This window comes from Triturus cristatus, chromosome 7 (genome assembly GCF_964204655.1).
Source record: "Triturus cristatus chromosome 7, aTriCri1.1, whole genome shotgun sequence".
NCBI lineage: Eukaryota > Metazoa > Chordata > Amphibia > Caudata > Salamandridae > Triturus > Triturus cristatus.
In genome coordinates, this window is record NC_140590.1 from 1,032,761,456 (window position 1) to 1,032,905,634 (window position 144,179).

The following is a 144,179-nucleotide window of genomic DNA, read 5'->3' on the forward strand; positions in this document are numbered from 1 at the left end:
GAATGGAGAATGGAGTGTGGGGGAAGGGGGTGTGAAAATGCACGGACAACTGAGTGCGGGCGTGGGAGGGGGGGTGCGAAAATGCATGGACAATGGAATGCGAGCGGGGGGAGGGGTGTACGAAAATGCACGGACAATGGAGTGCGGGCGGGGGAGAAAAAAAATTAGAAACTGAGCGCGGTGTCCCTGAAGCGGGCGCCGCGCTCAGTAAAAATGTTTGAAATTAAAAAACAAAAACAGAAAGCAAAATGCAAATTATGTTAGGAAGCAGCCGCCATTACCTGTGCGTGCTGTGTACCTTAATGAAGTAAATAGTTCTCGGAGCTGGTAATGAAAGCTCCCAAGTTCGGACACAGTAAAAGATCCAGGACTGATGGGCGGTCCCAAAAGGAGACAGGGCGGTAACAAGGCAGGACTAAGAAGCCTCATTATCAATCGGAAGCCAGCATTTACCATGGACGATGATGCCAGCCAATGAAAAAGATGGGCGGGGCTTCCACTCCACTTCTAAAACATACCCTACCACAATATGCCTCGCAGAGCGAGCAACGCATACATGCTGCAACGCTAGGCGAGACCTAAAAAAAAAAAAGACAAAGTCATTTGAAAGGAGTATTTGTCGTGCCACTGTATGAATAAAGAGCAAATACAAGTGGTATTCTTGAAAGAACAGTGCAGCATGCTATCAAGATATTCGCATTGACATCAATTGTTTAAGTAATATTCATGACTATTGCCAATTCCCAGTATTTCTTGGTCTCCACAAAATATTGCTTGTGAGGTGAGCAACCGTTTTCAAAGATTCATATTTGATGATTGCAGCCATATATTTAATGGTGCATGTTGCAGTGCAATGACTGTGACATCAATAAAACAATTCAATTAATACTCCCTTTAACAGCAATAAGGGAGTATGTTTTAGAAATAACAGCGCTGTTGTGAGAGCCGAGAAATACAAAATGGCAGACGCGAGTCCCGACAAGAAAAAGCGCTGCACATTTAAATGAAAAAGGAGTCATAAGGCTGCTCACTGATCGACGAAATTCAGTCCATTGCATGCAGGCAAGATTCACAGACCGAAAGATGTCAAATTAGCGGCCAAACATGTAGATTACAGGAACGGAGGTCGAAAATCCTCCCGAATTGCCGCGGAGCATCAGCGGAGAGCAACCATCTTCTTCTGGCATCATGCCACGCCCTCAGATATACAAATTATAATTGTACTTATCTGGCAGAGTTTATTATTTACTCTATAAGCAGAGATGTATGGGGATGGTCTGTGTTATATGTAGTCCAGTTGGGGGAATTGGAGGGACTACACATACAGGCTAATAAAGAGTACTAACCTAGTCAAAGGGGTAGCTGAGTGCTGTTTTCTGCACACCGAAAAGAGGGTAATCACAGAAGGTCAATAATCCATGTAGGAAAGGCAGAGATGTGATGAAATGAGTAAAAGAATGCTAAATGGGCAAGAATGGAGGTTGGTGAGATAAGTAGTTGCCATGAAGCTTTTGAAGGCTGGGATACTTCCTGATGCAGTTCAAATACAGAAGAGCAATCAAGGTTGGAAACCTAAGCAGGAAGTACACAATCTTTAAAAGACCAGATTTCCTGCTGATGGAGCGAACAATTTACGAATCTAGAGGGTGTCCCAAAAAGTGGTCGCAGGTATGGGGAAAATGGAACGCTTACAGAGGCGGACTCTGCGAGCCCCCCAGGATGGATCATGACGAGGGCCTCACGCAGTGTGAATGAATATGGTTCAGTGGGTCTCCACATAAATATGTATGGCAGTGGTTTGCAGCCGAATGCACTGGCGCAGATATACTCCTTAATGATTATGATTGTGCAATAACTGTATGCGTAAATTTGTCATCAATAAAAATAATTTCTTTTTTTTTAAGACCATGGGACATATCAACAACAACCGGCGATAATTATCTCTAAGCGCACTTAGCGCTAGGATAATTATCGCCGGCTAGCGTGAATTTTCATCGCTGAGATAGCGTGCTATTAGCAACGCTTATCTCAATAGTGATAAAAATCCTCACGCTAACAGGCTAACGTGAGATTATCGCTGTAAACCCAGCGATAATCTCACGTTACCTTGTTGATAGGGACAGGCAAACTTAGCCATGATATCCTCCTTCCATAGGACATCATGGCTAAGTCAGAAAAATACCAGACGTAAAAAAGCAGCGTTAACCGCGGTTAGCGCTGCTTTTTTTGTCTCTAACAGGGTTAGCGACATTCTTGATAATAGGAGAAATGTCGCTTAGCGACATTTCTCCTATTATTTTACTCTGAAACGCCCCCTTTGCATCTCATTAGAGATGCAAGGGGAAGCGTAGAGTAAAAGGGTGCTAACATGCAAATTTGCATGTTAGCACCCTGTTGTTGATAGGGCGCTAGTTTTATCTCTCCTTTTTTGGCTTTTAAAGCCAAAAAAGCAGAGATAAAGCCCTTGTTGATATGCCCCCAGATTTCCACTTCTGCTACCATAAAGAGAGCAATATTTTGGGGCGGGGTTTGTGCTCCAAGCCCACTGAAGTTGTGGAATGTTCCCAAAGGCAGGGTAGCACCAGTCAGAGAAGCCTTAGTAGTGTCATCGCTCAAACCGTAGCCAGACTGGCACCATGCACATGCTAGGGTGTGAGGTGAGAAGCTTTGTAGTTAGGTGTCCTGACAAAACAAGAATAAATCAGAACATTACCTGTACGCCTTCTCATTTCTATGTGAGCCTAATGTTCTTGTTATATCCCAGAGACCCTTGTCCCTTCCAGTTTACATAAGGATATATGTTCCTGCATTTCCGAAATTCTTCCAATGCCATTTCCACTTTCATTATTAGTAGGGAATGACATTTCAGGACATTCAGCGACACTGTAGTAAAATCAGACTGTACCATATGTCTATTGTTTTGGCTACGATAGGAGCATGGCATAGATTTAGGAGGCCTCCTCTAGTTCACATTTAGTCCATCTCTACTGTGACTTGTGAGCCTTTTGAAAATAAAACTGTTCTGATCTGTCTACACAAGGTAACTACCGCCCGATCTCCTCTGATTTGTCCCTTCAAACTCTCCCTGCTCACCCTCCATTGACTCTGCTGTCCCCTCTCACAAGAGACCTTTGATCCAGTAGTAGCTGAACAAGGTGTCACTGTATTTCTAAACAACTCCCGATTCAGCCTCTCCCAGGGGCTGCCTCAGTCAGCAGTGTGGATTCCACGTTTGTCGCTTCAGACACTTCAATATTTTGGGTGTCTGTTGCTCGTCTACTGTTCTGCGAACTGTGATAAAACGTTGGTAGCCTGCACTGCATTGTTGCTTCCGTGCATGACTGCTGGGTGTGGCTGCCTGCTTTCTGCTTGATATGTAATCATTTGTTATGGTGGTGATGATGAAGAGTAGACAAGGGGATAGTGCCCAGATTACTTAATAATATTCATTACGATGAACCGCTTAATAAACAAACAAGAAACAAGAAACAAAAAAATTGTAATATTCTTTACACAGATTTAACTCTTTAAATTATACTATTCTTACTACTTTTTCTTGTGACAGACCTATACCACTCCCACCCTCCCAGGAGGGTTGAGTGCCCAGATTATATTTCTTCGGGCCGCTATGCTTCTGGAAGTGAGGATTTGAGAGGACCCTTCTCATTGGAGAGTTCCTCTGCAGGTGCAGTGGGCGTTTTTTTTAATTAACTTGGTTGACAAAGCGTCTGTGGTAGATGGGTTAAATCTCATTTGTTATGGCTGTGATGGGAAAGGTAGGACTACGTGTAATCTAAATTACTGGCAAGTAATATGGGATTATGTAGAGTAGAAGAGTTGGGCCACATGACAGATTTTTTAAAAAAAAAGAGAAAGCGGGAAAACGGAAAATAAACGGCCAACGATAAGATTCCAGTTATTGAAGCTGTTTACTCACTGTATGAAATTACATTTTTTATTTATTTTAATTGCTGGAATGTTGGGTTCTTTCTGCCACAGACTAATTCTTTCTGCGTAAGAAACCCCACTTCTCCCTGTTTTCCCCTGCCTCCCTCTACCGCTCTCTATCAAGCAGGCTCTTAAATATTAATTCTAAGCACCCGCTGCCCTGTTTTTACGCATCCCAATAGGGTCTTCACACAGGCGACAAGATGTTTTCAGAAGCCTTTCAACCCGTGGGCAAGTCAACAAGGAAAGTGAATGTGAAGAGGCTGCCCACATCTGGAGCGGATCAGCCCGCTTCCTGGTTAGCATTACAGAGAACAATTATCTGTAGATCAGGAGACAGCCGGGGACTTTCATGCCCAAATTACAGAGTGCAAGGGAGAGGGAAACAGAGCCCGGGAGATGAGGAAAGACCTTATCGGCCTAATGAAATCAACCTGACTATCAGGCACGACTCCTCCACTAACAGCACTGTCTGCCTGCTCAATGAGCGCTGGGGCGGGAGGCTCCCAGGCCAGGAAGCCGACATGTACATGGAGAGATGGGAAAAAGGCAAGGGGTCGCCAACGATGAGTTATGGGGCTCTGGGCTGCTGTCCAGGGTGAACAGAAGCAGCTGAGTCGCGGCGGCTAGCGAAATGTTAAACCACTTTGACGGATTTCACCGATGTTGTTAAAAGAGCACTGAATGAAGTAACCTGTGCAGAATGGCGAACACCAAAGAACTGGGGTCAGTGGGGACTAGTGTAGCTGTTTCTATCTTCTCTTCTTACCTTGTGTATTTTTTCTTATAAGGAGTAGGGTGGATTAAATTATGCGGATAGAAGGCAAATTCTGCGTTGTTTGGCGGCACATTTGTTGATAGTATTACTTAGTTATTTTGTCATGTTTACATGTTAACTGTCTGCACAAAGGTTTCACCCCATTAGTAACACCCAAATACAGCAATAATTAACAGATGGGTGACCTGTCAACATTTGCGAAGGGCCTTCCATGGCGCAGCAGCGCGTGTCGCTGCATTTTTAGTAACTTTTGATCCATTTGAGCTAAAAACTGAGGGCTGTATTTATCATACGTTCATGCAGTGCAGCACAGAAAGCTACCTTCCTGCGCCACGTGAACGGGCAGGGATGCACCGTATTTAACATCATATGGCAGATTCCTGTCCTTTTCTTGCGCTGGCGTATGTTTGCCTGCCTATCTTAAACCATGGTGCAAGAGTGCCGGCGTTGTCAGCAGGGTTGTTTTTGTACAGGAAGGGACACCTTCATGCACACATAGAAAGAGGAAGAAACAAGGAGAAATAAAGATATTTCTCCTTGTTACGCCTCCACTGGAGAGCCAAGGCATTTTGACTCATTCTCAGGTCTTTCACAAATTTTAAAACTGGGAAGGCAGCAAAATACATGGGTGGATGCATGGGACCATCCACACTCCACCCAGGGACGGACTGGGAACCGAAACTGGCCCTGGCAAACTGCTCGGCCTGGCCTCCTTGGGGTCAGGGGGGGTGCAGCCGAGCTGTTTGCTGGGGCTGCTTTCGGCCAATTTTGTTACAGGGGGGCAATATTGCCAACCCCGATAACAAAAACGGCCCCCAGGGGCCCAAAACCACCCCCAGCCCTGGTGGCCCACCGGGGAAATGCCCGGTGCCTTCTACGGCCAGTCCGGCCCTGACAGCAATTTGCGCTGCGTTGTGCTACACTAGATTTATTAACCCATGCAGGGCCACTCAAGGTGGTCTTACGTGGCTTGACAAATCTCACTTAAGTTTTGCATCGCCTTTGCACCCTCTTGCATGGCGCAAGAGCGACACAAAACCTTGATAAAAATAGGCCTAGGTGTGCACCTCACATTGAAAACTCTTACGAGATTCCAGCAGAACACCAGTTCACACAAAAACTGTCTTATCGCGAAGCATTTTCTGCTTGAACCAGTATCCGGCTGGTAACTTGCAAGAGTTGTATTTCCAGCAATGTGCATGCTTCTGTAACAAGAAGTGATGCAAGAGACAACCAAACAACATTTTGCCACAATAGTGTAACTTTGTGAAATTTAACTAGAATTGTTTTATTTCTTTCACATGCCTATGTCTTGGGGGAGAAGGGGTGATTGTTGTTGTTCATCCTAAAGTGAAACGGGTGGATTTCCATCATTTTTATTTGAGTTATTTATTTATGTATGTAGGTGTTTTGTAAAAACATGTTTGTCAACAACAGTGCACCGGTCTTTGTACAGAAGTCAAGTACTGCCAATAATATACAGGCAATAACTGTTCTATAATGTCCAGCATGACGAAATGTCAGCAGCGTGAAGAAACTGTCAACTTGTATTGCTGAAAGAAGTGGATTCAGGAAAATTAATTCTTGATGACTCTGGGGCATATCAACAAGGGCTTTATCTCTGCTTTGTTGGCTTTAAAAGCCAAAAAAGCAGAGATAAAACTAGCACCCTATCAACAACAGGGTGCTAACATGCAAATTTGCATGTTAGCACCCTTTTAGTCTATGCTTCCCCTTGCATCTCTAATGAGATGCAAAGGGGGCGTTCCAGAGTAAAATAATAGGAGAAATGTCACTAAGCGACATTTCTCCTATTATCAAGGGTATCGCTAACCCTGTTAGAAATAAAAAAAAGCAGCTCTAACCGCGGTTAACGCTGATTTTTTACGTCTGGTATTTTTCTGACTTAGCCATGATATCCTATGTAAGGTGGATATCATGGCTAAGTATGTCTATGCCTATCAGCAAGCTATTGCCAAACCTTGTGGGATTATCGCTGTATTTCCAGTGATAATCTCACAATTGGCAGCTTGCGCTCTGAATTTTATCGATTTGGAGATAAGCGTTGCTGATAGCACGCTATCTCCGCGATAAAATTCAGAGTTGGCGATAATTATCCTCACACTAAGAGCACTGAGCGATAATTATTGCCGGCCCTTGCTGATATGCCCCTCCGTTTTTAAAGACGTTTTCTGAGTAAGAAGTGTTTTGGTTCAGCAAGGACTTGGGAGCTCAGGCCATATTCACATATTTTGCTACACGATGAATGTGTTCTTGGCAATACTAAATCAATTTGTGACAAATGTTCTCAATTTGGGACACAGATGAATCAATCTGTGTCGAAAATGAACTCAATGACAAAAATTGATTTATAATGTAATCATATATGTTCATTGCAAAATTCGATTGGTAACAAATGCCCTTACATAAGCAATAAATCTTTTTGTCCAAAAATCAACAGCAAAAATGAGGTGATTTGTGACAAACAATATTGATTCTCAACAAAATGTTTTTTTTTGTAAAAACAAGAAATATGTATTCATTAAAAAGTATTGCTTAGTTGCAGGCCGCAACGCCCATTGGGCTAAAAGGGCTTCCACCCCTCCCCGTCGTGTGCTGCAGCCTGAGCTCAGCTCCGTGCTTTGGACAGGGCATTTTTTAAGCGAGACACTTTCAGCTACTCCTTCTGCTTGAAAGTGTTTTCAAAAGAAAGGTGGAGGTCACCTTTAATTCATAAAATGCTACTTCACAGATCCCATCATGGTGGGAGCTTTCACCGTGCACAGCCCTGTGCTTTAGCATTCCTCATTGTTTTAAAGTAGAGACAATGATTGCCCATTAACTCTGTGATGACAGAGGCAGCATTTACACTTGAAAGGCGATCTCTGTCCTGTTCCCATCTAACAAGCAAACAAGGTATACATGACAAACTATATTGTATGCAGGGCTACTGGAATTATGCTATTGTGCAGCAGCTTCGTTTTTGCATAACTACTGATTTACCGCATTTGCCACATAATCCATCTTCTGCTGCATAATCTGCAGATTTTAACAACAAAATGTTTCTAGCTCAAATGGTTCAACAGTTACGAAATACGTAGCAACACGTGTTACTGGGCAGTAGAAGGCCGTTTACAAAGCTTGATTGGTCACCTGCTTGTTACTTAGTCCTTTTTTGGGTGTTACACTCGTACTAATGAGGTGCAACTAATGGCCATTGTTAATAAGAGTAAGAATGACAAAATATTGAAGTAATGTGTCATAAAATGTGCCACATTACGCCACATAATTTGCCTTTTTTTGTCACATAATTTACTCAACCCTGTCGCATAATTTGGCCTTCCCCTATTGCATAAATCCAGTGGCCCTGTTTTACGTTATTGAATTTATATAGAACTTACTACCCTTGGCAAGGGGTAGCAAGCGCTATATAAATGCACAAAAAGGGCACAACATATTTTTTTCTTTTTTTGAATGGTATTGCAGTGATGAAGTGTCCATCAGGCAGTCTAGAATTGTTTACCAACAGTATCTTGGCTTCTGGGGCACTTGTGTTTTTGCTTCTAGAAATTCCAAGTACTGGCTAAAAAGTAAGACCAATGAAAGTAATATTGGAAAATAGGGGTCTGGGCAGCAGTTACATTGTCTTGGTGGTTGATGGTAGGTGGCACCTGAACTTATTAGTGGGGGCAGAAACTTTTAAAAGATGGTCCTGTGGGAAGTCTCTGAGTAAAATGTTCCTGGCTTTACTGTTCTATCCCATCCATGGCCCAAGCGTTGATGTTGCCTGTGAGTCCGTCAGGCAGTATTGGCGTCAGGGTGATAATTTGACAATAATGTCATGTCACACAGTTACTTGAACAGTCATGCAGTTCCTCTAACACTCCATACAAAGGCAGCAGAAGGGAGCAGACAGTCACTGTGCTCCTCTGCCTCAGGATTGCTATCTATCTCAGTTTGGGTAGGGTGGGACACATGCATCACAGTAGGCTCACACCTGGGTTTCAATATTCCATTGCAACGTATCAATGGCTGCTGTGTGCTGACCTCTCAAATTCCACCTCACAGTACTCTGTGTGTGCCTATTGCCCTGGGTATTTGTGTGCTGAACATGTAATAGACTGACAAGTGGATCTGCATGGCACTGTGTATGGACAGCACCTGGCACTGCACCCACCAAGGCTTTCTGTCTTAGCAGCCGGCGTCCACCCTGCCTTCTACTACCCTATTCCAGCTTCACTCTGGACACTGCAGTCCAGTGTGTTAATGCACCTTCTGCTGAGATACTGTCCAGATGCCTACCATCTTTTGAATGTCTGCCTGACGAGGGAATTTTAAAGCTCAAGCTTGGTTCTAGAGACAAGAGTTCACATTAACACAAGCGAAGGACTCTCCGAGGTTGAGTGGGAATAACATCTGGGTGAATACACTAAACCAGCCCCATTCCCCACCCCAGCATTACAATAATGAAGTAAACTGAGGGCACCAAACTTGGAATTAAACATTTTCTGGCCATATTTATTTTCCTACAGACACATGAATTACATTTCTTGATATTGACACATTTCAAAATAGTCATATCATGTATATTGAGCATCTATATCAATACAAGCCTAGATATAACATTTTGTGTCTGAAATTCTCAAAATCACGGATACCCACTGAGCTGGCCCTTCAAGCACTATACCCAAGAAAAGGTTGATTTGGTACCCCCAAAATCCACTATGACCCCTACTTAGTACTTGACAGGGTGATCTCAGAAACTCTCTCATACCATATCTTGGTCCCCTGTTGCTAGACCATCTCGTAAATCAACCTAGGCATTGTTAATGAAGCAGCCAAAATATAGTTACTGTAGCGCCTGAACTTCAGCCGCCTGCAGACCGCTGCTCCACTGCCCCTCCATGGGGTAATAATTAGAGGCAAATTCAGAACTCACCTGACCTTATAGGGGTCGCATTTTGACAAGCTTCAGTCTGCTCTTTGGCTCCTGTTGAAAGTTAGAATTTTCACACATGATGGCAAGGACTGCCTTTGTACATCACCTCCCTCTTCCCTCTGGCTTTGCCTAAATGCAGATGGCTCCCACATGGAGCCCCCTTTACTCACATTAGATATCTGTCTTTTGCTTTACTACCCGGGTACTTGTTTTCCTTACCATGTACTGCAGTGCATTTCGACTTCGACCACATCGTCCATAGACAGTCATCTGAGCTTCTGCACTGTTCATACTTTCATTCTACTCTCTATCTCTGTAGGCATGCTCTCAATAGACTGCTTCCTTTTGTCCTGCCCCCAGGAACCCAAAACTGAAATTAATTGCACTTCTAGAGATGCCCCTGAATACCTATCATTAGTTCCTGCACATGCAGAGACAGTAGGGATCTGCCATAAACAGACCTGTCCTCTTGAAGGGTGGAGCTCATTCACAGAAAGAGTTGACCTTTTTTCACAGTTTTATATAGCACAAACTCGACCTGAAGGTAATGGGGCACAGGGAGAAAAGAGATTTGCCCATAATCATGGAATGTTGAGCCGGCGCCAAGACTTGAACCTGGTTCCTCAGTTCTTAAGCCGTCAGCTCTTGCCATAACACTACAGCTGAGTCCCTGCATACATAGTGCTGAACCCCAGTACAGATACAGCAGAGTTTAATCAAAGATGGAGCTGAACTCCTATGGGTAAAATGCTGAGTTTCTCTGCAGACAGTTTATTTCTTGCACTGAACCAGAGCCGAGTCCCTGTATACATAGAGCTGAGCACATGCACAGCAAGAGTTGTGTTGATTCATAGATTGTGTTGAGACAGTTCACAGGTAGAGTTGAGCTCTTGCAGTATTAATTTCTACAATGAAATAGCTTAACGTCTGTGGGGACTGAGATACCAGTCACTAGCTCCTAATCTGTGGAAGTGAAAGTGTCTGACATAGCTTGTCTCAGGTAGTGTGTCAGGAGGAATAGGTAAGAGGGAGGATGAGTGCGAGAGGGAAGTGATTGAGGAAAGAAATTGTCAAAGAACAGAGACTTTGAGACAAAACAGAGAATAGTGACAGAGAAGAGAGAGAACATATAAGAGAATAAGGAGGGACACAAGAAAAGAAAAAGAAAAGAGAGGAGAATGTGACTAAAAAGGGAAAAAAGAGAGAAAACATGTGAAATGGGAGATGGCAGAGGGAGTGAATTGTAAACAAGCAGCAAGAAATTATGCTAAGGCAAACTTTACTAAACATTTCACCAATTACTTTTGCTCTCTTTTTCACCAGACGTCTGACTTTCAGCTTGTCAGTAGCCAATTGCATTGTTAGCTGTGAATGTTGCAGGTCCAATGAAACATTCTGAGTAACAGCACATATGTTTTTTATTTTTTATAAACTAAGCACTGTGCAGGTGGGTGACATTGTTACACATATAACAGTCGCTTGGCAGCCATTTTTTAGAATTGTACAAGGTGTTATAGTCATGTTTGGAACTGTGTTTCACGTGGGACATCAAGCTCTAACCTTTTGAATATTTAGGTGAGTTTGATATTTTGTTGAGATCACATATAAAAATAAGTATTGACAAGTAATTTCTTTGGCTTCTATAAAGTTAATTTTTATTAGAGGGTTCACTAAAACATGCCAGAGACACATCATGACATTGGCAGCTTCCCTACCACAAATAGGTACTGGGCACATGGCAGCATAAGTAGGACCAGCACAGATGTTGTCAAACAGATGAGGTACAAAAGGGGCTGATAATGTGAAAGCTTCCCTGCAGAACAGGTTAAAGATGAGCATCAGTAGAAACGTGTCTCTCCTTCACAGAGCAGGTACAGATGGGACTGCAGCAGTGAAAGCTTTGCTTCCTTATAGAGAAGGTGCAACTTAGGGGACAGCAGTGCAAACCTCCCTCTCTTACAGAACATGTATGTCCTGGACAGCAGCAATATAAGCTTCACTACATACAGACCCCTACAGTGCTAGTTTTCTTTCCTCATAGAAGAGGTACTCTTTGACAGCAACAAATATTTTGCTTGCAATATGTAGCCACAGTGCAAGTTCAACATCCATTTAGTGAAAAAGATTTTTCCCTTTGGACTACACAAATGAATAAAATATCACTCAACTACTCCCAACAATCAGTCACATTCAGACACACCCAACTAGTGTATGTAGCCACTCGCACCACATTAAAAAGTCTTATGTGTTAATAAACTTAATGTGAGAATTTTAAGAATTGTTAATATATTTTTTCAAGGTAGACTTTCCACATTCCATCTGGAGTGAGTGGCTACATACACTAGTTGGGTGTGTCTGAATGTGACTGATTGGTGGGAGTAGTTGAGTGATATTTTATTCATTTGTGTAGTCCAAAGGGAAAAATCTTTTTCACTATATAGTGTCTGGTGCTCTGTCTCTTTGGACGTTTATGAGCCCCTCTCCTTGTTTTTTCAAGCAACATCCATTTAGAACAGACACTACTAGGCAGCTATACTGTAAACATTTATCTCTCACAGAACATGTACAGCACAGGATGCAGGTTACCCACTGTCTTTGGAGTGTGTTCTAAATCCATTGAAATGCGTATATTAGTGAAAGAGTGAGTGCTGCTGCCACTCTCACTTCTGTAGCATTCTGATAGTGTGTGTGTGGTCACGCTTCTTTACTTAAGATGCTGTTAGAGATGCTTCTGACATATCCTGAAACGTCTGAAGCTGTCACATTGAGTTTTGTTGTTGCCACAACTCCTACATGTGCCTTGCTGCTGTTACTGAGTCTTGCCTCCAATGCCTACAGGTCTTAATGCTGCCATGCCCTGCAACTTGTGCCCTTGTCCCTGCAAGCGAGGTCTGCTGCTATTAAATACTGGCAGTTTCTGATGCTTTTATTGTGGTACTGCTGTCAATGGATATAACTTGTGCCAGTGCCCTGCTTCTTCAGGACATCATGCAAATGCTGTCATTCACTGGCGATCCAGCTGTCAGTGCTTCTCCATTCAGCTCTCGGGTTGATTGCAGCAGGCGATCCCAAATTGAATGGATGGATATGTGTAGCTGGAAGCCTGTGCGAGGAGATCAACGTCAAGGGGACAGGAGTAGGGATTTCCTTCAGCAGCCTCAGGATCCGATCCTGGTTTCCCCCAGCAGACAAAAGGTCTACGCACTCCCCTAGGCTGCTAGCTATTCCTTCCATCTTCCTGCAAGAGATCATCAGCATCTGTTCAGGTGGAGGAACATGAGCCCCTTACTGGCTGGCAGTGCAGGTGGTGACAACCAGCTGGAACTACAGCATCCCAGTTTGAGGGGCCGCAGGTCTACGGGTATGCATGCGCCTTTGTACATACATGACTTGTCCCCACGTCTCTGCCTGGTTATCCTCATATTTCTGATTCTAATCCTTCAGCAGTGTGACTTGTGCTATTGACGCTTACCATAACAAGTGTTCCTCTCATTTTTACACAGCTTTGGGTCCTTCATAAGCATGACTGACAGCATTATTTGCCATCAGGAATTTCTGGTGCAACATGAGCACATTTTAATTTTGACATCTTTAGCCAGCCCTCTTTCATTCGGAGAAAAATAATATGTGACTGTGCAAATTTGGCCTTAGCATATATCTGTATTTTTTTTAAAGATATTTAACCTCCAGCTCTCAAATAGAAACTGGCTTTATAGTTGTAATTTGCAATATTGGTGCTTGCCTTTCACAGACAGTTCAGAGCTATTTCAAGAAAGGATTGTAGTGCCAAAGACTGAAGGCGATTCATCATCCCTGTTATACTATTTTAAATAATAGGAAAAATCCAAGAAAAAAAGGTTCTCATCATCTGGACCATGGTTTCTGTTCCACCCTGCTGGGTTTAATGGAGATGCATCACTATTAATAAACCATTACATTGTTTAGATTCACATACATATTTATGTTATATATTGCATTATATTATGCACATAGACAAAACTGAACCTAAATGAGAAACAACATAATGAAGGTCTGACCCCTGTATAATAACTATAATCTACAATAATTTGTGTTCAGTCAACTCACTAAGCATCATGGGGAACACAGCATAATGCTTATGGGAAAATATCTAAATAATGTAAGTGTTTAGAAAGATTGGTGAAGGTGAACTTTGGTCGCATTGCCAACTGTTAACCCTTTTTTGAATGTTTTATTACATTAACTAATGAAGAAGATGTGGTTTAGTGACTAAGTCAACATTGAGACCTGCCCGGTTTGAATCTAGCTTGGCACTTGACGTAAAGTTGGGCAGTTCTGGGCAAATCACCTAGGGCCTGATTTAGATCTTGGCAGATGGGTTACTCCATTTATCTGCGAAATATAAATCCCATTATGTCCTACGGGATTTATATTTCGGCGGACGGGCTATGCGGTTGTGATGGAGTAACCCATCCGCCAAGATCTAGATCAGGCCCTTAATCTCTAATGATGCCTTAACTGTGAGTAAGTGTCTGTTCAAATATTTAAGCCCTCTCTATATCCATGCAATCTTCCTTCGGCTTCCATCACTCCCCATAATATACAACGCTCCGGTGCTCCCCAGCTAAATCTGTGCTATAACAATATAAACACGTCAGTTTTCACATTGTGCAGTTATCCCACTTACTCTGCTCTGTTAATGATCCTTCCTTTTAAGCTCTTTGTGTTGTGAACCCCCCTCATTGTGTGACATTCAAATAGAAGTCCTATATCATTTTTTTTATCCCAGTACAAGTGTAACTGTTTTATTAGGGTTCATGTAAGTCTACTTCTTGATGTCTGTGAGAGCACTTTTTTGTGTTTATTGGAAGAAGCCCCATGCTTATCTTCTTGTTCCGTGGAAGCATTTGTTTATTATGTGTCTTTAGTTTCTTTTGGTAATAGAAGACACTTTTCTAATAAGGCTTTAGTGCTTTCTTTTCTGTGTGGCAGACATGCGCACTTGCACAAAACTCGCTCGGTACCAACCATCTTGCACACATCTAAAGCTTGCAGGTGTGGTGAATGCTCTCAAAGCTCCAGCAGTGCTTAGTGTCTGAGTGGATATTAATGGCAAAGTCAATAGATCTGACTGTAATGTGGTGAAACATGAAAATACAGACATGCACAAATGCCATTTAAATGTGTTAGCACATTAAACCCAGACATATTGGCAATTTTTGTTCCCATACTGGCTATGAGGATTTTTCTACATCATATGGCAACCTCACCCCTGTGGCTTGAATTACTAGTCCCCCCAAAATGTGGGTCTAGTTGTGCCACTGAATAGTTGTAAAACTAGTTGTAAAAAACAATTGGTTCATGTCATAAAGAATTGCCTTTATAAGAACACTATAATCAAGTAAGTAAGCATGCTTTTTACCTACCATTCAGGGAATGCGCGGCACTTTTCACGTCAGTGCTGGCAACGTGTTTATAAATCTTCGATTTTATTCTAATGCCCCCTTTGTCCCCATCTAATGTGCAATGGATCCAATTGTTGGATCTGCAAAGATGCATACAGATTTGAACATTGCTTCAGGGAATGAAAATAAAAATCACAAAGGCTGCCCCTGCCATGATTGTCTGTGAGGGGGCCCATGCTCAGCTAGCGTGCCTTAGAAATCACAAATGAACAAATACATTTATCTGGCTTGATAGTTTTAGATGTTTGCATGCTAATTCAACTTATTCGATTTCCACTGATAACTGACCTGTGTTAGTTGATCTTCGGTCACAGGCCCCTGGATTTCGACACATTGCAACGAAACCAGAGTACCACACAGGCTCAAGGAAAGGAGCGACTGACTCTAGACAAGAACATGCAAGGTCGTAGCTTGGGGGGGGGGGGTTGACATCCACCCAAATAAATGCATTCTTGGCTTGTGAGTTGGGTTTGGGAACCCTAACTCAGGTCTCCTATTTCGTTGTTGGTTTTTATAGGTCGTCCTTGTTTGACTAAAAGGTTTTAACTTTTTTTCAGGAACCTAGACAGGTGTCCACCTGATGCGAATCAGTATTGAACCTGTTCTTCATGGGAACATTGTATCCCAGACCTTGGTCATCCCTCCATCCTTTGGCATTCTGTTTTATAGTCTGGCAATTTATGAATCCCTTCCTCCCCCCTCCCCCCCCCCCCGAATCTTACTGACCAAGCTATGCCCCTGAGAACATGACTCGTAGTGACAAAGCCATCAATAGCACTTTAGGTTGTAGAGGCACATTTATTTAAAAAATAAAAAAAAAACACAAACACATTTTGTAATGAAAGGGATTCTTTGAAGTTTGAAATAATAAGCAGTCAGCCAGTCAGTCAGTCAATAAGTCTTTATTCGATTAACATCATAAAAGACATACTACACATGTTAAAAAAGAAGTTCATATAAAAATACAATTCAAATTACAATACAAGATACAAAATACTAAAATCATGTAAAATATTTCATAGTGAAAAAATGATTAAGACATAATGACGAACCATAGTAAGATTTACTAAAACACACGCCAATCTACCCTAAAAGACCATAGTGATGGTGCTGGTTGAAAATCAGCTGAACCATGTGGGACACATATCAAGACTTGAGTTTCCGTACCCTAAGAATCCATGCCCAACTAATGAATTTGGCAACACCTATTACTACAGGTTTTGATGTGTCTGTTTTCAAAATTCTACTAGCAACCTGTGCAGAATGGGTGCTCATTAATCTGCAAACAGGACGAAGCCAAACACGTCGAGGAAGTAGGTATGTTGGACAACAGAAAAGAAAATGATCCATAGATTCGATCATATCTACACAAAAGGGGCACTTATCGCTACCAAGAGGACTCCAGCTTTTGGTGAGACCTCGCAGTGGTAAGGCGCCCACTCTAAACTGATGATACAGTTTACGGTCAAAGTGTTTCAAAATGGTGTCCCAGTAACCTTCATAAACAGACTCATCCTTAAAAGCAAAAAATGTAGCAGTCATAGAGGTGCCCATAAGGGAGGCAAATCTCCTGTTCTTAATCATACACCAATAGGCATCCCTTAAGACATTTTTCTGTGGGAAAACTACAGTGTCTGGGTTGGCCCAAAGGTCACCCATCCCGAGGTCAGTCAACAGGGTTTTAATACCAGACAACCATGATATCCTATGCCAACCCTCCAGCCCTTTGACCTCCATGAGGGCTTTAGCATAAATAGATAATTTGGGAGTAGTCCACAGGCGTCGCCAAAACGCCAGTGGTCTATACCCTGCCAAGTCCTCTAGAGGCTGGATTCCCAAGTCATATAATAATGGGATGCGCGGTGTAGATTGGGGAAGCCCTATTGCTGACCGAAGAAAGTTATTCTGGGCAGTCATCAATTTGGACAGGTTACTAAAGCCCCAAATTTCAGCGCCATATAAAATGGCAGGAAGAATCTTGGAGCCATAAATCTTCATTAGGGGAGCTATTGGTTTTGTCAGAGAAAGTTTATGCTCTTTCAACAAAGCTCCACCTAATTGGGCATGTTTAAGAGCGAGGAGATCCAGCTGGTTTGACCAGCTGCAAGTCTCGCTAAAGGTGACCCCTAGATAAGTAAACACAGCCGTTTGATCCAAGCTGACACCACCCAAACATACCCGCGCATTAATGCGCCTAGGGCCTCGAAAAACCATGAACTTGGTCTTCCCAACATTTATTTCCAACTCATGTTCGCGACAGAAAACCTCAAAGCGAGACAGGGCTAACTGCAAGCCCTGTCTCGTCTTCGAAATCAGAAGAGTATCATCTGCGAACATGAGTAGGGGAATCTTCATTCCAGCCAAGGAGGGTGCATCAGTTGGGTGGTTGGAAAAATAGTTTATAACCCTATTAATAAATAGTGAAAACAGAGTGGGAGCGAGCACACACCCTTGGCGAACTCCTTTGGACACTTTAAATCTCTCCGTCACCTCCCCTGGTTTGCCCCATCGAACACGGGCATACGTATTATCATGAATAGTAATCAGAAAGGATACCAATTCTTTGGGCATGCCCATCTCCAAAAGTGCTTCCCATAACTTGACCCTCGGGACAAGGTCAAACGCGGTCCGTAGGTCCACGAAGGCCGCGTAAAGCTTACCACCCCCCAAGAAAACCTCCTTCCAATAAAGGAGTACTACCCTAAATGCTTGGTCCAGGGTCCCAATGTGTGAACGAAACCCTGCCTGAAGAGGGGACAACACGTTAGAATCAGCCATCCAGGATTGTATACGAGCCAGTACAAGGCGGGCTATAATTTTTTGTACTGCGTCAATAAGACTAATTGGTCTATAATTGGCCGGGGCAGAGCAATCGCCTTTCTTATAGATCGGCAATATCTCTGCCCCGAGCCACGAGTCAGGGACAGCAGCACCACCCGCAAAAGACCATTTGCTAGCACAGTCAGGTACGGGATCCATACATCTTGCTCCTGGATGAATAGGTCAGCAGGGATACAATCGGAACCCGGGGCCTTACCACTCCTAATACATTTTAAAACAGACTTAACCTCACAGGGGGAGAATTCCAAGGGGTTTTCAACATCAAATGGACAAATATTATTAGCCACCCTATTGCTAACCTTAAACTGCTCCTCGAAATACGCGACCCACTGCTGTGGCTCAACGTAGTTGGTGGGCCGAATATCCGAGGAGCAGTTGCCCCATTTGAGAAGATGCCAGAATTGGACCATATTACGGTCAAGACAAGCATGATATAGATCCCTCCAGCGGTCCTCATCCCAGTTTTGCTTGGCCTTAAGTTGGGCAGATTTATATGCAATCCTACATTTTTGGATGGTGGTGGGAGAACTAGATTTAATGGCCTGTATCAGGGCACTTTGGGCCAGTCTACAGTCCTTGTTAAACCAAGTACAGGATCTCAACTCTTTGCCTTTACCGATAGAAGAATAAGTTCTAACAAAGAATGATTTAAGTTCGGTAAAAAGCATGTTGTGAATATCCCGTACGTTATCCTTAATCAGATCTTGGGACTTCAACTGATTGAGAGTTGCCATGGTATTGCTGACCAAATTCCTGATAGCCGCCCGAGAAGTCTCACAAGTGGCGATTTTCGGCCATCTCACCCTTCTTAGATCATTTGTGAGAATGACATCCGTAAATGTACGGGCATCAGGAGTAGTGGGAAGGTCAGTAAAGCTATTATCATTAATACAAAGGACAAGTGGGTTATGATCACTCGCAACTCTAATTACTACCACCATATCGTCAATAAGCGACCACAACTCCAAATTGACTAAAATATAGTCGATTCGACTCTCAGTTCTACCATTATCAAAAGTCATCCTCCCCAACCTATCCGATTTTGTTCGCCCATTAACTGCTCTCATACCCTGATTTAAACATAAACCTTTCATGAACAGGGCCGCTTGTGTCCATTTTCTTACAGGTTCCAGCTCCAACTGGGGAACACCCCAGAGAGAGTCTTCATCCTCTATGAAATCCCCGCTATCAACACCAAAGGGCTCAAAGCAGACATTAAAGTCTCCAGCCACAATCTTATTGATGGATTTTGTGTCGAACCCTAAATAGTTCTCCAAAAGGAGACAAGTGGGTGAACATTTACCTCCCAGGAGGCCCCTCACATAAATGTTTATTATAAGGAGATTAAGGCCGTTAAGAGATTGAACCCTGATGATCAAAATGTCTGGACTATCGATTGGGACCTCTGTCACAGTGACACCCTCACATTGACGGACCCAAGTGGTTAATCCACCCATCGGTCTACCCCTATGGCCCTTAACAGCCGGTTTAAAAAAAATCAGGAAACCTGTACGAAATTGGGGAACCATTGCCCAGGACTCTTGAAATGTTCATATCTCGAAATCATCAATAAAAGTGGCCCAATCAGGAATGTCTAGCCTGGATCACAACCCTGCAATGTTCCATGAACCCAATTTCAGTGGCGAATTAACAAGATCAGTTACCACCACCTGTCCTGGCACAGCCCGGAGGTCAGACATTTTAGCAGAAAAGGGCTGTATAGAAGCAGAGAGGTTAGACGTGCAAGGAGTAACACTAGGATATGGTAACATAATAATATTCCGGCTCTGATGACAAGAGAGACCCGAAGCCCCAGGATCTGTCAGTAGGGGATAAGCAGAGCTAGCCATACGTCAATCATTGTCCTCCAATGTTGAGAGGATATCAAAACGATCGGTGGTCACAATGGGCTGTTTAGGCCTTACTGGAAGACTCGAAAGGGCACGATTGTCCCCCATAGATTGAAAACATCCTGGCTTATAAAAAAAGCCTAGTGGGAGAATTTTAATCATGTTAAATGCTGGAGGTTGGTGGAGAGCGGCTTCCAATATGTATTCGACCAAAGCCGGGGACTTAAAACTCAACACCACACAATCCCCAGGAAGGGACTTGTAAGACTGGACAATCCAGTTAATACGCCTAACCATATTAAAATCATTGAACAAGGCCTTACTATTCCCTATTTTAGTACTCAAGTAGTGCAGGGATTTATTCTTAAGGTTTGACCAATGTTTGTAGGTTCCTTCTAAGAGAGGTGGGACATTAGCCAAGACTATGGAATAGGGGGTGGCTTGGGGAGGGAGATGTAAATTGGAAAGGGTTGTAGAAGCCCCTGCTCCCACCCCCTCATTACTAGCCCTATTACCCAGGGGAGGGCGACTTTGCTCATCGCAATAGTTGTTGTTACCCCTAGCGGTAACCACTTCCATACCTGGATCATAGCCCTTCTCTTCCCCTATAGGAGGAAAAGCTGGCAAGGCCCCCACAGACCTTGGTGGTCTAGCCTTACAGACCTCATTGGTCACACCAACAGACATCACCCCGTTTGACAATGGGGGAGGCCCTATTACAGAGATCTTATCACCAGCGAGTCTGGCTTCTAGTGTGTCCAACCTTCTGGCTACAAGATCCAATTTGTGAAGGACAGGTTCTAAAAGGCAGGCTAAATGGTCTTTAAGACTAACAAATAGGGAATTCAGAAGAGGCTGGATCGAAGCCTGAGTCAGGGAATTGGTCTTACAATCAGAACACTTCCCTTTTGCGGAAGTCCCACTAGGTTCGGGATGAAGTAACATAACAGAAGTCTTACTAGTCCCTTGGTCTCTCCTGTTTTTACTAGAAACCTCTTTTTTTTGCCTTTGTGATCCAACCTCCCTCTTGTTAAAACCCTAGGAGGACTCTGGATATTAACACAGGCCTGGGAGGTATCCAATGGCCCCGAATCTGGGGAAATAAGCTTTGGGGGGTAGTGGTGCCAACAACTGTACTGAGATTACCAGAAACGGGTGGGTCATTCTGTAACTGGGCACATGGAAGTGAGGAGGAAGCGGGATCCAAAGAGAGTCTGCGTTCCACTGCTAGAGCAGAGTTTTCTGTTGAAAATCTATTGGGTTTTTTAAGCTCTGGTTTGTCTATTGTCGAAAGAAATTAAAATTATTAATTTATAATTACTAATTATTTGTTTTGTGTAAATGTTCTAATTAACCAATAAGAAATAACAAGAGAAAACTACACGTGGGGAAGCATTTGTGTCGTTTACTAATAATGTGCATGTTTTATTAATAAATGTTGCTGAGTGCTGTTTATTTTAAAGCACAAAAACGCTTTTTAAATGTCATGTACTAATGCTTTTCTTGTGTTGCAAAGGCTAAATAATTACATACACATAAGGGTATTAGTGGGGTTAACACTGTTTAATCACTATGCTGTGGTAACGTTGTTTTTGTCTCTTTTAATTAAGATGATACGTTCTGGCCTAGTAAAAAATGGCTACCGTTTAAAGCCTGCGTTTGGGTAGTCGAACTCTGATGAGAAGGCCTTGCTGAACATGGTCGAGAGTCATCTGACCACAGTCTTCGCCTGGTTAAAAGTTTTCCGTGAGGACAGCAGCTCTGGGCGGACATCCAAATGTCCTTGGAAGACAAAGGAGCCTCAATGAACATTATGATCACCATGCTGGTTCCGAGGAAATATGAATATGAAAAAAAACATTTCAAGATTTAGTTCCGTCTTCCGTCTTTTTATTTTTGTGATTTTTCTGAGCGGAGATTTTCCAAATGTAGCGATGCTACATCCTTTCCTGCTCGCTTTGCTCAGCGGTTCAGCGGATATCGAAAACATTTTATGTTGCCTTCTATTGTTTAATTCATTATAAATATTGTTAGCTTAGAGAGGGTTCGTGCGTTGCATTTTGGATTCTGAGGCCACTTCTTTCCGAACTTGCGTTGGTGAGGATCGATGCTGTGAGGACGGTGACCTAAGAGACTTCTATTGAGAGACCTGTCCTGATGACCCATTTATGACATTTAGCTAGAATAGGTAACTATGAGAATAATGATTTTATTTTGATTGCCTTTCCATTTGAACTAATTTTAGATAAAGAATCATAATTTTAAATACAGTGTTGGTTATTATGTCTTGTCAATTATTGAGTACTCTATTTTGATTATTGTTGATTATTATTGGTTAAATCATGACTCGAGACAGTGTCAATTAGGTCTTATCGACCATAGTGTGGATAGAGGGTGTTTAGAAGGTTTTCTTCCCACAGGTTCAGTGCTAAAAGAGTATTCTGAGTGTATGTTAGTGAAATGGGCCCAAGCATATGATGAGTGTATGTGCGTGTATCTGTGAATTTACTCTATCCGTGGAAGTAGGGAGAATTTGTACACCCCAATCTGCACCAATTTCCTGGTAGCAGAATTTGATGGTTATTGATGATTGTCTTGATCTGATTAGATTGCTTGTACATTGGCTTTTGATTTATTGATTATTGATTGATGTTGGTATATGTACTAATACTAAAGGTTGAAGTCGTCATGTTGAGTTTTATGTAGTGCTTCTGGAATTTGGGAGCTGGTAGCAGTTCCGTAGTAGGGCAGAGGGAAGTATATGCTGCTCTCGGGAAAGACGGGATTGTTGGTCCTGTACGTATGCAGGAAAAAAAAAAACGTGTGACAATTGAAGTTGCGCGTCACATTGTCTGTGCTCGGAATTAGTGACATCGTTGTGTGTTACTATTAGAAATATTTCTGGTATAAAAGGAGTGTGTATGGTAGCGAAGGTTATCTGTGAAACTCTGGTCTCAAGTCCCAGGGATCCGTAACGTTCACCGTTAAAGCTTATCGCGGGAGGAGTAATAGGTATTCTCTGAGCTTGTCTGAAGGACTGGGCAGAAGAAAACACTGCTTGGTTAACGTATGTTATAATTCTGTAGTGAAGCAGATTGTTCACTGTTCTCAGGAAAAGCAGGATTCTGTGTGTATGTACTACATTTTCTTGTATGAATGTGCGTGAATGCTCATATATTTAGTTAATTGTAATACTCTTTGGAGCAGTCCTAGAGGAAACAGTTAATGAATGCAAGTTAGAAGGGCAGAGTAGAGGGATGTGCTACTGTGTCAACGGGATTCTTGTGAAATAGATTTTCTTTACTATTCTTTGGTTAGCGAAGCAGACAATGGAGATGTTTATATGTTGTAACTAATAGATTTTGTAGAATCTGACACGAAGTCTACTGAGAAGTTTTGTAAAGGAGGGGTAGACGACTGACAGGAGACAGGAGCAGGAGAGACTGCAGCGACTGCTGACGTCAAACAGACCGCGCTCTGATTGGATATTAGATGAGAATAGTGCTCGCGCTGAGATTGGTGTGTTGGTGTGAGCCGCGTAAGGATTGGAAAGAGTCACTTTGTATTCTTGTGACGTAGACGCTCCAGGATTGGTGCGTTAGTGTGAGTCGCGCTGTTATTGGATAAAACATCGTACTATTCAGTTGCATTACGGAAGGGATTAGAAAGTTTGGTAAAAGCTAAAATGTATTACCAAGAAGAGAAAAAGAAAAAATCTTTGTTCAGAAAGATTAAAAATTGGTTCGACAAGGATAAAGATGTTAAAACGAGAGAAGGTGAATTGTTACCTCCATCGAAAACGCCTGCATCCTTCATGGCTGCGAGATATGGGTATCATACCTGTATATGGTTGGAGAATTGGGTTAGGTATACTAAAGAAGATGGTGTTCTAGCATTTCCAGAACATGGATCATTTAATCTGGCCGTGTTGAAAAATTTGCGGGAAAAGATGTTACGTCTTGACCCAAGACCAAGGCCGACACAGTTTGAGGCTTTAGTGGAATGGGAAGAGGAAGTACACGAGCGAGAAAAACAGAGGTCTGGGGGAAATTACAGGTACATGTTTGGGAGGAGACATGATCGTGAAACTCATCATGATCGAATGAAGAGATGGCGAAATGCTAGTATGTCAGAGGGATTATACCCTATGAGAACAATTGAAGAGAAGGGTACAGAAAGGGTTCCTGAGGCAGAAGTGAGAAGATATGGAGTTAATGAGTATGAGGATGAAGTCTTGAATGACATGATTTACAAAAGACCACCTCCATATAGACCAGAACCAGAAGAGAGCACACCAGTTGTTTCTCCGATAAAAGATACATTGCGTATCATTGAGACAGAAAATGTGACACCTGAGTTAAGAAGTGGTAATCCTTTCAGGGAAAGAGAGAATAGAAGCGGTGGCGAAAATACGAGAGAATTAGCCAGAACTACATCGGAGTTGACTGAAAAGATTAGAGAGCTGACAAAGAATCTAGAAGCTGTTACGGTGCCTGTAACCATAGGTCCGGTTATGCCTGTTTTTGATAAGCAGAGGACGGGTGAAAATAATTTGATGATTCCATATGTTGGGAATAGATTGACAAGTTTGGCTGGTCCTTCGGGAGATTCAGGAAAAAGGACAGAAAATGATGATTTGAGACAATCCAGACATGAGACATGTAGTGAAGGATTAGAGATACAGTCTAATTCAAGATTGGATGCTGGTGAAGCTAGTTGTTCAGGGATGCCGATTTTAGAACCGCAGAAGAAAGTGGTTCCAGTGAGAAAATCTACTGAAATAACAGCTGAAGATTTGAATGAATGGATGAAAGTTCTTTAAAAGAGGGATAAAGATTCACAGGCAATTGATGTGGCTCGGTTACGTGTAGAATTAGAAGAGCTTGTTGCAGGGACAGTTCCTACAGAAATTCTAAAAAATCATCATGATGGTGAATTGTTATTTATGTGTAAAAATATCACCTGGAGAGCTAAAAATACACATGACAGATTAAGAGCAATAGCGAATGAGCACGGAGTTGACATTGATAAAGTGAAAGCTTTGCAGAAGTCTTACAGGATGGATTTCACAGACAAAGATATTGAGAATCTGAATGGTGCTGGTAGAACAGGACAGATTAAAGAGATGATCGCTTTATTGCGAAAATGGGGTGATGTTGAAAAGTGGAAGGATAGGTGGTACAAGAAAAGAGAAGAATCGGGAGATAGGACTTATTCAGCATTTCCTGTGAGAGAAAAAGAGAAAACAGTGGATGCTTATCCTATGAGAGAAATACCTGGAGGAGGATATGTACATGTTCCATGGACCAGACAGGATATTTTATCATTTACGAATGATTTCCCTCGACTGAGAGAGAAGCCCGTCGAGTGGTATAGGCAGGTAGACAGGTTTGTGAAATTGTCGAAAGTGCTGTGGATTGACCTGAATAGTCTGTTTGATATAATTGTTCCAGCAGACTTGTGGGCTGAGTGTAAAATAGTTGTAAGTTGGCCTACTGAGGAATATCCGAGAGATCAGAGAACAGGAGCACCAGATCCAGAGGTAATGAGAAAGTATGAGCAGGTGATCGTATACCTGAAAAATAAAGTACCTCCAAAAGAGACAGACTGGGTTAAAATAGATCGAACACACCAGGAAGCAAAAGAATCAGTTCATGCTTTTTATGAGAGGCTGATACTGGCTTTTAAACAATTCAGTGGGGATGAACACCTGGGTGACAAGGATTTGAGTCATTTTGTATACAGATTTGTATATGGCCTGAGACCTGAGATTAGTGAGAGAATTCGTGAGCATACAGTGGACTGGCAGAGTAAGAAAATAGATGAGATTTTGAGACATGCAAAATACCTCAGTGATGAAATTGAAGCAAAACAGAGAAAGCTGAAAGAGAAAGCAATGTGGGCACAAGTGAAAGTTGCGGAAAGACAGGAAGCACAGTTGGTGGAACAGGCGAATAATGCAGGAAATAATCCAGGGAATAGGCCTAGATATGCAGGGAAAGGAAAGGGGAATCTTGAGGAAGCCAAGAAAAAGTTCCCGTGTCACAACTGTGGCCAACTGGGACATTGGAGATCTGAATGTACCAATCCACCATTAGCGAATAATGAGAGTAAATCCTTAAATCAACAGGTGCAGAACGAAGGGAATAATCGACAGCAGCAACAACCTTCTGTTGTGAAACAGCAGAGTCAAGAGCCAAAACCGCCCTTGCCGCAGAATAGAGGATCACAAAAGTATAATAAGGATTCGGGATTCTACAATGATGAGCAGGTAAACAAACAAAGGCGTTCTAACCAGGTACAGCAGTACTTGTTAAAGAATGAAGGGAGTGAGTCTGAAGGTGATTATTGACGGTGCCGAAAAGAGGAGGAAGAGTGCATACTTGGTGCAACTCTAGAAATAGACCAGGCAGGACCATTTGTGGATGGGAAAATAAATGAAGAAGGTGTTACTTTTTTAGTAGACACAGGTGCGACAAGATCAACTGTCAGGTCAACAGATATTAGAAATCTTCCTCTCTCGGATGAAGCAATCCAAGTAGTTGGTGTAGCCAATACACAAATCAAGACACGTCTTACTGAACCAGTAAGAGTACAAATAGGGAAATTTTCAGACATGCACAGATTTATTGTCTGTGACACTAGTCCAGTGAACTTGTTAGGCAGGGATCTGCTTTGTAAGATGAATTGTACAATTTTTTGTACACCGGATGGAATAGCTTTTGAAACACCAGATGAGGATGTTTTGTACCGAATGACTCTAGAAAATAGAGAGAGTGAGTTAATTGGTGCATATGCTGTGTTTGATCCGGAGGATTTGCCTCAAGAGCTGAGAGACACAGTGAAAAGGACAGTTTGGGATTTTACTGGAGAGGATGTGGGATTGATGAATAATGTAGATCCTGTGAAAATTTCAGTGAAAGAGGGAATTACTTATCCTAACATTCCTCAGTACAAAATGACACCAGAAATAATTGAGGGAATAACTCCTATAATTGAGAAAATGATTCAGCAAGGAGTTTTGAGAGAACTACTGAGTAGTCCGTGTAACTCACCGATAATGGGGCTAAAGAAACCTAATGGGAAGTTCAGGATTGTACAGGATTTGAGAAAAGTTAATCAAATTGTGGTGGCATGTTGTCCTATTGTGCCAAATCCGTCAGTGATTTTGTATCAGATTCCACATGATGCTGAGTGGTACACAGTGATTGATTTGTGTCATGCTTTCTTTTCAATTCCATTGCATCATGACAGCCAGCCGATTTTTGCATTTAGGTTTGGCCAGCGTATTTTAGCATGGTGTCGTATCCCACAGGGGTATACGGAGAGTCCTTCGATATTCAATCAGTTATTGAAAAAGTCATTGGAGAGTTTGATCATGCCTGAAAACTCAGTACTAGTGCAATATATTGATGACCTACTTGTGGCATCAAAGACACGTGAAGCTTGTGAAGTGGATACCATAGCTTTACTGAATCATCTGGCAGATGGAGGGTTAAAGGTATCTCCAGCTAAATTGCAATTTTGCAAGAAAGAGGTGCATTATCTTGGACACAATATTGAAAAAGGTCTGAGAAAAGTGACTGATGACAGGATTAGAATTATCAGAGAAATGAAAGCCCCAAAGACCCAGAGGGAAGTGAGAATGTTCCTGGGAATGGTGGGTTATTGTCGTCAGTGGATAATTAATTTCTCGCTGATAGCAAAGCCACTGATTAAGCTGACAAAAAGTGAGATGACAGATCCATTGGAACTAGATGGAGAACAAATGGCAGCATTTGAGGAGCTGAAGAGCAGAATGTGTGAAGCCCCTGCTTTGGGTATGCCAGACTATGAGAAAGAGTTTGAATTGTACTGCAGTGAGAGAAATGGATGTGCACTTTCAGTGTTAATTCAGAAGCATGGATTACTGAGAAGACCTATTGCGTACTTCTCATCGACACTTGACCCTGTAGCTGTGGGTTTACCAGGTTGTCTGAAATCTGTGGCTGCAACATGCAGAAGTCTGGAACAGAGTGAGGGAATCATAATGGGATATCCTGTAAGGGTATTCGTACCTCATAATGTGGCAATTCTTTTGACAAGAAGCAGAACTCAGTACATGTCACATAGTCGCGGCAATTCTTTTGACAAGAAGCAGAACTCAGTACATGTCACATAGTCGGCTGACTAAATATGAGAAAGTCATTCTGGGAGCATCAAATGTGACTTTGGAGAGATGTGTGAATGTGAATCCAGCGACATTGTTGCCGGATATTGAAAATGTGGGTGTGAAGACAGAAGATGATCACAATTGTTTGGATGTGCTGGATTACTGTACAAAACCGAGACCAGACATAAGGGATCTTCCCTTGCTTGAGAGTGATCATGTGCTGTTTGTAGATGGATCATGCCTGAGGAATGATGAGGGTGTGCTGAGTGCAGCATATGCAGTGTGCAAGGTTTCAGAAGTGATGGAAGCATCATCATTGAAAGGAGTGAAATCTGCACAAGTTGCAGAATTGGTGGCATTGACGAAAGCTTGTGAAATTGGGAAAGATCTGAGAGTGACTGTGATGACTGATAGTCAGTATGGATTTGGAGTTGTGCATGATTTTGGCCAAATTTGGCTATAGAGAGGTTTCTTGACGTCGAGTGGGACTCCAATAAAGAATGCTGAAGTGATTGGGAAATTGCTTGAGGCGATACAGCTGCCTAAAGAATTAGCAGTTGTGAAATGTGCTGCTCATGGACAAGGAGATGATTTTGTGACTGTTGGCAACAGATTTGCTAACGACATTGCACAATATTGTGCTAAGAACAATCACTCGATTAATAGGGAACGAGAAGGAGAAATGTCTTTTTGTTCTGTGATGTTTACTAATGTCCTAGAAACGTGGGATGAAGTGAAACAGTTGCAGGATGAGGCAGGAAAGGAAGAAAAGAAAGACTGGATCAAGGCAGGTTGTGCCCCAAGAGAAACAGACCATGTTTGGGTCTATAGAGATGGCAGACCAGTCATGCCTAATTCCATGTTGTCGACAATGGCAAGGATGTATCATGGCCAGGGACATTTGGGAAGGGATGCGATGATCAGGTCTTTTAAACAGACTTGGTACAATGCAAAATTCAGGACAATTGCAGAGAGCATCTGTCAAAGATGTTTGACTTGCCAGCAATTTAACACTGGGAAAAAGACAGTGGTGAGTCTGGGAACGATAGGTAGAGAAGGTGGTCCTTTCACGAGAATGCAGGTAGATTTCATTGAAATGCCCCAAGTGAACAGACTGAGGTATGTTCTAGTAGTAGTCTGTTTGTTCTCAAGATGGGTGGAGGCCTATCCGACTAGGAGAAATGATGGAATAACAGTGGCAAAGTTACTGTTAAGAGAGTTGATTCCTTGGTACGGGTTTCCAGTAACGATTGAGTCTGATAGAGGTGGACACTTCTATAATGAGCTCATGAGTTTGATTTGTGAAGCATTGTGCATACAGCAAAAGCTACATTGTGCATACAGGCCAGAGGCTTCTGGTGTGGTTGAGCAGATAAATGGCACAATCAAGAACAGGATTGGTAAGATGTGTTTAGCCACTGGAATGAAATGGCCTGATGTCTTGCCTCTAGTGCTAATGACTATTAGATCTACTCCAGATAGAACTACTGGGTTGAGTCCGCACGAGATTTTGATGGGACGCGCAATGCGACATGCATATGTGCCTGTCAATAAGTTGATGACAATAACTGATGACATGATTTTGGATTACTGTAAAGGCCTGGCTGACGCAGTTCATTCTGTGTTTCACCAGGTTGTAGAAGAAGCTACCACACTTGAGAAGAAGCAAGCTCATGATCTGAGTCCAGGGGACTGGGTGAGGATTAAAGTACACAGAAGAAGAAATTTCTTGGTTCCAAGGTGGGAAAGGCCAAGACAAGTTATTTTGACTACGACAACTGCAGTGAAGTGTGCTGGTGTGAAAAACTGGGTACATGCGAGTCATACTCTGAGAGTTCCAAACCCAAAGGATGGGACTGGCAAGGAGTATTTTGAAGAATCAGATTCCAGTGATGATGAAGACCCAGAACCAGTGAGAAAAAATCAAAGTTCAGGAAAAGAAGCAGAAAAGACTTCAAGAGAACCATTGAGAGTCTCAGAAGGGAGATCAGATTCTGTAAGAGAGCCTGAAGTTCCAAAAAGCAGTGGAGGAAAAAGAAGAGAAAAGAGCAGTTCCACAGAAATTACTCCTGAATCAGAAGAGGAGGAGACTGAAGAACCACTTGAGATTATACCTGAAGAAATAGGGTCAGAAGAAGATAGAGAGGGACAGATTGCGGAAGACCCCCGAGGAGGTGTAGGGAACATTCCTGATAAGCTAGGTGAAGGGACAAGTAGACAGCAAGAAGATTGTGTGTCGGAGACTCGAGGAGGGAAAGAAGTAGGGAAGTCTCAAACAGTGGTGAAAAAGACTGTGGAGCGAAAGAAAACTGCTGAAGAACAAGAGGCATTTGAAACAGAATCGGATGAAAGTGAGAATGAAAAATCAGAAGGTCGAGTTCTGAGAAAGAGAACTTGGATAGGAGAAAGAAATAATACAGAAACAAGACCGAAAAAGGTTGTAAGAGGAGATTTTTGGCCTAACAACAGAGTAAAGAGGCTGAGATACAGACTGATAAGAGCAAATACATCGAAAGCTGAACAAGTGAATGAGGTGTCGAGTCAAAACGAAGTAAAAAGAAAGGAGCAAAAGGAGTCAAGAGAACACGAGGAGATAAAGAGAATTAGAAAACCCAACCAAAAGTACAGATCACTGGAATGGTCTTATGTGGCACTGTCTGAAGGAGGAGAAGAAGAAGAAACAGTGAATCGAGACAATCCGGAGGGGATCTTGAGACAAGTGGTTGAGGAAAAGGAAAAATCTGTTGGAATCTTAAAAGTTATCCTGACTGACATTGGAGAAGAGTCGGATGCACAGGATGTTGTTGATGATCTGATACAATTTGATGTTGCTGAAGAAGAAGGAGTGAAAAGTGATGAATATCCAAATTGAGTGAACTGAAGAAATCACTTGGAGAAAAAGTGAAAAAGAGAAAGTCTGAAATTCAGCTGTTTGAAGTAATCCAGAAATAAAGAATAATACAGTAGCGGAGTAGTAGAGGCTAAGTCAAAAGACACGGTCAAAGTAGTAAAATGGCTAACATAGAGAATAATCAAAGTAGATGTGCCTTCTTGAAAAGATGGTGTAAAATGTGCTGTTGCTGTACTGGATTATTGTTACTACTATGGGGTGTTTTAGCTTTATTAGTTACATTTAGAGTTACAATAGGTACATTTGAAATACATACTGAGAATGAGACTAATGTAGAGAAGAGTTCACAAAAAGTAGTTTCAACTAGAATTAGTAATACTTACATGCATAAAGATAGGTCAATTAATGATTTTTCTAGCAATGTTTTTTCGAAATTGTTGTATGAATATGTGAAGACAATGGAAGTGAGGGATTGCTATGTTTGTATGCAATTACCTGCATCCGTTTCAGAGGGTGTTACTTATCACCATTTACCAGCTACGCATGGAATTTCTTGTAGTGTGTTAAGTAGTGTTTTTTATTTGCTAGGGAAAATAGATTATAAGATGTCTAACAAAGATAGTATTTTTGGGCAATTGCCTATGAATGAAAAGCTGAATCCAGCTAAAGAAGCTAACATTTTTGGTGAGATTTTTATTGAAAAAGAAGAATTAACATTAGATTACATTTTTAAGAATAATTTAACTTGCAGTCTGAAAGAAGAGGAGAAAGCTTTCCTAAACATGGTGGAGGAAAGGAGATTGAGTATGCATGAAAAGGCAGGGAAATACAAAGTGAGTGAGACAATTTGGGACATTGAGATGGGAAAAGAATTGAGAAATGGAGATAGTCCAACTTTAGCTTTAGATGCACCACAGAAGGGTAAGCTGTGCATTACAAGAAGGAAATCCCAATATGATACATACTTTGTTGGGACTAGTGAGTGTCATGATACATACTTCATTGCGACAGGATGGGGTTTTAGAGGAGGAGAGGATCCAGTTTTCCCAGGAGTGTATTATGTTTGTGGGAACAAGGCTTATTACAAGTTGCCTGACCATTGGTATGGCACGTGTTATGTGGGCCTGGTCTTTCCGAAGATTTTTCATATAGATAGAATAGAAGATGTAGAACATATTAATTTACTAACACGTTTTAAGAGAGAAACTTGGTCACAAATAGTGGGTGACATTTTTGGAGCTTTAATTCCAGCAGTGGGAATTTCTTTGAATGCATATGGAATTCGGAAACTGTCAACAGTGGTGGATCGCTTATCGACAAATACCGCTGGAGGGTTTGTTTTGGTGAATACGGAATTGATTGCCGTACGTGCCATGTCTATGCAAAATCGACTTGCCCTTGATATTCTATTAGCCAAGGAGGGTGGGGTCTGTGGAATATTGAAAGTTCAACATTGTTGCACTTACATTCCAGACGAAAGCAAAGACCTGAAGGTCTATATCAAAAATATTACTGATTTGCATGAAGAATTAGTACCACTGGAAGGTGAAAGTATTTGGACTAAAATAGCTAATAAAATAGTTGCTGTTAAGAATTTTATTGCAAAAATAGGTAGTACTATTATAGGTAAGATATTGTTTCCTTTGACTTGTATAATTGTTGCTTTATTGATACTAAGATTGGTGTGTTTGTGTTGTAAAAACAGGGGAGGGAAAAAGAAATTAATTAAAAGAAATATTGAAAGGAGAAATAAAAGAAAAAGAGATCCACAAGAAATAGAATTAGAAGAATTGAGGGAGAGTGTTTATTTGGAGACAAAGAGGGATGATGAAAGGGAGTCTGGTGTCTAGTGTTGTCAAAAAGAAAAAGACATTTCCAGTTTCTCCTAAAAATTGGGACTAAAATTTTACTGATTTTTTTTTTGGGGTTGTTTATTTGGTGATAATATCACCAAAGGGGGGATTGCTGGAGCAGAGTTTTCTGTTGAAAATCTATTGGGTTTTTTAAGCTCTGGTTTGTCTATTGTCGAAAGAAATTAAAATTATTAATTTATAATTACTAATTATTTGTTTTGTGGAAATGTTCTAATTAACCAATAAGAAATAACAAGAGAAAACTACACGTGGGGAAGCATTTGTGTCGTTTACTAATAATGTGCATGTTTTATTAATAAATGTTGCTGAGTGCTGTTTATTTTAAAGCACAAAAACGCTTTTTAAATGTCATGTACTAATGCTTTTCTTGTGTTGCAAAGGCTAAATAATTACATACACATAAGGGTATTAGTGGGGTTAACACTGTTTAATCACTATGCTGTGGTAACGTTGTTTTTGTCTCTTTTAATTAAGATGATACGTTCTGGCCTAGTAAAAAATGGCTACCGTTTAAAGCCTGCGTTTGGGTAGTCGAACTCTGATGAGAAGGCCTTGCTGAACATGGTCGAGAGTCATCTGACCACAGTCTTCGCCTGGTTAAAAGTTTTCCGTGAGTACAGCAGCTCTGGGCGGACATCCAAATGTCCTTGGAAGACAAAGGAGCCTCAATGAACATTATGATCACCATGCTGGTTCCGAGGAAATATGAATATGAAAAAGAAACATTTCAAGATTTAGTTCCGTCTTCCGTCTTTTTATTTTTGTGATTTTTCTGAGCGGAGATTTTCCAAATGTAGCGATGCTACATCCTTTCCTGCTCGCTTTGCTCAGCGGTTCAGCGGATATCGAAAACATTTTATGTTGCCTTCTATTGTTTAATTCATTATAAATATTGTTAGCTTAGAGAGGGTTCGTGCGTTGCATTTTGGATTCTGAGGCCACTTCTTTCCGAACTTGCATTGGTGAGGATCGATGCTGTGAGGACGGTGACCTAAGAGACTTCTATTGAGAGACCTGTCCTGATGACCCATTTATGACATTTAGCTAGAATAGGTAACTATGAGAATAATAATTTTATTTTGATTGCCTTTCCATTTGAACTAATTTTAGATAAAGAATCATAATTTTATATACAGTGTTGGTTATTATTTCTTGTCAATTATTGAGTACTCTATTTTGATTATTGTTGATTATTATTGGTTAAATCATGACTCGAGACAGTGTCAATTAGGTCTTATCGACCATAGTGTGGATAGAGGGTGTTTAGAAGGTTTTCTTCCCACAGGTTCAGTGCTAAAAGAGTATTCTGAGTGTATGTTAGTGAAATGGGCCCAAGCGTATGGTGAGTGTATGTGCGTGTATCTGTGAATTTACTCTATCCGTGGAAGTAGGGAGAATTTGTACACCCCAATCTGCACCACCACAGCTAGGATCTCAAGGTTCAGTGCTGACTCAGCCATAATTAAATAATCGTCTAATGTCCCCCCCCACCTTATCAACTGCCCACCTTTTAGTCATGTTAAAACAAGTCAAAAATCCACCCTACGCAGAAAACAGCCCACCTTCCCCTGTGGCAACACAACAACCTAAGGCAATACTTAACAACAATTACAGCAACAAGATAAACAATAAGTTCATCAATGGGGCAATAGCAGCACCGCCCACCTTCTCTAAAGCGCAACGATCTGCCACAGGCAACAGCTTAGCGGACAGGCCGTGCCCTGCCTCCTCCTGGCTCTGACGGGCTAGGACGGGCCAGCCCTTCCGCGCGCGTCCCGCGCTGCGTTTGGTTAGCGGCCCTTATGTAGAGCCCGGGCGCTGCCTGATGACACTACGGCAGGAGCCCGGGTCAAGGTGTTCTGGGAAGTGGAGTCCGGATGCGGCCGTTCCCCTCACAGCAAGGATAAAATTTCAGGGCAAAAAGACACCAGTGCGCCGTTCCCCTCACCGCAGCGTCGTTAATCAAAGGTGGCACCAGGTTTGTAAAGTGCGTCCCGCGCTACGATTGGTTAGCGGCCCTTATGTAGAGCCCGGGCGCTGCCTGATGACACTACGGCAGGCGCCCGGGTCAAGGAGTTCTGGGAAGTGGAGTCCAGATGCGGCCGTTCCCCTCATGGCAAGGATAAAAGTTCAGGGCAAAAAGACACCAGTGCGCCGTTCCCCTCACGGCAGCGTCGTTAATCAAAGGTGGCACAAGGTTTGTAAAGCGCGTCAAATGTGGTGAAGCATGAAAATACAGACATGCACAAATGCCATTTCCATGTGTTAGCATTAAACCCAGACATATTGGCAATTTTTGTTCCCATACTGGCTATGAGGATTTTTCTACATCATATGGCAACCTCACCCCTGTGGCTTGAATTACTAGTCCCCCCAAAATGCGGGTCTAGTTGTGCCCCTGAATAAATGTAAAACTAGTTGTAAAAAACAATTGTTTCATGTCATAAAGAATTGCCTTTATAAGAACACTATAATCAAGTAAGTAAGCATGCTTTTTACCTGCCATTCAGGGAATGCGCGGCACTTTTCACGTCAGTGCTGGCAACGTGTTTATAAATCTTCAATTTCATTCTAATGCCCCCTTTGTGCCCATCTAATGTGCAATGGATCCAATTGTTGGATCTGCAAAGATGCATACAGATTTGAACATTGCTTCAGGGAATGAAAATAAAAATCACAAAGGCTGCCCCTGCCATGATTGTCTGTGAGGGGGCCCATGCTCAGCTAGCGTGCCTTAGAAATCACAATTGAACAAATACATTTATCTGGCTTGATAGTTTTAGATGTTTACATGCTAGTTCAACTTATTCGATTTCCACTGATAACTGACCTGTGTTAGTTGATCTTCGGTTACAGGCCCCTGGATTTCGACACATTGCAACGAAACCAGAGTACCACACAGGCTCAAGGAAAGGAGCGACTGACTCTAGACAAGAACATGCAAGGGCGTAGCTTGGGGGGGGAAGGGGGGGGGGGTTGACATCCACCCAAATAAATGCATTCTTGGCTTGTGAGTTGGGTTTGGGAACCCTAACTCAGGTCTCCTATTTCGTTGTTGGTTTTTATAGGTCGTCCTTGTTTGACTAAAAGGTTTTAACTCTTATTCAGGAACCTAGACAGGTGTCCACCTGATGCGAATCAGTGTTAAACCTGTTCTTCATGGGAGCATTGTATCCCAGACCTTGGTCATCCCTCCATCCTTTGGCATTCTGTTTTATAGTCTGGCAATTTATGAATCTCTTCCTTCCCCCCCTCCCCCCCTCCCCCCGAATCTTACTGACCAAGCTATGCCCCTGAGAACATGACTAGTAGTGACAAAGCCATCAATAGCACTTTAGGTTGTAGAGGCACATTTATTTAAAAAAAAAGAAAAAAACACAGACACATTTTGTAATGAAAGGGATTCTTTGAAGTTTGAAATAATAAGCAATATCAGTTTATCAAAGTAAGAAAATAAATAAACTGGCTATTCCCAGTAATCTTCAGTTATCAGAGTCCTGGCTTTCTTCTTCAGATTCCTGGAATTACCTTCCCTCACCTCCCTGTCAGTCAGTCACAGGGCCTTCAGAAATAATATGTTTGTAAGGAAACAGGAAGAGCCAGACAAGGTCTACCTTTTTATTCCTGTGTCTGATGAGAGTATTAGTACAGGAATCGAATGTGGTTTGCCTTTTCTCATAAAAGTTTTCCTTGGGTTGGCGAAGCTCTATGTCAAGGGGTTTGTCTCAATTTGTAAGGAGTGGAGCGAGGAAAACAGAGGAGGAAGCAATGTCAGTATCTTGGTTCTGTGAACACACTCTTAGTAATTTCGATTTAATTGTGAGCAATGTGTGAATTAATTCTCATTGTATATCGCACTCAACAAAATATTATCTTAATTAAAATTTGTAGAGCGCACATACACCAGAGGCTTCTGGGCGCTAAGGTAAAAAAACAGAAGTTCATGTTGTATAACAAAAGCAAGCATTAATACAGTGGATAGGATTGCCTGAAGAGCCAAGTCTTTAGATCTTTCTCAAAGATGGAAAATTCGATTTGGTAACGTAAGAAAAAAAAGGAAGGGAATTCCCTATTATTGGGGTTTAAACGGAAACGCTCCGCTCCCCCATGCATTTCTTGGTAAATTCTGGTCTTATCTAGCCATTTGTATGAATCATTTCATTGCGGTCCACTTCAATATGTCAAGATTCTCACAGAGCCTGCTGAGGAAGGGGAAAAGGTTGGTTGCACAGTATTGCCCATTCTACACTTGCCCTCTTTGCTTAACCAACCAACAAGGATGTCAGTGTGCTCTAGTGTCAGTAGTTTTCTGTGTGGTGGGCACCGTAATAAATGGGAACCGAAGTTAAGCCTGCCAATACCCATCTAAACGTTTGCTCAAAAGGTGCCAGGTTCATGAAAGATCTATATTGTATCATTGGTGTGGAAGAATATATAATTTTTTAATTTTTGGGAAACATTTTGCATAATTACTAATACTGCTAGTGTGTGCCAGTTGTGGCTGTCCTCTGGCTCTCAGTGAGGCTTGTAGTGCTGACAATGCAAACGCGAGTCTAGTCATCTTGAGTGGTTGCTGGACCCCTACATTTTCACAGCGAGACATAATACGGCACGCAGGACATTTGGTAATTCTGATCAAGTAATTCCGGGTATGGAGTAATGCAGATTTACAAGTAATCCCACACGCAGCCGCTATGAAATGGGGTGGAACATTAGAAATTAGCATTACTGCACTGATTTTTGCATGTCACTCCCATGCTCTTGGCCTTTATAGTTTAACAAATTCATCCAGTCTTTATCTGGAGAATTGTCCCTTGGAAACATATACATTAATTTTGTAGGTGGCGGTACCGTGTGTGCTATCACCACATGTCTCTAAGTGCCAATTTGGTGTGCCCAAATCAATAATATGATACCAATTCTACTGTGAATCATACATGAACGTTTTATCAGAACTGTTTTTTATGGGGAAGAGCATCCAGGCCTTTACACTTTTTGACCTGAGACTTTCTCATGAGCATCAAGGCTTCAGTTAAGCACCGCGCCATTACCATTGTCTGCTGACTCAAGCTGGACCTCACTGATGAGGACTAGGCAGCTCGAATTGGACTGAAGCTCAGGTGCGTAGCTTCAAGGGGGGTGTTTGGGATGTTACACCCTCCTAATGTATTTTCTGGTAAATAGTTGGGTACAGGTGCTTTCAGAAAGGTTTGATTAGGTGTCTGTTGGATTTCACCTGGACTTTTTACACACACACAGGCAAAAACGCACACACACACACACCCTCTCTGTCTCTCGGTTGTGAAAGTCTTCAAAAATGTTGGTTATTTTAAAAATATTCAGATTTCTCTCATTTAGTTCCCCTACAAATCCACATTTCTCTCCCCTTTCACTGTCTTTTAAGCCCCTCTCATGCACCCTGCTTGTACTATAATGTATTTTAATATTATACTGTTGGAAAACCTGAAGCTCACCCCCCAATCTTACTGACCAAGCTACTCCCCTGCCGAGGCTGCTTGTGTTCCTTCCGGAGGGGAACTGGGATGGCGGTGTGAGCTAAACGTCTCCTATTGGAGCAGAATCAAGTTTGGTTTGTATATAGATGGTCTCTGTCTAGTGTGGCACAGTGGGTGGGATGGGACGCAGCCGGAGTAGTTGTCAGTGGCTGAGATTCTGTCAAGTACTTCTATCACTTTATTTTTCTGTTGCAGCCACATCACTGTCTTGCTGTGGCAGTGTTTTCCCCTACAAATAATAGGTTTACAGCCACTGCATAAATTGGCATGTTCCATTGAAACCATGTTTTCATTACATTTCATTTGTTTCATTGTGCTAGAAGGTGAAATATGGGTGATTGCATGGTGTGACATTGTGCCAATTCATGCTGTGGTTACCAGGGTGAATACAATGTTATGGGAGTGGTCATGGAATGATGCAGGAGGGAATTCTGGGAGATTGTCAGCTGAGCCAGTTGCCGTGAATCGAACTGGAGCTCTTTGATGGTTGGTCTGTGATCATAGTTGAATAAAGTACTAGCTACTGAGACTTTCTTCCCTTGCTTCGCTGACTCAGTGAAATTTGCATAATTTTCTTTATGAAATTAGTTAAAATGCCTAGGAGGTTACACAAAATTAGGCATTATTATGCAAAATGCGAGTTTTGGCATATTGCACTAGTTTTTAGTGTGAAACGCATCCTTGTGTCTATTTAAGGTGCAAGGAACATTTTGGCGGTAAAGCAAAACCAGCAAAATTGCACAACATGAACACAAACCATTCACGTTCAGTTCGTTCAAATTCTTCCCATGCTCCCAAAATAGGACTTTTACCTGAACAAAGTCTCAATTAAGCGACATGGCGTCAAGACATAATAACAGAAGATTATGCCAGAGCAAATTAAAATATATCTGTGTCTACCTATTTCCCCGAACTTGCAAGTAAATGCTTGCGTTAGCCTTATTATTTCATTACAACCTGTGATTCTTGGAACACACCTATGTGTAGGTAACTAAGAAAAACTGCCAACTTTTGTTTTTATAAAACAGAAGCTATTTGTAGGGCCACATGAATTATGCAGCAATCGATGACCAATTTACTAGTAGAGATAGCTAAATTATACAGGGAGAGAATGTTGTGGCGCATAATGCAGCACATTCTATAGCACTGCTACTCTGCCACTTCGTCATTTTAACACACATTAATATTTTCTGGTCAAAAATGTCACCTCACTAGTACCAACGGAACACCTGAATACAGAAATCAATAATAATAGTAATAGTTTAGGCTGTCCTGGGAAGATCATTAGTACTAGTCGACAAAGAGGAGTAGTTCAGAGGGAGTAGCTCAGATGCCTGCAGAGAATTAAACAGGATTTACAAAATCTAAAAACTTTAACACTGAATATTGCAAGTTCTTGGAATAAGGGTATGGTTGAATGGGGAGGTGATCAGTAAATTGTTGGTGTGAGCGCGGGGTTAGCATTGAGCTTTTTAAGTGAACTATTATTTGCATTTGAACTCCCTGAAGAGAGGCGCGTGGTTAACCTTTCTAATCAGAGAGGAGTTATCCAGGCCTTCACTCTGCACTTGGCTTCACCCTACTCTCATAGCGATCATATCTGTCCCATCTTGTAGAGAGTGTATATTTCGTTTTTATTTTTTTGACTAGAATCAATGAGAGGTTACATATTAAAAAGATGAAGATTACCAGAAGCAGTGAAAAACTGGCGTTTGGGCAAACAGGGAGACATTCCGATCAACTGATGACAGACAATTTCATATGGCTACGTCACTGACAGTGAAAAATCTCAGGGGCACCAGAAGCCTTCTTAGTTTACAGGTGTGCGAAATATTGTCTTTTGTTTCAGAGACCCCATAATTTTAGAGGGATGCTCGTGGTCACAAAGTGATGCAGTCTTAGCCCATGTCAGCAGTTGAATCTAAGTGACAACAGTTGATGTTTCACACCGTCTGGGGACTTCAAACTTACTGGTTAAGGTCTACTTTTAACTTGGAAAACCTCTATAAAGATACATGGTGCTAGGGAAAGAACACAATAAGGACCAAGCCCTGAAGAGGTCTCTGGAAAGGTACGAAACGCGTTGGCTACATTTGCTGAACATTTTTTACAACATGAATAAAAAATTATGAAGAAATATCATGTCTACATGAATCTGAATGGAGTCTGTGCAACCCTTAATTTAAGCGTCTTGAATGAGTAATTTTTTTAGTTTTTACTCTAAACAAATGGTGCTGATCTTTTCACTAAACAAGTACTGACATTTAACCATGGTGTTTTCAGGTTCGAGATTCTCCTGCATGTTCACTGCATATTAGGAGCCTTTTTAAGCTTTGACTCTGAAGGGGTAGAGGAAGGTCTCAGCCAAGTCTTATTGCTAAAGGGTGACGTGTTAGAGAACCCAGAACGTTCAGTGGTGTGCAATAAATATATAGTCCGGCAGTGTTATGACAGAGTTATACAATGTATTCACAATTTAATGAACACTAGTTCAGTAGTAACGTTTCAGTTAGCCCCACGTTGATTAATGATCAAAACACTTAAAGGCAGGACATCCACCTCTCAGATTAGATTGGGTTTTCAACTAATTTCAACATTCTGCATATCTTAGGCAGGCGATTTAGCATGGGTGCACATGTGCTGTATCCAGTATGCAGGGGAAGAGTTCTGGAAGTTCTGTGCAGGCATTTTATAGCCTTACTGTTCCTTGCCTGTGTATCGGTGCTGATACTGCAGATAGCAACACAGACACACAAGGTCTGAGTAACTACATGCATGGGCCCTTGGAGCAGTGTGTGGGGGCTGATAAAAACAGTTTGCATGATTCTATAGGTGTATGTTTGATTTCAGGGGATGGTGAGAACGTTGCCTTCTCCCAGCTTAGCTTCTGGAAGATGTACAAATGGCACACCAAGGTGGATAAGGTTCTGAGCAGCCCACTGAGAAGAACACCACAGTCTTGGTGGAATAGCACCTCAGGCAAGCAGAATTACAAAATGGTTCACCCTGAAGGTGCATGGGTTCTTCCCACAAACTCCTGCTGCCAGTCATAATGAATCTCCTCATAAGTCTCCCTCAAAGGATGTTTGTTTTCCCTGCAGTCACATATGAGGTCTGGTGAAGTAGCAAAAGTAATTCTCCGCAGCACTCTGACTTCAAGGAAATTATCCTTATGGCAGCACTTGGACAGCTGTAAACAACCATTGTCTTCTGCCAGTTGAGTGATCAATGATCCTTTTTATATTGAAATATTTGCTCTGGGTTGTATGCTTGTAGGGACAACTTACATCTTCATACAGTTTCTTCTATGGTGATCTAACCAGCACTCAGTCCTGGGACAGTTCTTGAAATATTGGGTGAATCCAAAAGTGTTCATGTACATCTTGCTCAAAGTTAATTTTGATCTTATGATAATACACATCTCAATATGTTTTCAGACTTCTGGACCCATGTAGACCCAGGCGAAATTTAAATTGCGCCAACGTAATTTGTATACTTTCAGGAGTTTCATATTCTCTTGTTTCATGAAATTCCTAAAATTCACACCCTTCTGCAATGTTGCGTAATTACGCTACCATTCGCAGCAAAATTATAGAATGGATTACAGGCATAAAGAGCACAAGCAGAACACGAACCAATGTTGTTCGCGGCAATTGTGTTTTCACACCATTTTTTTCTAGAGAGAAATTAATCCTCACATCCAAAATTGACACGAGAAGATATTTCATGTTAGTATATAAATCAAAATGACTGATTTACATTTCAGATAATAATCATGCATAATTTTGGGTGAATTTTACAAAACTTTTGCACAATTATGCGTTGGAAAATGGCCCTCTCTGAAGGGTCACCCCAAACATCTTGCCTTCCTCCTCCCATTTTTCTGACCTTATTTTTGCTGCCCTGAGGACTCTGAGCACTTTGCCACTTCTGACCAGTGCTAAAGTGCTTCTCCCCTAAACATGGTTACATTTGGTATATCCACAATTGGGATATTAAATGTATCTATAAGTCACTAGTAGAGTGCACCACTTGAGCCCAGGGACTTTAAATTAAATGCTACTAGTGGGCCTGCAGCACTGATTGTGCTACCCACATAAGTAGCCTATTAAACATGTTTCAGGTATGCCACTGCTGAGCCTGTGTGTGCAGATTTACTGCCATTTCGACTTGGCATTTAAAACTCTTTGCCATGCCTAAACCTCCACTTTGTATTACAGATATGTCACCCCAAAGTCCTAGGTAGCCCATATGGCAGGGTACTGTGTCAGTAAAAGCTATGACATCTACTTTTAAAGTTTTGCATGTCTTGGTAGTGAAAAACACCAACATTTGTTTTTCACAACTGTGAGGCCTATTCCTCTCATAGGTTAACATTGGGAATTCCTTAATACACATTTATGGTGTAATTCCTGATTAGAAAGGAGAAGCTGTATCATGTTTTATATCTTTGAAATGGTAATGATAAATCTTCTTTACTGGCAATGTTGAATTTAACATTACTATTTTAGGAATGCCACTTTTAGGAAGTAGACATTTCTCTACTCTTACAGCTCTGTGTGCCTGCAGCCTGTCTCCAATACACGTCTGGGGTGGGTGACAGCTACACTTTGTGCATCCCCTCTAGACGTCCACAAACACAGGAAGGTTAGGTGTGTCTGAGTGCCTATCTGCATTCTGATGGCTTTAGCTGGGCAGGACGGGAATGAGGGGCTGACACTTACACCTAAATAGGCAGTGTTCTCTCCCCAAACAAAGAACTAAGACCCCCCCCCCCCCCCAACAGATAGTCTAGAGCCAGGGCTGGCAAGAAAGAGCTTCTGTGCAGTTTAAAGGCCCTTGTTTGAATGCACCTCCACATCAAAGGCACAACTGGGTATAAGTGCTGGGTCTCTGACCCCATCAAATCCAACACTTCTAGACCTACAACTGGACTCTGTCAGATGAACTGCTGTGCTGCATGAAGACTGGCACTCTGATGGACAGCTGACCTGGAAGGCTTGCTTTTCTACTGTGCTGCGCTGCTGCCTGCTGCTTTCTGACCCTGATGAGGAGAGCTGGACTCTGCCTTGCAAACAAAGTGAAAGCAGAGCACAATCCAAGAAAAATTCTAAACCAATTTAGAAAAATAGATTATGTTTTAATGAATAATATGAGACCAAAAGGACAAACATCCTATCAGTAGAACTCAAGATATTGGATTTCAAAGGTTTAGATAGAAGTAGAGACAAAAGGCGCAAAGAGCCAACTGAGCCTATCCGGTCCCTCTGGGCCAGGACAAAGTCACAAGTTTAGGCTTACCACGAAGGAGCACAGGCCGGGCACAGGATCAAGTTTGGCCAACTTAAAGTTGTACCTTATGTCAGCGGTGTGAGGCTTTCAGCTCTGCTGCGAGGCTCTGTGGGGCTTTGTGTTGCTCTGCGTCATTCTGATGAAGCTTGCAGCTGTGTGGCAAGGCTTTGCGAGGCTTAACATCACTTCAAGCCAGATTTGATGGATCCTTCAGTTCGGCCAGAAGAAGTTCTCTCTGATGCAAGCCAATGGTCCAGGGCCTGGGGGGGGGGCTCCTTTTCGGTATCAGGAGTTCATTTCAGCAGAATCAAGCAGGGATAAGGTAGGTCCAGTTGCAGGCTCAGGCAGATCCTGTGCAGCAGGTCAGCTGTCCGGTTGCATGGAGGCCTCAAGAGCTTCTTGTGTCCCTGTTGCTCAGATCAGGAGGTCAGTCAACTGACCCTTGGAGTCACTCAGGTAGCCTGGTAACAATGAGAGGGTCCTTGCTCCCTCAAGCAGCAAGACAGGACTCAAGCAACAGGGAAGTCCTCTGAGAAAAAAGGCGGGCCTCAAGCAGCAGGGCAGTCCTCTGTGAAACAAGGCAGTTTAAGCAGTAGAGCAGTCCTCTAGAGTACAAGATAGTTCTTCTGAATTCTTCTGCAGGTCTAAGAGTGTCCTGAAGAGTTGGAATGAGGGTCCAATATTTTATACCTGGTGCCAGCCTTTGAAGTGGGAGAAACTTCTAGACTTCCCCTCACATCTGGTTCTGGAAAATGCCCTTCTTCCCCTGCCCAGGCTCTAAGAGGTCCACGGTGACAACAGACTGGTGTCAGGTACTTTGTGAGTATGCTGAGCCACTCCCTTTGTAATGTAAGTGGGGAAGGGAACACTTCTGCCTATCCCATCTTGGTAGAATGGCCCATCCTGCGAACATATAGTCCCCCTTCATCTCTCTACTTGAAAGAAATACATAACAGCAAACTGCCAACTGTTCGTAGTCATGTGACCCAGGACACAGGCAACAGGCGCCAATGGTTAGGACTAGTAAATGCCAACATTTGGATTGTGGCATTTTCAGAATTGTGACTTAAAATTCGACTTTAACATTAAAGAGGATTTTTTATTACAATTTTTGTAGGCCAAATATGACTTTTCTACCTGTTCCCAATTAGAATTTAGTGCTTATTAAATGTAATAAGGTAATTCAATGTAATCCGATGGGAGAGGTAGGCCTTGCAGTTGTGAAAAAAACACACATTTAAGCATTTTCCAGCACCAGCGCATGTAAAACGTACAAGTACATGCCCAAATACACTTTATCCAGTCCTATGGGCTGGCTGTTTAGGGCATACTTTAGGGCTAACTTATATGTCTTAAAAAGGAAGGTTTAGGCTTGGCTGAAGGTTTGTTTTGCCAAGTCTAATTGGCACTTTGAAACTCCACACAGTCTGAAATGGCAGGCTTGAGAAATGTTTTAAAGGGCCACGTAAGTGGGTGGCACAATAATTGCTGCGAGCCCACTAAAAGCATTTAATTTACAGGCCCTGGGTACGTGTAGTACCATGTTATTGGAGAATTAAAAGTAAATTACATGTGTTGATTTGGTGTAAGTCAATTTTACCATGTTTCCAGAGGAGAGCACAAGCACTTTAGCACTGGTTAGCAGTGGAAAAATGCATAGTGTCCCAAAGCCAACAAAAATGGTTTCAGAAAATCCAGAGTAGGCAAAACATTTGAGGTTACCCTGCAGAGAAGGCCAAGTCGAACACGACCTCCTCCAACCTAAAGCCAGGGTAATCAATACTTTTATGGGCTTCCCTGCTCAGGCAATAGAACATTGACAATGGTCCCCTACTGCAGAGGCACTTGCCAGTTCTATGCCCTTCTGAACTTAGTTGGATCCCTCTGTCAGCCCTCTCCTGAAAAGTAAAAAGATTTTTTTCCTTTTTGGATAAGACACTCATGAACTCATTCAATCACTCTATTCAATCAGAATCCCAATATCGGGTTTGCACAACTCACTCCCCCTGATGGAACACTTACACACAAAGGTGCAGATCACGATCCGGTAAAAAAATTCCCTGTGCGACTCGTATCCGGTCTTTTTACCGTATGAATCGTACAAGTGCCGTACGAACTGGCAATCACGATTCGCATGGGAAAAAGACCATACGAATCGCATTGGGAATAATTCCCCACACGTCCTCGGGTCGGAAAAAGTGTCCGACACGTCCTCGTACGATTTACCGTACAAACGTGAAAAGCGAAGTCCGACCGGGGAATCACGATCCGTCCCAGGCGTCCGAATGTACAACCGTATGGTTAAAAGACCGTCCGCACCGAACTCCTATAACAACCATGGAGACGTCCAAACAGGTGCCCGGTACGTGCCGTACCCCCCCCAGCCCCCGCATGTACGCGCCGTACCCCCCCCAGCCCCCGCATGTACGCGCCGTACCCCCGCCAGCCCCCGCATGTACGCACCGTACCCCCCCAGCCCCCGCATGTACACGCCGTACCCCCCCCAGCCCCCGCATGTACGCGCCGCACCCCCCCAGCCCCCGCAAGTACGTGTTGAACCCCCGTGTATGTACACCCGAGTACGTTCGAGTCGTACCCCCACCCGTGTATGTACACCCGAGTACGTGTCGAACCCCCCCGTGTATGTACACCCGAGTACGTGTCGAACCCCCCGTGTATGTACACCCGAGTACGTGTCGAACCCCCCCGTGTATGTACACCCGAGTACGTTCGAGTCGTACCCCCACCCGTGTATGTACACCCGAGTACGTGTCGAACCCCCCGTGTATGTACACCCGAGTACGTGTCGAACCCCCGTGTATGTACACCCGAGTACGTGTCGAACCCCCAGCGCGTAGCGCTGGGGGTACGCACCGTACATACAAGGGTGGGGGTACGACTCGAACGTACTCGGGTGTACATACACGGGGGGGTTCGACACGTACTCGGGTGTACATACACGGGGGGGATCGACACTTACTCGGGTGTACATACACGGGTGGGGGTACGACTCGAACGTACTCGGGTGTACATACACGGGGGGTTCGACATGTACTCGGGTGTACATACACGGGGGGTTCGACACGTACTCGGGTGTACATACACGGGGGGGTTCGACACGTACATGCGGGGGCTGGGGGGGGTACGGCGCGTACATGCGGGGGCGGGGGGGTACGGCGCGTACATGCGGGGGCTGGGGGGGTACGGCGCGTACATGCAGGGGCTGGGGGGGGTACGGCGCGTACATGCGGGGGCAGGGGGGGGTACGGCGCGTACATGAGGGGGCTGGGGGGGGTACGGCGCTTACCGGGCCACCTACTCTGGTCGTTTTGCGCCGTACTTCGCATTTGCGGCACTTTTTGGGTGCCGTGAAAATATTGCCGTCCGGAATGCTGTCGGTTCAAATCGTAATTCCTGGGTCGTGAAACGCTGCCTAGAAGCGTCCCGACGTCACGTCGCAGCATTCCCGGATCACATTCGTATGCATATTTTCGTCGGTCGGTGTTTTTTACGATTCGTACGGAAATGGTGTTTCCGTGCGAATCGTAATTCCATGTTTGTAATGTTTTACAACCGGGTACGAGTCAGACGGAGAATACGCTCCGACCGACGGTTCGTACCCGTTTTTTACCGGATCGTAATCGGCACCAAAGAGCGCCAATTATATCTGAGCAAGCTATTTATTTGCATCAAAAGATATTTTCATAAACATATGGTCAGTATAAAATATACACTTCATTTTTATAAAAAATGAAGAAAATTAAAAACATTTTAGCATATAGTACTACATGAGAAAAGGAGAATAAAAGACTGTGCACTTTGTCATATCATAGTTAATTCAGACCCCTCATGGGCAACATCGAATAAGGATTCACTTCCCTATTTCAAAGAGTTTGTATGCCCCTTCCGAATTTAACACATATACATTGCGTCGACGCGTTTCGGAGGCTTTCGCTGTTCGTAGCCTCCTTCTTCAGGACAATAACTATTTGAATCTCCTTGTCCAGGAATAGTTACCTGTGCAAACGCACTAGGATAACTTGTTTATTGGGCTGAACTCTTGAGAGAGATTTTCTCAGTGTTTCACAGTTCCCCAAGCTCTCGGGTTATTCGTGGGAATGGACACATAGAGTCCTATCTTGCGCGCTTTTTTGTCTTTAGATCACAAAGCAACTCCGTGCCGTTCGGTTTATTCCTTTTAACTAAGGGGTTGCTGGCATTCAAAGATTCTTTTACTGCTCCGGGTAAGTGTTGCTCGTGGCTCAATAAGTCCAACGGCCAGCGTTCCCGGGCAGCTACTTCCGCGTCTGTACGATCGCGGGCAACATCAGCACTCTCCTGAGCCACTGGTCTGACCCTGAGGAAACCCTTTTGCTCATTTGTAGACGCCATCTGTGAATTACCTAACCTTATTTTGCTCTGAGATGTATCCCGATAGGCAAACGGTACTACCATGGTAGTGATGTTGCTTATTCTGCTCCTTTGATCAGACTTCTGTCCCCAACCTAAGATAAACTCTGCCCATAATGACAACAACCAACAGAGGCCACTGGCAGCTGTTGGTGTCAAGAGCCAAGCCCCCAGCCATCCACTCCCAGGTGGAGGCTCCAGGCATGGGCCTTGTGCAGGCCTCACTTCCAGCTTTGGGGCAGGCAAGGAGTTTCTTAGCTGCTTTTGAGGGTTCCCTGGCATCTGAGGTATCTCATAGTGAGGAGCAACAGCCACAGGATGTACGTGCACCCTACTTCCACTCTCCGTCCCACCAGTCCAGGGGATAGCCACTCAGCCCAGGGTCTGTATCCTGAGGCTGAACAGGTGCCTGGCAAGCCAAGACCTCCAGGGGGGACCACTACCTCTCCCCAAAGGTGACACACTGTTTGTCATACAGGGGTCTGTATGGTGCAGGTCTTCAGCCCTCTGTCTTTGTGACTGACAGTGTAGGGAGCACCTACAGTTCAGAAGTGACCTCACTAATCTGAGTCTTAGGGTTCTCTGTTCTGAAAGTTGGCAACCTCTCATTCACTGGGCCTCTCTCTGAGGTATGTATCTAACTCCTGCCCCTCCATCTTTGCCTCCATACTTCCCTTGTGAGGGGAGTACATCCAAAGACTGAGCTTTCAAGGTACCCTGGGCTGCCGCCTCATCTGGTTCAGCTAACACCTGTGGTTGCAGTCAGAAAGCAGTCAATGGGCATCAGAGGACTGAATATGACCTTCCTCTGGGTCCCCTCCCTAACCCATTCCAGGGTCACCAGAGCCATAGGGCGGTGAAAGTCCTGCCCATGGGCATGAGTTACCCTACACACCTGTCATGTGTGCTGCTCTGGAGAAACCAGTCTTTCCAACACCATGGTCTGACTGGCATAGGTATCCCTTAAGGCAGTGACAGGTGTTCCACTAAGTGTTACCTGTTAAAAGTGACCACTTCTATGCTTATGGATCACAATGTTACCTTTGGAATCCACCTCCCAGCTAAGGGACACAAGGGCGTGCTCTCTTCTCTGCTCTTGGGGACTACCTATTTGTGTAAACCTGCTAGCAGTGGATGGCCTCTTGATATAGACCAAGTCTCCTCACTTGTGACCCAACTTGGAGCAATCAAAGGATGGGGTTAGAAATGGGACGCCCTGGATCACTGCTCACCAGAAATTTCCCTCCAATTCTTATAAGTGCCATGGGATCCCCCCCCCCACCACCACCACTATTCTGGGAATGGTCTGGATCACTGTGAACCTCCCCCATCACTCTGCTGGGGGGTACTTGACCCACCCTCGTCTGGAGCACTCCCAGGTACCTTCTCAGACGCTGCGGTACTAATCCAAAGGTCTGCCTCCTTTGCAAGTTACTTGAAATCAGCAAGTTTACTGTCAATCAGGTGTTGGTGCAACTCTGTGAAACAGTTACTGAGCATGTGCACTATCAGAATTAGATTGTACAGCCCTTCATACCTAATCACTTGACTGCCCTTCAGCTAGCTATTCAGTGCCTTACTGGAAGATCCAGAAAAGCTACCCAAGACTGGTCAGACCGTTTAGGACTGTCCCTAAATCTTAGGAGGTATTTCTCTGAGGTGAGATCAAATTTGGTGATTAGGGCTGCTTTCAAGGAGGTATAGGTCATCTGGTCAGCCACCTCTAAAGCCAACAAGGTATCCCTCCAATACCTGGCATGTGCCTCCACAGATTAACCCCCCCAAATTCCTCTAAGCATTCTTAGAGCTTACTCATAGGCTGCAAACCACCTATCTATATCATCTCTCATCTCAAAGCTGGAAACCAAGTCTTTGGGTATGTGGACCCTTTTGTCTCCCCTCAACAAAGTGCTGTCACTGCCACCATTTCTGCTGGACTCGGAGGCATGTGTGATTTGTAGGTTCAGCTCCCTTAGACTCACTTCATGAGCCCTCAACATTTTTTTTTCCTTTGAGGCTCTTTCAGCCTTTCTCTCCTCTGCATCCTGTTTCAGTTTGGCTATCTGAAGCTTCAGGTCCCTCTCAGTCTGCTTGTCCCCCAACTCTTCACCATCATCCTCCTAGTCCTGTGCTGCAGCTTGCACTCTGTGGACCTCCTCCCAGCTTTGGAGGGCTATCTCATACTCCAACTTTGGAGCACCTTCAGATGGTTCCAGTCCCCTCTCCCTGCACAACTTTTTCAGCTCAATCAAACTGCAGCTCTTAAGGTTGTCAAGATCCGACTCCATCTCTGCAAGCAGTCACAGGTGCACCAAGTCAGGGTGGAATAGAAATGAATTTGAAAAAGCAAAAAGACCAATCAATAAGAATTTAAAAGTGGTTGAATCTGATTTTTCGTGTTATACAAAATCACTGCACAAACACCAGTACTGGATCCCACCACTGAACACCAATGTAGGAACCAATGTGCCCTTTATAAATACACTTCATCCTGCTCTGTGGGCTGTTTAGGGACTACCTTAGGGATGACATGTGTGTATTAAAAATAAAGGTTTAGGCCTGGCAGAAAGTTTATTTAGCGAAGTCAAATTGGCAGTTTAAAACTGCCCACTGGCTGCAATGGCAGGTATGAGACATGTTTTAAAGGGTTACTTAAGTGGATGGCACAATAAGTGCTGCAGGCCCACTAGTAGCATTTAATGTACAGGCCCTGGGTACATGCAGTACCACTTATAAGTCAATTAAATGTGACAATTGGGTGTAAACCAATTTTACTATGTTTCAATGAGAAGGCACAAGCACCGTGGCACTGGTTGGCAGCTGTAACGTGCACAGAGTCCTAAAAGTCAACAAAAACAGGTTCAGAAAAAAGGAGAAGAGGCAAAAGGTTTTAGTGTGACGCTGCAAGCCTAGACTCATGATGCATACAAGTCACTGATTTCACACTGTGGGAAAAGGAGGAATTCCAGCCAAGGAGGAATTCCAGCCATGGCAGACAACACAGATTAACCAGGGATGGCCAACAGGCAGACTCGTTAACAATGGGACAAAGATACAAGGGCTTCTCCATCACTACAATTAATCAGCCTTTACAGATACTCAATTCATTGCTCAGTACAGGCAGATTCAGGACCAATGTTAAAAGGAGTATTGTTTTAGGTGGACCCATCTCCAGTAGAGTTGAACACTCTTCTAGTGAAACACGAACAAAATTGTAGTAAAGAACCTGGATACTCCACTAGCGGTTATGTCATTAGTATAAAGAGTGCAGACAACAGTTGCTGGGTGCTGGCACAGTGTGTGCACTTTTAGAGGAGAGTTTACGTTATAGCTTGTCTGTCTCCAGACAGCTGACCAGGCTACGAGGACTAAGATAACAATTGCTTCCCCATCATAGATGGTTTAGGAATAAAAGGTATAAATGACTACTCATGTGCTGTGCAGTCTTTAAACCCTTTATCAATAGCACATTGACTGAATGGTTTACTGGAAATGTTATGTTAAACATACACTGCTGTATACTTCTCTAAACTGACAGGGTCACCAGGCCCTCCTTGTCTGCCTGTCCCTTTATCTGCGTGATGCTATCCCACTGGCTGATCTTGCTCTTCATCTATGTCTTTGTCTTCACCTGATGATACATTGTGACAACATCCTTTAAAATCCTTGTCACACCTCGAAGTGTACAATCTGTCACAACTTTTAAAATCACACTTGCTCCTTTTTCTTTCAGTTCAAGCAACATGATTTATGATTGTGATGTGCAATGAAATTGGGATCTGCTGTCATCTTTTACACCGATCCACTGTTTTCCCAGGATGTAGATCCTCTCCACTGTGTAGAATTTCCAACAAAAGTTCAATGTGGTGTTGCACATATTCGTGTGTGGGTGTGGGAGCACATACAGCAGACATCTGGCATCAGGGCTATAGTGCTGAAAATCTCATGCCACTACCTCAGTGCCCTGACAAAGGCTCCTTCCTGGAACCACAATATTGCCTTCATCCCTTAATCCAAATAAGTCCCATGCTCATTTGTAAATTTGTGAGTATGATAGAACTAGCAGTCATCTGTCTCCCCAAGTCCTGATCGCTTTCTCCAATGCTTGGATCTTCAGGCAAATGCATCCATTGGGGAAAGAGGCCAAGAAAGCCTGAGAACACACTACCACTGGAATAGAGATTAACTTGGGACTATGGGCGTGAGAACTAAGGTTTTCTGACACAAGACAGCATACGTTTGGGAAATGCCGTCTCTAGTGTGTAAGGACTGGGGAGGGAACCAAAAGAAGCAGGGTGAGAAGTGGACCAAATTACAATTACAAATTACAAGGAGACAGAAAGCACATAGCTAGAGCGAGAACATCTTTAACATAACCAAGCCCAGGGAAAAAAACACAAGCAAGAATAAGAAAAGATGCAAACACGGCCCTGTGAAGACTGAGACACACAGGCATAATTGGTTGGAAGTGTGAAGACCCAAGTTAGGCAGAGGACAGTAACTTTCAACCACCCTTCTTCAGCCAACAACAGAGTTAAAACTTACCCAGATTAGGTTCGAAATGCACAAGAAATGCACAAGATCTTCTGCCACAAGGAGGCCAAAGGTAGGGAAACTCCTACTCCAGCCAATCTTGTCACCCCCACCAGTGGTAGCAGGGCAGGGAGGGGTGTAGCGGGGGGGGGGGGTTGCGCAGGAGGTTGGGTTGAGTGTGCAATATAAAACCAAAACGTAACTTGCTGCCGGTCCGTAATTTCTGTTTCTGCTCTCCTCGTCAGGAAGCGCAGCCAGGCCCCACTGACCAATCACAATGCTACAATGCAGCGTTGTGATTGGTCTGAGCGCTGTGACGACGCGCTCAGCTAGGGGCTGGAGGGGTGGGCATGTTCTTCATGCAGGCTGTAATGCAGCCTGCAAGGAGTACAGGGAAAGTGCGTATGACTGATTTGGGCAGCCGAGAGGGCCGACCAAACAGTCATCGCACACTTAGGAATGAGCAAACCTCCCCTGCCCTGCTCCGAGAGCAGAGGAGGCCTGCCCACCCACCCACCTGTCTGCAAAGCAGCACGAAGAATAAAATGATAATAACCAGGAGTTATTAACATTTTATGTTTCGTGCTTTGCACTGCTCAAAAACAATGGGGCGACATTCCTCAGCCATAGCCACTGCCACTGCCAATGGCAGTTGTTTCCACTAAGGAGCTCCTCTGACTTGCAATCGCACTTTAGCAGGCGGCAGTCTGTCTAGGAACCTAAACTTCCAATAGACCATATACCTGGTGAAAAACATGCTATACAAAAAATATGTAAATAAATAGACGTTATTTGCAAATAGCAAAGTTATACAATTATAATCTTCCACAACAAAACATAAAACACATCCATCAGCATTGTTATATTTGACAATTTTGAGGCCTCATTGCTTCACCTACTTGAAGCCCTCTGTCGGTCTGTGTCTCTACAATGGAGCACCTGATCACTTATGGAAACAACGGTGGGCAGGTTAAAAGAACTGTGCCTGTGTGCATTCGGCGGCCTGCATCATTTGGCTTTCGGAGTGCACAGATTGGTATTTGAGAAGGGTCCAAAAAGTAACTTCTATAATACTGTAACTATAAAAATGTTTACCTGAATTTATAGCAGGTGCACACCCAAATGTGTGCGTTATTTGATTTATTTGGGACATGACCACTTACCATTGATGGAAACCTCATATCCATGCTCGTGGTGGTATTGGGACGAAGCTCTAACAGTGTAGCATTCAAGATGTGCTGTGCCTTTTATATGCTTCACAGGTTTCTTGTGAAGGGGAGAATAGAAGATCCTAATGACCCTCTTTTTCTCCATGAGGAGTGCATAGACTGCTTCCTTGTGTGGAAGGCCCTCACTCTCTTACAAAGCACCCTGTTATGGACACCATCTTGGTGGTAGAGTCAGTGATGACAGTATCTTCATATCTGCAGCCTGCCACTGGCCCTCTAGTGGATGCTGATGGCCCGCACAATTCGCTTTTTGAGGTCAGAAAGGAACCAGATGGGTGTAATTTAGACCAGCAGAATCGGACAGCATTTCTGGCTCACTTACACCAACTGTCAGTCTACAGAGAACACTCATGGGCATTCATTCATTGATGCAACAAGATTATTCATAGCAACAGCATTCAATGTTGTAGTATCCTGGTTCCCTGTCCATATCTATGTAGTCCTTCTACCATCACATGCTCACCCAGTGGAATGTTACTATGATGATGTATTATGGAATGTTTGTACTCTGTCAAGTAAATTCACAGTTGAGATGGGCTGAGCAACATGCTAGCTGCTCCTGGTGGGGCTAGATCTGGAATTTTTAGGTTTGAGTCCCATTTTTACACTTCATGTTTCGAACCCTTGTTCTCGTACTTGGGTTGTTTGGGTTTCAGTCTCAATTTTGCACTGCAAGTTTCGATCCCTTGTTCGCGTACTTGGGTTGTTTGGGTTTTAGTCCCGTCACTTCAGTGGACAGCATCACCATGTCATCTTTACGTGTACTTGTTACCCTACATAGGGTGTATTTTATGGGTTTAGTTCCATCTCTACAGTGCACAACTTTGGGTTTTTACATTAAGTTAATCTCTTTCACAATAACTCATCACTACGGTGCACGATATTTGACCTCTACACAAGGTGTATCATATGGGTTATGGTCCGATCAGTACGGTGCACAACATTTGACCTCTACACGAGGTGTGTCATATGGGTTAGGGTCCCATCAGTACGATGCACAACATTTGACCTCTACACGAGGTGTGCCATATGGGTTAGGGTCCCATCAGGACGGTGCACAACATTTGACCTCTACACGAGGTGTGTCATATGGGTTATGGTCCAATCAGTATGGTGCACAACATTTGACTTCTACATGAGGTGTGTCCTCACACGGACGTTTTGAACGTAATGTTATGTTCATATCAAATTATTTTATTGAATTTTTAATGGGGTTTGATGGGGATCTTTTTGTCATTTTCCCTTATCTTCTTTTCTTTGTCAGTTTTTCTTTCTCTGTTGTTTTATTTCTCTTATTGTGGTGTGTTCTTTCTTTTCTTTTCTTTGGTTTCACCTGAGTGTTCTTTACAATACAATGCTTTACCTTCTCGCATGCTTACCTGGCCAGTTGGCGTGTTTGGGGGTGTTCGTTGGTGCTGTCTTTTTTGTGTAAGGGAGGATGGGTATTTCTTATCTGTTTCTCCTTCTTTCTTGTTGTTCCTCCTTTGCATTGTTCTTGTTGTTTCTGGATTATCTTTCTTATCGATCTTAGCTCCTCCTCTGTTTCTTATTTCCTCTTTGTCTATCTTCAATCTCGGTTTTTCTTTCTGTTTACCTTCTTTATTGTTTTTATATATAGAAGAAAAGGGGATATGTAGTATCCTGGTTACCTGTCCATATCTATGTAGTCCTTCTACCATCACATGCTCACCCAGTGGAATGTTACTATGATGATGTATTATGGAATGTTTGTTCTCTGTCAAGTAAATCCACAGTTGAGATGGACTGAGCAGCATGCTAGCTGCTCCTGGTGGGCTAGATCTGGACTGATCCACATATCCTGTAACTAACTACAAATAAACCTCTTCAACTACATCTACCTGTGTGGAGTCAGTTACTACAGATGTACTATTAACTATGCATGCACCAGCAAAGGCAACATAATACAACCCATTTTCCTGCCAGGTTCTGAGTTCTTGGATCCACTGACACCACGTGCCACCACTGAGTCTCTATGACAACAGCACAACAGAACTTTATGTCTGTAATATGAATGCTGGGGAACAAAGTGGAAAGAGAGAGAGATATAAACACATGAGTCTCTTTCAGAACCTAAGCAATAATCTCAGGGGGTGGTAAATGTGAGGAAACAAAGCACAGCAGTACAGAACAATGAACTAATAAGAGCCAATTGTCTGGTAAAACTGAGGGAACTGAACAGGGGGTAAACTATAAAAGTGAGGGAACCAGGCATAGGTGCGAACTAAGCATAAGCAAAGAGCCAATCCAACTACTGGCCTGTTGACTTCAGACCCAAAAAGGAGTAGTGCAGGAGTCTGCAGATAGTGGTATGGTGTTTTCTATCTCCTAAAGCCCCCACAGCAGCTCAAGTGGTGTTTCTGTCCCAAGTCTTCAACCTCACATTACCCCTCGATACTAGAAATGTCCCCCTGGAAGCTGAGGTTAGTCCTTGGTTTCAGTAGATATGTCCTGTCAAACATATTAACCAGAGTGGAGGGATAGACTTACTCTGCAGGGGATCACTGACTAAATATCGAAGGTCAAAATATCGACCTACAAAAATATCGGAACAAAAATATCGATGTCAAGAATATCGACATCCTATCTACATCATGGTAAGTACAAAAATATCGATAATTAAATATCGATGTCAAAAATATCGTTAGTAAAAAATATCGTTTTTTTTATTTTAAAAATATATGTAAAATAAACCAAATAATACTTATAAATAAAATAAACATAATTAAATATATTTTATAATATTTAAAATTAATAATTAATATATATAATTTAATAAAACATTAATTAAGCAGATACATATAATATATAATATATATACTTACTTAATAATTAGTTTTAATAGTTATTTTAGTAACGTATAAATTATTAAATGTTTTTAAAAATTACCAATACATCTATACACATAAAACAATTACATTAATAAATATTAAATAATTACATATAGCAAATGAAAATAAATAAATTGAATTTGAATATTTTTTATTATTAATGATATATTACATTAGCTAATATAATACAAAACATATTAAATATCAGAGAGAATAAAAATACTAATCCAACTCCAACAAAAACAACAGTAAGGAAAATGTTGGATAGCATAGGACTAAAAATTACTATTTCCACTACAGGGAGTGTAACAGTAGGGAAAGTGTTGGATATCGTAGGGGTACAAATAACTATTCCAACTCCAGAGAGTGCAACAGTAGGGAAAGCGTTGGATAGCGTAGGGGTAAAAATTACTATTCCAACTCCAAAAAGTGCAACAGTAGGGAAAGCGTTGGATAGCGTAGGGGTAAAAATTACTATTCCAACTCCAGAGAGTGCAACAGTAGGGAAAATGTTGGATAGCGTAAGGGTAAAAATTACTATTCCCACTCCAGAGAGTGCAACAGTAGGGAAAGTGTTGGATAGCGTTGGTGTAAAAATTACTATTCCAACTCCAAAGAGTGCAACAGTAGGGAAAGCGTTGGATAGCGTAGGGGTAAAAATTACTATTCCAACTCCAGAGAGTGCAACAGTAGGGAAAGTGTTGGATAGCGTAAAGGAAAAAATAACTATTCCAACTCCAGAGAGTGCAACAGTAGAGAAAGTGCTGGATAGCTTAGGAGTAAAAATTACTATTCCCACTCCAGTGAGTGCAACAGTAGGGAAAGCATTGCATAGCGTAGGGGTACAAATGACTATTCCCACTCCAGATAGTAAAACAGTTGGGAAAGCACTGGATAGCATAGGGGTTCTATGAACATAATAACCAATTAAATAATGTATTAAAAAATATCATATTAATAATTAATTTACAAAATAATTATTATTAAATACCAATAATTTACACTAAATATTTAAATAAATAACATTAAATTGCATCCCACACTATTCCCCCTTTAACACACAACACACTACACATACAAAAAACACAATAAATTTAACTATCAATTTATCTATTATTTACAATTAATAATACATTCTTTATAATTAATATAGTTATTAATTTACTAGTTAATACATATTAACTACCAAATTACAATTAATCACCAATTAATTATTAATTAACAATACATTAGTTAGCAATAACAACAAATAAAATGAAAAAATTAATTATTTATATTTACTATATTTAACTAACTAATAACAATTAATTTCCAATTAATAATTAATTAACACTTAATTAATAATAAATACAAATAAAAAATCAATATCATTAATTATTTTAATTTAATTACATCCCACCCTATTCCCCTATAAACCCACAACCCAATACACATAAAAATTCACATAATTAATTTAATTATCAATTAATCACTTAATAAAAATTAATCACCAATTAATTATTAATGAACAATTAATTAATTAACAATGACAATAAATACATATTAATAATAAAGTTATTATAACTAATATAATTAACCAATTATTAAAATTAATTTACAATTAATAATTATTTAACAATTAATTAATCATAAATACCAATTAAACAATACATATTAATTCATTAATTATAATTAAATTACTTCCCACCCTATTCCCCTATAAACCCACAACCCGCTCTAATACTAAAACGCTAAATTTACTTTAAAATAATTATTAATCTCTAAACATTTATTTTTAAATGTATTAAAATACATTAGAATAATCTTTAACATACAAATAAAATACATATTAAAATACATAACACTAAAAAAATATCGATATTATTGACATCGATATTTTTGCTTACGATATTACTTACATCAATATTAATTACTTCGATATTATTTACTTCGATATTACTTACCTTGGGGTCGATATTCTGTCCATCGATATTCTTGACTTCGATATTCTGTCCCTACGATATTAAAAACTCAATATTATTGTAGGTCGATATCAAAAACTCGATATTTTGGCTGACCACCCTCTGCAGGCACCCAAGACTTTTCTGATATGTCATACCCCGGTCCAAGACACCAAGAACTGTAACTGATCCCTGCGGATACGAGTCAAAGATCTGTTCCACTTTATATTCAGGTGCTCCTTTGACCATATTGGGTGGAGGCTAGTGGTGACTGAAGGATTACCCTGGAGATGTGGAAAATTGGATGGATCTGCCAATGGACATGAAAGGACATGGAATTGCAAGGACAATTACACTGCAGAAGTTGACACCTTTTGTGATGGAAAAAGGCCCAACAAATATAGATGGAAATTCTGAATGGTATTGAGAAACAGTTAAATACCTGGTAGAAAGCCAAACCCTATTTCCTTTTGATACTTAGGAGCTGGTTTACACTGCTTATCTGCAAAGAGCTTGTAACCTGTCTTTCCTTGCTAGAGGTGTTGCAGGGTGTTGGAGGTCCTTGAACTTTAATGATTATTTCCAGATTGCCATGTAAAACAAAAATATGAATTACAAATATTACTGCCAATTCTACGGGCCCTGGGTAATTTCTTCAAGGCTGAAGTGACCCATTTAGTGAAGCAGCCAATGTATGCTGAGAATGTAAAAAACCCATTTAGGTGCCGATTCGGATCCTGGAAAAAATGTCCCCATACGAATCGTATCCGGGATTTTTACCGTACGAATCGTACAAGTAGCGTACAAACTGCCAAGTACGATTCGTATGGGAAAAAGTCCATACGAATCGCATTGGGAAAATATCCCCACACGTCCTCGGGTCGGAAAATGTGTCCGACACATCCTCGGACGATTTACCCTACGAATCGGAAAAATGAAGTCCGACCGCACAAGTACGATCCGTCCCGTCCTTCCAATTTTACAACCGTATGGAAAATACACCGTACGGACCGAACTGCAATAGCAACCATGGAGACATGTGCCCGCATACGCGCCGAACCCCCCCCAGACACCGCGGATGTACGTGCCGTACCCCCACCCGTGTATGTACGAGTCGAACCCCCACCCGTGTATGTACACCCGTGTGTGTATGAGTCGAACCCCCACCCATGTATGTACACCCGTGTATGTACGAGTCGAACCCCCACCCGTGTATGTACACCCGTGTATGTACGAGTTGAACCCCCACCCGTGTATGTACAAGTCGAACCCCCACCCATGTATGTACACCCGTGTATGTACGAGTCGAACCCCCACCCGTGTATGTACACCCGTGTATGTACGAGTCGTACCCCCACCCGTGTATGTACACCTGTGTATGTACGAGTCGAACCCCCACCCGTGTATGTACACCTGTGTATGTACGAGTCGTACCCCCACCCGTGTATGTACGGTGCGTACCCCCAGCGCTACGCGCTGGGGGTACGACTCGTACATACACGGGTGGGGGTTCGACTCGTACATACACGGGTGGGGGTTCGACTCATACATACACGGGTGTACATACACGGGTGGGGGTTCGACTCGTACATACACGGGTGTACATACACGGGTGGGGGTTCGACTCGTACATACATGGGTGGGGGTTCGACTCGTACATACATGGGTGTACATACACAGGTGGGGATTCGACTCGTACGTACACGGGTGTACATACACGGGTGGGGGTTCGACTCGTTCATACACAGGTGTACATACACGGGTGGGGGTTCGACTCGCACATACACGGGTGTACATACACGGGTGGGGGTACGGCACATACATCCACGGGGTCTGGGGGGGGTTTGGCGCGTACCGGGCCCCCAATTCTGCTCGCATCGCGCCGTACTTCGCTTTTCCGGCACTTTTTGGGTGCCGTAAAAATATTGCCGTCCGGACTGGTGTTGGTACGATTCGTACTTCCTGGTTCGTGAAATGCAGCCTGCATGCGTCCCGACGTCACGTCGGCGCTGTCCCGGAACACATTGGTATGTGTTTTTACAGTCGGTCGGTGTTTTTTCCGACTCGTACGGAAATGGTGTTTCCGTACGAATCGTACTTGCAAGTTTGTAGGGTTATTTTACCGGGTACGAGTCGGACGGAGAAAACCCTCCGACCAACGGTTCGTACCCGGTTTTTCCAGGATCGGAATCGGCACCCAATGTAGGCAATTCAACAATGAAATCTTTCGTGATTAAACGCCATGGTTGTCTTGGAGTAGGAAGAGTTTGCAAGGTTTAACTAGAGGAGTTTTGGGCGACTTTGTTTGTGCACAAATTGCACAACTGTTTATGTGCTCTGTGACTGATGTCCTAAGATTCGGTCACCTAAAGCTCCAACTAGTGATTTCAGTCATTTTGTATTGTTGTTGATGGGTCCTTATTGGTGACTCATGGTACCATCTCAATACCATGTTTTATATGGATCGACTGGAAAAGAATAATGCATCACCATGGTAAAAAAATCCTTGTTCCATGTTTCTTTTTTTGGTTATCAGTGAATCCATTGCTAAAAGGATATTCCAAGTTGCAATTCCGTTACCATTTCCAAGAAGTCTTTAGATGAAGAAGAGAAAATTGCTAAAATATTCAGTTTCGTGCATCTGTTGAGAAAGAGTGTTTGCCTTTCTATGGTGCACATGCATCAACAAAACCAAAAGCGATTCCTTAATAGCGATAAATAAGGAATCGGTATCAAGGAATCGCTTTTCACAATGCATCAACAGATTCGGTAAAAAATAGCGATTCCTTAAAAATCGCTATATTTTACCGATAATACAATTGCGAGTATAGCAAACACCGATTAGGCAAATGCGAATTCCGTATCACTGAATTAGCTAATAGCGATTTCGGTATTAGCGAAATCGCTATTAGCAAAATCGGTAATAGCGAAAATGTAAATGAATGGGGCGCACAGGGAACGGTATTCTGACATCACCACCAGGAAATACTGCAGCCCCACCCTCAATCCCTCGCCAGAGGAGCTGACAGGAGCAGGTACTGGAGACTGCCTGAGCCCAGTGAAGCAATACTGATAGGACTACCACCCTACACAACCAGGATGGAGAAAGAAGCACCATCCAGCGCTGAAGCTGCACGCAAGAGAAAGCGCAAGTTCTCCGACCGGGAGCTGGAGCACCTGATGGAGGGGGTGAGCAGCAAACACGATCGGCTGTTTGGGAAGCTGTCCCTAAAGGTGCCACAGGCAGAGAAGCGGCGCATATGGCTGCGCATCTGAGAGCAGGTCAATGCGGTGGGAGTGACGCCCCGCAGCATTGACGATCTAAAAAAACTGTGGTACGACCTCAGGAAGCGGGCCAAGGAGAGGATTGCTGAGAGGCTCCGGGAGGCATCCAGAACAGGAGGCGGCCCATCAACAGTGCAAGCTAACACTGCCCTGGAGGAGCTGGTGGAAGGGACCATCGAGCCTGAGGCCATCGTGGGAGTCACACAGATGGACACCTCCGGCGCAGCCACAAGTGCCCAAGGTAAGATGCATGCCTGTGCCCATACCCAGCATTGCGTAAAACCATTCCCAACCCCCCAGCACAATCACAGTGTGCATGGAGATTTGCCCCACACAACTTCACTCATAACAGTAGTGCATCATGGGAGTTGTAGTCATGTCAGCCCGGTGTGCATGCACAGGAAGAAATAACAATATATTACACTACATCAGTAGAAGCTAGAAATAGACAGTTTATTAAGGGAATCATAGAGGGACATGTATGTTTAAAATACTACTTAGTTGTAACTATCCCACTAACCATGCACTGTTTCACACACAAATGCATCTCCTGGCGATTCCGACGACAGCGGCCGGCTGATCATTTCGGAGGCACCAGCCGATTCGGACGCGGATACGCCGCAAGAGACGCAATCACCACCTCCACCAGCAACCACACCACCACCACCAGCACCAGCAACACCTGCTGGCGCACCAACTGTAACAAAAGAGCGGAGACGCAGGTCACAAGTCCCACCCATGCAGGTGATGGATGCATGTCAGACACCTGCAACACCATCGGGCCAAAGTCTGAGAATCGTCCCACCGCCTGCAGCACCACCAGCATGTGTCCGACTCCCACTGCACCGCAGGTCTCTGCGCAGTACACAAAGTGTAGGCCACGATGCAAGCTCCCCAAATGGTGGCATTGAGGAACGGATGCTGCGTGTCCAGCGCCTGCAGGGGAGACACATGGCTACAATCAGCACTAACATAGTGCGCCTTGCAAAAGAAATGCGTTCCATGACTGCGGCAGTGAGGGACATGACCACTGTGGTGGCAGAGGGCAATGGGTACCTGAGGGAGGACATACAGGAACTCACCCGTGCCATGAGAGAAGGGCATGACAGCGAGAGAAGGAGGCACCAGCAGAACTCGCTCCGGTCCCCAGCCTCTACGAAGGCCATCACCAGGCTGAGCAATAGCACCGCAGTTCTGTCACGCCGCTCGGTGTCACTGCAGGTGGACCTGGGTCATTTTTGCGGTAATGTTGCCAAGGCCCTAGGCCAGGTGACCGCTGCAGTTGAACACCTGCAGAGCGGCACATTCAGTGCTAGCGCATTGGGAGGGGAGGACGGCAGTGAGGCTGCCTCAAGTGTGAGCAGTGTTTCGGTTGCGGAGGCCAGCACCCGGAGGCGCAGTTCGCGGTGCTCCACAGCCACAGGGACAGGCCGTGGTGAGGTGGAGGAGACACCTGAGAGGAGGCTGGGCGTTCGTGGCAAGCACCACTAGACAAACTGACAGCCAAACATGACCGTGGTGGGGTAACCAGGGTCCTCCCCTATTTGACGCTGCACAGCCGTGACTACAATGGCCATTTGTTGTTACACTTGTATTGGGGATATATTATTTTATTTCATGTTTGGCCGCACATACCTCAGTGCTCCTGTGCATTAAACAGTAGCACCACTAATGAAATCGTCAAGTTTCATTCTTACCTGGATCAGAAATGATGTTGCGTGATGTATGTCCGCCTCCTATGGCCCTCAGCTGTGTTAGGGACGTGTGCCTGTCGGTGTTGCGCAGGTGGTTGGTCATCGTCGTCATTCCTGTCCACCTCTATGGGTATCCCCCTTCTGGTCGCAATGTTGTGCAGCATGGCACATACAGCTACAATCCTGCAGCAGGTATCAGGTTTGTATTGCAAGGCACTGCCAGTCTTATGTAGGATTCTAAAGCGACTCTTCAGAATCCCAAAGGTCCTCTCTATGACATTCCTTGTGCTTATGTGGGCCGCGTTGTATCGTTGATCACGTGGGGTTGCTGGATTGATGTAGGGGGTGAGTATATATTCCCGCAGGGCGTATGCACTGTCACCTACAAGATAGAAGCAAAGGCTTAGCAACGGTGATGTAAATACATGTGTGGTGCTCATGTGTGGAAGAGGTATGTGTATGTACCAAGCAGGAGTCCCTCTCCAAATTCTCCGTTGAGTAGGCGCCTGTGGATGCCACTGTGTCTGAATATGTAGGAGTTGTGTGTGCTCCCCGGAAATTGTGCCACTAGGTCCGTGATGATGTGCTTGGCATCGCACACCACCAGCACTTTGATTGAGTGGTAGGACTTGCGGTTGCGGAATATGTACTCATTGGCAGAGGGTGGACAGATGGGGACATGCGTACAGTCGATGCATACAATGACATGGAGGAAATGGGCCACCTGGTAGAATGCCTGTTTGTTGCGGTCCAACTGCTGTGGGGTTGTGGGGAAACTGATGTGGGTGTATATCATTGTCAGCATGGCATCAATGAATTTGTGGAAGAAGCGTGAGAGTGCGCTTTGCGATACGCCTCCGGCTACGGCGATTACCCCCTGAAAACTACCTGAGGCCAGTAGGTGCAGGCTGCATAGGACCTGGACGTGCGCAGGGATTGCATTGGTCCGATGTGTCTGGTGCTGCAGTAGTGGTTCGAGGTCTGCAATTAGGCGCATGATCATGGCACCATTCAGTCGATACTTGTCGTACACCTCATCCTCATTCTGTCCTAGCAAGGTGGTGCGCACTCTGAAAACTCTCTCCTGGACCCTTCTCCTGCGCTGTCCTGCTGCATTGATTCGCATCCTCCTTGCAAGCACGTAGAGGCCTGCCATTTGTGCAAGCCAACAGGGTCTCCTGGCCCAAATTTAAGGGTTTACTGATTGGTACCATCTGTGGCACATGTATATTTTTTTTCACTTTTTTTTTTTTTGGTAACTTTACCTCCAGGTTCTGATTCCCCTTATTCTGCTCATGCTAAATAGCAAATTTTGGGATTTTCGGTATTTGCGATTTTTGTTGCATTGAGTAGCGATTCGTTATTAGCCATTGGCACTTGCCGGGAGCTAAAAGTGATTTCGGTGATTGCGAGTTCGGTATGTAGCGATTCTGTATTTTAGCGGGTTGGTTATTTGCGATTAGTTATTTTTCCGGTATTTATTTTGCGATTCTTTATTTTTTAAGGATTAGTGTTGATGCATTGGGATTCGGTTTTTGAAACTCGCTAACGGCTGATTTTACCGATTCGGTATTTTAACGACTGGGTTTTTGCTTGATGCATGTGCCAGTATGTCTCTTACCATACCCATAGGTTATTTGATAGTAAATGCGGGAGAAGAATTAAGTCCATCGAGTTATAGCACATTTCAGAGTACTCTGGAAAATAAGTGTTTTATGGTCTACCCAAACTATGATCTGATGTTGCTACCCTTCCAGATCATGTTTCCAATCTGGAAACTCCTCTTTAATGAGCAACAATTTAATCAACAATTGTGTAGTTCTTCTTAGCCTCAGTCAAGGTTCTGGAATAATAAGCTACTGGGTGTGACTCCTGAGAGTCTACATCCCACTGACAGAGAACTGCACCAAGAACAAGAGAAATATCAGTTTCCACAATGAAAGGAAGTGATTTATGTGGATGGTGGAGATTGGATATTGAGAGTTTGAAAAGATTGTTCCTGTTCCTCTCCCCAACAGAAATTCATTCTGTTTCTGGTTAGTTGTTGCACTATGGGTTCAATGACTGAGGAGAAATTCTAAATGAGATAATTATAAAAGTTGGCAAAGACAAGGAATCACTGGACTTCCTTCAGAGTAATCAGTGAGGGCTATTCCAGAACTTCTGTGTCCCTAGATGGATCCATGCTAAGACCTTTGCCAGAGATGTCAAATCCTAAATGGTTATACTGTAATGTAATGTAATGTAATAGAAACTTATAAAGCGCACTGCAACTCAACGAGCATCCTGGCGCTGACAGAGGGAATAGCAGGGAATTAGGGACATATATAGAGATATTAAATTATTAGGAAGGAGCCGAGTTAAAAGTAAACGAGAGGCCCTGAGGTCACTCAGCTGGTGCAACCTCAGGGGGAAGAATTAAGAACTCAGATGGAGGAGTATTACATTTTTGGAAAAAGCCAGGTTTTGAGTTGTTTACGAAAGACCATAAGGTCTTTAATCTGGCGCAACTCCAGGGGCAGAGCATTCCATAGTCTCGCAGCTGCGACACTAAAAGCTTGTCCCCCAAACCTAGTTCTTCTAATTCAAGGTACTCCCACCCAGCAGGCCGTGGAGGAACGAAGACAACAAGAGGGTATGTACCAGCAAAATTTAGTCTGCAAAGGTAGGGGACCCATGCCATGCAGTGCCTTAAACACAACACAGAGGGACTTAAAATAAATCCTCTGTGTTATGGGGAGCCAATGTAGCTCCGCAAGGGCCTGAGTGGAGGAAGAGTGACGAGGGCGCATCAGTGCCAGCTTATCTGCCATATTCTCAACTCGCTGCAATTTCCCAATCAGAAATCGAGGGGATTCCAGCAGCAGTGAGTTACAATAGTCCAATCTGCTCAGGATCACACTCCTAGCTATCAGGGGACGCACATGAGCCGGTAGCAGAGGGAGAATCTTCCTCAAGGTTCTTGCAAGAGAGAAACAGGTCCCCAGAGTCTTGTTGACATGTGACTTCAAGGACAGCTTGTCATTAAATATGACTCCCAAGTTACGGATTGCCCCAACAGGTTGTAGTGGAGGATCTGCGGGAAGAGGCCAGAAGTTGACTGGGAGGGAAGGAGAGACTTTCCCACCCAGGGTGCAGAGAATTTCAGTTTTGTCTGCATTGAATTGCAGTGAGTTAGACCAACAAGCCACATTCTGCATACATGCGTGAACATTCTCCAGGGAGGACGACTGCTCACCTTCCAGTGATAAAATCAACTGGGTGTTGTCTGCATAGTTTACTAAACCTATGCCATAGGATTTTATAATATCCACCAGGGGACACATGTAAACATTGAACAGGATGGGGCTTATTGCAGACCCCTGCGGTACACCATGCTGACTTTTGGTGAATTTGGACTGAACGGGGGGGAGAGCTACGGCCTGGCTTCCATCCAAAAGATATGACTGTAACCATTTCAAAGCCAGACCGGTCACCCCCGCTTCATTCAGCCACTCCAGGAGGACCCTATGATTGACCGTGTCGAATGCTGCAGACAGATCTAATAGGATCAGGATGGCATGATGACCCTTGTCTGCACGCAGACGAAGATCATCCAACACGGTCAAGAGGGCAGTCTCCGTCCCATGCCCCGGGCGGAAACCAAACTGGACCTAGTCCAGAAGGTTGTTTGCTTCGAGGAACTGGGAAAGTACTCGGCTCACATAGCGCTCGAGAATTTTGACTGGGTAAGGGAGGAGTGAGATAGGTCTATAGTTTTTAAGGCACTCCGGGTTGAGTGAGGGCTTCTTCAGAAGGGGGGAGACAACTGCTTGTTTCCAGCAGGGAGGGACCATCCCATTAGACCGGGATTGATTACACAACTGTCTAAGTGGAGGAAACAGTTCAGATTTGAACCCTTTCCAGACCTTGTGTGCAAAAGGGTCTAAGGGTGAGCCGGAGGAAACCCCCATGGCGAGTTGCTCAAACACCTCTATAGAGAGGGCATCAAAATTATTCAAAACGGGGATCACATCCGGGACTCTACCTAACGCTCTTGTTTCCACCTGTTTTTCCTGTGTGGGACCGTCGGTCTTAGCCGACCTGTTGTTTTCTTCCAGCCCTTCTATAATTTTACAAATCTTTTCATTAAAAAAGACAGCCAAGCTATCGCAGAGTTCTTGTGTGGGAAGAACCGTATTTTTTGTACATGTTGGATTGGCAATATCATTCAGAATATTAAAAATGCTCTTAGAGCTGTTTGGAGCTTTCAATATTATCTCGGCAAAGTACTCAGCTTTTGCAGCAGCAATACTTTCCTTATAACTCGAAATTCTCGCTTTCCAGCGAATTTTCTCTACATCCGAATATCCCTGCCTCCATTTACGCTCAGCCTGTCTACATCCCAGTTTTAGCTTTTTCAGGGCAGCATTGTACCATGGTGCAGAGAGTTTTCCATCTCTTCTGAGCCTTTTCTGTGGAGCGATCCGATCAAGATGGTTCTTAATGTGTAGACAAAAAGAGGTGTAGTTGTCACCCACTTCTTTCCCCGGATCGAACAGACCTTCCAAATGGAATGTCGGGGAGGAGGTGATATTCCTCAGCAGGCCTTTCCAGTCCCTGCCAAGAGAACATCTTACCTCCTTCCTAGCCATATTGCTAGCGTTGATATTGAACACATCAAATTTTATCAAATGATGATCAGACCAGCCGACTGGGGTCACACTTACAACTTCCATTGAATCTTCCCTGGCAAATATCAGATCAAGTATATGCCCCCCGGTATGTGTAGGCTCCGCCACCCACTGGGTAAGGGACAAATCCATACATGATTGTAATAGATTATTATATCCTGGATCCATACTTCCATTAGCCCAAAGATTAAAATCCCCCAGTATGAGGAGCCTAGAGTGTGTAAGCGCCATGTTACTAAACACGTCTACCAGGTTTTTTTGTTGAAGGAGGCTGGCTGCTGGGCACATTAAAAAGACACTTTTCTAATTTAGTATAAAGAGAGTGCTTTGGTAGCTAGGAAAGGAATTCACATGCTTTGTTTCCAATGTTCCTAAATCGTATTAGAAATAAATCAAGATGTCATCGAAGTATACCCCCATGAATACTTAGAGTAAGTCTTGAAAGAGGTTGATGCTAAACTATTGGAAGGTAGCAGGTGCATTACAAAGGCAGAAAGACATGATAAATATTCAAAGTAACCATAATGAGCCTCAAAAGCCATCATCCTTTCATCGCCTTCATGTATTCTGACTAAGTTATACTAAGCTATATGCTCTTCATAGATCTAGCTTCATGAAAATGTTTGCCGTTTTTATCTGATTAAAAAATATAGATATAAGGGGAAGGGGCTATGGATTTCTTGCTGTGATGGTGTTCAGTTACCTATAATCTACGCATGGATAGAATTCACCATTAGCTTTTCCCACAAAGAACTTGGGTACCCCTCCCGAATTTTGTTTCTTGAGATATCTCATTGTTATTGATGGTGAGGGGATATTTTCTGCCATGTAGAATCGTTTTTTCAGGTATTAAGTCTATTCTGAAAGTATACTCCTGATTATGCTGTTGCAAATCTGCTCTTTTTCTAAATACATCTATAACTTCCGGGTATGTAGCTGATATGCTGCTTTCATCACCCTGATATTTTTCTTTTGGTGTAAAAATATTGTTCTCCAATGTGGAACAGAATAAAGATTGTGTCTTATCCTGTGTGAGTTGCTAGTGGCAATATTCTTTACAGTATCGTGAAGCAAAGGATATCTTGTGATCTTCCCAGTTACTCTGAACGTTGTGACATCTCAGCCAGGTTGTTCAAAAGATACTGGGGAAGAACCACCTGGTTTTATAAAACTCATATGTGATGTATAAACGGTTTGGCTAAGAGAATAAGTACTGATATTTATGATGTAAGATACTGTTAAGCATCTTTAAGCCTCCTTAAAAACTCATTTCAGACTATGAGTACATAAGAAAATGTAGTTTAGCTTTACTTAGGATAAATCCGTATACCTTGGAAGATGACACCAGGTTGGCTGCCGGTGAATAGCATTGGTCAAATATTAGATATAGATGCAAACATCAATGGAAGCCTGTGAACATTGAAGAAAAAATCAGGAAGGATTAGTGATCTATGCTCTAGACAAAAGACCTTTAAGAAAAAATGTGTCTGATTAGAAGCATATCAAAATTACTTTTTGAAAATCGAGATGATCACAGTTATATTTGATATATGAAGCTATTGATGTTGCAAAATATTATAAGAACATATATCGGAACTGGGGGTCTCTAGTTGGCAGAGGTAGGTACCTTTGAGCAAATAGGGACCCTTGCTTCTAGTCAGGGTAAGGGAGTACACTCCTAAAATAACCCCTGCTCACCCCCTTGGTAGCTTGGCACGAGCAGACAGGCTTATCTCAGAGACAGTGTGTAAAGCATTTGTAAACACATACAGAAATACAATGAAAATACTACAAATGGACACCACACCAGTTTAGAAAAATAAGTAATCTTTACTAGACTTAACACAAGACCAAACAACAAAAATCCACAATACTGTAATCGAAAATAGACTTTAAAATGGTAGAAATAGCTTAGTCCAATGTAGATGGTAAGTGCGACACTTTACTCTCAAAGTACCTTGGATGCGTCACGCAATACAAACAAGAGGGTCGCAGGGAAGGTGATGCGTCGGTTCCTTCCTTCGGGGGAGGTGATGCGTCGGTTTCTTACTGTGATCTGGTGCGATGCGACAAGATGGCGCCTCAATGCGATGTGACGATCCGGTGTGATGCGAGAAAATGGCATCTTGATGCGATGTGACAAAGCTCAATTAGAGTGGCATTCTGATCGTACCACCGCTTCATCTCTTCCTTGCTGGATTCCAGATTCACCTGGGTGAGTTGCCTGAAACGCAGGGTTTGGTTTCTGAAGGCCAGCTGTAACTATATACATCCTGGGGAGATTTCCTGGGAGCTTTCGCCCAGCCTTCCTTTACCAAACTCAGAGGTCCTCTTACAGGACGACCATAGAGCAGTTCAAAGGGGCTGAACCCTAAGGACTTCTGTGGCACCTCCTTGTAAGCAAAGAGAAGACATGGCAAGAGGACTTCCCACTTACGCCTCATGGGCTCCTCAAGACCCATAATCATGCCTTTGAGGGTCCGGTTGAATCTCTCAACCAGCCCACTACCTTGGGGGTGGTAAGGAGTGGTGAATTTATACGTTACCCCACACTCCTGCCACAAGGACTTCATATGCTTGGAAATGAAGTTTGTATCAAGGTCTGACACCACCTCTCTGGGAAACCCCACATGGGAGAAAATCCCCAGCAGTGCCCGTCCCACCACGGGCGACATCACTGTCCTGAGAAGGATGGCTTCCGGGTACCGGGTGGCATGGTCCACCAAGACCAGGATGAACCTGTTGCCCATGGCTGTCTTGGGATCCAGAGGCCACACACTGTCAATACCCACCCTTTTAAAGGGGGTGCTGACCACAGGGAATGGCTGAAGAGGAGTCTTTTGCTTCCTCCCACTCTTTCCACTTGCCTGGCAAGTCTGACCGGTCCTGCAATGAGTATCTGAACTCTTGCGCATTTGGGGCCAATAAAAGTGGGTGACAAGCCTTTCAAAGGTCTTGTCCGGCCCCAAATGTCCTGCTAAAGGCACATCATGAGCCAGCCCCAGTAGGAAGGCTCTGAAGCACTGGGGTACCACCAGCACACAAGCTGACCCAGGCTCAGCAACCTTAGGCTCACTATACAGGAGACCATTCTCCCAGTAGATCCAATGTGATCCAGACCGATCACCTGCTGCCTGGTTTGCAGCCCGCTGCCGCAAACCCACAAGAGAAGGGCACTTCTTCTGCTCCTCGCAGAACTCCTCCCTGGAAAGTCCTCCTTCCTGCTGCCAATAAGTCAGCTCAGGCAGGTCCCCCAGTGCAGCTACCTGCTCCCCTGTAGGCTCCAGTGCATCCCCGCAAGGTCTGCCTCCTCCTGGATTGTGGGAACTGTGGGGGCGGGTTTCCCTCGTGCCCGGCCTCCTCTCTTTAAGGCAGGCACCTGGGCCTCTCTTTCAAGCTCCAGGTTACTGGCTGCCATGGACCATGTGGTCCCACACGCCCACTCAGGGAGACCCAACATCTCCAAATGAGCACTTCGCTCCACCTTAGCCCAAGAGAAGCTCTCCAAATCGTTACCCAGCAGACAGTCAACAGGCATGGCTGGCCTCATAGCTACTTGAAGAGTACCAGAGACCCCCGCCACTCGAAGGGAACCTGAGCCACCTTGTAGTGGCTCTCTGTGTTGTCAGTGGCATCAATTGGATAAAAGGCATTGGGGACCACCTGCTCTTCAGACACCTGTCGACACCTGACAGCTCTCACGCTGGCTCCAGTGTCTTTAAGAGCTTCCACTCTATGGCCATTGATGGTCACCCACTGCCTGTACTTCTTAGTGTTATCAGGCAGCTGGGTCCTGGGGACCACCTCACAGTCTCCTAAAGAGACAAGGGACATCTCTGCAGAACCCCACCCACCTTGGGCACCCATCTCCTCCCCCAGGGCTACACTCTCCATCTGCCAGGGTGGTGCACCAGTGGGTGCTGTCTTGTCCCTCTGTGGGCACTGGGGATCATAAAACCTATGGCCCACTTCACCACACTTGAAGCACTTCAGGGGTCCCCTATGAACAGGTTTATCTATCGGGCCCCGGAGTTCTTCTCACGGGGAGGCTGGGAACCTTTCCCTTGGTTCCCTTGGGGATTACTTTGGGGCCCTTTCTGGAACTCCCTCTGTTTGCCCTTGTCTCCCCACTCTTCTGCTGGGGACCCTGCCCACCTTCAATGGAGTCTCCCATATGACGCTTCTGGACCCGGGTGCTTACCCAGTGGTCCGCCTCCTCAGCAAGCTTCCTAGGGTTAGTCAGCTTGCTATCAATAAGGTGCTGGCGTAGCTCTGGAAAACAATTATTTGACAAGTGCTCCCATGAAATCAAATTATAGAGCGCTTCAAAATCATTCACTTTGCTACCCTTCACCCAACCATCCAATGCTCTGCCAAAGAAAGAAAGATATTCTATCCAAGTGCTAGACTACAGTTTCTTACAATTCCTAAACCTTTGTCTATAAAGCTCAGGGGTCAACCCATATCTGGACATTAAGGCCTCTTTCATGTGTACATAAGAATTATGATCTTCAGAAGGAAAATCTAATAAAGTGTCCCATCCATCACTGAGGAACCGACCCCACAACCCCGCTCCCCAATCCTTCCCAGGGACCCGGTGGGAGGACATAACTATATTATAGGCCGTGAATCATTGCCCAATATCTTCATTCTTATGAAACTCCTTAATAACATCCTTGGGAATGAACACTCTTGTTTCCACAGGCACGGATGGTGCGCTGCCACCAGAGGGAGAAATCTCTAAACTCTTAGCTTTCAATTCCAATTCCCTCAACATTCTCTCATGCTCCAAATGCATTCTTTTTTCCTCCAAGGACAACTTCTTTTTCTCCAACTCCATCTCCCACCTATGTTGAGCTTGGCCAGCTCCATCTTATGTACCCTTTCTCTGTCTCTGTCATCCAGCTCTCCTGGGGACAGGCCCTTAGAAGAAACACTGCTGCCTGTTCTGGATGGCACTTTCCTCCCAACTAGGCCCAATGGCCCCTCTACCTGCCCATCTAAATTTTCTGCCTCCTCCCTAGGCTCTTCAGGATGATCACTGGCATTCCTAGATTCCACCCAGGCCCTCAGCGCCTTTTGGTACTCCTCCTTCCGGGTGAAGCCCTTTATAGAGATTTTACATTTCTTGCAAGCAGCTGTGAGGTCTGGCACAGTGTAGGTATCAATCCCATCCTCTTCAAAATCAATGTCAACAGGTGCAACAAATGCTGCTTCATTCATGGTGAAAAACAGTTGGTAGTTCTCAAAAAGCAAAAAGAAGTTCCAAGGAAAATTCTACCAAAATGTATGTGGTCGCTTTATGGTCTGCACTCACTAGTAGTGTACATCAATCACTGTATATGAGTCACAAATGAAAGTCCAAATCCTCACCGCTGACCACCAATGTTAGAACTGGGGGTCTCTAGATGGCAGAGTTAGGTACCTTTGACCAAATAGGGACCCTTGCTTCTAGTCAGGGAAACGGGGTACACTCCTAAAATAACCCCTGCTCACCTCCTTGGTAGCTTGGCACAAGCAGACAGGCTTATCTCAGAGGCAGTGTGTCAAACATTTGTGAACACATACAGTAATACAGTGAAAACCCTACAAATGGACACCACACCAGTTTAGAAAAATAAGTAATCTTTACTAGACTTAACACAAGACCAAACGACAAAAATCCACAATACTGTAATCAAAAATAGACTTTAAAATGGTAGAAATAGTTTAATTCAATATAGATTGTAAGTGCGACACTTTACACTCAAAGTACCGTGGATGCGTCACGCAATACAAACAAAAGGGTCGCAGGAAAGGTGATGCGTTGGTTCCTTGCCTCGTGGGAGGTGATATGTCGGTTCCTTACTGCAGCACAGGGGAGGTGATGCATCAGTTCCTTACCAGAGAGGAGGTGATGCGTCTGGTTCTTACTGTGATCCAGTGCGATGCGACAAGATGGCGCCTCGATGCGATGTAATGATCCGGTGCGATGCGAGAAAATGGCATCTTGATGCGATGCGGCAACGTTGGATGTGATGCGTGCACGCCCAACGGCCATGCGACGAACTCGGTAACTTCTGAGCCGCGACAGGCCCTGCGACACGTTTCTGTGGTGATGCGACGGTGACCTCTGCGGAGGTGACGCGCTTCTCCGGTGATGCGACACGCTTCGTTGATCATTGCGACGGCGAACAGGTGCAGCGGCGGCATGCTTCTTCGGCGATGCGATGGCAACTGCTGCGGAGGCGACACGCTTCTTCTCATTGCGTCACACTTCCAGCTCCCAGTGACTCGCAGTCTTCTCCGAGAACCCTAACAACAGTAGGCACCTCCCTGCAGGCAGAATTCCACAACAAGGGAATTCAGGGGAGCTGGTGGTGAAGTCTTTTATCCCTGAGACTTCAGGCAGGAGGCAAGCACAGTTCAAGCCCTTGGAGATTCTTCTTCATGATTGCAAAAGTACACACAAAGTTCCTTTTTTCCTTTCCTTGGCAATAAAGTAACCACTGTAGGCCATGTGGCTGTAGTGATTTTTAACAATGTTTCTACATTAACGTTCATTTTCAGAAAACCAGCACCAATGATTGAGCGCTTACAGGATGAGCTGTATATGGGTCTACCGTTGAATTCTATGATTAGAAATGTGCAAAATGGTGCCACAGTTGGACGCTACCGACACCGACTCTGCTGCCCTCAACCTCAGGCAATGGATCAACGACTGTGCCAACACCCTCGCCCGATCAAGAAACCCTCGAACACACGCACCGACAGAAAGGCCATCTGGTTCACCGCCGACTTCCAGGCATCCAAGCAGGCCTGCCGCAGACTTGAGAAGAAGTGGCACTACGATCAGACACCGGACAGCAACACAGCCTACAAGAGCGCCATCCACAGACACCACCAACTCATCCGAACCGTTAAAAGGACCTCCTTCAAAGAGCGCATTGACAACAACGCACACAACAGCAAAGAGCTCTTAAACATCGTGAGGGAACTCTCCAACCCCAGCTCCAACTCCAACGACATCCCGCCATCACAAGACCTCCGCGACTCCCTGGCCACCTTCTTCCACCGCAAGATCGCAGACATCCACGACAGCTTCAGCAACAGACACAGACTCCTCAGACTCATCGCCCCCCAGCAACATCAACCCCCTGCTTTCCTGGACTCACGTCAACGACGAAGACACCATCAAAATCATGAACACCATCCACTCCGGCTCACCATCTGACCCCTGCCCGCACCACATCTTCAACAAAGCTAGCTCCACCATCGCACCCCATCTCCGTGAGATCATCAATAGCTCCTTCGAGACCACCACCTTCCCGGAGAGCTGGAAGCACGCCGAGATCAACACCCTACTAAAAAAACCCAAGGCAGACCCTAAGGACCCCAAGAACTTCCGGCCCATCTCCCTCCTCCCGTCCCCGGCGAAAGTCATCGAGAAGATCGTCAACAGGCAACTGACCTCCTTCCGCAAACAGAACAACATCCTGGACCCGTCCCAATCCAGATTCCGAAGCAACCACAGCACCAAAACAGCCCTCATTGCCGCCACTGACGACATCAGGGCCATGATGGACAACGGAGGAACAGCGGCCCTCATCCTCCTGGACCTCTCGGCCGCCTTCGACACTGTCTGCCACCACACCCTCCGCTCACGCCTCCACAATGCAGAGATCCACGACAAAGCGCTGGACTGGACCACCTCCTTCCTCACCGGCAGAACCCAGAGTGTCCGCTTCCCCCCATTCTGCTCTAAAGACACCAAGATCATCTGCGGCGTACCCCAATGATCGTCCCTAAGTCTGACACTTTTCAACAGCTACATGGCACCGCTCGCAAACTTCGCCAGATTGCACGACCTCAACATCGTCTCATACGCCGACGACACCCAGCTGTTCCTCTCCCTCACCAAGGCCCACACCACCACCAAATCCAACCTCCACGAAGGAATGAAGGCCATCGCCGAATGGATGACGAACAGCCGCCTGAAACTGAACTCGGACAAGATGGAGGTCCTCATCATTGAGTCCACTCCCTCCACCTTGGACGACTCATGGTGGCCATCCACACTGGGAGCTGCACCAACGCCCACCAGCCACGCATGCAACCTGGGAGTCATCCTGGACTCCGCATTGTCAATGACCCAACAAGTGAACGCCGTCTCCTCCTCCTGCTTCAACATCCTCTGCATGCTCTACAAGATCTACCGTTGGATCCACACCGGTACCAGAAGGACAGTTACCCAGACCCTTGTCAGCAGCAGACTGGACTACGGCAACACCCTCTACGCAGGAACCTCAGCCAAACTCCAGAAACGAGTACAACGCATACAGAACGCCTCTGCACGCCTCATCCTCGACATCCCTCACCACAGCCACATCACAGCCCGCCTGAAAGACCTGCACTGGCTCCCCTTCAACAAGAGGATCACCTTCAAGCTCCTCACCCACGCTCATAAGGCGTACCTCAACGAATGACTCACCTTCTACACCCCGGACCGCCAGCTTTGTTCCGCTGACCTCGCCACCATCCCCCGCATCCGTCGAACGACCGCCGGAGGCAGATCGTTTTCTCACCTCGCTGCAAAAACCTGGAACACACTCCCCATCCGCCTACGACAGACCCAGGACCTGCTGGCCTTCAGGAGACTCCCCAAGACCTGGCTGTTCGAGCAGTAGCACCCCCGCCCCCCCCCCCAGCACCTTGAGACCCTCACAGTTAAGTAGTGCGCTCTACAAATGGATTGATTGATTGATTGAGTTGGGAATCAAAGAGATAAATATATGTTGTTTCCTAATAAATATTTAATAATGAAAAATATATTGATGATTACTTATATGTTTCTCTGAAAACCTATAACCACTGAAGACACATATCTATTTGTTTTGATTTAAAAATATTAGTCAGTAGGGTTCTGACTAAGTGGGTGGCAGCAAGCGATGGGCTATTAACCAATGTGCAAACTTAAAAACACAGCACTTGCTCTAGAACAACTTTCCTAAAGTTCACCAAAACTTGCAATACCCTTAATTATTTGTGCACACTGGCATGCCTGTCGCAGTATCCACATGCCTGCACAAAACTACAAATAAATACAAAAGCCTTATCTCTAGCTCAGTAATACGCTCTAAGTTACACAACACATTGATTTGCCTCAGGCTACGCATGTTGAAGTTTCTTAAATAGTATCCACCCGGCTCACACAGTATGTTCCTAAGTCACACGCCAAAGCTTACTTACCTTCTCCGATGATAAGATTGGTGCTAAAAACAGGAAGAGGCCAAACTTCAGGAACTTACCTTGATCTACAAAACTCTTCACCCACACCCCAGGCAACTGAAAGCTGTTCAGCACAGAGAGCAAGTGCAGGTACTTAATGATGCCACATAAAAACAAGCATTTGCAATGCAATAGGTCTCGCATTAGGGAAGTGTGAGCAGTTTGCGTTGCTATTAATAATGTAATAGTATCTATTGGCATTCTAAATGATAATGGCCTGACTTTATGTGTTTGTTTTATAAACTATATTAAAAAGCCATTGTCATGAGCTATGGCAATATCTTTAAATTAGTAACAAGCGAGTTGGCAGGAGACGGAAGGACACAGTCCAGCTCTGCATAGGTGAAGCGAACAGTGCCTGGGGCCTGCAGCATGTGCTGGGGGTGCCCTGGAGCTTTATCTAGGGCCTGGTGACCGGAGTGCCCCGAGGGTCCGTGAACGGGGCAGCTGCTTTCAGTCTCGGAGAAACAAGCTTTGGGGTTATGGTGTCACTCACCCAAGTAAGGCTTCGAATAGGTAAACATACAATGAAAAGTCTGGAATTACTTAGTTTGGCCAAAATTCAAATGTCCTGTCAAATCCTTAAGCTGAAATAAGTTCATACAAGATTTCTTTTTCGCGCCTTTGCGGAATCCCCTGCATAAATCGATGTCCAGCCTGGGATCAGTGTGTTTATTTTCGAGATCCCACATTTAGAAAAATTTTGAGCACTTTATAATGGAGGCTGTAACAGTAACCCTCACAAAAGACCTCATTCCCCAATACTCAGTAGCGTAGCCAGTGTGACATGGGCGCTAGAAAGGACATGGGCCGTCTGGATGCTGTCGGCAATATAAATAAAAAGCAACAATCGGTGTTGACGGCCCCCTCAGGCCTCTGGGCGCGGTGTCACTGCACCTGCTGCACCAGTGGAAGCTACGCCACTGCCACTATTACACCTGTGTGATTCTCAGGGATGGGCATTGAAGTGTTGTCAGCATAGTCTGTAAGGAGGCGTACTGCCAGGTTATACTTAAAGGTTCTCTTCATGTACGAGTCTCAGAAGTGTTAGGTGACATCTGAGCCTGTTGCCTTCACCTGTTGTAGCAGGTGCATTAACCCTCTGTGGCGCCTTACCAGTTAACGTGAATAGTAACCGCAAATGTCAGCGACCCCAGGGAGCAGCTAACACTTCTTCAGTCGTGTGTTTCTTCGTGCATTGTGGGACTTGCGGTTCTACGTCATGTACAAATGCATAACTACAAAAGCAAACATGAACTGGGAGTGCTACTACCACCCCTCACTCAAGGCACCTCGAGAGCTCGGTGTGATGAGCGTTGGTGGGTGTACTATATCGGTTTACCAGTTTGAACTTCCTCTCGTCTGCAGAGATCTGCATTTATAATTCAAAGTTAGTAAAACGAAGTGTGCTCACGTATGTCTTTAAATTTTACAGTGCTACGAAACGTCAAAAGACATGTAGCACTATTCGTTTTATTTTCTCATAGTGTATCGGGTGCCAGAAGCATCACCTATCCGTGTTTCAAAAAAGGTGGAAAGGGCAAAAAAGGCGCGAGCTGCTCTCTGGTTTAGAACTATTAGCAGTGCGGGCAGAAGGAATCGGATGGGGCACCATGGAGGTCTGTGCCCTGCCTGAGCTAAGAAATGCTGAAAGGCTCGAAACCCCCTCTCCCCCCATATCTACCTGGTTCTCTCCCTTCTGCCCACATTATGCCATTTCCCCACCATTCAATTCGCTACCTCATCTGTCAGTGGCATCAATATTCTTACATCTAATCTGATTATTTTGAAATCTAAATCATTGAAAATGAAATTAATGAAAAATGTAAATCATGAAAACATTTTATATTTATGGGGAGTCTCTCGCAAAAGAGAGGTGTTAAGCTAGTGTAGTAGGTTAAAACGCTTGATGGGGAAATCTGTGGGTGGTCTGCAAAGTATGCCACTGCTCTGTACACCACCTTCAATTGTGCGTGACTTCGCCTTCACTCTTGCAATATCGATAAGAGAAGTGCTGTCCAGTTGATATTAGCATCTGATATCACCTGGTGGTGAAGAGTGCGAAGACGGCGGTGGAAAGCGACGAGCTAAATTGTATTTTCAACGTATCTGCATCCTTGCAATGTGTGATCTTGGGCTAATCAGTTTGTCAACTCCCTTCTATCTCGGTAACGCTGGTAGCGCCAAGAAGCAGGATAGAATATGGTGCAGGGGACTATATATGTAAAATTGCACATTTGCTTACAGTGAATCAATACTCGGGTAAACTCCGATTGATGTAAAAAAAAAAAAGTGCCTAGTCTAAAAGAGGCCCTTCGTAATGAAAGGGATCACATCGCCTGAGGGTTTATTTCCTACATAGAGCTGTCAGAGGAGGTGATGTGATCCCTAAGTGGAAGGGAGCTCTGCTGGGGAGGAATTACTGGTCCGTGCAGCCGGCATCCCTGTGTGGGTGGGGCGGGAGCTGCGCGTGCTTGTCATACAGCAGAGACAAGCGGATGACACGAAGCAAGTCATTCAAGAGCAGTGTCTACAGCGTCCGGGACGGGGGGTGAGCAGCACGGCTCGGAACACTGAGGCAGGGGATAATAGCTGGGCGGGGGTAGGGGCTGCACGGAGAAAAGTTGGGTAGAGAGAATTTGTGATGGGGTGGAAGCAACAACATCAGTAAAAGAGGGAGAGAAGGGACAGCGTGTGAAGGAGAGTAGCGTGATGTGAAGAGGAAGAGGTGTGGGCACGAGCGGTGGAAGCAACAGCATCAGGAAAAGAGGGGAGAGAAGGGGCAGTGTGTGAAGGAGAGTAGCGTGATGTGAAGAGGTGTGGGCACGTGCAGCAGGGTCGGGGAAGGGGATGAGAGGTGACCAGAAGGAGCCAAAAAAAATAAGTCCCCAGCATTTACGAGGCCGTGAGAGGATGCCAGTAAACGGGGAACACACTTTAGATGTTGCTCTCTGGTGCGCACCACTGTAAAGTTGTGATTAATTGGTTTTTATTAAATGAAAGACAAAGAACACTTACTTGGTTAAAGCATGGTCGGGGGGAGGAGGGCTTTAACGTGGCAAGATGCAACAGGCAAGTGGTGGGGGGGGGCACAGACGGGCACCAAAGCTGAACACACATCGACACGAGCAGGAAACGCGAACATCCAAACATGAGCCGAGACAGGAAACACATTTTAAACAAGAAGGGCTGGGCGAGAAGGGAGGGGGGAATGCCAGCAACAGAGGAGCCCGCGAAAGTGAAAGTGATCGTGATTACGATCGCGACGGAGTTAAGACACATGGCGCTGCGCGCGTGCACGTTCACGTGCACTGTAGCTTTAGGCCACGGCAGCACTTTGAAAAGCCCAGATATAAAATGTCTCTTGAGCCTTTGGCTCGCGAGACCTAAAGAACTACCTAGTAAACAATTTTCGTGAACTAAACACACTGCTCCTACCCTCAAACCTAAGGATGTCTTCCTTAAAAAAAACACAAATAGAACCCACTTCAAATTCTCAATCTAAAATGTGTATTTATTATTTTGTCCCCACAGCATCACTGCACTTGTTTTTGCTTCTGTTCTGGTTTAACAGACCATTTTGTGCCACGCTTTCTAAAGCTGTGCCGAGCCATTTCGTATAATAAATAAATACATCATAGAAATCCTTCAGATACAGTTGCAGAAAACTGCTGCTACTTTGTTAGATAAGAGTTAGATTCTATCCTGTCTGGCCATGCCCACAGAAGTAGTTGCTCATCTGCCAAGCTCACTGGCATACATCAAACTTTCTTGCCAGCCAAGGCACAACACAGCGTTTCTTGTAGCTCCTGGCATTCAGCTTCCTGGTAGCTGGCACACGCTCGCTGTTAGCTGGCCTCAGCCTAATGAAGTGGAAACCCCTAGAGATCTTTATAAAATGCTTCTTTTTCATTTAAGTTCTTTTCGCAAAGGTACGTTTACTCACAATCAAAATGAAGAGTTCAAGAGGTAAATTCTATTTTTTTTTAAAACATATCTTTATTGGCATTTGAAAATAGTGCACGATATCCACAATAAACCTTCATTTCAATAGCTAAGCCCCTACATATTGCATGCATATTCCAATGAAGCCCTGATTGCCCACCCTTGACATATCTAAGTGTACACAGGTGGGTAGTGTTATGGATTGAGATTGATTGTCACCCACCTGGGTGTTCAGGCCCCCTTAGCCAGCTCCCAGACAGGCCCGCAAAGTATATAATATGATATCTAGGCTGTAGGGACATGGGCTAATTTTGAGGGATTTACCGTCAAGTATAGGAGGGAATCAGGGAAAAGATATGTACGCATTTAATAAACAAATATTGCGGTGCCTGTTTTCAAAGGCACCAACGTGGAAATGCCCAAAACAAGCACACCAGACATGAGTTACACTTGTAATTAGGTGGGCAGCGTCACCACGGGTTTGGTAGTGAGGGGGTGGGGCAGACCAGGAGCTGCATCACCAAACTCGTAATCGGGCCCTAAGACATCTCGTTCAGAACATGAGTCACTGATCGGGTGTTCCCAGCTCTCCAATATCTCCGCCCACAGTTCTGCAATAGGATGTCTCTGGAGGCCTCAGGCATCTTCCCTGTGGAGGACGCTTTCTTCAGCCCTATCCCTCATAGTCACGTATTTTGTCCATATATCAATCCTCGGTTCTATTTGCGAATATCATATTAGTACAATCACGCGTCTTGCAATGCAAGGGCTAAATCTAGAAATCGGGTACCTCTTGTTAATTTGGGAACAACTCTCAAAGAAACAGATCTCCACTGTGTAAAGCAATGAGCACCCTACCGCTGTATGGAGTCAAAGCAGAACTTCAGTCCAATAAGTCTGCAATGCAGAACATCCCCATGCCATGTGGTGAAAATCCACATCAGTAATTTGACACCTGGGGCATTCCTGGGCACTTCCTTCATAGATGAGCCTTAGACGGTCTGGGGTAAGATACGTCACGTGTAGGAAGTTGCATTGTATTTATTTCAACCCCGTGTTTTGACAGATACGTTTGGGGTAGGCTAACATTCTGTCCCAATCTCTATCAGGGATGTCATGACCTAGGACATCTTCCCATCAGTTCTCAAGGTTCACAAATGGTTTCCATCCCATGTCACTAAGTGCCACAAATATCCATGTCACCTGACGTTGTTCTGAGCCACAGGAGAGTAGCAACTGCAGCACTGAATGTTGTGGGGGCTTCTCCATTCCCAGGCCCCCTAGGTTAGAATATGACTGTATCAATGCCTCATGTATGAGAAACTGGCTACTGGGGAGTGCATGATGTTCACATAATTCACCCATCCCGATAAGGTCACCCATTTCAAAGCAATCCAGGCCCGAAGCTGGGCTGCTGTAAAGCACTGGACGGGGATCCATGAGGCAGTCCCACCAGCGGTAGGGCCAGTGCATACAAAGGTGCAGTGCTGCGATGCCAGCAATGGAGGGCTACTTGCAGCAAAGCACTTGAAAGATGTATTTTCACAGCAGGGCAAAATAATTTAAAGCGAGTAAAAGTCCCAGATGCGGCGTCAGTCCCAGATTGTTCAAAGGGCCCCGGTGTGCGCTATCAAGCCACCTAGTCAACCATTTCAGCTGGGCTGAAATGTAGTACAGTTTAAAGTCTGGGACACCAAGGGCTCCCTGCTCTGGTGGGCGTTTCAGCACTGCAATCTTGACTGAGAGATTGGCGAAGAAGTATAACAACCGTGAGAGCATCATCATCTTGGAAATTACCACCTGGGCCATAAGTGATAAATGCAGAGATCTCCAGAAGGAGACACAAGTCCATAGTAATCGCAGCGTCTTGCCCAGATTCCTCTCACTCATATCATCTGACTGATGATATACCTGGATACCCAGATATTTAAAGGTCACCGGAGCCCAAGTAAGCCCCACTGGGACATCCATAGGTACAGGAATTCCCTAGTCACAGAGGAACAAGCATGTTTTCGAATTTATTAACTTTCAACCTCAATATCACCCCCAAACTCATCTAGGCGTCTGATCGTCTCTCTAAGTTCCGCATAGCCTCCAGACAGATAAAGGAGGAAGCCGTCTGCAGAGAGAGAGATAATATGTTCATGGCCATCCACTAAGATACCGCGTCACCTCCTTCCGAAAAAGCTCTGCCAGTGGCTCAATTATGAGCAAAAAGAGCAGGAGTGACAGCGGACAGCCCTGTCTGGTGCCCTGTGAGACAGCATAGGAAGCAGAAATGGTCATGCCAGTTTTAACTCAGGCTATCGGTCTTGTATACAGTAAAGAAAGCTATCTGATTCAGACCTCGCCCATACCCAACTTGCACCCTACCTCTTCTAAGTAGTCCATCTCATTGAATCAAAGGCCTTTTTGAGGTCAACTGACATAAACAGTGCCTCCGGACCTCAGGGCGGTAAAGGAGGTGGTAGAGTCTCCTAAGTTTGAGGGACGTTCTACGGAGCAGGACAAAGCCATTCTGGTCCTCATGAACCACGTCCGTCATATGAGGGAGTAGCCTAGTAGCCAGGATTATAGTCTAAATTTTGAAATCCATATTTAACATAGACAGCGGGCGGAAAGCGGTAACTGGCACCCCTGTGTTTTTAGCGTTGGGAAGAGGAATGCCGGTCACACTTCATGTAGTTTCTGGTAGGCAACCTTCCCTCAAGGATGCAGCGCACAGTGCCTCCAACATAGGGGCCAGCAGGTCCGCATAGGATGCATAGAACACTGCTGGCAGTTCATCAGGCCAGAGGTCTTGCCAGCGGCCATGACTTTATTGGCCTGTTTAACCTCCTGGATAGCCACTGGCCTCCTATGAGTTCCTGTGCCTCATGGGTTAATGTTGAAAGGGGGAGTCGGGTGAGGAACACCACCATCAACTTTTCTGGGAGGGCTGCTGGGCAGCTTTACAGGCTCTCAAAATATTGTCTGAACTCATCATTTATGTCCCGCAGGGAATAAATATGCATTCCTGTTACCAATGACAGATTTGTAATGGGTGTGCCCCGCAATTCAGGGTGAATCAGCCATGCTAAGAGCCTTTCCAGCTTGTGTTCTGCATTTTGTGTTTTCTCAATATATGTTTTATAGTCATGATAGTGTAATCTTTCTAATATGGAGTAGAACCATTCCTTCATGGCGCGTAAAAACTGGGGATGGGCCAGGTCTAACCCCAAAGTGGTATCAATCGTGTGGAGTGTTGTATATAGTGCACATAATTCCACCTTGAGTTCCCTACTAACCCCCTCTGACTGACCCATACAATGGCCTCGGATGACAACCTTAAAAGCTTCCCACTCCAAAAGAGTAGATGATGTAATTCCCAGGTTTTTATCAAAGTATTCTACTATGGCGGTTTGAACTTTTTCCCTATAGCACAGTTATTCCAGTGCTGCCGGTTGTAGGCACCATGTCGGTATTGTGAGCCTGTCTTCTGGTAGTCTGAGGCCCATAATTAAGGGACTGTGGTCAGATAAGATGTGCCCCAGGTACTCTGTGAATGTAGCATGATGTCATAATCTCCTGGAGCAGAGGAACTGTGTAAGTAGGGAATAGATATGAGAATAGAAGAGTAATCTCGCTCTCTACCATCCTGTGAGCGCCAGACATCGGTCAGCTCCCAATGTTGGAGCTGTTCCCAGAAACCTATCGCTATCTTATGAGCATGTGTTCCCGGTAGTTGGGGGGAGGGGTAGAAAGGTCCAGCAGCACATCAGTACCACAACTGTAATTCCCATCCGCTAGTAAATCCCCGTTCATCAGTTGACCTAGTGGAGCCATCGATGTGTGCAAGAATTGCAGTTGGTCATGGTTAGGCACCTATATATTCCCAAGTGTCACTTCTTTCCCATTAGCCTACCCCGTACTAACACAAATCGACCCTCCATATCCAACAGTGTGTGTAGGTGTTCAAATGGGGTCCCCCCTTTCACCCATATCAGTACACCCCAGGCATATGCAGAATAGGAGGTAGCATATAGTTGTCCGCGCCACCTATGGCACAGTCACTCTACTTCAACTCCAGTAAGGTGTGTCTCCTGCAGCATGGCAATGTCCACCCCTCCCCGTGTGTCACTTAACACCACTGCTGACATGTGTGACATCCCCAGCGAGAGGGGATCTCCCCCAGAGGTGCAGCCATGCTGCACGGTGAACAATCAGCTGTTTCCAACAGCACAAGGCTTAGGTCATTATTCTCCAATGTCAAACAAGCTCCTCCACTAATTGTTGGGTTATAACTAACAAGTCTCTGCTAACCAGCAACAAACCCTCCGATTCACAGTCTGACATCCTTCTGTCCCCTGGCTGGGAGTCCAACTCTGACACCGTCTGAGTCATAATTTATGCTGCGGCCTGCAAGACAGCCACCCACTCCCACTCTGCCTCCAATCTGGTCGGTTTCTTAGTGACGTTCTCACTTCTGGCTTTCTGAAATCTCTTCCTTGGCCTACGTGTGTTCTCCCTTGCTTCACTGCGGGATTTTGCTGGGGCAGACCCCATCTTATAAGTGTCTAGCCAGTCTCACGCTGCTCTAGGGTCTTCACAGAAGTGTGTTTACCATCCAGGATAATCTTTAATTTTGCCGGGTACATCAGAGAGTATTGGATCCCCTCTTCTCGAAGTGCCCTTTTCACTGCAATGTATGAGGTGCTTTTAGCCTTTCCTTTGGTTTTTGCTTTGTTCGCCATAAGTTGGCAGGGTATGCTCAGACGTGAGTCCCTTGTTCACTTTGCCACTGGATTCAAGCAAGCCTGGCTGAAGACGGCTGAAATGCCAGAAACCGGTCCTAGGAAGCTTGTTTCCGGTCCAGGGAAGACATGGCATGGCAGTTCGGGCTGGACTGTTCCCATGAGGCACAGGGTCAGACTGATTTGCATATGGCCATGACTGAACTGGGGTGGCAGAGTGGGCTAAAGAACGGTGATGGATTAAACCCAGATCAGTAGACTGGGGGTGAGTGCTTGCAATGTTCAACACTCCGTCCATCATTTCCTTTGGTTTGTGCTTTTAGCCTGAACAGAGGTAGTATAGTCAGTGAATAACAACACCTTACTGCTGCCTGCAGCACACGGTCCATCTTCTTGTGTTCTCTTCAGAAGTGCATCCCTATTTCTGGAATGAATGAGTTTTGCCTCTAACGGGGGGGAGCGGTCGGCAAGGTGAGCTGGCACTCTATGTGCCCATTCAAGGGCAAAGAACAGTGTGAGATGATTGGGAGAAACCCCTGCCTGAAGCCATTGTTCAAGATAGACCACCATGTCAGAGCCCTCAGTACCCTCAGGTAGGCCCACTATGCAGACATTATTCCGCTAATTACACACCTCTGCATCCTCAGCTCTATGTTCCAGGGTGTGCACCCTGTCTGTTAATGCCGCCACTTGTCGTGTTAAGTCAACATGCCCTGGGTGTACCTCCTCGAGGCCCACCACTGCCACCTTCTCCACTCTGTCAGCGTGTTTGTGATGTTCCGCACTCAGAAGGACTAATCCCACTGAAAGCGTGCCAATGTCCTGTTGGAATGTGGCCTTTATGTTAGCAATGGCTGCCAGAATCCTATCAGATTATAGCTGCAGGGGTGGGGCCACACAATCAGAGTCTTCAGTGTCTCCCTGTTGACTGGGTCAGGCTTCGCTGCCCCAGCCATAGTGCCTATCTGTCTGGCCTTCCCATATTATCTAGCTGGCCACCAACCAGAGAGCACAATCTCCAGCCTGCGTAGGTGTGCAAGTTCAAGGGGGCAGGCCCTGTGTCATTTACCACCGACAACACCTATGCTAGTAAAATAGTGGCAAGTAGTCTGATATATGCCTGTCATCTCCGCTGGTTCTCCGCTAACAGGCTAGTCACTGTCCTTTTTACTCCTTGGTGATGAGGAAAGGCACTCTGTTCCAACAGTCAGACAGACCTCAGGTTACAGATTGAAACTGTCCCTCGAGGTCACAGACCTCCCGCTAGCCAGGCCGGTCGAGTAGGGTTTCAGACAAGGTCCAAAAGCTCTTACTGCCTCTCCCAGCGCTCCCCCAGAAATGCGATAGTGGAGCATGCCCCCCAATGGCCCCCTAACTCACACCAGCAGTAGGAAGTTCCGCAGTACCTTATCGTAGGTCACAGGTATTGTTAACATGCAGCCAAATCCAGCCCTGATGCCTACACTAAAGCTCTGCCTGCACTCACTAGGGCAGTTCCGCACTGTACACTCTCCTGTGACGTGGAGACCTCACCTTCCAGCAGCTTACCAGCAAAATCACAGGGAGGTGGGGGCTGCTCACCCCACCACCATCCACCTCTTGAGGCCCAGCTATCCGCCGACAGTTCCCAGCACACCCAGCTGGGTCTTCAGGACAGGGTGTAGTAATATCAGAGGCCTGCAACCGCAGGACTTGGCGAGCGCTCCCCAGACAGGCACTGTTCACCTCCCTAGCAGACTGTAGATCAGTGGAAGGGTCAGCAGTCAGCTACAGTCCGGGGCAAAACACAGGGCAGCAGTCCCGGTCTTCCACTTGCCACAGGAGGCCCACAGCAGCCAGGCCATCAGTGCCGAGGTATAGAGCAAATACAGCTCCAGAGCCCTCAGAGGGCCCCAGCCGCAAGTACACTAGCTGTTTCTGGTGCCTCAGAATCTGTCCCTCAAGGCTCGCCCGAACCAGCTCAGCCCACTCCCAGTCCAGGGCTAGACGAGCGCCTCCGTCAGGTGCCTCCGCTCCATGCACCGCTCCCTCCAGGAATGTCGGAAGGCACCCACTTCGCAGGCTGATCAGCGGTTCTCTATAACCCTTCTAGGCAGATTTAATTGGTGTCATCACTCCTAAGATATCCCGGGCTTCGGGACTACACCCCCATCAGTAAGAATTGCCAGGCGGCCTGGTCCTCCAGCAGTCATTCGGTGGCCCCAGAGAGCAGGCACCCCAGCACAGGTCACAGCCTCTTCTGATAGGGCATGTCGGGAGAGCTCAAGCAGCCCGCACTGTCCAGTCTTTTACCTCGCGCCAATCAGGCACAGTCCAAGGGGGCACACCTGGACACGAACCAGGCACAATCCAGTCTTCCACAGGCTGAGTGGTGGTACCATGCAGCCCTAAGCGCCGCCAGCCTCTGGGACTCCGATCCTCCTCCTCAAGGCAAGTCCAGTGGCGGCCAACACTACACTCTTTCACCCAGTCTCAGTGGCGTAGCTAGGGGGGGGCGGTGGGGGCGGTCCGCCCCAGGCGGCACTATTTTGGGGGCGGTGGCGGCCAAGGGTTGCGCGACCCTGGTGGCACACGGCGGCAGCATTTATTGTCACACTCTGACATACACGTCACCGACCCGGCCAGCACCCACCCCACACACGCGACTGTGAGTCTGTCGCGAAGGAACGCTGTCTGCACATGTGACTGCAATAACTGCCTGCAAGCGCACTGGCTTCCTGCAGTGCACGCACGCACCACCTAGCATAGTGGCGGTGGTGCGGTGCGCGGCATAACCTTGTATGTGGCTCCCAGGGCCGTCAATCACGCAGCGCGCGAAAGCGCTCCGAATGACGACCCTGGGCGTCATGTTTTGGACAGCCCCTGCGCAGTGCCTCTAAAATGCAGCAGTAACGCGAGCCACGCGCTGACGTGACGGACCTGGCAAGACTAGAGAGGTTACGTTACCCACGCTGCCCATCGCCTGAGAGAAGGAGAATTGCGGCCCCCAATAAGACGGGCGGAGGCACAAAGGAGCCGGAGTCTGTCAGGTCCCACGTGGACGCACTGTTGGTTGGGCAGGAGCCGTGTCCGGTGGGCCCAACCTGTAGCAGGATGTTCAATTTCCTGCCCGCCAGCTGGGCCCCAAGCACCCAGGAAATTACTTGCTGTTCTGCTGCATGGCCAGGCCGAGAAAAGAAGGAAGCCGGTGTTCGAGTCGAGAACCGACCACCTCCTCCTGAACTCGCCATGGGCTGTTGCTGTGCCCAGGCAGAGCCTAACTTGTGCCCTGGACTCACCACTCACAGGATGAGTCCCATAGGGAGCAGGCGGCGCAGGCTGCTCGCCCTGACTGAAGAAGAGACAGGCAAGCAATCTCCAGGGTCCGCCAGCAGCATCATTCTATCAAGAGACTAAGTAAGGCACATTTTAATATAATTTATTCCTGCCTTTTAAAATATTTGTTACGAGAATGGGGAGGGGGCCCCAGCACAGCACAGCGCCGTGCAAATCCACACTAAAGTTGTCTGTGCTGTAAATACAGAGCCATCTAAGGTGGTAGTTTTGTCTAATTAAACTAGCAGTTGATTTACTGATTTATTAGTTCAAAGAGTTTAATATCTTTGCTTGACAGTACGAAGCCGCAGGTTTTATTTTCGCAACACTAAGAGACTTGCTAAGTGAAAGTCACATATAAATCGGGTGATTAAAGATCCCACTGGACAGAGGTCATACTGTTTTCTACTGATAGTTTTCACTCTCACCATAAAGTAGCGCAGACAGTTAATATGCCTGCTATAAAGAAAGTCTACCAGCATGTTACAGACCTGTGTTGTATGTGGATAGCTCAGTGGGTTGCCGCTTTTGTCACAGAGTTCCCTTTGTTACTTGTGGTTCAGCCTCACCTGGAGCTGCGGTTGGGGCGGAGGATGCTAATTAATTAGAAATTAACAAATAGCTTTAAAAGCACCTGCTGTAGAGTGTGACTTTCATGTTGCACAAATGAGTGTGTTTTCTGATATTTGTCTGTTTCCATGGACTTCATTGTGGGATTTTGGTTGCAAGAAAGTGTCACTTTAAATGTCACAAATGTAGTCACTGAATGTCTCATAAATCCACTGAATCTATGAAAATGTCACACATAAGCAATCTGAAACATTAGCAGATGTGCTTTAATGGGTGTAATTTCTGATATTAATAGGTTTCCCTTATCTTCATTACTTGATTTGCTTGCGAGAAAGTATCTCACTCATAGTCGTTGAAATGTCACTCATAATTACACTGAAATTATGAAAATGTCACACATAGCAATCTGAAACCTTGGCAACTATGTTACATCCGGAGCGGGGTCCCTCCGTGTACTGTGCATGGGGGCCCCCTCAACTTTCGCTACACCACTGCTCTCCGTGCCAATGATGATTACGCCTTCCATGTCGGGATGTGGCCACATGAATCATGGAACTGAAAGGCAGGTTGGGAGCATCGTATCAGAGCCCGGGCCAAACAGCAGGAAAAGAAAAGGGCCTGCTCCGCACACCACACAAGTTAGTTACATCGTGCAGCCACTGCTGCGAGGCCTAAGAACTAGGGCTCACTGTAAGAGATAGTAGCATGAGGAGGCAGCGGCGCATGAGGAGGCAGTGGCGCCTGAGCACAAAGACGTGGCGAAGCACAGACAATCTTTATGAAGCGCGGACAAGCACCAGCCCCCCCGAAGACAGAGGCCCAAGAAGGGAAAAAGGGCTACTATTGATAATTAACCAGGTGATTATACATGATGTGAGAAATGTTTGTGCACAAAATCTGACTGTGAGGAGAGTGGTAATTATATTTGGAGCAGGCCGCTGAGGTGATTGCTAGTGACGGGGGAGGAGGAAGTTGTACAGTACAGCTGCTCAGGGGCCCTCACAATCATTTTAATGAAAACTGTTTGTTACATGTATTTAAACTGCATGCTTTAAAGGCTTCATTTACCTTTTTTTTATTACAGATATACAATAACATTTGCAATGTCAATAGCTCTAAATCAAACAATTGCGAGACCTATTGCATTTGCAATCGTAAATCAAAACGTTTGACCACTGGCATATTACACCACTTAGCACAAAAAATGTAATTGACTAAAAAGTAATTACAGACATGGTGGTCTGCTGACCCCAGCAGGCCACCATCCCTGTAATTTTCTCCAGTAGTACTGTGTTGCAATTTGTGATCTACCTTAATTTTCATAAGGATGGTCAGATTCTGACCCACAACGATTTAGATTTTTAAGATTAATCCTACAGCACTTCTTAAAAATCTTAACTGTTCGCAATATGCAGCAAGTACTTTGTGACCAGATTTTTGCGCCTATGGCTCATCGTTTTCTTAATGCATGTAATCCTAATATCTCTGTTTTGAACCCAACAGTGTGCTTAAAGGCACCTGATCCTTGCAACTTTTACTGATGTACACTCATGCTTGTATCAACTTTGACTCACTGATCGACTTCTGCATATATCAATATATTTTAGATTTTAAAGGACTACTCCCTTCTGTTATTTGTGTGCATACAGTTACCGGCTGTAACTTTCTGAACACAAAACAACCGGTATTGCAGAGGACACTTGTAGTCTGATGTTGGGGCTATGTGAGTCTACTGTCATGTATGCCTAAAGGAGCTCTCAATTGTTCTCACACCTGGTTTTGTTAGGATTCTATGTTTCACTATTAGGTTTAACCCTATTTGTGAAGACCTCTGAATCTTAAAACAAGCTATTTGGTGTTTTTTAGGGGTTTATAAAATGTGCGTTACATCCTTTATCCCCTATGGATGATCAAGTAAAGCTATGAAGTTTCCATCGGTTTTTAAAAATCTCACAAAGATTATTTCTTGCTTATTTGTCGGCCACATTTAAAATTTCATTCTTTCCCTCAGTAACTTAATTTGTGAGAGGAACCTAAGCCATTCCAGGATTCGGCTGGTTTGCTTTTGACTCCCACTCTAACAGGAAAACTGGCACTCCCTAAGAAGCTTTATTTATTATGTATGGTTAAATTTATCTATGGATCTCCAAGTAAAAACTCAGAACTGAAAGGGGTAAAGAAGCATGGGGTCCCAGATACAGAATTAATTACCATAGGTTTCAAGCTAGCCTTGGTTTAGGAGACAGCCTGCCATGCTTCTGAGCACCGAACAGCAGGAGATAAAGAAACTGAAGTTTGCTTCACGTCGAAATTCGCGATTGCGGTCTTTGGTGTTGTCGACAAGTGATAGGAACAATTTCATCTTAGAACATTCCTGAGAATGAAACCATTACTCTTCTTACTTGTGTTATCAAATACATGCTAATAGGTATCTTTTCTCCTTATTTTGATCTTCCATAGCCACCACCTTATAAGTGAAGTTTTGGGTCTAGTATGTGTGTAGGCTCATCACAAGAGATCAGCATGTACAAGCATGTGTTCTACGTTAATGCAAGTCACGTTTTACATGCATGGCTCTAGAGTAGCCATAGTCACTCCTCAGAATGCAGGGTGCAAAAGAAAGGAAAGGAAACCAGCTGCCTTTACAAAGGTTTCTTACTTTCTCTCACCAAAGGCCAGCAAGAACCACTCATGCTTTCTCAGTGTGACACTGGATGTTAGGGCCACTTACACACGAAGGTGGGACCTTAAAACTTTAAAGTGACATCTGATTCCTGGACATGTTCCTCTTACAGGTTTGCAATGGTTTGCAACAAGACAAGGTTTTGACTGTCCTTGGACACTGACTACAAGTGAGCTGCTGTGAGGGCAAGCCTGACCCAGGCTGGAGACAATGGCTCTACAGCGAGCAACTCCTGCATCAATAATCTCCCAAGAACAAAAAGCCAACACCAAGCTGTGGGAAATCAGGTACTCAAGTTGGACAGGGGACGCAGTGTGCATGAAACTGAAAGTGTCCAGTCATATTTGTGAGCCATCACCGAGAGAGTCGCAGCCACAATTGAGAATAAACACAGCACAGATCTGAAATCATTTTGGTTAGCAAGCATCTGACAGTCATACAACACAATCATGAACTTTTTAAAGTCCTGAGGAGTGCTCAAAAGCAGAAAGAAATTGTGATGAGTTATTAATAGCCTCAATTTAGGAAGGTGTAATAACATCTATTCAGACCAACACATTGCCACTGCATATAGGAATCTGGTCATATTTTTGGTTAAATATGCTGGAGGTTGCAAACAAGTCAACCTTGATACCTCTGTACTTGTAGAACTGTAGAACAATTGATGGACAGAATGCAGAACAATGTCACACATTCATCTCAGTACAGAGATCTGGGCCTAAAGCCTTAGTTTTTTTGCTCCCTATGCCATTCCAGTTTGAACCCAGCCATATGCAAATCAGTCTTGATTTGCATATGACCAAGTCTAAACAGGGGTTGCATGGTGAGCAAAAGAATGATGGATTTAACCCTGATCTCTTGACTGGGGGTGAATTTTTTGATTTGTTCTGCATTCCGTCCATCAATTGTATGTCTTTGTACTGCCGGTGTATTCAACTGTGTAGCCTTGGCGTGAGTCATGTATGTGCATGTAACTTGCATGATCGAGGTAACTATTAGCGGCGATATCACGTGTCTCTAGGACCTCTTTCAAGTGCTCGCCGTTCTTTTTACCCAGCACCCCCTAACTCCCGCTACCTGCCATGGGCGGCAATCTGAGGGATAGCCCCGGGCGCCAGAAGCTCTAGCTACGCCCCTGCCCAGTCTGCGAGGATTTGTCCAGAACATCCACCATTATGTATCTCTGTCTAGAGCCACTACCCACGCAGCTCTTACAAGGTCGGATGGGTATCCAGCAGGAGGATTACACAAGGGAATTATTAGGCCGGAGCAGAGTGGTGGAATCACTCGTCCGTCATATTAGTTGGCTGGCCACGCCCCTCTCCAGATGTACATTCTAAACCACCAATCACAGCTTCTGCTGTCCACGATAATCACATTTTCAGTGCAACAGCTGGAACGGTGATTATCGTTTATCGGTTATCGATAGAACTAGGTACATGCAATTTATGAATTTGTTTCTCACGACCTTCAGGGTTTTTTTAAATGAAAAACTACGAGAAATACACAAATAAGCTGTCCGAATTGTGCTTGGACATCTGGACTCCAACAATAAATGCTTTCCAAAATCTGAAAAGCCTTGCAGAGGACATATTTAGTGATACACGTGCTTTTACTTCTACGTAAATGTAGTTCTGAATACTTTTTCCTCACGACTGACAGTCACCCCAGATGAAATTTATGCGCACGTAGTACACACACATCCGGATTCACAGCAAACACTCAAGGAAACTAACTACTCATCCAGTTTAAGTGCCACAGTAACTCTAAAATCGATTTCGAATTTAAGTCACATGTCGTCTGGTAGCAAAGGGGGGTTGATATTTATAAAGCACAGAGGGCTTTCCAGAGAAGTGAATCATACAGCGCATGTTACACACTAGTAACGAAAAGCACTGCAATCCAAAGGATAAAAAAAAGAAATATGACAACAAAAAAATAAGTTTGGCATGGACAGAGTGAAGATGAGTACGTGAGGTTGTGTGACGAACAGGTCTTTAAGCACTTTCCTCTGGAGAGTAAACAAATGACATCAGTGCAAGTCATCATGACAGAGCTCTTGTAGAATTCCTAGTTTCCTTTGTATTCCAAGAAAGCTCAGAGTCTAAACATGTGTACTTGAAAGGTCCTATTGCACCAGGATGTACCAAAGGGATTACCTCTGGTTACTGCTAGGCCTTCCCTTTTATCCCCATAGTCTTCACAAAGTGATGACTAAAGTTACATGGGAGTCTCATTTTGTTATGCTTTTTCTCTCATGTTTTGTTTTTGATCCACTGACTCATAAGGATGGCAGGGGAGGATCAGTTCTTAATTGCTGCAGGATCTAAGGTTTGTGAGATTTTTGTTTGGAGCTGCAATCAGAGCTGCCCTTTGCTAGACTTGGGTCTTGATGAGATGGCGGCTAGTTCCACCTCCTGCAGCCTAGAGACCTCTAATCTTCCCCCCCTGCCACTAGGGCTGCCACAAAGGGCTGGCCCATGGGAAAAGGGGAGGTGGAGGCGAACGTAGGCATCTCAAATGATGAGCTGTTTCACATTTGCCATGCAAGTCGCTCCCTGGACTAGAGAGTGCAGAAGGTGCGCACACGCATTCCCTTAAATGATTGTGTCCTTCTGAACACATTTCTATGCAAGGCCTACAGTTGACATGACAGTTTAAGGAAGCCTGTGGGAGGTGGGGGGGGGGGCTTCTGTTGTGAGGGAGGAGGGAGGAGGGAACCCTCCATAATTCCCATGCTGTCTGAGAGTAGGGATTCTTTATTCTTTAGGTTCTGAGGGAGAGTTTCCCAGGTCTGTTCACGGGGTGACCTAGATTAACTTCCTATCTCAAGCAATAGTACATAATGAGACAGTGTGTGTGTGTGTGTGTGTGTGTGACTGTGTGCATGTTAGCTGTGTACTTTTAATGGGTTAGAATGGAGAATTAAGGTCTTTTAGAAGTGATCCAGCGCCAATACCTAATAATTGATCAGGGATCGATACTCAACAAATCACTTCAATGGCCCATACACATTCACCCAGTATCCCTGATGCGCTGGTGTCAATTTGTTTCGTTCATTACTTTGTTCTTTTATTTTAAATATCCTAGGATATTTGTTAAATAACTAATCCTGATATCAACTCTTCTATTTGGTTGATGGACCAATTAGTTGAATAGGTGATGGTAATGATAAATACTAACTCACCAATCATTTGTTAAAATTAATTATAGACTCTCGGTAAGGTTAATAAATGAGTTTTTCTCAGAATTCAAGGTAAATGCTCATCTGCATCAGGTCACAATTACAAACATCGAACCTCACAACAGGAGAAATAATGCATTTATACAGACTCGTTATACAATGACATTATGCTACTGAAGGAGTGGATAGAGTAAGAGAGAAAGCATTCAGCAAAATGATTATGCCAAACGTTATACTACCTAGAGGAGGGATAGAGTAAGAGACAATAGGTTCATCTAATAATGCATATCAAAATACTGTTGACGGAGTGGATAGGTGAAGAGACAAAAGGTTCAAAGACAAATACATTAATGCTGAGTTTCTAAGAAAGATATCGGCTAAACACAAACATATCGGCCTGTCGGAAAACCACCCCCTGGACCCAGGAGATTATGGAGGTTTTCCAAAGTTAACTAGGAAACATAAGATATTTGGACAGGATCAGGACAGGATAGGAACAGCTAGGCCTCTCTGCAAACCGTCAGACAGCGACGCATCTCCCCCTTCTCTCCTGTCAGCCTAAGCTTCCTCGACACACCCCTAAAGGCACCCTAGTTATAGTCTAAATTGACATGTCCATCCCTCAAATGTTGCATTTTACCCTCTAACTCATACAGGCATTGCTGGGCCGAGGAGGTGTCGTTGTCACACCACCATAACTTCACCTTTAATCAACAGCTTTATTGTGTACAACCGTTCCCATGGACTGAATCTCAACGTATTCACATGTTACCCACATCAGTTACAAATTGTACATGTCTTTATTTGTGAATCAAAGTCATTTGCTGAGGACATCTGTGGTCCCACGCTCAAGTACAGCAGTTGGCAGGCGAGGGGCACACTGGCCTTCACTTCTTCATGTCATCTGCGATGCACAGCACATCTTTTTCTCCTCATGGCAGAATGAGGTTGCTCCTCATAACTCCCCCCTCCCACCATAGTCAAGTTAAATAAAATGGCGTCTTCCTCCAGTACACTAAAGTAAATAGAATTGAGCATTTATTAATTATGTGATAATGAAACCATCACTGTTCACCTCCCGCTATTCACTGCTTCCCGTTAATGTTACCTAGCATACGCCTAGTGCGTAAAGTTTAATTCATTATTACCTTTCAAGCAGAATGCAAGATGCATTTACTAAAGAACTTGCAGCCTTTTCATGCAATTTCTTCGTTTCTTCAAAAGCATCAAAGTTATTACAATACTGTGTGATTATGCGTTAATTCAGGCATGCGCAAAGCAGTTCCCCAGTGTTTTTGTGGGTGCAGTTTAAGTTTACTGCGTCTACTTACTGTTAGTACATATTATGGGGGCACTCAATTCGAGCAGGTTTCAACTTTGCGATACCCTGCTCCATCAATACCCCCCTCTGATGCCTTTTAGAAGCCATCATAAAATACCTACCATACCAAGTGCCATCCTTATTCAATTTTTTAAACTCCGTATTCTTTTCTCTTTTTATGGCACCATCATCTAAATCTTTCATTAAATTATAATAGTCTCCTTTCATTTCTTCTAATTCTATCTCTTCTCTTTTTCTCTTTCTTGCTCTTCTCTTATTCTTTAATTCTGTTATTTCTTTTCCTTCTCCTCTCCACTTACAACATTTATATACTGTTATTATTACTAAAGCTATTATTACTATTGAGACTATTGGCATTATTATTTTTCCTAATAGACTACTTCCAAAGGTAGAAAACCAATTACTTATTGGGGAGAAACACTTATCAAGTCTTTCCCACGCACCGCCAACCTCCAGTTGGGTCAAATCTGTATGTAATTTTGTAATATTCCTTATATCCCTTGATTCCTTTACTTTTATCAGGGATATAAGTGCAGCAATGTTGGACTTTCAACATTCCACAGACACCACCCTCTTTTGCCCATAATATATCAAGGGCAAGTCGATTTTGCAAAACCATCGATCTGATTGCAACCATTTCTGGGTCAATCTTCAAGAACCCACCAGCAGTATCTGTAGATAATCGATCAACCAGTGTAGACAATTTTCGAATTTTGTGTGAATTCAAGACGACTCTAATTGAGGGTATCAAGGGTATCAGTGCACCAAAAATATCACCCACTATTTCTGAGAAACTTGCTCTTTTGTGACGTGTTAGTCCTTGCTTTATTTCGTCCAGTTTATGACTGTTTCGGTCCATATGGTACACCTTAGGGAAAACGATAGCAAAATAACAACTTCCAGACCAATGGGCAGGCAGTCTATAATAAGGCTTCTTACCACACACATAATAAATTCCTGGAAAGACTGGATCAGTTCCACCCTTCAATCCCCAAACTCCAGTAATTTGGAAGGTATGCTCACATTCACTAGAACCAATAAAGTAGTTATTATAGTTAGTCTTAGTTCTAAGCAGACAAATCTTCCCTTTCTGTGACCAATCCAGAGACATTGCAGCGTATCTTTCGCCCTTATCATAATTTCCCTCTCTAGAGTCCAATGGTGGTATTCAGGACTTCAGTTCAGCAGCTTTCCTTTGGAAGCTTCCTCTTCTATTTTCTACCATCTCTACAAAATCTTTTTCTTCAACCCTTAAACTGCATGTTAAATTATTCTTATAAGCATGTCTAAAGTTTTAGTAATATGTAAACATTCTCCCATATATCATACATTCTTAGCACTTAACACCTTATTCAACTCTTTAATAACAGGAATTTTGGAAAATACTAAGTCTATATTAGAGTAGTGGTACTCAAGTTTCCCCGTTACATAGAACAGGCTGGTAAGTATACTACAAGACACACCATAGGTTAATAGAAGGTGGTGACAAGTCACCCCTTCAGAAACAGACGAAGGTAATTGCATGCACACAACAGTCACTCACATTCATAGTTTCAACATATTCATAGAGTAACTTGTAAAGATATTTAACAAGAAATCACTAATTGATTTATCATGATGGAGAATGCTTCCATTGAAAGGTACTATTTTAGTAATTGGGGTTTCATTAGTTAAATCATTCATTCTTTCACTTGTTATATCATTAGTATTGTTTCATTTGTCAGTTACCATTAGAATAGGTATAAGAACAGTTAATAGTATCCACATAAATATTAATAACAAGACACAACATAAGCAAGCTTTAATACATCAGTGTTTTAAACTAGGTTTTGGAAGTTCAGTCACTTCTGCTTCAGCCATTTTATTTTTCTATAAAAATAAAAATCTATCTATACCTCTCTATACCTCTAATCTTCTTACTGACAAAGGATTAATAAAAAGGAAAAAATAGTAGTGTAATCCTACACTTCAAGGCTTTCTTCTTTACCCCCTTCCTTTTATTCTTTTCTTTTGTCTGTTTCTGGTCTTTACTTTGTTTTTTTCTCAAACACCAAGGTTGCGCCTAAATTTATCACAGTTCTTTAAGGAGGTCTTAGTTTGCTTTCATCAACTTGTTCAGTGTCAGATTTCATTTTTTCTTCACTTGGATCTGAACTTTCAATTTCTTCGAGTGTCACGTATGTCCACATATGTGCTCTGTATTTTCTACTTGGAATTCTTACTCTTCATGTCTTTTGTACTAATTATTTTCCTGACTCTTACTGATCTGTTTGACTGGAGATCTCATTACTTTGTTCTGGTCTTTTCCTTAACCTTCTTTTCACAAGAGTGTACTTCAGTCTTATCAGCCCACTTGGCCACTTATCACCTTTTCTTGGTTTCTTTGCTTTGACTACATTTTCACCTTCTACATCTGGTTCACGGGTTCTTTTGTTTGCACTTTCTTCTGGCTGGTTCCCTTCTTGATTTTCTGTTTCTTCTTGTCCTTCTCTTCCTACAATGACTTCCCTTTCAATTGTGAACTTACTTTCTTTTTATTCAAATACAGTTTCACCTGCTTCAGGTTCATCTGGAAGTTCATTTTCTTTTGGATCATCAGTTAACTCACTTCCTTCTGGTTCAACTACAGTCTTCGGAACCCTAGAATCTCTAGTCCACTCTACTCGACTTGTGAATGGCTGTTCACCATCAGTTGGTTCATTAGAATCTGTCACTTTAGATTAATCAGCTTCAAACACTTCAGCCACTGACCTTTGATTCACTGGTTGTGGCTCTTTCGGTCTTTCAGGTGGATCTAGGGTTCGTTTGGTGTGGCTCGCATGAATCCAATTTGGTAAGCCATCACACTTCACTGCCGTTGTCGTCACCAGGATGATTTTATACGGTCAATGCCACCTGGGGTCTAAACATGATTTTCTTACGTGTCTCTTGATGTAGACCAGCTCGCCAGGACTCAGATCATGAGCTTGATTTTGATGTATTGTTGTGGCGTCTTCTCCAACCTGGCGAGACACAGAACGTACCAGTTAAGCCAATCCTCTGCAATAGTCAAGCACCAGATCATCAGATATACTCATCCGTTTGTTCACTGGTACATATGCCTGTCTCATTGCTCTTCCCATAAGGATTTCATGGCGACTCAATCCAGTCTTTTGTTCAGGAATGCTCCTTAGACTCATCAACACAAGGGGTAAAGCATCAGGTCATTTCCATGATGTGGATGCACACACTTTCCCTAACCTGGATTTTATAGTGTCATTAATTTGGTTGGCCACTCCAGATGCTTCACGTCGATAGGAACAATGCAGCTTTCGTACAATTTCAAATGCTGCACACATCAGTCAAACTATCTCATTATTAAAATGAGTTCCTCTATCTGTCTCCAAAGTGACTGGTATTCCGAACCTTGGGATCAATTCTTTCAAAAGCAGTTTGGCTACTGTAAGGCTGTCATTTCTTGTTGTGGGGTAGGCTTCCACCCAGCGAGAGAATAAGCAGACAATCACTAGGACATATTTCAGCCCATTGCAAGGGGGAAGCACGATAAAATCAAGCTGGAGTCCGGTAAATGGACCTCCTGCTCTCCCAATTCGCCCCCAACTTACAACTGGTTTCCTCCCTGGATTTCGCTGCTGACAAATAATGCACCTCTGGCAAAGACTCTCTGCAATGACCCTGAACTTTGGATTATACTAACCCCGGGCGTAGCACTACGCTTCGCCCACGTAGTGTACGTAGCGCTGCCTGCTTCGCACTTTCCGAAGTAGGCGAAGCAGGGCAGCGCTACGCACACGCCGAGGGCGAAGCGTAGCTGCTTGCCACCCGCCACCCACCTCCCGCCTGCGCTCCTTTTAATAATATAAGCATTGAAAAATAAATTAAAGTAAGTCGACTTACCCGTAAGCGCGGCGTCTCCGGGGCTCCCTCTTTCTGTTTCTAATTTCTTCTGGCAAATGCGCATGCGCGGACACCCGCGCATGCGCATTTCTCGCGAGAAATGCGCATGCGCGGGCGTCCGCGCATGCGCATTTGACAGAAGAAATTAGAAACAGAAAGAGGGAGCCCTGGAGACGCCGCGCTTACGGGTAAGTCGACTTACTTTAATTTATTTTTCATTGCTTATATTATTTAAAAGAAGGGCGGGCGGGAGGTGGGTGGCACGTAGTGGGGCTACGCGAAGCGCGTAGTGTGCGTAGATTTGGGCACACTACGTGCTGCTTCACGTTGCCCCACTACGCCCACTACGCCCACCCTTAGATTATACCATGTCTGCTTGAAGAGTCTGATCATTGCATCTCTTCCAATATGTGCATGTCCATGGTACACCCTGGCTATGTGAGAAAGCAAATGTTACCTAGCATAAGCCTAGTGCGTGAAGCGGCATTAATTATTACCTTTCAACCATAATGTGACATGCATTTACAAAAGCACTTGCGGCCTTTTCATGCAATTTCTTTGGTTCTTCAAAAGCATAAAAGTTAATACAAAACTGTGCGATTACGCGTTAATTCAGGCATGCGCAAAGCAGTTCCCTTTTGTTTATGTGGGTGCACATTCGGTTTACTATGTCTACTTACTGTTAGTACATATTATGGGGGTACTCAATTCAAGCAGGTTTCAACTTTGCAAAACCCTGGTCCATCAGAAGCCTGAAAGTGAAACCGTGGAAGGAGAACAGTAAGATAGATGCGCGCTACTGAACTTAAACTTCATATTCCTGCCATCTGCTTTTTTCATACTTCCTTGGATTATCTGCCTCTACGTGTGTGATCCTCTGGACTAGAGGCAGCTGCCAGAAATTCAGGGAAAGCCATTGTGCAGAAAGATTTGTTGTGCTGTTAAAATCTATGTGATGGGACCATGCTTGGTAATTGTAAGAGGGTAATTTGTACAGCAGGAGTAATGTTGGTGCACAACAGGCAGTTTGAGTTCTTCGGGTCTACACAGTCATAATCGTGACCTGAATAGTTTTCCAAACTAGAGTTGTACAGCTATGTCTATATTTAATTTTGTATTTTAATTTGCATGACACAGACTGAGAGAGTGTTGTGTGTGGAAGATTCTGTAGTCAACTAGCCTGAATTCCTGTGAAGTTGTGAAGAGATCAGGAGTTAATTACACAGTTGGAAATTGGTGCCTGAAGAGATAGGAGCTCATTTGTGAAGCTAGAAGTGGAGAAGGTGAGGAATGAATGTATGTATAAGTAAACCTTGGGAATTTCCTTTGCTGAGTTAGTCCCTGCCGTAACATGTTTTTTTAAGTTTCATGGGGCTTCTCACAGACTAGGTCAGAGAGTTTCCTGAAGTCCCCAGGTAGGTTTCAGTGATTCAATCTACTTTCCCTACTAATGAGAGGGGAGTATAAGAGGAGGATCCTGAAATGTGTGCGTTTCGCACAACCCATCTAGAACTCACAATATTGTGCAGCATTGAGGTAATGGAGTCCTCCCAATGTGGGCCAGTGAAGAGAATGAAAGTGATGGGTGGAACTGACAGTTTGACGGGGTATAAGAAAGGTCAATAGGTCAGGCAGGACAGGAAATAACTGGGTTAGTGCATTGAATAAATTAACTATTTTAAAAGCACGCAGTTACCCTACTGGTTGCCCTGGCGTTGGATCCACAAATAGGAATTTAATGAGACTAGAGTTTAGAGAGTTCTAGGAAATGAATGAGTTTTGAGTGAAATAGAGGCTTAGGTATTTTGGCCAGTGTTTAGCAATGAAGTAGGGAAAGAGGTGCCCCCAACTGGATATTCCAGTGCAAAGGGCTGAAGGAGGTTCAGACTGGCAGAATGCAAAGAGTGACGAGTGATATATGGAGGAAGTTGCCTCTTAAGATACAGAGGTTTGGGAGTGATGGACTGACCAATGAACTAGATGTGGTGCTTTGAAGAGGATTTGTAGCCTGATCAGAAGCCAGTGAAGATTGGCCAGGCTTTCTGATGCTGAGGCCTGGCGAGGAATATTCAAAGCTTGAAGAGCACATGTTTGGGCAGGCTCACATAAAGCTGCTGTGGTGTAAATGAAAATGGATGGTAGCTTGAATGACCACCTTCCTAGAGTTGGGAGGAAGCATACGAATTAACTTCAGGAGCAGTCAAAGAAATTAAAAACAGTTGGAGGCAATGCACATGATTTAGGTTAAATGTCAAAGAGAAAGACAACATACCTAGCAGTAGTAGCAGAGACATCTAGCTCTTTGGTCCAACAACTGGATGTCCAGAGGATGTATTATAATATTTAGGGGCATATTTACAAGCCTTTTGTGCCCCAGTGCATCACAATGTGATGCACCTGTTGCGCAGTGTGGTGCTCTATATTTACAAGGACACGTAAAGCCACCCTGCGTGACTTTTCATGTCCTTGTAAATACAGCCCCTTTTCACACAGCACTTTGCGTGAAAGGGGCATTCCATGGGTGTTGTTGTGGATGTTCCCATGCAACACCCATGGATTCTGCCAATTTGTAAATCTGGGAATGCGTCAGAATCATACGCCTCCCTAGAGGAGGCATAAGGAGGTGCAACAAAAGAAAATACTTTTATTTCTCCTTGTTTAGTCCTCATTCTGTGCATGTTGCATTCTGCAGCACGATTAGCAAAAGAAAAACACCTTTTGTGATTTTGGGACAACTTCCTGCACAAAAACTTTCATCCTTGCAACACAGGCACCCTTGCACCATGGTGCAAGGGTGCCTGCATTGGTGCATGGCATCCAATTGTGTGCCAGCACAGGGGAGAGCTCAGGGATACATCATATTTTTGTAAATGTGAAATATTCCTTTGCTTCGGAAGTGATGCAGAGCAGCACAGCCAAATGGCTTGCGGCACCGAGCTGTGTTACTTCCTTGTAAAAATGGCCCTTAGTTCCTCTTTCAAGGAAATGATCAGGGCCGTTAATAATCATGGAGCCTCTAAAACAGAACACTGCTAAAGAGAAAAAATCCATATCGAACCGGTCTGTTATCTAGGCTCTAAATTACAATCATGCACTTCAAACATTCTAGGTACAAATAATAGCCATCTTAACATACAAGTCCTGTGCCGCACGTGACATCCCATGTACATTTATAAAAGCTATGCCACATACCCCAACACATTCTAGGAGAGAGGGGTGGGAAGGGCACAGGGGAGAGGTAACATGAGATGCAGGAGGAAAAGATGCATTTTGAGTAAAAGAAAGAAGAAGCTATGGAGTGGCATAAAATAGAATTTAAGAATAATGCTAGCTTTCAGTCTTGACATAAAATTGTCTACAGAATAAAGAGAGGAAATATGGGATGAGGATGAAAGTAAGTTAAGGAACAGAAGGGTGAGTGGAGGGAAAGAGAGAAACAAACGGTACATTAAAATTGTGTGGTCTTACTTGACTAAAGAGAGAGAAGAATGAGAGAGCTATGCTTCAATAGAATTAGAATTCCATGGCAGCGGAAGAAATGGCACGCAGAAGAAGTTGGAAAGATATGGAGAGGGAGTGCCAAGAAAGACACAAAGGGGGATATTTACAATTAAATGGATCAGTGGCGTGCCGCAAGCAGATCTGCTGCCCGAGCAATGTCATTTCCAAAACACAGGGATGCACCGTATTAACAATACAGTGCATCCCTTTGCTCACTCTTGCGGCAGTGCTAAATAAAAGCTGGTTAGCTCCAACGCAGGTACCCTTGGGCCATGGTGCAAGGGTGCATGCATTGCAGGATTGATTGGTTATGTGCAGGAAGGAACACCTTCCTGCACATAAACAATCATTCATGGCAATTTGCTCCTTCTATGTGTGCTGCAGAATACAGCACATATAGCAAGAGCAAGAAACGAGGAAAAATAAAAGTATTTCTCCTTGTTGCACCTCTCTATTGCCTCCTTTTGAATAGCATTCGTGTTTGCCTCTGCCCAGATTTACACATCCTTGCATATCTGGGGTGGTGTCATAAAGCAATATGTGTTGTGTGGGTACACCCACAGCAGCACCCATTGCACGCCCCTTTGATGCAGAAAACTGTGTCAAATGGTACGATAGTTTCAATGCATTGTAAACATGGAGCATGGCTATGCACCACCGGAGCATCATAAAAAGAGACACTCTGGTCGTGCAATGCCCTTAAATATGCCCCAAAGAGTTTACGACTTAGGAAAATAAATAGTACATTTAGTAATATAGAGGTAAGAAGAGCATAAATAGTGGTGACAAAGCTTGAGTGTATTTCGAAACGGAAGAGTTTGTGGCAAGGTGGGTGGAGGAGAATGTGAAAGGAAACAAGTGAAAATAGGGTAAGCAGTGCAGATTAACCCAGATAGATTTTAAACAGGTAAGTGTTTAGTCCTCCGGAGTATTTGAGGATATCTTTCGTGAATTTCAGATCAAGTGGGCTGTGAGTTTCATATGGAAGGTGTCACTCTGAAGGCCGTGTATCAGTTTTGGATGATTCAAAATGTTGGTTTAACGTCTTCACTTATTGCTGCTTTTCAAAGTCCTTTTGCCACCTGCAATTTTGAAATAACATGGCTGAAGCTCTTGCTGGACTCTTGGGTACTTAAACATCTCGCAGGAAGATGCCTGCTGTGTATGCAACCAAGTATGCTACTGATTGTTCCGAAAGCCTAATAAGCCAATATGCCCCACAGAAACAAAAGAGTGGAAATCAGCCCAGAGGGTAGTTGGTATAGATCAAATTTATTAGCCAGCCATTTTCAACGATAGGAAACTGAGTTGGAGGATGACCAAACACAAATGACTGATGACCACGTTCTAAAAACATTCAAGCTGAGGAAGATAACAAACAAGCTAAGGACGAAATGTAAGATGTTACTCAGAAAAAAGCATGCAACAGTGTATCAACTCAGCCTACAGTCCTGCGCAACTGAGAGTACTGACCACAAAATTGAAAGCCTGTTGGGACAGCAAGGTCCTCTGCATAGTTAAGACGTGTACCCCATGCACTGAGTGCCTAACTGTATTGTCGTCTGGATCCCTAATGCTGATTTGTTGTCATAGGCAAACACGGATCATGCATGTGCGCCATGGCATAGGCCTGTCTCACAGATTGCAGTCTTGTTGAACCAGGAGGAGAACCCACAGCACTACCCTCATAGTGGAGGAAGGCTACTGCCTTAACCAGGAGTTAAACTGGGCAAGTGCGGTGGTGGCACCATACCGTGAAATGCTCAGTAGCAGTGACCAGGTCCTTTTTACACCATGTCATTGGAGGCTTGCTTACCTTTTTAAAAGTTCTGCTGCTGTTGTTTTCCTCACCCTTGGCCTACATCAGGAAGATGTTGAAGTGCATGTGTGGTAAAAGCATGTGATTTGCTGAGTGCATGTGAGGTTGCAAGACATACACTACATTGAAGGTGCTGTGTGGAACAGTGTGCACATGGTCAATGTGTATGTGCTGCCAGAGGGTTTTTAAAATGACACACTCTATTGCAGTACAGACTAGGTGTATGTGCCGCATGTGGAAAGGCTGTTGGCAACTTGATACATGGGCACATTGGTACTTGATAGTGTTCTGTGTTGTGAGTGCACTGGAATATTACAATGAGGGCCTTTGGTTCAATTTTGAGAAGCCCAGGCCTGCCTGGTGAAAACCCAATGAGTAGAGGAATCTCCTCCAGATAGAATTGCATATTGCTGCATTACTCTAAGCTGGATGGGACAAGCACTGGGTGAGGGGGAGCTTGGCTCTCCCTGTGCATTTCAAAGGGCTCTTTGATTCAGTGAGGATCACAAGCAAGGGACCTGGACACATCTCATGAAGCGGGAGATGGGGCTGATAAGAGAGTAATAAAGGGTAGGGCCAGGGGCCCTGGATTAATCTTTGATACAGATATAAATGTGGCTGATATCTAGGTGTGAATTCTGATCAATCTTGTGGGTTAATAAGCTTCGGAGTCCTGCCTGCTGTGACACCCATCCTTCAGGATGAATACAAAAGGGAAGAGATGTCCATTTCAAAGGTCCAAGCCTTATATCACATTTTGTGTCTGGAAAAGAAATATAAGTAGGGGAGTCTGAGGCCCCATACATTGTCATCTGTCGAGCAGCCCGCTGTGCTGCATGGGGAGGGGAAGCTCTGCAAGACTTCTGCTTGTGACAAGGACTAGGGGCCCAGTGACTGATGTCCATTCACACAGCCTAGCATATCTCCCTGTTGGGTTAGGGGATGTCACCCAGGAAAACCAAGATAACCAGCCTGTAGTCTCGAGCACCAGTACCTGCCTGGTCGCCAAGATCGGTGTGGCAATCCTACTTGACTCTAAGTGACTTCACCTTATTGAATGAAGGGAAACCCCCATGAACAGGGCCTAGTAGTTTACACTCCCTGGATGTTGCCGCATGTGAATGCAGAATAACAGTACACCCATTATATTGGAACTTAGTAGCCCGGGGCGGAGGGGGGTGGCCTGACAACCACTAGGGTTGCTACCTCAAGGGGGACTGTATTATTGCTGATTGAATGTCATATACCTTTGCCTTTTACCTCCATATACCTTTGCATCTGTAGAATTAGAATCAAAGTACTACTTTTATACAAAATACAATACAAACTGACCCAGTTGAATGTGATCCATAGATGGGTGAGCCCTGGGTCATCAGGAGTAAAACACCAAAACCACCTTGGTTGGGCTTAGCAACCCTTGTTTGGCCCGTAGCCCTCTAAAAGGGGATCTGACAAAGCCTTAAATACAACTGCAAATACTGGTAATACAACTTTGGACAATGTTTATAATGGGAGAGCCCACAGATGGCTGTGTATCAAGTGTACTGGTGAAGTTGAAGCCACCCCAGGACTTTACAGTCATATCATGCATCAAACGGACTCTTGCTTGTGAATACATGCACAGTAAACCTACACTTGATTTCCCAATGCAATAAAGAAAAATTTGTCAGTTAAGAAATTAAATGCCTAATATATGCGCATCTAAATTAAAACATTGGAGTTTGTGGAAAATAGCAATTTGATTCACAAATTGTGATGTATGAATCTACCTGGTACGGTTAATTAATCATTTTGATTCATGCTTCCAAAATACCAAATCTGTGTGTGAGAGATACAGTTGAACCACTACCAATTATATGCAAGCTTGTGTACCTTCCAAGGTCCTCTCATATTCAGATTATTATTCTCATTTGATAGAATTTCATGACATAAATTGTAATACTCCCCTTTAGTATTATGTGATCAGAGGAACTGAAACCTTACTCTCACTTAGTTGTACTGCTCTGCCCAAATGTTAGTAGTTAACATGACTACATTGTCTCCTCATAATCAAACTACCTAAAGTATCTTTACAGGTACAGGACGAACAGCCACCGCCTGTCCATTGTCTGCCGTCCCACCCAAACAGAGAGAATACTCCAGACTCTGGAAGTAATACTAGTATGACAATGAAAATAGAGACATAAGGAAAAGTAAAACTGATGCCAAGAACAGCCCCAAGCTTGTTGAGACAACAATCCCTCCACCTGTTAGATAAGTTCAATAGTGTGGGCCATGGGAACCCCTAAAACCTTGCACCCCAAAAATAAACCCCAATATAATGCCCACAGGTGGGTAAATCGGGGATTGTGATAACTCTCAATTTCATGAAGCAATGTATCCCAAGATAAGCGGCAAATCAGCAAATAACAAATACAATCAATTGAGAAATGACCAACTCAGTAAGGGCGGAATGAAGAACTCAAAAGGATTTATTACAAATATCCAAAGTAAAATGCAGAATAACTAAATGCAGAAACTGCAAGGTTGCAAAGGAAATCAATTGCCATAAAGGCCAACAGTACGAAAAAAAAACAAAATCAAAGGAAAATGCTAAGACCCAAATGCGGAGCAAAATCAGTAAGAAATCGGACAGCATCCCTAGTAGAAGGCAAACTGACTCATGGGAGATCTGGCTCTCCCCCACATTTAAGGGTATGTATCAGTGTTACTAAAGATAGGAAGTTAAATTGAGGCAACTGTTGATGAAAGCATACTCATGGTGAAGCTGAGGAAGTGGCATTCAAAATCTGACACTTCCCTCCTGCTAATCAATCCGGACTGCAGGTCAAGGAAAGAACTGTCACAGAAATTGTTTACACTGCTCTCAAGAAATCTACATGAACTACTCCACCCTGACATCATAGTAATGGGGGACTTCAATATGAATTTGCTGACTAATTGTCTCTGTGATGATTTCTTAATTCTAAAGGATCAACTCTGGTCCATTCCCAACCAGGCAGTAACGAATAACAGGCAAAGGGCATGTAAAGGCTAAATCGCTTGTAAAAGATATCATGTCACTATTCTTGAGAGTACTAAATGGACGGTATTGACCAAACAGCCCTCTGCCATGGACCTATTACTCGTCAGATATGTACTCCACAATAGACCACCCTGACATTATTTCAATTCATAAAAATCTTTCGATATCGATGAGAAAGTGGAAAGTGATCGCTGGCCACAAACAATTGAGGTCACTGTTAATTGCCCTATGCATCAGCAAATAAGTAACCTGCCGGGAAACCTGGAATTTATTTATTTATTGATAGGTTTTATAATGCACTTGAATCACCCCCAGAGGGGTATCTCAGTGCAAAGGACACGGCAGGCTAAGTTGAAAGACCAATGGCTAGAAAAGAAAGGTTTTAAGACGCTTTCTAAAGCAAAGGTAATCGGGGCATTGTCGAAGTTGTATGGGAAGCTTATTCCAATAAGAAGGGGCAAGGTGAGGAAAGGCCTTCCCTCCTAAACTTGTTCTCTTAACCCGGGGTACCTTGAGAAGGGATTTGGTGCCAGAGCAGAGGGTTCTAATAGGGGAGTATCTGGTGAGTTTTTCGGCAAGGTAAGAGGGGCCTTTATTATAAAGAGTCTTATACACCGTGCAACAGATCTTAAACCGCATCCAGTGGTGAACTGTAAGCCAGTGGAGTCAGCGGAGAAGTAGAAAGGATGGAGTTCTAGGGGGGGCGTTCAAAACAAGGTGTGCAGCGGTATTTTGAACCACCTGCAAGTGCTGCAGAGACGACTCATTTGCCGAGATCAATAGCGCATTACAATAGTCAAGGCGACTCAGAACCATCGCCTGCATAAAAGTTCTACGTGACGAGTCAGGGAGCAGTGGAAAGACTCTCCGTAGTAATCCCAATACATGAAAGCAAGAGCCGACTGTAGCAGTCACATGCTCCTTTAAGGTCAGAGCCTGATCAAGACGGATGCCTACATTTTTTACACAAGTCTTAGGTAGGGGGGTGGGATCACCGAGATCTTCTGGCCACCACTCGGGTGTCCACCACAGCGGGGCATCACCAAAGAGCATAAGCTCCGTCTTTCCGGCATTGAACTGGAGGAAGTTGTCCTTCATCCAGATAGAGATGGCGTTCATCCCTGAAGCAAAGGTGTCTTGAACTGAGGGAGTGAATTTATTAAAAGAGAACAGCAGTTGCATGTCATCCGCATAGGATATGGGAAAAAAGCCCAATGTCCTCAGGAGATTAGCCAGGGGAGCCACATAGATGTTGAATAATGTAGGGCTCAAATATGAGCCCTGGGGGACTCCCCTCCTTATCTCCCTAGCCTGTGAACAGTAAGGGCCAAGATTGATGGTCTGAGATCTAGAGGAAAGAAAGCTGGACATCCGCTGCAACGCTGCACCTCTCAGTCCTGTCTTCTCCAGTCTCCCCAGCAAGATCCTGTGCGAGACCATATCAAATGCGGCAGATAGGTCCAACAGCACCAGAATCGTGGAGTGGCAACTATTTAGGGTCATGTTGATGTTATCCGTGACTGCTAGTAGGGTGGCCTCCATGCTGTAATTACGTCTAAACCCAGATTGTGAAGGATCAAGACCACCCGTGGATTCCACGTAGTCAGACAGCTGCTTATTAATATGTTTCTCCACGACCTTGCTCAGGAGCAGGAGGAGAGAGATGGAGCGAAGATTCGAGAGATCTTCCATGGGGGCCTTAGTATTTTTTGGGATCGGAATAATCTGAGCCACCTTCCATTCAGGTGGGAGCCAACCCTCCTTCAAAGAGAGATTAAGAAGCGGAGTGATATATGGAGAAAAATGAGTCGATAATGAAGCATCAGTTTTAGCCGGAATGATGTCCAGGGGTGATCCTGATTTAGCCGATCTCAAAGCCGCTTCTACTGCTTCAAGAGTTATCGGGAGGTAATTATCTATTAGCTGCATGCTGCTGGGCACACTTGAGAGGAGGGCAGGGGAGGCAGGTGTTCCCCCTGATAAAGTAATTTTGTCATAAATCAAATCTATCTTCTGAGCGAAATATCTATCAATGTCATTGCATAAAGCTTGGGACGGAACCTCTACCGATTCGGATGCCTTGGAATTGGTGAAAGTTTTCAGGATTTGGATCAAGGTTTTGGGCACATTTCCTGCCTGAGCTAGCTGTGAGGCTAAAAAGGTTTTCTGGGTGACTTTTATATTTTTATGGTAGAGAGTAAGACCTAATTTGAAATTTTCCTTGTCCTTATCTTCATGATTTCTACGCCAGTGTCTCTCTAAATGTTTACATCTCCTTTTTTTGGCACCCAGCTCAGAAGAGTACCAGGCCATCTGTGGGCGCCTGACTGAGGAGGGGAAGGATTTCAATGGGGCAAGTTGATTAATGGCTTGTTTAACCGCGGAGTTGTACAGGGCTAACCCCTCCTCTAGATTTGTAGGTTTAGCATCCCAGGGAGCTGAGAAGACGGTTTGAAAGAGGTCGGGAGTGATTTCATACCACTGTCTACTGACCCGCTGGAGAGCAATGTGGGGGGCTGCCCCTCTTGCACCTTGTATGTGAAATTCAATCAGGGAATGATCGGACCAGGTTAAAGGACGAGGTGGTACACAACTGATTCCACGGGAGTTGGAGAAAATAATGTCCAGCGTATGCCCAGCAATATGGGGCCTTCGTTGTGTTTGACTAAGTCTAATGTCGCCAAGTCTGCTAAGAAAGACGATACTTCTGCATTAGAGGAGCATTCGCTATGGACATTAAAGTCCCCCAACAGCAGGAAATTATGGTTTGAGATAACATAGGGTGCAATAAGTTCCATAAATTTGATTGAAAATTCCCCTATGGGACCAGGAGGATGGTAAACTAGGGCACCCTTCCAACTCAGCCGAGGGTGTAAATCTAAGCGAAAGATTAAGATTTCTATATTCACCTTACAATGTTGTTCGAGAATAGTGACTTCAATTTCCTCCTTGTAGATAATAGCTAGCCCACCCCCTACTTTGGGTGATCTGTCCTGTCTAATAATTCTATAGCCTTCTGGGAGAGCGAGAGCAATATCCTGGGTGGCACATGCGTTGTGCCAGGTTTTTGTAAGGAAACCTACCTCAGGGGAGTCAGAGGATACCAGATCTCAAATCTCTGTTGCATGTTTTAGGAGGGATCGGACATTACATAGAAGGCCTTTCCACCCCATGTTGGGATTTACAGATGGCAATTCAACATTTATACTGGGGGTGTATGGAGGATTATTACAGAGGGGAAAGTCAGCAAATGGGCCGCGACTGGAGTCGTTCGTCACCACCTCATTTCCCAGTAGCTTACATTGGTATCGGCAGGATAGACAAGAAAAAGGACCTTCAGGTGCCATCTTGGTCCAGTTCATTGTTGCATCTCGAGTCAGAGCCGTGCATGTCAGCCCCGAGTTTTTCCTCAAGTTGTATAAATCCCTACTAGAATAGGATAACATAGAAGTCGCTAAGGGTAGACCTAGAGACATACCTCCAAGGTTCCTGTCTCCTGGCAACGTCAGGGCGTGGACGGGCGCAGACGGGCTTGCCTTTGGCGCACCACTGGCCCGCGCGTCCGCTGCGCATCTCGTATGACATCCGCTTTTATCGAGGGGGCAGGAGCCGCTTAAACGCCCGCCTCCCTCAAACCGGAAGTTCCGCTGTTTTCCCTCCACAACAATCGGTCTATTACCGTGGTGGACCGGGGAGTAACAGACCAAGATCGGGAAAATACAAGCAGCACAGAAAATAACAGGGTATATGCAAGATGCGTAATTTAAAAACAGCAAGCAGTCGGGCATTAATTAAAAGTTTAGAATATCTAAAAACAGGTTCTAGTACAAGCTATCAGCCACAGTTCTGCCAGGGCATCTGCCGCAAACTACAAAAAATTAAGATGGTCCAAGCACTCAATAAAAACCATAAAAAATGTAACAGCATGGCTTATAGAGCGGATTTTCAATAAAGATCCCCAATTTATAAGTGGTAAAATGTTTACTAACATTCTACTAGATACATACTTGTCCAACAATTGGCCCATTCTATCTTGAACTGCAGCTAGGCCTTCAAGGGCCAAGAAAGAACGCAATGTCTGCCTCCTATTTAGTAGCATAGAGGAAACTCATCAAAGAGCTGAAAATGTTGCGGCAGCATCCAAACAATCTTGCATACCCAAAAAACTTGCAAAGCCCCAAAAAGATGTACAGGAAGCTTTTTTGGGAGGAAAGTCGGTTGTCGGAACAGGCTTTCTGGGTTAAGTCTTTTCATCTCAGCAGGAAGACAAGCTCAAGCAATTTCTGGAAACTGGTGAATAAATAGAGCCCCAAACATTATAAACGATACAAACATCACTGAATCAACATGGGTCCACTATCTAGATGCACATTTCTGTTGAACAATAGGAGGCCATCATAACATCTAGAGCCTGGGGCAAGAACAGTCCTGAGGTAGTTCGCTAACACGCAATAAGCTCCTTGCAAATAGAAATAGGAAAACAAGATCAAGCTTGACTAAGTGCGGCTAACTAAGTGCGCACCCGTAAAATCACAGAAGCGATAACACTTCAGAAGAACTCTTGTCATTTGGAACATTACTTAACAGCTTCTGAGACGCAACAGTGTAAAGAGTGGCAATGCACAAACTATGCTTCCACATTTGCTGCCAAACCACCACAGGATGCATAGTGAAAATGCAAACCTTAAGGTCCAGCTAGTGGATGTCCCTTCAACAGCTACTATGAGGCTACCCAACAGGGATGATATGCTCATCTTCACCCAAGAGCAGATACTCAAGGTGATACAGGAGGGTCTATGTAATGGAGCTCCAGGGCCTAATGGCGTCGCAAAGGCACTATACGAGGTCAATCCTATATCCTGGGATAATCAAAGGTCCAGGGTTTTACAGCTTCAATTTATACCTGAATCTTGGATGGGTGTTATAATTAACCCGATATTTAAAGGAAAGGACTGGAAACAACCCGAAAATGATCATCTCATTGCCCTCCTCAATAAGGAGGCCAAGTATTTTGCAGGTTTATTGTTAAAAGAGTTGATGAATTGGGCAGCAGACAAACAAATATACCTTGAAACTGAACTGCTTTTACACAAAGTATCGGTGCATCCACACGGGTATGTCCACAAATATCCTGACACTCTCAACTATAATTGATAAAATGATTAAAAATAATCAGTTGATTTATCTCTGCTTTGTAGATTTTAAGTCGCCATTCAACTGAGTCCTACGCAATCTTCTTTGAAACAAATTGACACTCTGGGGAATTACTCAGCATCTTCGAAAAGTTGAATACATGCTCTAGACTGAACCCTGGGTAAGAATAAAAAAAAGCGATGGCACTTCACTATTGAGAAAAATTTACACCAATCAGAGCTTGAAGCAAGGATGTGTGCTGGCACTGTGCCTCATTAACTTATTTCTAGCCTATATGTCCCCAGCTTTGGACAATGTAAATTGCCATGCTCTTAAGTTAGGAGGTCTTCCATTTCAAAACTGTTGTACGTTGACGTCATTCTTCTCAGCCAAATGAAAGTTGACCTACAGCATTTTATTGACAAATTATCTAGCTACTCAACAAACGACGCATGACAATAAACCTAAAAAACCCGAAAGTCATGGTGGTAAGAAACAGAGTACAGAAAAGGTTATGTCGGTTCTCACAAGGTCACCCGTTGGAATGTGTGAAGGAGTGTAAATACTGTGGTGTCTTATTTGATGATAAAGGCTCTTTTTAGCAATACCAGCAGGAGCTTCAACGGAACAGAATGCTCTTATTTTGGCCTTCCAACCTCTAACAAGATCTCTGGGAATGCCTAGCTTAGGCCTGCTGTTAAAGGTCCTCGCTGCAAATGTACTCCCCACTTTAACATATGAAAGTGAAGCTCTTTGTGGCAGGTGTGTGGTGGTCCTGCAGTCAATTGTCTCAAAAACATACAACCTGCTTTTCAATCTCCCTCCCAATGCTACCCCTACTCAGACTGAAATCTCAAAAAGCCAAAATGCACCCACACGGCTATACCTAGACTCTGCCATTGAAGACCCTGGGGGTACAAACACATTGGAACCTTACAGCTTTCTATGGGGCCTTTATAAAATCAATTAAGCATTTAATGAAGACATTTTTTGCAGCTGTTGACAAGGTAGCTTTAACAAGTAGATCACGTGGTGGAAAGGTTCTGAATGGGTGCAAATCTCTTGAACGACAGACTTTTCTAGAGGCTGCACCTCAGCAAAAGGTTTGTGAGGTTTCGCTTTGGTCATCTTCCTGCACTTGCACACAGTTTGTCTTGGCTTTAAAATGGAGATATGCACACCTGACGGCTATGCAGTATGGCTGAGGAGGACTGCGTTCATTTAGTCTGTATCCGCCCTAATCTCCAAAGTGAAAGGAGAGCCCTTTTAAAAGTGTTTTTTAATCAACGTGGCATTCGATCATGTAGACAGATGGTGATTGTCTGTTTTAATCCTACAGCGACAATTTTGAACTGGTGTTTTACCAAATTCTTAAAAAGAGTCAATCAAAAACTTAAAGACAGTGTAAGTTTTCTAATAATAATAATAATAATAATACAGAAGCTTATAGAGCGCGACAGCTGCCCCAAACAGGGGCGTCCCGGCGCTGAAAACATCAGGCAATAGCACAGGCAAAGAAGGGTCAACAACCACCCCTGTTATCTGAGTCTGACTTGAACAGCCAGGTATTTAGGGCTTTCCGGAAAACAAGTTCTGTGTTAGCCAGGCGAAGGTGACCTGGCAGGGAGTTCCACAGTGTGGCCGCTCTAACCGAGAAGGTTCTGCCCCCCAGATGGGCATTCCTAAAGTGGAAAGAGTGGAGCAGGTTTTGGGCGTTAGAACGCAGTGCGCGGGACTGTTTATAGGGGCGTAGTCTGTCTTCCAGATAGCTCGGGCACCTGCCTCTTAGAGCCCTGTAGGACAGGGTCATAGCCTTAAAAATAATTCTCTTCTCAACTGGCAGCCAGTGTAGTCTCAGGAGATGCGGAGAGACATGGTCTCGAAAAGGCAGGCAGCAGACCAGTCTCGCAGCCGCATTCTGTACTATCTGGAGTCGATGAATCGCATATTTAGGAAGGCCAAGGTACAGGGCATTTGCATAGTCCAGCCTCGAAGTGACTGTTGCATGAACTACCGTTTTACGGCAGTCTTCAGGTAAGCAATGCAGAATTTTCCTTAGGTTTTTTAACTTACTAAAACAAGTTGCAGAGACTTGCTGGATTTGCGCTGAGAGGGAGAGATCTGTCTCCCATCTCACCCCTAAATTCCGGATGCATTTAGCGGGGGAGGGCGGTGGGCCCATTTCCACTGGCCACCACAGCTCTGCATCAGGGGCGCTGCCCTGGCCGAAGAACAAAACCTCGGTCTTCCCCGCATTCAGTTTGAGTTTGTTTGAGTTCATCCAGACCGCAATATCCCGTAGGCAGCCTTTAAAGTTCATAAAGGCCTCAGCCGACTGCTCTTTAAAAGAGAAAAACAGCTGGGTATCGTCAGCATAGGAGATCGCTTTAACACCCCAATTGGCGATCAAAGAGAAGAGCGGCGCGAGATATAGGTTGAAGAGTAGGGGGCTCAGGGCAGAACCCTGTGGAACACCGCACCAGAGATGTCTCGGGTCAGACTCAAATGGCTTAAGGGCGACCCTCTGCGTGCGGCCGCTCATATAGGATGTCAGCCAAGCTAGAGCCTTACCCCCAATGCCCGCGGCATGTAACCTCTGGATCAGTATAGAATGGTCCACGGTATCAAACGCCGCAGACAGGTCCAGTAGCACCAGCATTGCCGAATCACCTGAGTCCATTGCCCACCTGACTGACTCAGCAAACCTCAAGGAGTGCGGTTTCTGTACTGAAACCGGCTCTGAAACCTGATTGTGTGTCATGTAAGGCCCCTCTAAGCTCGATGAAAGAGGTCAATTGGTGCTGCACCAGTTTCTCCAACATTTTGCCTGGGGCTGAGAGTAGGGAAATGGGACGGAGATTGCTGAGATCGTCTGGGTCGCCATTAGGTTTCTTTTTTAGTGGTAATAGAGTTGCATGTTTCCATGAATCCGGGAAAATGCCCGTGTCCAGCGAGGAGTTCCATAACTGCAATAGTGAATCCGCCAAAGGGTTAGCTATTGTTTTCCACAGTTTTGGTGGGCAGGGATCGTCGGGAGCGCCTGAGCGACAACTCTGGATAGCAGTTAAAGCATCCAGAGATTGTATTGGGGTAAAATTGAGGAGCTCGGGGGCCCCTGGTGCAATTATGGATTTGTCCGATGCCGTAGTAGGCTCTGGTGGAGCAAAGGAGTCATAGACTTTTAAAATTTTGTTTTCAAAATGATTGGCTATTTTGCCACACAAGGATGGGGTGGGGTTTACTTTAGTCTCCAGTGCCTTGGGGTTAAAAAAGGATTGGACTACTTTAAAAACCTCGCGGCCGGAGTGATCTGCATCCTGGATGCGATTTATAAAGTGAGCTCTCATAGCTGCTTTTATATCCCTATGGTAGTCTTTTAGAGCTTTTTTATGGGATGTCTTGATTGATTCGCAGTAGCTCACTCTCCACTGGCGTTCCAATCTTTTGCACTTACTTTTTGTTGCTTTAAGGGCACAAGAGAACCAGGCGGCGGACGGGGATCAGAAAATAGGTGGGGACGAGTGGCTTGCAAGGCCGCACTTAAGTCTGCCTCGTTCAAGTTTTTCCAGTTTCTCTTTAGCATCCAACGGGGGCCTTCCGTTTGTCCTCCAATTAGTAGGGGAAAGCCAAAAGGGATCAGATAGTGGTCAGACCATGTTAAAGGGACAGGAGTCTCCATCGCTAACTCTGTGAGAGAGGTGAAAACTAAGTCTAAGGTGTGACCTGCTATGTGCGTGGGGGAAGAGACCTGTTGGATGAGGTTAGCGCCTGCCAAAGCAGATATCAATTGAACTGCTTGTGTGCAATTTGAGGTGTCCGCATGAACATTAAAATCCCCAAGAACCAGGAAATTCGTGTACTTTACTGATTTTTGGGCAATCAAACTGCATAAGTTTAGCAGGGCCGGGGTGGCACAGTCGGGGGGTCTGTAAATAAGAATGCCCGCCAGGGCAAAAGACGGATTACATTGGATACAGAAGTTGAGGCCTTCAATGCCCAGCTCGACCAGTGGTTCAGAGGGCGTCATCACCCAAGAATCCTTGAGGATGATAGCGACTCCGCCCCCTCTTTTCCCGCCCTCGCGGTCGGCATGAAAGAAGTTAAAGCCAGACGGTGTAGCTAATGCAATTGAAGTCACCGAATCTGGGTGGAGCCAGGTTTCTGTCAAGAATATTAGGTCCCAGACCCCGTCGTTGAGAAGGGACCACACCTCCGTGGCATGCCTGACCAAAGATCTACAGTTAATCAGGCAGGCTTTAATATTAACCTTGCGCTCCTTAGTGCCCCCCCGAAGACCAGGTTGTCTTATAATGGGGGCCTTAACCATATCCAAGCTCCTGTGGCAAGTCCCACAACTCGGTGGTAGTGGGGAGGCCGCAAGATCATGCTGGTGAGCTCTAATGCAGAGAGGACCTTGAAGATCCAGCAGCTCATCCCGCGACCAGCGAACGGGCTGATCGCTCCTGACTCTCACATACAGGCCGGCTCTGGCCGGCGTCCGGCCGCGGACGGGCGCAGACGGGCTTGCCTTAGGCGCGCCTTCTGCGCGCCAGCGGCGCGCCCGCTGCGCGCGTCCGCTGCGCGGCTGGCAAGCCATCTGTTTAAAATACCCACGGACCCGGAAATGAAGGCGCGAGGTGGGCGGAGTCGCATCCGTCCCTCCGTTCAATCGGCACTGTTAGCCGTGATGGACCAGGGACTGCGACCCGCCGAGGAACCCACGCTGTGTGCAACAGGTAAGAGAGCCCCAAAGCAAGTAAAAAATTCCCCAATGAAAGACACTTGCTATTTAATAAACGTTTAAAACAGGTTTAAAAACAGGTTGTGCAAATTACAATCATGTGCCAAGATCAGGTCAGAAATGCAGAGCAAAGATTAGCGGCTACGATTAAATTCAAATAGCGTGGGGCGAATGTAAAACAGCCTTGCCGTGCGCAATACCTAGATGTGGTGCGGCCGGCAAGCCATCTGTTTAAAATACCCACGGACCCGGAAATGAAGGCGCGAGGTGGGAGGAGTCGCGTCCGTCCCTCCGTTCAATCGGCACTGTTAGCCATGACGGACCGGGGACTGCGACCCGCCGAGGAACCCACGCTGTGTGCAACAGGTAAGAGAGCCCCAAAGCAAGTAAAAAATTCTCCAATAAAAGACACTTGCTATTTAATAAACGTTTAAAACAAGTTTAAAAACAGGTTGTGCAAATTACAATCATGTGCCAAGATCAGGTCAGAAATGCAGAGCAAAGATTAGCGGCTACGATTAAATTCAAATAGCGTGGGGCGAATGTAAAACAGCCTCGCCGTGCGCAATACCTAAATCCCCATTACCGAAACTTATTTCTAATTTTGTATTCCTGTCTTTTAATTGTAATAATTTTTGACTATCGCCTTGGCGAGTGCAAAGCGATCGAATAGTTGCTGTATGTTTTCTGTAAAAGTTTTATTACGTGCCAAGGTTTAAATTAACTATGCATAATAGATTTGTCGTTATCAATTAAAAACATATAACGCTGGCATTAGAGCTACACCAGTACTTACAGAGATTGAGGAAGGCTCAAGTGTGAGTTGTGTGTTAATGCAAGAAGGTACAAGAGGTTCATGCAGCAGGAGCAGGAATGGTGATATACAAGGAGCAGAAAAGATGGGGTTGACCGGTCAAACTGGTGTCAGGGCTAAAGAAGATAAAAGAAATATAAATGCATGATGTTCATGTCAGTTTATTTTGTTTTGAAAATCCTATATTCCTTTTTGCAATGTATGAAGCTCCCATTGTGTGCCTCCCATATTCATGAAGTTCCTTATTTAAATGAACCTGTAAATAAAGAGTAATTGCAATAGCAAACACATCATTGGTCGTTCCGCATTTTTAAGGGACTTTTGCATGTCACTCACCTCTCACTTTTCTTTTGATATGTTAGTCTTTCATGGCCACCCTTTGCTGCTCATTCATTATTTGTCCATGGTTATGACAAAGGGTGTTGAGAGTCCCCTTCCTCATGTGAGTCAAATTTCACAGGTTCTTCAGGCAGGACCTTAGTAATAGCAACATTGTGTAACACTGAACAAGTAGCAAATATTGTGCAATATTAGCAAACATGTTTCACAGCTATACTGTAAGGCATCCCCACTTTTATTGAATACAACAAAATCTTCTCTTAAACATGCAAATGTTCTCTCAGTGACTGCTCTGATCTGTAAAACAGACATATAGATATATGTAATCCAGATAAAATTTGCTCCTTAACACCATTGAATCTGACATGCACATAATAAGCAACCATCTGCAACGTCTACTCTTGCATGTTGATTGTAAGGTGCACAATGTCAAAACATCAATCTGTGTATATTAACAGGGTACCTGTACGAGATCAATGATGATATTTTCAGCACTGCACACCAGTGAGTGTTGTTTTTTTTCCTATTCCTGCAGCAGCTGGCTACTGTTGGTTCTAACTCATTTACCCATTTAAATGTGTGTCAAGTACATCAACATTGTGTGCATCACTTGTGGTTAGAGTAGACAAGGATTTGTCATAGCATCCAGTCGAAGTAGATGAACATAGACAATAGGTAAACTTATAGATTTTCACATTTTAGTATGCATAACATTATACCTTGAATTCTGATTTTAGTTTGTTAATAATGAATGCTGGTGAATTCTAATGCATCAAGTAGTGGTGACAACTGAGGGTGAGGCCACTAAAACAAGTTGCCCTAGTGGGGTAGAGATAGAGAGGTGGGCAACAAAACCTACAGTTGTGCCACAACCCCAAGCGCACCCCGCACCATCAACATCAGTAAGTCACACCAGGAATTTATTTTTGGAGGCTGAAATTCAACCCAGTCCCCCAGTTATAGGGAGAAAGGAAGTAGTGTTGAGGCCTTCGGAAATTGGTACAAAAGAGGGTGGTGATGGACGGAGCATCAGAACCAATCAAACACTCACACCCAGTCAACAGATCTGGGTTTGATCCATCACCGTTCTTTGGCCCACTCTGCCACCCCAGTTCAGACATGGCCATATGCAAATCAGTCTGACCCTGTGCCTCATGGGAACAGTCCAGCCCGAACTGCCAAACCATGCCTTCCCTGGACCGGAAACGAGCTTCCTAGGACCGGTTTCTGGCATTTCAGCCGTCTTCAGCCAGGCTTGCTTGAATCCAGTGGCAAAGTGAGCAAGGGACTCACGTCTGAGCATACCCTGCCATCTTATGGCGAACAAAGCGGTACAAAAGAGGGTGGTGATGGACGGAGCATCAGAACCAATCAAACACTCACACCCAGTCAACAGATCTGGGTTTGATCCATTACCGTTCTTTGGCCCACTCTGCCACCCCAGTTCAGACATGGCCATATGCAAATCAGTCTGACCCTGTGCCTCATGGGAACAGTCCAGCCCGAACTGCCAAGCCATGCCTTCCCTGGACCGGAAACGAGCTTCCTAGGACCGGTTTCTGGCATTTCAGCCGTCTTCAGCCAGGCTTGCTTGAATCCAGTGGCAAAGTGAGCAAGGGACTCACGTCTGAGCATACCCTGCCATCTTATGGCGAACAAAGCTGTACAAAAGTGGGTGGTGATGGACGGAGCATCAGAACCAATCAAACACTCACACCCAGTCAACAGATCTGGGTTTGATCCATCACCGTTCTTGTAACATCAATACAGAGCCATGGGTTACAAATTGGTCCCTTAAGGACAGAGGATGGGGGGAGGGCACAAAGACAGGGAGGTGGCAACCCAAATGAGGCATCGCACGCGAAGGGAGAATTAAAGTTTATTTCTTGTAACATTGTGGGCTGAACGGGAAAATTTCCAATACCGAATGGAGACAGTATATTGGTGGGTTTCAAATCATCTGTTTACAAGAGACCTGGGCGGTGGATAGTAAGCTCCTCCATATGGCAGGATATAAATGTCTTTTTGTACCAGCCCAAAAAACGAGCTCAGGAAGAGCGCGGGGTGGGTTGGCAATATATGTCGATTTAAATTTGGAAGGAGAATGGAGCAGTGCATCATGGTTTTCACATAACATCCAAGTGATACACTTTAGTAGCCCTGGTCGTAGGTGGACTCTGTACAACCTGTATAATGCGGGGTCCACTGAAGGTATTAACCCTACAATAAAGGAGTTAGAATTCAGACTTTCCCAGGAATTAGATAATAGAAATGGGGCGATAGAATCTGCTACATTATTAATGGGCGATTTGAATTGTCGTTTGTGTCGAACCTTGTTCCCTCTCAATGCAGATTGGTCTCGGTGTCCTACCGAGAAAGGGCCTCATTTTGAACACACAGCAGAGGGTACAGCCCTGAGTAATCTCTTGAGAAGTTATGATCTGGTACACACGATTGATTTGGTCTCCCTGGAAAATGATGGGTCACTTACTCCGACTTTCAAGGGGAGAGGATGTCATTCTTACATAGACTACATGATAGCGTCCAGACAGGTAAAAAACTGGATTGGCTCTGTAGGGATTCATTGGAATGCTTTTAGTGACCATAATCCCCTAACCTTGGATCTAGTAAAGTACTGTCGATCTAGGATGCGCCCCCAGGTGGATTGTGTGATGAAGGTAACTGACCAGGGAAGGCGGATCAGATGGTCTAAAATCGATGGTGTAGCCTTTTACAAAGAATTAATGGCAAAAGGGAAAGTACCGATAGACGAGTGTTTAGACCCTAAGATTGAGGGGAGTACCCTGGTTACGGCTTTTGGTTCATTGACCGAAATAATTGACGGTCTTTTAAAAACCAAAGCTCAGCCAAGGAATAATACACAACCAAGATGGTTCAACACTAAGGTGCCGATTCCGATCCTGTAAAACCCGGGTACAAATGGTCGTAAGGAGCATTTTCTCCGTCCGACTCGTACCCGGGAAAAACACCTTACAAACTCGCAAGTACGATTCGCACAGAAATACCATTTCCGTACGAGTCATACAAAAGACCGACCGGCAAAAAAATACATACAAATCTGAATCTGGACAGCGCGTACGCGACGTCCGGACGGAGTCAGGCAGCGTTTTACGGACCAGCAAGTACGATCCGTGCCTACGTCACTCCGCACCGCTATTTTTTTACGGCAGCCAAAAATTCCCAGGAAATTGAGGACGACGCAAAGATGGAGCACCGGTACGCGACGGACAGCGATGGACCCCAACCTACGCGTCATCCCGGCCCTCATAGCCTACGACCTCGTGTTCAGAAACTGACGCAGACGCCGCAGAAGGTCAGAACAACACCCAGGGGCAAAGGGGGGTGGGGGGGCTGGGGCAGGAAACATTACCCCCACCAAATTACAAATATACATATGTCCTGCACAGAAATGACCTCCAGGCTCTGGTCACTGGGGGGGGCGTGTCCACCAATCCCTACCTACCTCCACAACGGAAGTGGACGTCGACTTGTACCCGTCACCACTACAATGGTGGTACGGCCCGTACCCACGCCCCCAGAGCATGGGTACGGGCCGTACCATGCGTACCCCTACGTCACCGCCACAATGGTGGTACGGCCCGTACCCACGCCCCCAGAGCATGGGTACGGGCCATACCACCCGTACCCCTACAGCCCCATTACATGATGGATACAAGGCGTACACACGCCACAGATGTAGGTGTATGGCTTTGTGCAGCACATCAGCTGTAATTTGGGGGTGGTGTATGCCCAGGACAGCAGTGTACCACAGCAAAGGGGCAAGTGGGTGGGTGGGTGCAGAGGAATACCAACAGTGGACAGGGACATGGGGGTGGGTGCAGAGGAATACCAGCAGTGGACACAGACATGGGGGTGGGTGCAGAGGAATACCAGCAGTGGACAGGGACATGTGAGGGGTGGGTGCCCATCACTCCCAGCAGTGGACAGAGACATGGGGGTGGGTGCAGAGGAATACCAGCAGTGGACACAGACATGGGGGTGGGTGAAGAGAAATACCAGCAGTGGACAGGGACATGTGAGGGGTGGGTGCCCATCACTCCCAGCAGTGGACAGAGACATGGGGGTGGGTGCAGAGGAATACCAGCAGTGGACAGAGACATGGGAGTGGGTGCAGAGTAATACCAGCAGTGGACAGGGACATGTGAGGGGTGGGTGCCCATCACTCCCAGCAGTGGACAGAGACATGGGGGTGGGTGCAGAGGAATACCAGCAGTGGACAGAGACATGGGGGTGGGTGCAGAGGACTCCCAGCAGTGGACAGAGATATGGGGGTGGGTGCAGAGAACTCCCAGCAGTGGACAGAGACATGGGGGTGGGTGCATATCAACACCAGCAGTGGACAGAGACATGGGGGTGTGTGCAGAGGACTCACAGCAGTGGACAGAGACATGGGGGTGGGTGCAGAGGACTCCCAGCAGTGGACAGAGACATGGGGTGGGTGCATATCAACACTAGCAGTGGCCAGAGACATGTGTGTGGGTGCAGAGGACTCCCAGCAGTGGACAGAGACATGGTGGTGGGTGCAGAGGAATCCCAGCAGTGGACAGAGACATGGGGGTGGGTGCAGAGGACTCCCAGCAGTGGACAGAGACATGGGGGTGGTTGCATATCAACACCAGCAGTGGATAGAGACATGGGGGTGGGTGCAGAGGACTCCCAGCAGTGGACAGAGACATGGGGGGGTGTACATCATTATCAGATGACCACAACTCCATGGGTGTATGTACGCATCCCTAACTTTGGACAATGATGATAGTGCCATAACAACACATCACTGACAGCAGTGTCCCTCTCCCAGGAGGATGGATGTCTTTCCCCCACTGCATGACACACCACATGTGGGTGTGAGGACAAATAACACATGCATACCCACCCCTGGCAGATGCAGCACAATACACACACTGAGATCATGCCACAAGACTGTATAGTCATGTCACTGCCTACTAAACTAAGAGAGCCAAAGAGAACACACACTCTCACGCACATCCCAGGACTGATAGGAATGTTCAAGTGCTGGGCCAGCCACCAAGATGTTGTTTGTCATGGAAGGAATAGGGTGGAGTTCCCACAGATACAATGCCCACAATTGTGAGTCAGGTGTTCAAATACCCAGCAGAACAAGTACCATATGTGTGCTAGGCTGGGATTACACACATGATTTGTGCGGAAAAGGGACAATTTCTCCATGAAGGCATGGCAAAATACTCTATACACCAAGTACAGTGAGTACCAAGGATGGCACAGACGATGCAGCCGGAGACATTGCTGAGCAGGCATGGCCAGAGTTGAAGGGATCCATCACCAACAAAGGAAATGTAGACACAGGTCAACACAACAATTGTGCAACTCTCTGCAGGGAAGATGTCAGGTGCCACAGAGGAAGGAACACTCCTTGGGACAATGTCTCCAAACACAAAGAGCATACACGACAAAGAATCTTTGCAGAGACCTTGTGATGGCACGCAGATACCAGGTTCCACCCCATGAGCAGCAGACTACAACATTTCCCTGAAACATAACACATGCCCACAACCCCAACTCCTGTAGCATCAGCATCAACATCAATACCTGAAATGCAAGACTTTTCAAACGAAAATAGAAAATGCTTTATTCAGCATGAAAATAATAATGTGTAAACGAGACTATTCACAAAGGCCAATGGCCAGTCCATATCATCAGTCCTTGGGGGGGGACACATGGCCATGCGTCTCCCCTAGCTTGTCTGCACATCAGAAGACTCTGTGTCGTTGACTGGGGGGGGGGGCATCATGTGGGGAAGGACCAGGCACCACAGGGACAGGAGGCTGAAGGGTAGGTGTGGTGGGTGCAGGGACGGACGACTCCACCACAGGGGGTGGGGCAGCACCAAAGGTGGAGGTGAGCTCGGCGCTGCACACTTCTGCCAGTTCTTCAAGCGTCTCCCCTGCACCCGGAGAAACAACAGGCCCCAAGGAGGGGGGGGGTCAGAGGGATGGGTTGCAGCCCTACTCGGGGAGGTGGTGGTCAGGCTGGGGGACTTAACTCCCCTACCCGTGGAGTGCCTTGACCGTTTCCGGCCAGGTGAACTAGTGGGGCTGAGGCCCAGCCCAGCAAAGTAGGCCTCCTTCTACAAATCTGGGGCAGGGGAGCCAAGGGGAGTGACATCGGAGGGACTGGGGAGTGAGTCATGTGGACGAGGACTGTGGCTGCGTGCCTGCCTGTGTGTCCCAGACCCAGTGGGTGTGCCTGCTTCCCCCTGAGTGTGCGTGTCAGGAAGTGTGCGCTTGCCCTTACGTGGTGGTGTTACGCTTGTGTCTGGTGGGGTGCGTGTGTGTGGATGTCTTGGTGTGCTTGGGACAGGCATGGGTGTGGGACTTGTACATGGGGCAGGGGTAGGGGGGGACGCAGCGCTGCAGGTGACTCACTACTGCCGTCAGTGATGAGTCCATGGACCTCAGCAACATCCGTTGGTCAGACATCGCTGATGACATGCCCTCCATGTACGACACCATCTGGGTCAGCAGTCTGGTGTGGCCATGGAGGACAGTCAGGATCTATGTCTGCCCAACTTGCAACTGCCGCTGAATGTCCATAGACTCGGCAGTGAGGGCAGCAGGGGGGACAGGGGCAGGGGGTGCGGTGCCTGGCATGAAGGAGACACGGTGTGGCCTAGCACGGACAGAAGGGACCTGAGCAAGCGGGAGGGCGGTGATGGGAATGGAGGGGCGGGTACAGATGGAGTGCTGCTGCCAGCTGTTGGAGCAGCCTCCGCCCCCTCAGGGAGTTCAGCCTCAGACCCGTCAGCCTCGTAGTCAGTGTTGGTACTGGGCAGGTCCTCCGTCTCACTCCCCTCGCCCTCGGTGCACCTTGAGTCCGCCGACTCCTCAGCAGTGGTGGCACCACTGCTGGATCCCTCCTCGACGTCCGTGCCGGTGTCTCCCTCGGTGTCCTCCGATGATGCTGTGGGCAAGGTGAAGAGACAGGAAAATATCAGTCTCCTGTATACATCTGACACATGAGTCCAAACAAAATAGGCAACAGTGCATATCAGGAAAGGCATCATGAGTAACATCTAGAATACTCCCCACATATGTAAGCCCTGCACTCCCCAGTTGGTTGACCCAGCATGCCACTTGGAAACAATTAAAATTAGGACACAACAGCAAATAACTTGAAATCACAAGATCATGAGAAGCTAGTGTCTGGGATCAGTTGAGCACAGCAAGACTATGAAGGCATGCCACCTCTTGTTCACTGTGAACCAAACAGTATTGTCGCACCCAAGGCCAAATACCACATGCCAATGCAGAAGGTGTCCCCACACTCAGAGACCTGTGAGTACTTTTGAAACCCCAAAGAAATACATTGTGACTCCTGGAGAATCAAAACCCTTTACACAATGGACATGTCTAGAATGTGTGAATGTGGCACTCTGTGACCACAACACACATGTGTCTGTATAGCAGAAGTCACACAAGGAGGTGCACACCAAACTACATGTACACAGTCATTGTCTGAGCTGCCAGACTCATTCAAATCAGCCACTGTTAGGCAGAAATGGCGTATCAGTAAGTACATATACATGGCACCACGGTGGTCTGGATGACTTGACACTCGTAAGTTGGTATCAGCAACAACCAAGGACTAACCCAAATGCTACCACACTGTGGGAACATGTATATGTATGAACTCTAAACAAGTTTTGTGCAAACTGTGCCTTACTTTAAAATGTGCCAGCGTGTCCCTGGAAAGTGTAAAGGTGGTGTCTTGTGCACTTCCTTGGGAGACATCTGTCATGCAGGCTGTTAGAAAAGGTAGACGGACCGGAAGGGCCGGCCGGGGTCAGGGGGAGAGGTCTCCGGGGAGAGCCGTCTCCAGCGATCGTACAGACAAGTAACTTCCCCCCCACAGACAGGTATCACACACGGATAAGGTTCAGTGTTCTTTATAAGCACTTATTTAAGATACGGTGGAATGGTACAAGGAGGTCTGGACTCAGGGGTCCCCTCGATTAGAGTCTCGCAAGGTAGGGAAGGGGGTAGCGTGACAGTCTATTTACCAATCAGGTAGTTCGGATGAGATGATGACGAGCTCATAATCCTCGAGCTTGGTGGTTAGGTGGTACGGACCGCGGCAGCGCCAGCAGGTCCCGGTGCGGGTGGTCGATACAACGGGCCGCGGCAGCGCCAGCAGGTCCCCGGAAGATGTACGGTCCGCGGCAGCGCCAGCAGGTCCCGGTGCGGATGGTCGTTACAACGGGCCGCGGCAGCGCCAGCAGGTCCCAGAAAGATGAAGGTGGCAGAAGGCCGCGGCAGCGCCAGCAGGTCCCGGTGAGGATGGTCGTTACAACGGGCCGCGGCAGCGCCAGCAGGTCCCAGGAAGATGAAGGTTGCAGAAGGCCGCGGCAGCGCCAGCAGGCAGGACGATGGTTCACAAGAGCGGCTACGGCAGCGCCAGTAGACCGTCAAGGTTGAGTTCACTCGGTGTCTCTCGACTCCAGGATACAACTGCCTTCCTGCTCCGGAGCTGCCTCAGTTATAGGGCTGGTGCCCTTTGATGTCCGGACCCTCGCACTGGGAGGTCGGAGGGTCCGGGATGAAGGTGTCCAGACACCCAGCAGGGGGTGGAGCCAGTGCCTGGGGGAGCTGGGGGCGATCGGCACCTGGCGGGGGAGAGTCCTTGATACTTCGTTCTCCCATTGACCTGCCAAGTGGTCCGCTCACCTCCTGGGTGGATGGTGGTGCCGGGATGTCGGGGCCGGCCAGGCCCGGGGTTAGGGTCGAGGAGAGGCCATGCGGCCGCGTGGTGCAGGGCCCAAGAGGGCGGCTTGATTCGGCCGGGGAAGCCGGTGGGGCTGGGCCCCGTGATGAGTAGGGGTCCGAAGGCAGAGGGTCCGTCGGGAGACGGAGTACGGGTGCTTGTCGCGGGGATATGCCAGGTGGGCCGGAGTTCGGGCCCTGTCGTGCGGGGGGGGAGCAAGCCGTCTGTGAGGCCTGTCCAACATGCGTCCCCCCCAGCTGAAGGCGGGGAGAGTCACCCATCTCCTTGGGGACTCTCTTCGTCGAGGCGGAAAAAGCGGGACAGGCCATCCGCGTTGGCGTGGTCTTGGCCTGGTCGGTGCTCCACGGTGAAGTCCATTCCCTGCAGGGAAATGGACCAGCGCAAGAGTTTCGGGTTCTCCCCCCGCATCTGCATCAGCCATTGCAGGGGTCGATGGTCGGTTTGTACCCGGAAGTGGGTACCGAAGAGATAGGGTCGGAGCTTTTTGAGGGCCCACACTACTGCAAATGCCTCCCTCTCGATGGTGCTCCAACGCTGCTCTCGGGCCAGGAGACGTCGACTGATGAAGGCCACCGGCTGGTCATGACCTTCGGGGTTCAACTGAGAGAGGACGGCTCCGATGCCGTGGTCGGAGGCGTCGGTCTGCACCACAAATTCCCGACTGTAATCGGGGGCCTGGAGCACAGGGGCGGTGCACAGGGCGGCCTTCAGCTCCTCGAAGGCCGCTTGACAATCAGGAGTCCAATTGACCCGCTTCGGTTGGTTCTTGGATGTGAGACCCGTGAGGGGCCCCACGATGCTGCCGTAGTCCTTCACGAACCGCCGGTAGTAGCCGGTGAGCCCTAAGAAGGCTCGGACCTCGGTCTGGGTGACGGGGGGCAGCCAGGACTGGATGGCCGCAATCTTAAGTTGTAGTGGGGCCACCAGTCCGCTTCCCACTTGGTGCCCAAGGTAGGTCACAGACCCTTGGCCAATTTGGCACTTGCCGGCCTTAATGGTGAGGCCGGCCCGCTGGAGGGCTTGTAGGACCTCTTGGAGGTGACGGAGGTGGTCGGACCAGTGGCGGCTGTATACAGCGATATCGTCCAGGTAGGCAGCGCTGAATTCTTCGAGCCCCGCCAAGACCTGGTTCACAAGGCGTTGGAACGTGGCGGGGGCATTCTTCATGCCAAAGGGCATGACCTTAAATTGATAGTGGCCATCGGGGGTGGAGAAGGCTGACCGTTCCTGAGCCCTGGGGGTGAGGCCGATCTGCCAGTAGCCGAGGCATTGTGGTCATACCACCTCTTCATGTCCTCCTGGCTGGCCTCGAGGTTCGCCTTGGCCATCTCCCGGAAGCGCCGGGTCTGGTTTCGTAAGGCCAGGATGTATTTGAAGACGTCTGGAGGGGTCGTTAAGGGGGCCATCTCCCAACCTTCCTTGACTAGGCTGAGGGGCCCTCGCACAGGGTGCCCGTACAGGAGTTCGAAGGGGCTAAAACCGAGGGACTTCTGGGGAACTTCCCGGTAGGCGAAGAGGAGGCACGGGAGCAGTACATCCCACTGGCGACGGAGAGGCTCTTCCAATCCCCCAATCATCCCCTTGAGAGTGCGGTTAAAACGCTCCACTAGTCCGTTCCCTTGGGGGTGATAGGGGGTCGTGAATCGGTAGGTGACCCCGCATTGTTGCCAGAGGGACTTCATGTATTTAGATATGAAATTCGTACCTCGGTCGCTGACGACTTCTCGGGGGAAGCCTACCCGGGAGAAGATCCCCATCAGGGCCCGGCCAACCACCGGAGCTGTCACTGTCCGTAGGGGCACCGCCTCGGGGTAGCGGGTGGCATGGTCCACTAGTACCAAGATGAACCTGTGTCCTTGTGCCGTGCGGGGGTCCAGAGGCCCCACAATGTCTATCCCCACCCTCTCGAACGGGGTGGTGACCACCGGGAAGGGCTGCAGAGGGGCCTTCAGCTTCCGACCACTCTTCCCGCTGGCTTGGCATGTGGGGCAAGATCGGCAGTGGTTCAGGACGTCATTCCTCATTTTCGGCCAGAAAAAGTGGGTCACCAGGCGACTGTACGTTTTGTCCTGGCCCAGGTGTCCAGCCAGGGGGACATCGTGGGCCAGGTGGAGCAGAAAGTCTCGGAAGCGGAGCGGTACCACCAGAACTCGACCGGCCCCCAGCTCGGCGATTCTTTGCTCGCTGTAGAGCAGGTCGTTATCCCAGTAGACCCAGTGGGTTCCGGTGGTGCCCCCGGCGTTTTGGGTACTGGCTTGTTGGCGGAGTCCCTCGAGGGAGGGACAGGTCTTTTGTTCCTGGCGGAACTGTTCTTGGGTGGGCCCCCCTTCTTGACGCCACTGGGCCAGATCCGGAAGGTCCTGGGGTTGCGCGTCTTCCTCGGTAGTCGGGTCCGGGAGGTCGGACTCGCCGTTGTCCTCTACGGGGGCAACCGGGGGCGGAGGTGCTGGCCATTCGGTTTCTTCTGATCGGGGGGCGGCCCGGGCGGCCATGGATCGGGTGGTTATGCAGGCCCAGTCCGGGAGGCCCAGCATCCCCAGGTGCTCTCTTTTCTCGACGGTGGCCCACGGGGAACTCTCGAGGTCATTCCCCAGGAGGCAGTCCACGGGGGCATCGTCCCGGACCGTCACCTTCAGTAGGCCGGAGACCCCTCCCCATTCAAACGGGACGCAGGCCATCTTACACATACTCTCAGAGTTATCTGCCGAGCGGACGGGGCAGAGAATGTTCGGCAGGATCTGCTCGGGCTTCACCAGATGACAGCGGACGGCCGTCACGCTGGCGCCGGTGTCACGCAAGGCCTCGGCTCTCTGTCCATTAATGGTCACCCACTGACCGTATTTTCTGGTGTTGGCGGGTAGGGGAGCCCGCGGAACCATGTCTCTTCCCCCTAAGCACGCCAGGACCATGGCGGCCGGTTCCCACCCTTGCTGGGCCGGCTCGTACTCTTCGGGTCCCTCCGATGATTGCTCTTCCCCTAGGGCAGCGGCAGCTACCTGGCGGGGCTTGGGTGTTTGGTTTAGCGGGCAGTTCGGGTCATTGGCGTAGTGGCCGAGTCGCTGGCATCGGTGGCACGTGACGTTGGCTCGGTAACCAGGCCGCAACGGGGGGTTGCCCCGGCCGGCCGGAGGCGGGGTGCTGGCCACGGGTGTTGCTGGTAAGGCGTCTCTCCCTCGCCCCTGGCCCCCTCCTCCTCCCCGAGGACGGTGCTGGCCTTGGTTGCTTCTGTTCTGGTCGTGTGGCCCTCTCCGGCCCACTCGGGTGCTTTCCCACCGGTCAGCTTCGGCGGCGAGCTGCCGGGGGTCAGTCAGCTTACTGTCGAGTAGGTGCTGCCTGAGCTCGACGAAACAGTTGTTTGACAGGTGCTCCCATACCATAAGGTTGAAGAGTTGTTCGTAGGTGGTGACCTGACTTCCCTTGATCCAACCCTCGAAGGCCCGGCTGAAATAGTTCACGTATTCTACCCAAGTTGTACCTGGGATCCGGGTGCAATCTCTGAACCTCTGGCGGTACATCTCGGGCGTGAGGCCGTAGCGGGTGAGGAGGGCAGCCTTCATGTGGTCGTAGGACGACATTTGGTGATCGGGGAGCTGCAGCAGGGCATCGCGACCCTCGTTGATAAATCTCCCCCAAAGTCCGGCTCCCCAATCACTCCGGTCGATCCGGTGGGAGGTCATTGCGATCTCATAGGCTTTAAACCACTGTTGTATGTCGTCTTCTCGGACATATTCGCGGACAACATCCTTGGGGATGTGAACTTTTTTCTCACTTGGCCCCGGGGTGTGTGGTCGCTCAGGCACCCCCAGTTCCTTATTCTGTTTGCGCAGTTCTATTTCCGCTAGTCGGCGCTCGTGCTCGAGCGTTATTTTCTTCTCTTCCAGCTCTCTCTGTCTCTGCTTTTCTTCTCGTTCCTCTCGAAGCCGCATATGCTCGAGGTTGAGTTTCTGTTCAGCTAACTTGAGTTCCCCATCCATCTTGAGTCGTGCCATCTCCAACTCGTGTAATCTGACTCTGTCTCTTTCTTGGATCTCCTCTTGCGAGAGGCCCGTTCCCCGCTCCTCGGGAGCCGTGGCGTTCCCTTCTGGTGTGCTGCTGTTTTGGTCTGGTGTGACGCTGCTTTGGTCGGAGGGCCCTGTGACCCCAGTTTCTGTCCATGACTCAAGAGCGCGCTTTAGATCATCCTTGGTACTCAGGCCGGTGGTAGCAATGCCAAGTTCTATGCAAAATTGTCTCAGTTCGCGGTGGTTGTATTCTTCTAATTTCTCCATTTGGAATTTCTCGGTGGAGCTGCTATCTTTGGTCGACATCGTGCTTATGTCGTGGGGTGAGCTACTCTCTGTACGATTACGCGTTGATTCGGATCGCGCCGCTGGCCACCAATGTTAGAAAAGGTAGACGGACCGGAAGGGCCGGCCGGGGTCAGGGGGAGAGGTCTCCGGGGAGAGCCGTCTCCAGCGATCGTACAGACAAGTAACTTCCCCCCCACAGACAGGTATCACACACGGATAAGGTTCAGTGTTCTTTATAAGCACTTATTTAAGATACGGTGGAATGGTACAAGGAGGTCTGGACTCAGGGGTCCCCTCGATTAGAGTCTCGCAAGGTAGGGAAGGGGGTAGCGTGACAGTCTATTTACCAATCAGGTAGTTCGGATGAGATGATGACGAGCTCATAATCCTCGAGCTTGGTGGTTAGGTGGTACGGACCGCGGCAGCGCCAGCAGGTCCCGGTGCGGGTGGTCGATACAACGGGCCGCGGCAGCGCCAGCAGGTCCCCGGAAGATGTACGGTCCGCGGCAGCGCCAGCAGGTCCCGGTGCGGATGGTCGTTACAACGGGCCGCGGCAGCGCCAGCAGGTCCCAGAAAGATGAAGGTGGCAGAAGGCCGCGGCAGCGCCAGCAGGTCCCGGTGAGGATGGTCGTTACAACGGGCCGCGGCAGCGCCAGCAGGTCCCAGGAAGATGAAGGTTGCAGAAGGCCGCGGCAGCGCCAGCAGGCAGGACGATGGTTCACAAGAGCGGCTACGGCAGCGCCAGTAGACCGTCAAGGTTGAGTTCACTCGGTGTCTCTCGACTCCAGGATACAACTGCCTTCCTGCTCCGGAGCTGCCTCAGTTATAGGGCTGGTGCCCTTTGATGTCCGGACCCTCGCACTGGGAGGTCGGAGGGTCCGGGATGAAGGTGTCCAGACACCCAGCAGGGGGTGGAGCCAGTGCCTGGGGGAGCTGGGGGCGATCGGCACCTGGCGGGGGAGAGTCCTTGATACTTCGTTCTCCCATTGACCTGCCAAGTGGTCCGCTCACCTCCTGGGTGGATGGTGGTGCCGGGATGTCGGGGCCGGCCAGGCCCGGGGTTAGGGTCGAGGAGAGGCCATGCGGCCGCGTGGTGCAGGGCCCAAGAGGGCGGCTTGATTCGGCCGGGGAAGCCGGTGGGGCTGGGCCCCGTGATGAGTAGGGGTCCGAGGGCAGAGGGTCCGTCGGGAGACGGAGTACGGGTGCTTGTCGCGGGGATATGCCAGGTGGGCCGGAGTTCGGGCCCTGTCGTGCGGGGAGGGAGCAAGCCGTCTGTGAGGCCTGTCCAACACAGGCACATCATTGTCCTTCACAACAAAACAACATGGTCAAGCATATGAAACATTGAGACATGTTGACAGGTGTAGTGAGTGCCAATGGACATTTTCTCTGAGTAACAACTTGAATAATGTCATTTGTCACATGGCTATCCGTCACCTGATCACACAGTTGGCTACACATATGACCTACTGACTGCCATCTGGAGTGGCACACATGTCCACACCCAGGACAATGCATAAGCTAATGGGCCTGCAATACGAAGCACGAACATTAAGCACTGGCCAACATCACGGGGGCACTGCACGATGACTTTCTGTACTGTGAATCATCACACACAAGTCAGAACTGGCAATGAAACATCAGGGTTGAATGTGTACGACCCTCCCGCACACACCCACCCATACCTGAGTCAATGTGACTGATACAGATCAAGAAGTGACACCTCTTATTCAGGGTTACAATCACTGTGCTTGAAAACTAGCTTCATTAACACGACATCATCTTGTAGGGCTGCCAAAACATATTGGTCACAAACAAACATCAACAGATTGTTGTGAATAGCCACACAGGCACTGCCCAGTGTGAGTATGCACAAGCAAACTGGTGTATCCCTGTCCAGTGGACAAATGTATCACATATGTGAAAAAGACTACCTAGGCCAGGGAACAATGCCACAGAGGCAGAGCCATGCTGAACCCACAGTGAATGTGCACAGTGTTGGATGACACACATGAGTAGGAGGGCAGGCTGTGTCAGGGGACTGTAGTGGGCACACTTCTCCATGGTCCTGGAATGAGCTGACTGTAACAGTAGCAATCATCCCCGCACTATGCATATATCCCACTCATGCACATCATGTCTGCGGCCACAACATTGGTAATGCATGCTGCAAGTCTGTTAATTTGAAACCTCAAACTCCTATGTTGAGACTCAGCATCAGTGCCAACAATTATGCACCCCCAAATGACTGAACAGGACAGGGCACAGGCAGACCACCCCCACACAAGATGCTGAAAGCAGTGTGCACCTTGATTAACTGGCAGCCTAGATGACCATGTGCAATAGTGATAACACACAGACCAGGTAACACATGTCAAGGAGGGGAAGGGAGGAAGAAAAGCACAGGTTGACTTGGGGGAACAGGATATGCACTGCACATATATACCCTGGCAGTGTATCCAGGCGACTGAGCAGCTACAAAAGCTGGCGACACACAACAAACACACATGTACCTACCCCCTTCCTGCTGCTGTAACTCCTGTATCTGCCTATCCAGGTCAGGGAAGACCACCGCCAGGACACGCTTCATCTGGTTGGTCAGGCGCCAGCTCCCGCCATGCTTGCGAAGAGCCTCCTCCTTCAGCATGACCATGGCGATCCTCCGGGTCCAGCACCGGATGTCCTGCCATCTCTTCCTCACTTGTGGCAGGCGCCGACTGTGACCCTCCACCGATTGCACGGCCTTGATGGCATCCTTCCAGATCTTCCCCTTGTGGTAGGCGGTTACCTGTGTGGATGACAAAGTGGGACAACATCACTACACCTGCATCATGTCACAGAGACACACATTTGAACATCTTTGATTTGTTGAACAGGGCATAGTATGCTGGCAAGTAATAGCACCTTAGTCATAGGGACTTTTTCCACTGTGGACGCACCAATGCACTACATGGCATAGTAAGTACACAGGTGGCATGAGGGGTGTGAAACAATCCCTGATCATGGCACACACTGTGCATCCCAAGCAACACAAGGCTGATGGACAGCACCGCAAAGCAGTCACATGCCCCAGGCCACTGACGAAACCTCAGCAGAGTACACAGACACACACAGGCACACATTAATCACCTGCCATTGGCAACAGCGGATGCAAACCTCACTCTGCACATGTGCCACTTGCCAGGGGGGGTCACTGGTGTGGGGCTAGCTCAGCAAGTCAGACACACAGCATGGCTTACTTCTCACATCAGATGGATTGAGCAGTTGCCTCCTCCATGCAGCTGTTGTGCAACACTCCACATAGACACTCACCCACATGACAAGGAACATTCACACACATCAATGTCCAGAGGGCGTACACATCATTTGGACACTCTCACCACTCTCACCACAGCTCCACTCAACTCTCACACACATCTGTGGGTGCAGTCACCTGTCACACCGGGGTGACCACTGAATCGCCGCAGGACAATAGAACAAGAATGCCCAAGAGGATTAGGCTGGCTGAATGTGCCATGCACTATGCAGTGAATGTCACAGTAAGCACAATGCAAGTGAGGAGTGCACACATGAACTACATCAAGCCCTGCATGAGCGACATAAGCCATCCACCCCCCCTGGGACCCACTCCAACCAACATTGCATGACTGTCACACCTGGACACAATGCCAGAAGTGACAGACACAAAAAAGGTGCACAGGCAAAGGTAGTGGAGTCAGCACTCACCTGCTCCCCTGGTCGACCATACAGCATGGGGTCCCGTGGGAGGATCACATCCAGCAGGGCCTCACTCTCCTCCTGGGTGAAAGGCTGGGCCCTCTCCACAGTCCTTGACATGGTGCCAGAGGGAGACAATACAGCAGCAGTGGTATCGACTGACATGTTGTGCAGGCAAGTGCCCTCTCATGGGTTCTGCCTGCCTTATATCTGCCTTGCTGGCCTATTTCATTTACAGGAGTACAGAGTGATTGGTCAGACTCATTTGCATCCTACGTTTCCTCCAATCCCTTTAAACATACACCAGTGACAGCCTTAGCATCTTTCGAATTTGCAGCATCATGTCAAGTCAACAACCACTTTGCAACAATGTATGATGTGGCCAACTGCTTTTTCCAGACCACATGATGTTAAATTTTGAACTTGAAATTCGGTATCCATGACAACCAGCATGCATTTAGGCCCTAATACTTGTCCCTCGTGTGACCCCATTGTAATTCTTAAATCCTCACACAGGTACGGCGCGTTTCACACGTACCCCTAGGGCACCATCACTACAGTGATACGGGCTGTACTCACGCGTGTACGTGCCGTACACACAGGAGTACGTGCCGTATCACTAGGGCCTACGGTAACACAACTATAGTGATAGGCACGTACTCACGCGTGTACGGGCCGTACATGCGTGAGTGCGTGCCGTATCACTCGGACCTACAGTAACACAACTATAGTGATAGGCACGTACTCATGCGTGTACGGCACGTACTCACGCGTGAGTATGGGCCGTATCACTAGGGCCTACGGTAACACAACTATTGTGATAGGCACGTACTCATGCGTGTACGGGCCGTACACGCGTGAGTACGTGCCGTATCACTCAGACCTACAGTAACACAACTATAGTGTACGGCACGTACTCACACGTGAGTATGGGCCGTATCACTAGGGCCTACGGTAACACAACTATAGTGATAGGCACGTACTCATGCGTGTACGGGCCGTACACGCGTGAGTATGTGCTGTATCACTCGGACCTACAGTAACACAACTATAGTGATAGGCACGTACTCACGCGTGTACGGCACGTACTCGCGCGCGAGTACGGGCCGTATCACTAGGGCCTACGGTACCTCAACTATAGTGATAGGCACGTACTCACGTGTGTACGGCCTGTACACGCGTGAGTACGTGCCGTACATGCGTGAGTACGTGCCATACACGCGTGAGTACGTGCTGTATCACTAGGGCCTACGGTAACACATCTATAGTGATAGGCACGTACTCACGCGTGTACGGGCCGTACACGCGAGAGTACGTGCCGTATCACTAGGGCCTACGGTAACACAACTATAGTGATAGGCACGTACTCATGCGTGTATGGGCCGTACACGCGTGAGTACGTGCCGTATCACTCAGACCTACAGTAACACAACTATAGTGATAGGCACGTACTCACGCGTGTACGGCACGTACTCATGTGTGAGTACCGCCCGTACACACACCCTCAGAGCGTGTGTACTGCGTTTCACAGCTTACACTGGTGATAGGAGGCGCACACGAAAGGAATGGAGGTGTCAGACTCGCACAAGGCTGGACATCAAGTCATTGTCAGTGCAGTCCTTCATGTGCAGGGCCTAGGTGTGTCAGGCAGTGATGTGGCACATGTCTCCTCATGTTGTGGCACAATAGATGTGTGATGAGCTGTTTACACATGTCCTGTGTGATGGGGCACTACGTGGCACACTTCCCCTTCACACTTTGCACATGTGTGCATGTAGGACACACGTGTCAAGCACTGCATCACTGGTATGGCACAGTCACCAACACCCGCAACTGTCCCCTGATGCCAGGTACACGGATAATTACACCTGACATGTGACTACCAGCGTGCCGCGATGTGACTATGTCATGTGTGTGTCATGTGTTCCCATGAGCTTGCCGTTGGTGTTCCGTCAAGTCCATCTGCTGTTGCAGCATCCAACATGTGTCTGTGTGCATATGTGCATGACACACATATACGCACACCATGCCACATGTGGACTCACACGTTACATGTGTCATGATGGTTTGAAGATGACTTCCTGACATGAGGCAATATCTGCATTGTCTCAATGTCTGTGTCATCAGTTTTTGACATGTACCCCTTCATGGAAATGTGTGTTATCTGTCCTTTTTCAGATGACATGTGACCTGTGCGTCTAGACTCCCGCCAGCTGTCTGTATGAGATAACATCCTTCAAATGCTGATATGTGGATGTCTGTCACTCATGTAATGTGCCTGGCTGGTCACTTACACTGGCCCACAGCTATTTTAATGGCATGTCACGTCAACATTGCCATGCAACTATTATGGCTGGCTCTTCGTAGGAGTATCACCTGGCTGGCCTACGTGTCCTGGATGTATTGCACAGACCAGACTCTGTATTAAGCAGATGTGTATTAGCTGTTGAACATGTGCTCACCTCAGTGACATTGGTGTGGTAATGTACTCACTCTTCGTTATTCCTTCCAAATCTCTGCAGGGCACCGCCTCTCCCCAGACGAATGCCAGACCTGGATGCCATGTGTGAACATGACTGCATACGCAGATACCGCTTCTCGCAAGAGTTGGTAGAGAACTTGACCCGCCGGCTTGAACCACACCTCCAACCACAACACAGGTATCCTACAGCTGTGACCCCCAAGATGAAGGTGATGTCAGCCCTACATTTTTTTGCCACCGGCACGTTTCAATTGACCATAGCTGATGTTGGTGGCATGTCCCAGACAATGTTCAGCCGTGTCCTGCATGATGTTTTAGAAGCCATGTTGGTGCACCTGGATGAATTCATCCATTTTCCCACTCGTGAGCAGTTGACACGTGTCAAGGGTGAGTTCTATGCCCTGGGAGGGATGCCTCACGTAATTGGGGCCATTGATGGGACACATGTGGCTTTGGTACCACCACAGGCACAGGAGGTAGCCTTTCGTAACCGCAAACATTATCACTCTATCAATGCCCTTGTGGTGTGTCTGCCTAACACGTCCATTTCCCATGTCTGTGCCCATTTTCCAGGGTCCGCAAACGATGCCTACATCATGAGGCGTAGCAGGGTGCCAGAAATGATGCTGCAGCTGCACGCGGAACGAGCATGTCTTGTTGGTGGGTATACTCTGTTAGTCCTGTGTTTAGCGCTATCTTTGTATCTTACGGCATCTCCTGACCCACTTCTTCACATGATGTTTCCATGTAGGGGACTCTGGCTATCCCAACATGCCATGGCTGATGACGCCTCTCCGCAACCCCAGAACAGCCGCAGAACACCGGTACAACGACACCCATGGGCAGACGAGGCGCGCGATTGAGAGGACGTTTGGACTCCTGAAGAGCAGATTCCAGTGCCTCCACAAGACCGGCGGCGCCCTCCCATATGCCCCGGTGAAGGTCTGCAAAATCTTCATTGTGTGCTGCATACTGCACAACATGGCAGTGGAGAAGGCCGTGCCACTCATCCTTGATCCGGATGAGCAGGATCATCCACCTGTGGAGGATGAAGGGCTTGGGCACGGGGCAAGTGAGGATGAGGATGAGGACATCCGGAGTCACCTTATCCGCAACTTCTACTCATAATGGTGAGTCCCTGTGTCTGAGTGTGCACGCTTTGAGCCTTGTGTGGCATGTGTTGCAATGTGTGTGTCCAGCGACTGTGTGCTAAGTGACTTGGAGGTGTGTTCTGATGTGTCATTCAAGTGATGATGTCATTCCACATATTTTAGCTGGGACACTAAATTTTTTAAGAGCATGGTGACAACATCATTCCTGTAGAGTACATGTACATGTCTGCGGATTACTAGCTCTTCACTGACTTGGTGTGTGTCTGTCCTCCCCAGGTTCTTGCGGTTGTCGTCTGCTCATGTCATCATTGCCCTCCTGCTATTCCTCATGAGTATTGCAACGTGTGCTGGATCAGAGTTACATGCACAGACATGGTGAAAAGTAATTTTGAGTAAGGAGTGCAGCAAGGCATTTTGTGGGTGGTACGTGTTTGTGATATGTGGGGACTGCTCCTGTGCATGTTGTGTTACCATTAATACATGTCGACTCACCATGGGGCACATGACGTGTTGCATGGCTCCCATGAATTGATAGTCACCCTTCCTGACAGTCATCTGTAATGGTTTGTGGATTCTGATGAAGGCATCAATGTGTGTATAACGTCCCTCAGGAACATAAGGGATGCTAATGGTGGACATAGTGTGGGACATCCCCATATGAGGCTCAATGGGGAATTGCAGACTCTCCGTGTGCAGCAAGGGGTGTTAGGCTCAACCCCTTCACTTGTGTGCCAGCTCAGTAGGATTTACCACATCTGTGTGTTGAAGGGGGTGTCCAGTGTAGGTCACACATGGTCAGCCAAATGACCTGTGAGTCTGTTACAATTTATGCATTTCCCTTAGCGTGAGGCTGAGTAATAAAGGTGTTCGTCACACTCCAAGGTGCCTCATCTCTGTCAATGCAGGTCTCTTGCCACTTTGCATGCGGCATATCTGGCATAGTTGTGGAAGATTATGCATAGGAGTTCATGTGTAGTTTAGCAACATGCATGCAGTTGCTCATGGATTAGGCTCCCTATTGGGCATGAAGTACATGGTCGTGTATGTTTTTTGGCATGTTGGTCCACACAATGGGCCATCAACACCTGCTGAGGGTGTGTCTCCTGTGCGCAGGTCAGCCTTCAGTTTCCTGATCCGGTGTCATGCTTCTTTGGTGATTGTGAATGCATTGTCTCTGGGTGTGCCATGTGACACTGGACACTCCTTACTTTACACACGTGCCTGTTGCAGTTGTCCTTCTGACATCCTAGTCTTTGTGTGCAAATTCTGGCATTTTGCAAGGAGATGCCGCCTGCTGCTGCGGCCCCTGCAGCAAGGGCCCACAGAGTATCCAGATTTGGCAAAACACACGCCTCCAAGATGCTCCTCACTTCCTCCCTCCACCCATTCATTTGGCTGTCCTCAGCTTGTCTATGCCACTGTTGCCGCCACGCGGTGCCAAAGGCTGGACCATCAGCACATGCAAGGTGCACATTGCACCACCATCCTGTCCTTGCATAACCCACATCACACTACAGTCTGATGTAGCAGCCACACTCCGAGCTATGTCCATCCGCACATCTAACGCCTGCTGTCAGACATACCCTGGGCACACACACGACACCTTTGCATGCTGAGTGTGCAACTGCAACTGCCTACACTGCGCTGCCCCGCCTTTCCAGGCCCTGTCACACCAACCAGGTCACGTCCCTAATACTCCCCACCGGCTCTGTAGCCCAGCAAGGGCATGGGAGTGGGACTCAAGGCTTCAGCATGTAGTATGGTGTCATCGTCTGGGACATGGCACAGGTATCATCTCTCAGCATGTCAATCTACAGAGTATCCAGGACCCCCCTCTCCACCATCACATGCGCACAGCACCTCATCATCAGCTCGTATGCCATTGACAGCCAGGTGCTCCTTATCCTCAACAAAGACACAGACATTGGCAGTTCCATCATTCAAGTATGCATGAGATCCATTGATGAATGGCTGAACACGAGCCACCTGTGGCTGGACTTGTACAGGACTGAGGTGATCATCTGAGGATTGTCCCCTTCCAGCTGGGTCAAGTGCTTGTGTCCCACCCGCAAGAGCCCTGCACAAGCACTAGGGGTGGGCGGAATTTGCGTAATTGGGTTACGCAAATCTCCGCAAAACGGTAAAAAATCTCCGTGAACACGCGGAATTGCTTGTTCGCGATGCTTTTTTCCTGTTCACAGTTGCTGTTTGCGTGCTCGGGGAGAAATATCTCGCGAACACGCATTTTGAGAACGCGAACAAGCAAAAATTTCGCGAAGTCGCGGAAAGCAGAATTTTGGGCAATTTCGCGTTCTCCGCGGAACGCGAAATTACCGAAATTCCGCAAATTCCGCAAGTGGAATGGAATTTGCCGCCCAGGCCTAACAAGCACCCAGTGGCCACACACACAAGATGGTGTGCATCATGTTTGGCTCGCTCACATTTGCCATGCTAGTCCACAGCATCTGTACCTCATGCTGCAACGCCCTCTGCATTATGCACATGATCCACAGACCATCCCCCAGGTCCATGACAACATCCGTGTCAAATACTGCCCTGCCCTCTATGGAGCAAGTACATCCAAACTCCCAGGAAACTTGTCCACATCCAGGGTGCATCTGCACACCTCAGCTTCAACACCCTGCGCCCCAGCCACCTCACCGTCCACCATAGATAGCTGCAATGGATCACTGTCTGCTGCAGGATGACCTCCACACTCCCCACCCTCACTCAGGAGGCTGTCCACAACCCCGACCCCAAACCAACCTTGCACGTCTGTCATCCTAGATCCCGTTGGGCCATCTCCGGGCATCCAACCTTGCCCTGGCCACCGTTCTTCACATCCACCGTACTCCAGCATACAGGACATTGTTCTCCCATCTGGCCACACATACCTGGGACTCCCTTCCAGGGAACCTCCACATGAGCCATGACCTCTACGCCTTGATGATAATCTCCCAAATAGGTCTGTCCGCACAGTTTAGCAAGCCCCCCCTCAGCAGCCAGAGACCATCACAGGTGAGTGTTGTGCTCCATGCCTACCTTGAATGATACCTTGTGACCCATGTGTTTCCTGTACCAGACTCTGATCCCAGGGTATGGATGGCTGGAGTTAGTTCAACACTCAGGCATAGTTTGACATTTCCACACACATATGTTGTTGAATAATGCAAAATGACAGGAACGTCTCATGACCAAAGTAATATGTTTATTTGCGGTGGGGTACGTGTTTTGGTAGATGAAATTAGGTGCTCTACCGGGGGAATAGAATCCAAAGTTCACAGGGGGAGATGGTATCCTTGGCATTGGAAGTCATCAGAGTCCAGGGCACAGTGTTGGTCATCATTGGTCAGACTGTGACCAGCAAGTCC